The 109,433-nt window shown below is 35.4% G+C and overlaps 10 protein-coding genes, 1 non-coding gene and 1 pseudogene across 14 annotated transcripts; 5 read left to right on the top strand and 7 right to left on the bottom strand.

Moving 5' to 3' along the window:
- Positions 1 to 1,319: 1,319 nt before the first annotated feature.
- On the bottom strand, positions 1,320 to 2,786 carry LOC147299192 (putative F-box protein At4g22030). The gene has a single exon (XM_086228955.1). It carries the CDS (start codon positions 2,742 to 2,744, stop codon positions 1,443 to 1,445), a length of 1,302 nt encoding a protein of 433 aa, XP_086085081.1. The 5' UTR covers positions 2,745 to 2,786; the 3' UTR covers positions 1,320 to 1,442.
- Positions 2,787 to 14,311: 11,525 nt separating this feature from the next.
- On the top strand, positions 14,312 to 19,471 carry LOC147299191 (Protein kinase superfamily protein). Of its 2 annotated transcripts, XM_086251306.1 has the most exons (7): positions 14,321 to 14,736; positions 16,535 to 16,790; positions 18,027 to 18,079; positions 18,152 to 18,219; positions 18,703 to 18,792; positions 18,933 to 19,002; positions 19,070 to 19,471. In XM_086251306.1, exons 1-7 carry the CDS (start codon positions 14,673 to 14,675, stop codon positions 19,375 to 19,377), a joined length of 909 nt encoding a protein of 302 aa, XP_086107432.1. In that variant the 5' UTR covers positions 14,321 to 14,672; the 3' UTR covers positions 19,378 to 19,471. The 2 variants fall into 2 exon arrangements, with proteins under 2 accessions (XP_086107442.1, XP_086107432.1); XM_086251316.1 differs by lacking the exon at positions 18,933 to 19,002 and having other exon boundaries at positions 14,312 to 14,736; positions 18,703 to 18,796; positions 19,019 to 19,471.
- Positions 19,472 to 20,540: 1,069 nt separating this feature from the next.
- Positions 20,541 to 22,883, bottom strand: LOC147299190 (dnaJ protein homolog). The gene is made up of 6 exons (XM_086242810.1): positions 22,593 to 22,883; positions 22,142 to 22,313; positions 21,896 to 22,034; positions 21,500 to 21,776; positions 21,198 to 21,396; positions 20,541 to 21,089 (listed from the first exon to the last, which is right to left on the bottom strand). Exons 1-6 carry the CDS (start codon positions 22,740 to 22,742, stop codon positions 20,767 to 20,769), a joined length of 1,260 nt encoding a protein of 419 aa, XP_086098936.1. The 5' UTR covers positions 22,743 to 22,883; the 3' UTR covers positions 20,541 to 20,766.
- A 3,585-nt stretch (positions 22,884 to 26,468) lies between these two features.
- LOC147299189 (uncharacterized) lies at positions 26,469 to 27,878 on the bottom strand. The gene is made up of 2 exons (XM_086228544.1): positions 27,027 to 27,878; positions 26,469 to 26,802 (listed from the first exon to the last, which is right to left on the bottom strand). The coding sequence occupies exons 1-2, from the start codon at positions 27,707 to 27,709 to the stop codon at positions 26,712 to 26,714; spliced, it is 774 nt and encodes a 257-aa protein (XP_086084670.1). The 5' UTR covers positions 27,710 to 27,878; the 3' UTR covers positions 26,469 to 26,711.
- Positions 27,879 to 28,912: 1,034 nt separating this feature from the next.
- LOC147299188 (pentatricopeptide repeat-containing protein At2g21090 pseudogene) lies at positions 28,913 to 30,896 on the bottom strand (annotated as a pseudogene).
- A 251-nt stretch (positions 30,897 to 31,147) lies between these two features.
- On the top strand, positions 31,148 to 45,843 carry IQD5 (IQ-domain 5). 2 transcript variants are annotated; one of them, XM_086229625.1, is made up of 8 exons: positions 31,148 to 31,361; positions 32,275 to 32,411; positions 32,621 to 32,738; positions 35,277 to 35,519; positions 39,700 to 39,927; positions 41,712 to 41,825; positions 44,407 to 44,896; positions 45,301 to 45,843. In XM_086229625.1, exons 3-8 carry the CDS (start codon positions 32,655 to 32,657, stop codon positions 45,453 to 45,455), a joined length of 1,314 nt encoding a protein of 437 aa, XP_086085751.1. In that variant the 5' UTR covers positions 31,148 to 31,361; positions 32,275 to 32,411; positions 32,621 to 32,654; the 3' UTR covers positions 45,456 to 45,843. The 2 variants fall into 2 exon arrangements, with proteins under 2 accessions (XP_086085751.1, XP_086085752.1); XM_086229626.1 differs by lacking the exons at positions 31,148 to 31,361; positions 32,275 to 32,411 and adding an exon at positions 32,469 to 32,484 and having other exon boundaries at positions 32,618 to 32,738.
- Positions 45,844 to 50,301: 4,458 nt separating this feature from the next.
- Positions 50,302 to 52,872, top strand: LOC147299186 (Core-2/I-branching beta-1,6-N-acetylglucosaminyltransferase family protein). The gene is made up of 2 exons (XM_086251368.1): positions 50,302 to 51,828; positions 52,459 to 52,872. The coding sequence occupies exon 1, from the start codon at positions 50,699 to 50,701 to the stop codon at positions 51,806 to 51,808; it is 1,110 nt and encodes a 369-aa protein (XP_086107494.1). The 5' UTR covers positions 50,302 to 50,698; the 3' UTR covers positions 51,809 to 51,828; positions 52,459 to 52,872.
- A 4,151-nt stretch (positions 52,873 to 57,023) lies between these two features.
- Positions 57,024 to 61,199, bottom strand: LOC147299185 (octanoyltransferase). 2 transcript variants are annotated; one of them, XM_086256321.1, is made up of 6 exons: positions 61,053 to 61,199; positions 59,642 to 59,695; positions 59,495 to 59,564; positions 58,879 to 58,919; positions 57,423 to 57,482; positions 57,024 to 57,321 (listed from the first exon to the last, which is right to left on the bottom strand). In XM_086256321.1, the coding sequence occupies exons 1-6, from the start codon at positions 61,116 to 61,118 to the stop codon at positions 57,268 to 57,270; spliced, it is 345 nt and encodes a 114-aa protein (XP_086112447.1). In that variant the 5' UTR covers positions 61,119 to 61,199; the 3' UTR covers positions 57,024 to 57,267. The 2 variants fall into 2 exon arrangements, with proteins under 2 accessions (XP_086112447.1, XP_086112455.1); XM_086256329.1 differs by having other exon boundaries at positions 59,495 to 59,549.
- Positions 61,200 to 68,685: 7,486 nt separating this feature from the next.
- LOC147299184 (Expp1 protein) lies at positions 68,686 to 71,924 on the top strand. Its single transcript, XM_086250901.1, has 3 exons — positions 68,686 to 69,250; positions 71,220 to 71,327; positions 71,418 to 71,924. Exons 1-3 carry the CDS (start codon positions 68,942 to 68,944, stop codon positions 71,727 to 71,729), a joined length of 729 nt encoding a protein of 242 aa, XP_086107027.1. The 5' UTR covers positions 68,686 to 68,941; the 3' UTR covers positions 71,730 to 71,924.
- A 3,565-nt stretch (positions 71,925 to 75,489) lies between these two features.
- Positions 75,490 to 82,700, bottom strand: LOC147299183 (Outer membrane OMP85 family protein). Its single transcript, XM_086254703.1, has 11 exons — positions 82,436 to 82,700; positions 82,191 to 82,257; positions 82,059 to 82,097; positions 81,695 to 81,839; positions 81,313 to 81,471; positions 81,121 to 81,191; positions 80,963 to 81,041; positions 80,746 to 80,861; positions 80,203 to 80,350; positions 79,657 to 79,726; positions 75,490 to 76,024 (listed from the first exon to the last, which is right to left on the bottom strand). The coding sequence occupies exons 1-11, from the start codon at positions 82,467 to 82,469 to the stop codon at positions 75,867 to 75,869; spliced, it is 1,086 nt and encodes a 361-aa protein (XP_086110829.1). The 5' UTR covers positions 82,470 to 82,700; the 3' UTR covers positions 75,490 to 75,866.
- A 5,170-nt stretch (positions 82,701 to 87,870) lies between these two features.
- On the bottom strand, positions 87,871 to 88,085 carry LOC147299182 (small nucleolar RNA U3). The gene has a single exon (XR_015120118.1). It is a non-coding gene; the product is annotated as a small nucleolar RNA U3 (small nucleolar RNA).
- A 2,687-nt stretch (positions 88,086 to 90,772) lies between these two features.
- LOC147299181 (P-loop containing nucleoside triphosphate hydrolases superfamily protein) lies at positions 90,773 to 93,684 on the top strand. The gene is made up of 4 exons (XM_086230137.1): positions 90,773 to 91,323; positions 91,418 to 91,474; positions 91,924 to 92,003; positions 92,101 to 93,684. The coding sequence occupies exons 1-4, from the start codon at positions 90,829 to 90,831 to the stop codon at positions 93,227 to 93,229; spliced, it is 1,761 nt and encodes a 586-aa protein (XP_086086263.1). The 5' UTR covers positions 90,773 to 90,828; the 3' UTR covers positions 93,230 to 93,684.
- Positions 93,685 to 109,433: the final 15,749 nt, after the last annotated feature.

Genomic DNA, 109,433 nt, shown 5'->3' with positions numbered 1-109,433 from the left:
CAGTGTAATTGAATTCTTGAAATTCAGTTTCAGTGTAACTGAATTTTTGAAATTCAGTTTCAGTGTAATTGAATTTTTGAAATTCAGTTTTAGTGTAATGAAATTCAATTTCAGTGTTTGATTTTAGTTTTAGTGAAATATTGAATTTTAGCAAAAACTTCAATTCAAAAAAAAAAAAAAAAAAAAAAAAACAGTTTCACCAAAATACAGTTACAGTGACGTCAGCATGCGTCAGCGCGCGTCAGCATGCGTCAGAAGGGTAATTTAGGATTATAAGTTTTAGGGGGTTTTGAAAGAGTTTATAGATGGGTGGGGGTTTAGACAAATTTTTTTAGTGAGTAGGGTGTTTAAAATTAGGCACTATAGGTTTTAATAATCATTCACAATGATAAATTTATCATGAACACAACAATGGAGGTGACTGACCACCGCCTAGTAGCTTCTTACCACATTTGATATTAGCCAAGTAGTGAGAGGGGTTGGAAAAATGAGTTAAGATTATAATAAATTAATGGTTAGAATTGTTCTAATATATTAAAAAAAAATGAGTTTGTCTTTATTACTGTGTTTATATGACATAAAACACATTTAATAGTGTAAAATTTATATTCTATTAGTAAAAAATTGAATCTATCCTCTTTTTCTTTTTTATTATAAATTCATCATCATGAGTTAAAAAATGTCAATGCAATGCCGTGGCTGAATCGTAGAATTTTTACAAAACCAACAAGCCATTGACCAAGTTATAATAGGAGAATTACATTGACCACAATTTCTAGGCTGAATTTGAGATGTGACTTGCCCAATTTTGATCGACTCCCAAGTCCCAACTCCACGGGGCATGGGCCAAGTCCAACCATCCAACTTAGCACACTGCCTCAAAAGTCAAAATTTCCAGTTTAATGTCAGCCATCCAATCCAGACCAAAATCTTGTACCCTATGATAATTAACTATTCAAATATGCCATAAATATGGAAAACTCATTTTTGGGAGGGGTTCTGTGGATTATTTTTAGTGGCCTTTTCTATCCTTTTTTTCTGTACTAGTCATCATCATCATCATCACCACTAATTCAAAACTCCCTCCTCTCTCAATTAGGACATAAACTTATATCTAAAAAGTCAATAACTTAAATTAGACACATATCCCACTTGTTACTTACAGACTTACAGTTGAGATGGGTTAATAATTTAAATTAGTAAAAAATAAAAATAAATAACTATTACATTTGCTGTCACGCATGACAGCAAATGATGGAGAAACTAGAAAATTAAACACATTGTCTTTTGCACAGATTGGAGTGAAAAAAAGTGAGGATGTCAACATTAATTCTTCTATGTTACATGATTGTACAAAGAACTGATCAATAAATCTAAAAAGAACTAAAAACTCAAAGGACTTTTCGTCAGTTTTTTGTACCCAAAAAAATAAATTGAACTAATCAGAAAAGCTTGCAAGCAAATTCATCTATGGCTGTTCCATTTAAACGAGAAGAAGCTGATTTTGATGCAATCTCTCTAAGCTGAGGCAAGCTTCTTCCCAATTGCAAAGCCACCTTCATCTCAAACAAGTCCCCATTTTCTCTTTTCTCCAAGTCTTTCTCTTCAAGAGTGGCTTCAATGAAATCCTCCATTTTGTTGAAGAAGCCAGCGCAGTACCTGTACATCTCAAACACCATCCCAACCTGCCCACCATGCTGAAATGCATTGACTGCTCCACCCAATGACCCTGCAGCCACTGCAACAATGGCGGTCCATGACCCATGTCCCACAAAAGCAGAGCCAATGGCTGCAACCCCAGTAAGCAAAGGGCCTGAGATGGCCAAAACCTTGTTAATCTTCAACACCAAGCTACCAAGTCTCTCATAGTCCTCTAAGTCCTTCATCTTCACCACTTCTATAATTTCCCTCATTTCCTCTTCAAGTTCCTCACTCCACCCATTAATCTTTGTTCCCATCTTGGATTTGGGTTTGCTTGGAGTTTGAGTTTGAGTTTGATTTGAAGGCCACCAAACTGCTGGCTCGAATTTTTCGGGGAATTTTTCGAGCATAGCACCCAAAAGGGGAAGTGGGTAAGCTTTGTCGAGTGCCAAGACCTTGTCCATAGTTTCATTCACATCTTTTTGGGTTGGGTCTCGGAGAGCAAGCAGGGTCTGGATTTGGGTCTGGAGCTGCTTGAACAATCTTGTGGCATTGCGTTGCTCCTCAGCTAGTTGTGAAGGCTGGATCTTGTTCATCACAAGCAGCATTCCGGAGGCTGCAGTGAATAAGAGAGTGGAGGAAAGTTTCAAGGCCAAAATGGGGGTTCCAGCACCGGCTGCTAAAGAGCCTGCAACTCCAGCCATGACTGAAGCCGTGAGAGTGATCATGTTGATGGAGTTGAGTAGAAGGGCGTTCCAGTTGTCACGCTGCTCGCCGATGTTCTTATGCATCTCAACTCTGTCTGCTACTGCCTCTAAGATTGCATACAGCTGAGTAGTAGCTGTAGAAGTAGTACTAGTTGTAGTATTAGACTGATGCTTATATGAAGCATCATCATGTTGTTTTGGTGGTGCTATTGGGATTGTGTTTGTGATTCCATCCCTCAATTGCAGTCCCTCAAGCACTAGCTTTGTTGCTGTTTTGGGGACTGTGAAGCGGAATCTTGGAAGCTTGGGGACATGGATGGCAGCATTGATTCTCTTTGAAGAACAACATGAAGAAGAAGAAGAGAATATGAGACTTGAAGTTTGCAAGGAAGCCATTTGGTTGTGTTCTTAGATGAAAGCAGAGGATGTGAGTCGTTTTGGCTCTTTTGGGTGTGTAGATGCTGTTGCTGTTGTTGTTGCTGTTGTTGTTGTTGTTGTTGTTGTTGTTGTTGTGCTTTGTATTGTTGTAGGAGGAGAGTTTGGAATGATAGTAGAGGGTCCAAATTGGTGTTATTTATAGTGAGGAATTGAAGGCACAACTGAAAATTGAAGGGGTCAGATTTAGAAAACATTGACTGGCTGAAATGCTGAATGGGCAAGACTTAGCCCATTTGCTGACCAACCTGACCCATTCACCCCATTTTTAATTTTCCTGTTTAAAATTTTTCGTCCACTATGCATCAATGCAAGATGTATAGTGATATCTACGTATGCTTGCATACAATTGCAATAATTTATTACTTGCAACTTGCAATATTGAAGAGGTCGCATCTTCAGTCTTCACTTGGTTGTTTGGTAGACCGAGTGCTCCAACTACCTATTTTTCAAACATTAATTAGCATTACATTATAATTTTCTAAATGCGTAGTCTTTCTTTCTTTTTTTTTTTTGGTAAAATTCAAACCTCTAACATACACCACTCCCAAGTCTCCCATTCCTCATCACTTGTGAATCCAATAGTGGAGTGGCTTCTAATATTATAGTTTAGTGCTTCATGCTTTGAGTGCATTATTAAGATTTCTCTTTTTTGTTGTGGGTGCATTATTACAATTAATTCTGACAATAGTTGTATCCATGAACTCATTATGCTAAAAATTTAAAAACTCAATTGGTAAGGGTTATCTTTTATCATTTATCATTAACATATCATAAATTTTGTCAAATACCATTTAGTCTAGTGAATGACACATAGTCTCTCTTATCAGAATATGATCTTGAATTCAAATCATGGACGGGAGTTGATTAATACAAAAACAAATATGCCACAAATTTTCCTATAATATATAGAAAATTGCTATTTGCTTTCTCATTTTACCATGCCTCTAAATTAATATTTTATCCCTTCCCCCTTTGGCCTCCTATGTAGCAGAAAAAAAATTAATATTTGGTCACTTTTAAAGCACTTACAGCAAAATATATAAAGTTTACAAAAGACTTGAAATAGCATTGCCCTATATAAACTGCACTTCCACATTACTAACAACAGAAAATGCTGAAGACTTCAAGGTTTAGGGGATCGGGTTCGAGTTTCAATATAATAAAAAACAACACAAAATACAATAAAAATTAACTAATAAAAGATAACAAACTGCATAAAGTAAAGCCACAAGCAAGTGTAGATTTTGACCCAAAAAAAAAAAAGCAAGTGTAGATTTGTTTTAAATTGACTTTCCAATTTGGATTAAAATGACTTTCCAATTTTTCAACTCAAACCCCAAACCCATTTGTCAACCTTGAAAGAAATGGTCTTGTTAAGTTATCACAAAAAAGAGGGCTTTCAACTAAAAATATCCTAATCCCTACTTAATTTATTAAAAAACCAACATACGGAGAATTTTTACTCTTAAGAATGAAAAAATGGGCCGAGCGCTCTGCACTACAATAGCTTTTTTTTTTTTTTTTTTACAGTACAATTACACTTATATATATCTTAAAAAACTCAAAATTATAAATCTTAATCTCATGAATTCTCTAAAACATACTAAATGATATTTAAACGCACTCAAATAAGACCCAATTACCAAAAAAAATTATCAACATATAGAAAATAGGAAAAAATAAAATTGTTTACACTACAATAACACTTGAAATTGTTACTGCAATACAGTAATCAATCACTCGTCTTTCCTAGCTGATCGCTAGGCGCTATTACAATAGAAATACGGATGCGCACTCGTGTACGTGTTTTTATGTGTCAAAATATATATATGTTTATGTATATATCTAAGACATGGATCCATAACACTATATTTTTTACACAAATTTTCAATAGGGTCTATTCCATATAGGATTTTAACGATCTGAATTGTCTATTTTTTAGGTCTCCATTAAAGGATCATCCTTGCAAAACATTAGGCAAATTGGAAATCATTTACCTAAAAAGATTAAATGGTCAACATTTCAAGTGTTTATTTTGTTGACTAATATTGACCATTTAATCTTTGTAGGTAAATGATTTTCGATTTACCTAATTTTTTGCAAAGATGATCTTTTAATATAAAAAATTAGACGGTTCAATCGTTGAAATTCTACATGAAATGGGCTCCATTGAAAACTTGTATAAAAAATATAGTGTCACGGATCCGCCCCTATATATATATATGGGCAGTACTTGGGTCACCCCACACCCCCCCCCCCCAAATTTCGATTTTAGTAATGCCGATGTATGATCGGAACCGTTCACTGTTTAGATAATCTATTAAAAATTATCTCTGTAAAAAATCAAATCAATCGGAAATCGTTTGGTTATAAAACTGTTGTCAATTAAATAGAAAAAATCGATAATTTCTGATTAAAAAGTAATTTTTTGGTCAAATCGTTGATTTTTTCTATTTAATCGACAATATTATATAATTAAACGATTTTCGATTGAATTAAATTTTTGTAAATATAATATATAATAAGTGATATAACAAATGAATAATTTCGATCATATGTCATAATTACCAAAATTGCAATTGTAAGAGGTGGGTTGACCGTTGACCTTGGGTGTCCAAGTAGTGTCCTATTTAAATATATGGATGAGGATCCTCTGCCGGATTGTTTGGTACTAGGCCATATCATGCTTTCAATCTCAGCCATTAAAAAAAATTGTATGGTTGGGATTACACCATATTTTTAAAGTCCAAATTTATTTCTTTTTTTAACAGAAAAATGTTTATTCCTTTAAGCCCATAAAGAACATCGTAAAAAGGATTTGATGCAACCCCATCCTAGCCCTCCACCCCGAAGCAGCCCCTATACCCTACCCCTCTCCACTCTTTCCGGCAGCCTCCCCGTCACCGACTTCCTCCTCCATTGCCGGCAGCCACCCATTCCTTTCCTCTCTCACCCATTAAAATCTCGAAAATGAAACAGAAGAATCAATACAAAAACACAAAAATAACATTTATTCAATAAGATGAAAGAAACCCACAAAGTGAAGTGTTCATGTACACTCGAAATGGACCCAGAGGAAAAAAAGCACATGCAGACCTTTAAGATGTCGAACGCAGCAAATCTCATCATGATTTCCTATGGGTTTAGGATTTTTCATGTTTGTGATAATGGTTGGCTTTTTCAATGGGTTTATGTGGAGAGAGTCAATTTGTGGTTGCCAGAGGTGGATAAGGAAGTCGGCAACGGGGGAGGTCGCCGGAAAGAGGAGAGGGGTGGAGTATAGGGGGGAGGCACTGGGATGGGGATGGGTTTGCCTTAAAAATTTTCATTTTTCTATTAAAAGAGAAAAAAAAAAGGTTAAAATTAAAACAATTGGACCTAAAAAATATGGTGTAATCTCAACCACATAATTTTTTTTAATGGCTGAGATTAAAAGTCTGGTATGGTCTAGTACCAAACAGTATGGCAGAGGATCCTCATCCAAAGTATACATAGCATATTACCGGAAAACTGGTAACTGATGACCAAAATTAATGATGAGTAGAGTACTAGTACTAGTCTCTACTACACAGTGGCATAACATACACTATTAACTAATTAACTACAAAACAGAAGCAATATTAAGTAGTAGTGTTTACATTAATCAAATCAATTAAAACAAGTGGCCCCAGAAATCAACATCTCAAAGTCTTTCATGGTTCTGAAATTATCATCAACCACCACATTCTTTTCCATCTCAGTGAGGGCAAGCCTTGCTGCTTCTCTGTCTTTTTGCCGCTGCTTCTTTATCAATTCATTGGCTCTAGCAATTTCAACAGCTCTGAACCTACCAATCTTGGCCTCCGACGTTGATTTACTTTGATCACCAAAACCAGTACTAGTACCAAGAAGAGTGTGTTGTGCCTTAACAATGGTACCCGCAAACCTTGACATTAACAAAGCAAACCGAGCCGCCCTAGCTGGTGACAACTGAGAAGGTTGATCACCGACAACAACAGCGGCGCCGCCATCATATATGTGCAGGAGGATGACCTACTACTGATGATATTTGACGTACCGGCACCGACCTACACGCAGCCACTACAAGAAATTAGAACAATGTCCATCTTCATTAGTTGCACAGAAAGGGGTGACAATTGAGAAATAGGGACTAAAGTGCCTCGATTTTAACAAAAATAGGTGGCAATATATTGGACAATAGGGACTAAAGTTTCTTATTGCCACCTCTTCCTGTGCAACCAAATAATAGTGGGTTTTGCTCACATTTTTTGTAGTGAGCTCCGTCAATATTTGACGTCTTTGCCCTCTTGACAATCTTTGGCTCCGAGTCGGATGGACTTGGACAAACACGCTTTAAGCCTTTAGGAGGAGGAGTCGGAGCCGCAAATTGTGGTGGTTTGGGCAGAGTCGTCATGGCGGAGACGGCCACTTTCCTTGAAGAAGAAACCATCTTCCGTTTGTTCTTGCAAGCCTTAAGAAATCCATGAACCTCACAAGATGTGGTGGTCACAATCGTTTCGGTATAAGTCACCATTGAGAAACAGATGGACTGATCAAACAATCGAAACCCTAGCTAACTGGACTAGTGTATTGGCCGCTTGCTCGCAGTGGAAGTACAAGAAAATTAAACTTGTGATCGAGATCATAATAGAAACCCTAAGTGGAGCGTACTGGCAGTGGAGTTGATTATGTAGGTTTCGTAGGCTAGACTGAGTCTCACGTAACCGAGAACAACACTGTAATTAAACTTAGTTGCTCTAACTTGACCTTAAAGTAATTAAATCAACTCACAATTTCTCTCTCTAAATATCTTGCTAACTAGCTCTTTCAGAATTGGAAACTACTAGGAAATATTTTGAGATACTAAGAATCAGATCGAACAATTAATTAAAGATTTCCTGGTAGTTAATAAAGAGAACGAAACAATTCAAAAATAAAATCATATTAATAAAAAATATATATCATAATGATCATGTAACTCAAACTAATAAGCATAATACACTCCAAACAAACTTTGTAAGAATGATTATTGTAGAGTGACTTAAAAAATAGACAATTTAATTGGATCATCAAACTATATTGTAGAGTAAATACAGATTTTGAGGAAATTTCGATGAAAATTTCGAAGATTTTTAGATTTCGAAAAAAATTAGACGAAAACGACGAAAATTGCTATCAAAATACGAAAATTTTTAATGAAACTTTACCTTATGTTTATTTAACATATTATCTACTAAATTGATAAAAAACATTGAAGAAACCAAATTATATAGTAGGTTTCATGTGATATAAAGTGAATATAATGTGCGCTTGAGCAAATGCTGTTAAATAAAATTAGTATATTCTTTATACTCTATAATTTAATTATACACTAAAATCTAAACTCTAATACTCTATATATACTATATATACCCTAATACTCTTTATACTCTATAATTTATACATTAAACTCTATATATTCTATATTCTTTAGGATATTAAGTTTTAGGCCTTTTAGAATATTTTTAATTATTTTTTTATATATAAATATATTAGAGTTTAGAGTTTAAAATAACTAAACGAAATCTCAAACTTTTTTTTTTCTTTCCAATTGCCCAAAGGCCCCAAATCACCCCTCCCTTTTTCTTTTCTTTTTTCTTTCCTTACTTTTTTCCCCATGCCTCTCTCTTCAGTTTTTTTTTTCCTTCCTTTTTTCTCGTGCCTCTAATCCAGCTAAGTTTTGTCTTCACTGAGTGTAACAACCCAAATTTTGTTACTTAAATTTTTCAAACTTGTTTTAAGGTTTGTTTAAAGGAATTGAATTTCGAAAATTTTGGCGAAAACTTCACGAAAAATTGTTGAATATGTATTTCGATTTCGAAACCCTAAAAAAATGAAATTTTCGTGAAACTTTCGCAAAAAATTTCGATAATTTCGCAAAAAATTTTGAAATTTAATACCTTGAGTAACATGTTGTCCAAATTCCTCATGTTAAATTATCAACTTAAATTCCTCATTAGATCGCCATAATATGTATTTAATTTTCATATACATCTAGCTTATTGCAAATGCTTTTCCCAATTAACATTATTCTAATTCAAAATCCAATTGTCCCTAGCTATTTAAAATTAAGAATTGAATTAATAACATAATTTAATGGCTAATGACCATTTGGTCTAGTGGATGGCATGCATGTACACAATCTTCATTTGTCGGAAAAAGTACTGAGTTCAAATCTCATGACCAAGTTGATTAAAACATAAAAGAGCAAATTACATTTTTAATACCCTCAACTATACCGCATTTTTCAACTTGATACCTCAACTTGAAAAAGTTGCATTATCATACATCAACTTTCATTTTGTGTCAATTTCATTCATCTGTTACATCTTAATTTCATTAGAAATTTCGTTATCTATTAATACAAAATGGAAGTTGATGTATGATAATACAACTTTTTAAAATTGAGCTACCAAATTGAAAAATGAGGTATACTTGAGGTCTTCAAATGTAATTTGCTATAAAAAAAACATAATTATGTGGATTAATTATTTTTTTATCAAATGTATTAACTAATTTTATAGTCTTGAAATATGACAAAATTTCACATTACATCATGCTCAACACAACTGTGATATTAAAACTGACGTTTTGAAAAAATTGCAATGCTATAGTTCGATGTTAAAGTAGATATATTGTTAGATCAGACAACTGCTTTTTGCATATACTTACATTGACGTTAGTCTCATATTTACATTTACGCCATGTAGCCTTTATGTAGGGAGGGGTGACGGTCATGAGCCCACATTAGGGGGCTTACAAAATTTATTTATGTTATATATATAATTTTTATAAACAGTAATCAATTCATTCTATTCGCATTCATTTAAATTAAGTTCCATAAATTACTCGTTATGTTTATAATTTGCTTCGCGTTTAATTTGAACTATCATCCATTTTTTTTAATCAATTTTTGATCTAGATGAATTGAGTTGTATTATCGATCTTCGACTAGATAAAGAACAAATATGACATTTTGTTTTTTTAATCAGTTGCTTTCACTTACTAGATAATGTACGTCGATTATACATGATATGTTATCTCTGTCTTGCTAATATAATATAAAGTAGTGAAGCTGTTCACATAGTGCTTGCTTACTCTGGTCAAGAAAAAATGCACATGTTACGGGCATACATATATATATAAGAGTAAATTATAATTTAGTATTTTAACTTTACATGTTGTTTCAATTTAATATCCTAACTTTGAAAACTTGTAAAAAAATACCTCAACTTTCATTTTGTGTCAAAATAGTACCTCCGTTAATTTTTCTATCAAATAAACCGTTATATGCTGATATGACAGAGGTATTTTTATTTTTTTACCTACATTTAAAAAATAATAATACTTTTTAAACTTTTGAATAAAAAAATTTCCTAAAATTTTTTTAAAAAAAATTTCTTAAAAATTGTTTTTCCCCCTCCCCCTTCCCCAGGCCGCCCCCCATCCTCCCCCGTCTCCCTGCCCGACGTCGCACCCCTTCCCCCCACCCCCCCCCCTCTCCTTGCCCGACCCACCTTCTCCCCCCTCCTCCCCCCCCCCCCCCAACCACTTTCTCTCTCGCCTCTCATTCTCTCTTCCTATTGGGTTTTCTTGATTTCTTTGATTGCTCTGTCTCTAGCTCACTCTCTATGATTTGGAATTTGGTGTTTTGAATCAATGACTACCCACTCCCAAATAGCTATCAAATCCACCTGAACCCACCACTCCAACTGCAGAGGAAAGACTCAAGTCGCTGCCGCTAGCCTCCACCGCAAGGCATCTGTGAATACTAGCGAATTTCTCCAAAAAAAAATTTGGCTGGCTCTCCCTTTCTGCCCAGAATGTTCAGGGAGACCTTCTCATTTCCATTTGAAACATAGACAACTAGAAAACCAATCCACCACTTCTCTTCACTGAACTCAAACAACCAAACCCAAAAAATAATAATCCTAATAACCAAATACTCAAATAGCATATGAATTCCAGTACAGTAAGAAGGAAAATGAAAAATTTTTGAGAACATTGAAAGTGGTTTGTGTGTGCTCGATGTCGTACGCTCGTGGTTGTGTGGGTACATCTTTGTGCGTGGGATTATGGGTTTGTGCTTGTGCGTGGAAATTAGCCTTGACCCTTCTCACTCCCCCCAGCAGCCCCGACCCACCCCCTCACCCAACCCACCCTTTCCCCTCAAAATCAGAAGTCATTTAGCCATTTGATTATAATAACAACTATTTTTATGTTTTTATCAAAAATACTGATCGTCTATTTATTTGATCTCAACTAAATGACTACATGATTTTTGATTTAGTTGATTTTTTATAATGATAATTTTTGAAATATGGCCTAAATAATTGATGGTTCGGATTATGAAATTAGTGATGTGGTGGGCCCAAAAGCATGGTTAGCTTCGTATTAACTTGCTAACTGGTTAGCTTTAGAGCACTCATATATATATATATATATATATATATATATATATACAGGGCCCTTCCAATAAGGGATCCCTCATTTAGTGTTAAATGAGGGATCACCTTGTGTGGCTCACACGAGTCGTTTTGTGTTAATCCGAACCGTCCATTTTTTACATCTCCATTGATAGATCATCCCTGCAAAAAATCAGTCAAATCGGAAATCGTTTACCTGTTCGTTTTAGCGGTCAAAGTTTAAAACAAATGGGTGAACAACAAATTCCTCTATAAACACCTAAACTTTGACCGTTTAATCGAAAGGGTAAACGATTTCCGATTTGGCTGATTTTTTGCAGGAATGATCTATCAATGGAGATATAAAAAATGAACGGTTCGGATTAACACAAAACGACTTGTGTGGGCACCATAAGGTGATCCCTCATTTAACACTAAATGAGGGATCCCTTATTGGAAGGGTCCTATATATATATATATATATACAGGTTCCTTCTATTGAGGTATACCTCAACTTATTTATGTTGAGGTATACCCTATTGGGGCTCACATGAGTCGTTTTGTGTCGATCCGAACCGTTCATTTTTTACATCTTTATTGATAGATCATTCTTGCAAAAAATTAGTCAAATCGGAAATCATTTGCCTATCCAACTTTGATAAAACAAATGGACGGTTTCATCGAAAATATTTGGTTCGTCCATTTATTTGATCAAAGTTAGATAGGCAAATGATTTCCGATTTAGCTAATTTTTTGTAAGGATGATCTATCAATGGAGATGTAAAAAATGAATGGTTCGGATCGACGCAAAACGACTCTTGTGGGCCCCAATAGGGTATACCTCAACATAAATAAGTTGAGGTATACCTCAATAGAAGGAGCCTATATATATATATATATATATATATACAGGCTCCTTCTATTGAGGTATACCTCAACTTATTTATGTTGAGGTATGACCTTGTTGGGGCCCACATGAGTCGTTTTGTGTTGATCCGAACCGTTCGCAAGGATCATCTTCATTGATAGATCCTCCTTGCAAAAAATTAGCCAAATCGGAAATCATTTGCCTATCTAACTTTGATAAAACAAATGGACGGTTTCATCGAAAATATTTTGTTCGTCTATTTATTTGATCAAAATTAGATAAGCAAATGATTTCCGATTTGGCTAATTTTTTGCAAGGATGATCTATCTATGGAGATGTAAAAAATAAACAGTTCGGATCATCACAAAATGACTCTTGTGGGCCCCAACAGGGTATACCTCAACATAAATAAGTTGAGATATACCTCAACATAAATAAGTTGAGATATATCTCAATAGAAGGAGCCTGATATATATAACTGAAAGACCTAGCTATCGCGTCTTGCGTTTGCAGTGAGAGGCTAGTATTAGTCAAAGAAGAAAAATAATACATCAAAGCTATTTGGAAGTAGCCATCAGCTGGTAACATTTTTTTTGTTACCAGCACTGGTTGGTGAGAGAGGCTCCAATTTTTCATGATCTGCAGCAACAACAGACGCAGCGGAGCCATGATGATCAGCACGTGTTAATGGACTTTTACATTGTTTATTTAATGGCTCAAGTATCAAATTACTCACCAGTAGTATTTCAACTAGGTACACGAATAAAAAAATCTTTCAAATGTTCCATAAACTAATATCTAAGTTGAAAAATTGACTTATTTTAGATGCACCGTGGTTAATTGTAGTGTGGCCAATCACGATGCGCGCAGTAAGTATGCAATATGTTTAATGAGGTTTGATAACAGTTTGATTTACTATTTGTTTATTTGATAACAATTACATAACTAAACAATTTTCGATTTAATTGATTTTTTGCATATGTGTAAAAGAATCTCACTAGTAAAAGAAAAATAAAATGTTTTATTAGACAACTTCGATCTGGAGAGTGGAGTCTTAGCACTTCTCGATAAGTCAAATAAATCAGCCCATGCAAGAGAAACAAGTTAGGGCCCTTGAACAATACTTGCTAAAACTTCTTGATAAACAAATTGCAAAGCCAGCTTTCAATATCCTAAAATTCAAAAATCAAAAATTTCTTAGCTAGAAGAACAAAGTACAGCTTCTTTGAGCGAGCTAAAGAAAGGCTATTGAACCACTAATTTCTATTAATGAACTTATTAAAGGCAGTATAGTGCATTCTCAAGATGTTTTTAAGCCCACAAAACTAGTTAATCTTCTAAGTTTTGAAGAACTTAGTATTGAAAAGGCTAATGAGCCATAACCAAATATTTCCTCTATAATCGATCGAGTCGCACCAAAACTCCTCTTGGATTTTGGTTTCTTGGATCAAAAATGTACCTACAACATAAGCACCATACTATTAGTCTTCCTACCAAACTTCAGTTTTTAACAAAAATTTTCTTTGATAAATAAGTAAGATTTTGTTACAATTCAATAATATCCCCCCGGCCAGCTTGGTTCAACACTAATTTTAACGAAGACCCTGTAGTCCACCAAGTCATTTTCAGTAGAGCAACATCCAATGTCTGCGTCCAGCCTCCTCACTTCTAGTACAAGAACGTTAGAGAAGAGGTTATTGAAGCATACAAAGGATCACAAATAGTAGGATTTGAAGTACATAATGACAAACATCTCTGTCTCATTGCTCAAACTCCCACTATGAACATCTATATATATATATATATATATATATACAAGAAAAATTAAAAGAATACCCTTCATATATACCAGCACTACAGATGAGTGAAAATCAGAATAAATCTATGAACTAATAATGATCAGTCATCTGCAATAATAGGATTAGCAACCAAGAACATTTAGTCATTCCACAAAAAGCTTTACCCAAAACAGTCATTTAACACAAATACTTTTCCTTTTAGTTGAAAATGAGATTATACGGGCTTCTAGTTAAATCACCTTTTTTTTTTATTTTTTATTAATTTATTATTGGATATCATATATGATATATCCAAACTCCAAAGGGACGCAAATGAAATTTTTAGAATAAAAGAAGAAAATAGGACATGTATCTACTTGTGGTTGTGCTGCAATTTTCATTTGTAAAGAACAGGAATCTGATAGGCTTTTTCTTGGCCAGAGGCTTTAACTGTGAAATTTTAGGAAGAGAAAATGGGAATAGTCAACCAAAGGCTTCAACAGTTGAACTGTAAATTACAAAATACCCATTTTGTAAAGGGGGCATGCTCTTTATTCTTTAAAGGCTTCAACTGTATATTATTAACAAACTGGAGGACCAATTTACCTTGCATGATTGATCCTCACTCTCTGTCTCACACTCTCACACACCCACCAAAAGGGTAAAAGAGAATCGATCCATCAACCCCTATAAAGATAGAGAGAGAGATTAATAAAGCAAGAAATGGTAATTTACAGCGCCTCTGTTTTTGTACTTCTACAACTCCCACTTGGATCACACACTCCAATTACCCAAAATGCACCGCTTGATCCGAAAATTTCGGCCTCGTCTCCTTGCATGGTTTCGCAGATCTCGTCCGGGTATTTCAGTTTCACCTCACTCATTTCTCTTATGTTCGTTTTTCTCTTTGGTTTGTGAACAATGTGTGATTTTTTAGGTTGTCAAATTGAATTGGTGTTGTTTAATGCAATTTGACGGAATTTGGACTTGAATTTATTGAATGGTAAATGGGTTTGTTTTAGTTTTTGCTGGTGTTGGTTGAATTGTCTTAGAGCTATTAGCCATTACTCTGTTTTGGTCTAAAGGAGTATTATGTGGTTCATTCTGAAGGATCATGCCAGATTTGAATCTGAATTTGGAGATTTTTCGGAATTTGGTCATTAACATTGGTGGATTGATTCTAATAATTTTATAGGTGAGCAGTGTCAGAATTAGAAGTATAAGGGATTTGGTCTTCAATTGACCAATTAAGAAAGCATTTTAGAAGCAATTTGGCTTATATATGTTCTTAGTAGATCTGTTCATCTTTTTTTTTTTCACTTTAGTGATTCCAAAATTGCACAAAGCTTGACTTATGAAGAGAAAGAATGTTCATCAGTACTTTTCTTCTTCTTTTAATTCTGGTTCTATATGATGCTTGAGATGATAAGCAAATGGGAGATTAGCAATATATTAATATTTCATACATCAGATACATCTTGGTACCAGTTGTCACTTTTTAATTTATTATTATCACATTATGTCCACTCATATTTCAAGATGTAATAGGCACTAAAATAAAATGCTTCTATGGGAATATCTTTTTACAATGAAACTTGACATTTATTGTGAAATCAATGGATATATTAAGGACACATCATAACCTAAGTTGTATTTTTAATATGATTTAAATTTATCTACTATTTTTATTTCCTACGTCTAACTAGAAAATTTTTATATTCACCTTGCACATGCTTAAGGGTTAACTCGGTAAATATTTGAATCCACTAACTGAAATTGTAAAAGTATGATATTCAAGTAAATATTCTCAACATTTGTGTTATCAATTTATCAGATTGTCTCATAGTAATTTAGTAACAATAGTTTGTGTACAATGAACAACTTTCTTATAAATTCATGTGTTTCTTGTATTTTCAATATCCTTCAATTTTCATATATATATATATATATATATATATTGTAAAGTTAGGGTAGTGTTCTCTTGACAGGTATGAATCTGGATCAAATATTCAGTGAAGAGTCAAGCTAATCAATGATCCAGATTCATAGTTTGGCAAGCGAACATCTCCATGTAAACTTATACCTAATACGCTATGATGTTAACCAAGTATACTTATACAGTTATACATATCTAAACAGTAAGCACTTCTAACTATGGCACAAATTTGTCTAGAACTCAAAGTCTGTTGTGTACTGTACTAGTTAACCAAGCCAAAACTCTGTTTTAAAGCTTGTACAGTATACAAGCCAAATACTAAAGAATTCTCTAACTTTGGGGTTCTTGTACGTTCATTAATTAGTCTTAGGATTTATTTGGATAGGGTCCTATGTTTTCATGAAGTGCTCTCTCTAAAGAACTGAACCTGCACACTTGATGCTTGACAGCCTCACTCTGCACCAGACCCATGTGCATGAGAAACCATAGTTATAATTTATTCCTAGTTTCTCTTCACATGTAAGTCTTAGAAAATCAGAGTAATTATTATTAGGCAATGACTATGACTTTAACTCTTTCTAATATAACCACTATGTCTTAGTGAGTTGAAAACCGAAAATTGAGTGCAATTTGTTTCCCATTTACATTGGCTTAAATAAATTTTTGCTATGATTTTATAAGGAAATGACTTTGAGATATCTTTTATACGTTCTCGTTTTCAGGCCCAGTGTTATTTATGAAGCGTTTCCAGTACAAGGAAATAAAGAGAGCAACAGATGGTTTTCAGAGGACCATGTATACCAATTCTCAAATAGCTGCTTATAAGGCGAGATTTCAAGATGGTGGGGTTGCATTGATAAAAGAAATTAGAGATTACAACCAAGGGAAAGATGTCTTCTACAGAGAAGTACAACTCCTGGGGCGCTTGCATCATCGCCACCTTCTTGCTCTCAAGGGGTTCTCTACTGGACATAAACGGTCTGGTGCCCAGCTCTTTACACTTTGTCACTGTCTTTCCATAATTTCCACCTACCCACCCATACAACCAGGCCACTGTTTGGGAACAGAGGAAAATATGTGTTTTTTTTTACTTAGACATATGCTACAGTAAATTTAGAGGTTGGGATGGTATGCCCACTCCAGAAACAGGAGGCCAGGGCAAATGATAATATTTATGAACATCCCTAGTGATACACCCCACCTTGGATGCCCAACCCTCAGCTTAATAGTGCATAGTTTGAGCTTAAATTAGAGACAATATTTATCATCAGAAAGGGGTGAACTTCATTTTAGGAATTCGAATGACAGATGAAATAACTGAATCTCAAATTCATTACCCATTGCTGCATCAGCAACATTACAGGTTTATTGCATAATGTATCTAATTACAAATTACATAATCTTTCTGCATTTATACTTCCATCGTGAAACTCTTTTCACAAATGTTCGATGAATGGAAAGCATTTACTCTCACTGTTAGAACATCTATAGTTTATGTACTCTGCTTTAGATCATCCATAACATGTATTAATATTTTCAGTTTCATGCCAAAATCATAGATTAACATAATCTTGCTAAACTTTCTTTTTATATTTACCATTTCTATAGTAGAGTCTCTCTCTCTCTCTCTCTCTCAATTTCTCGGTACGTGTCCACTATTAAGGGAACCAGCAGGCATCACAGGGATTGAAGCCTTTCCTGATAACCTGTTGCCTCACAATATACCAATTAGGAGATCTTGATAACTTCCTTTAAGCTTGGGTGAGAGAGAGAGAGAGAGAGAGAGAGAGAGAGAGAGAGAGAGAGAGAGAGAGAGAGAAGAAAAGGGGTACTGCATCAATGCCTAACCGTGAAAAGAAAATGTTTTCCTTTAAGGTAATCTGATTTCTTGTGGTGGTAGGTTTGTGTCTCCATATGCTGTTTTTTACCTTGTCTTGAGTTCATATTGTTCTAAGTTGTTTCTGTAGCTGCTTTGAAGCTTTTTTTTTTTCTGTAACTTCTGAAATCTATATGTAACATCTAACTAGAAGATGAACCCATGAGGAAAAACATTGGCATTCCTTCAAACAGAGATCTGTTTCCGAGGATTGATAATACTTTAGATATGTGATCATTCTGTCCATAGTTTCTGCAATGTCGGAATAATTATATCCATTGGCTGTTGTTCATTAGTCGCTCTGTATTTCATATATATTTTTCTTTTGTTTTTTGCAGGTTGCTAGTGTTTGACAACATAGAAAGAGGGAGTTTGAAGGAGCATCTTAATGGTAACATTATGAGCAGAACTTGTGCTTGTGTGTATCAGAGCAAAATTTGATTTTCTCTTTATTGGTTGGCAGATCCCCTTAGGACTCCCTTAAATTGGAGGACAAGGCTACAAATAGCCGTTGGTGTGGTGGCTGCATTGGTATGTTATGGAGCTAGACATATTTTCTTCTCTGAATCATGTCTTCATTATCATCTTTTCTCCTCTGATGGGGAAAGATAAGTTCTTTGTAAAGATGGTTTGCAAAAATGGTAACACAGAGATAGGAAGCCAGCTTTTTAAGAGCTCCATACCACTTCCTCTAGGCTCTATTTGTGAAATTTGAATTACATATTTTCTGTCTGCTTGGATAAGAGAAAAATCTTCTAAGCATCTATTATGTGTTTAGCAAGTACCAGATATCATATATCTTAACAGTCATTCCCAATAACTGTATGAATTAGATTTACTCTGCTGGTTCTTATATCTCAACCAATCCAAGCAGAAATAAATGGAGTGGAATTTAAGTTCTTTGGATCTTGTGTATTGATTATGCATATGAAACTCTTATATCTACATATTGAAAGTTTCTCTGTGCATAGCCATAGGATTTCAACTTACATTGTACCAGATTCTCCTATGCAGGAATATTTGCTTCTCTTCAATGAACCGCCAATGTATCATGTCTCCATTAGTTCAAGTAACATCATGCTAGATGAAAACTTTAATGCAAAGGTAAATCTATTTTTTATTTTTCATTTGGAGTAGCTGGCACATATAATTTGGTTGTGATGATTTGGGTCTACATGGTGTCCTAAAGGCTAGTGCTGTTGTCTTTGTCCAACTTCAAATGACCTTTTCTTTCCTCATCACAGCTTTCCGACGTTGGCCTTCAAAGTTCTGGTGAAAATTATGTCACAGTGCCTCATACCTCATGCCCAAAAGGTTTGACTTTTTTTACCATCCACCTTGCAAATGCTTATTGTAATCCCCATCCTTTCCCTTCTTGCAGATTGCATGGGTCAGGAATGTGGTAACATTATGTTCCAGCTTGGGGTGCTGATCCTGGAGCTCATCACCGGTCAATCATCAGAAAACGGGGGTGCGGATCTAGTTCAATGGATCCGAGAGTCTCGGTTCTGTAGTTCCATTGACAAGATGATAGATCCTGATCTAGGTAACAGTTATGATTCTAGGGAGCTTAAAAGTCTTCTAGCTGTGGCAAAGTTATGTGTTAAATCTGGAGATAATAAGCCAACTACTTCTATTCTGCAGATACTTCGGTATCTTCAAAAAACAGTAGAAATTCCACATGACTAGTATTTGTACTCAATGTCATCAGTAGAAAAATTTCAATATTTTATTGAATTCTAATTGATTGTTTCATGGAGAGTTTGTCCTTCCATTCCAAACATTAGGTGAATATTGCTTCTTTTTTTTTTAACCAGTTCGTTAGTTCTATTTGGGCTAAAATGGGGTGAGAAATTTTTATGCTTTCTCAAACAGCCCAATCTGGATGTTGTGCCTTCTTTGGTCTTTGGAGCATAATATGCTTACCTGGGAAGCTAAAAATAAACTGTAGTTACTATTTGCTCAGGTTTATTAATTATATGTTTTTAGTTATATTAGAGGGAATCAAATCATAAACCTATTCCTCAGCCTCTCTCGGCTCTCACTACTTGAGCAAACCCTAAGGGCCTATTAATTACATGTTCATAAGGTTGAAACAGAAATGCACCTAAAACCTAAATCTTGACCCAACCATTTTAAACTATCTGAGCTATTAATTCATAGCATCTTAATCACTTTGGAGTTCAGACAAAAAAAAACACTTTAAAGAAAAGGTTAGGGGAAAAAGAAAAAAAAATGAAAAAAGAGGTTGGGAGTAAGTAGAGAACTCTAAAATAACTAGGGAGGCTATGAATTAATTGCCCTTTTCTTTTCAATTTCTGTTTTTGTAATTTTATTTAAGAGCAAAGAGGAAACTTTGGAGAAGAAAAGAATTTATTGAAGAGCAAAAGTGGGATTTTTGAGAAGAAAAAGTTCAGAGTACCATAACGAGCAAATTGAAGGATACTGCAAGTAGAACCACGTCAGAATCTATTTCTTTTTCCTTATCCCGCAAGTGTTGTTTGATGTGCAATTACTGTCAGATGATGCAATTACTCAATATACCAAGCGCAAAATAACAGAAGTTGCCTAATTTAACAGGTTCATTACTTCCTAAGCGAAAAAACTGGTTCAGTACTTGTCACTGCCTCACTTGCCCTAAACAATCACCCAATAGTACTGCTGCAACTGAGTACTGACGCCAAACTACATAAACATGAAAATAACATACCCTACATAAAGCAGAGTCATTGGCTTAACATAAGTCACAAAGCACTGAAAAAAATAGCAGGCAGCTACAAACAACATTCATTCTATTCACCATTAAAGACAAAAAGTAAAAACCTGGCCAAAAAAAAGAAGAGATCTTGTAGTAGCAAAAGCTGCAAAACCAAGAATGATGGTCATTTATAAATAGTTCAAGAATAGAGGGTTCATAATCATTATATAGCATTGAATTATAGTCTTCCAAAATTCTAGACTCCAACTAGACCTCCATTCATCACAAGTTAACAACAACCAAGCTTTTCCACCTCCTCATCTGTTGTTCTACCCCCAACACAGAAACACTTGACCAAGTTCTAGTTCTAGATACTCTTATCACTGCTGTGCGCACTGCACCCTCTGAGCACCACCAGGCATGTCATCATCCTCATCATAGGCCTCTGCCTGAGCCTGCTGCTTCCTGCGCATCTCCTCCTCCATGTTAACATCGTGCAGAGTGGTCTCCTCACACTCATCCACCTCCATATCTGCGAGCTGAGATGATGTTGGCCTTGATGGAAGAACAGCTTCCAAAGCCTTAGTCTGGTCAGGGCTCAGAGACTCAGGGAATTCCACATTGAAATGAATGTACAGCTTGCCCTTCATGAATGGCCTCTGGTACATGGGCATACCCTCATCATTGATTGCCTTGAACGAATCTGCATTTTTATGTACCACCAAACAAACAACTCACTAGGTTAATCATCAGAGAAAACAACAATCAATGGACAAAGTTAAACCCTCTGAGCTCATACACTTCTACTCACCAGGCTTGACAACTTCACCAGGGTTTGATTTGATAAGTAGCTGCCTGCCATCCAAATGGGTCAAAGCGAACTGGAAGCCACATAGAGCCTCAGTGAGTGACAAAGTGTGCTCCACAAAAAGGTCCTCACCCTTCCTCTTGAACTTTGGATGTTCTTTTTGCTGAATGATGAACACTATATCACCGGTTATTGTGTCAGGCTGCAATGAATAAAGATCAAACCAATCAATCCCACATTTACCAATAAGAATCATCACCAACATCAACATCATGTATAACATCATAATCAGGACACAAACTTACAGCTTCATCTGCTTCACCAGGGAATGTGACCTTCTGTCCATTCTGCATACCCTTCTCCACATGGACTTCCAACACCTTCTTTTCTTGAACAACCTTCTCTCCTTTGCAAAGTGTGCACCGGTCCTTGTCAGTGATGGTCTCTCCAGTACCCTTACATTCATTGCAAGCATGCTGCATCTGCTGAATCATAGATGGGCCAAGGTGCCTAATTGTGACCTTCATACCAGTTCCTTGACAGCCAGCACACTTCATCGAAGCTCCAGATTTCGAGCCCTTACTGCCAATAGTCACATGATCACATCCCATATTAGCATTATAAACCACCAAGCTCTATATCATAGCATGAATCTAAAACAACTTGTATGTAAAGCAAAGAGATTCTTCAGTGCTACTCACCCATTGCACTTAGAGCATAGCACATTACGTGATAAAGAGAGTTTCTTTGAAGTTCCAAGATAGAGGTCCTCCAAAGTCACCTTCAGTGAGTGGACCACATCTTCTCCACGCCTCTGTCTTCTTCCTCTGCTACTACCACCTGCTCAACAAAACAAAGACAAATTCAAATTCAGTCACTTCCATTGGTCTTCGCAAAATATGACCCACAAAGGAAACCATAAAAATTACAGGGTTCTCAGTCCTCACCTCCAAATGGACTACCACCACCAAAGAAAGATGAGAAAATGTCAAATGGGTCGTGGCCAGCGCCGCCGCCCCCACCCATTCCTTCCTTGAGGGCGTCCTCACCATACTGATCATAGATTTCACGCTTCTCAGGGTCACTCAGAACCTCATAAGCCTGAGCCAACTCCTTGAACTGCGCATCACATGCAAAAACATCATTAGGTCTACACCTAAACTTTCAAATCAATCAAAAAACCCAAACCCAAATCTCAAAAAGTCTCAAAACACAATCTTTTAACCCAACCATGATTTTCCCCAATAATTCTTCACCAGAAAAAAAAACATGCAATCAAATCAAAAAGAACAAACCCAATTCTCAATAATGGAATCTACAACAAACCCAGTTCTTGAAATCCCATTACAGAAAAAAAAAATCGAGAAAGATGGATCGAAAAGTTAAATGGGTACTTACTTTCTCAGGATCACCGCCCTTGTCAGGATGGTTCTTGATGGCGGCTTTCTTGTATGCCTTCTTCAAGTCGTCGGGCGAAGCGTTCTTGGAGACTCCCAGAATCTCATAGTACTTAGTGTTGTCGCTCTTCTTCGGCGCCCTCCCAAACATCTTTCTTCGATCTCAAACACAAACCCAATCACAAGCTTCACAACTCTTCTGGGGTCTTCTTCGTCTCAGAGGCTCCCAGAGAATCTGCAAATTTGGAGCTTGAAAAGGCAGAACAGAAACAACCTAAAGACAATAACAAGATGGAGTGAAGTCGTGTGTGTATATATAGAGATATATTTTAGGTGATTATTCTAGAGAGAGAGAGAGAGAAGAGTGAGAAAGTAGTGGACGGTTGGGATTGGGTCTGATCAGGGCATATTGGCATAATCCTAGGAAGGATCTAGAATCCTTGTGTTCTCTGGCTTTCTGGTCCTTTGTGAGTTGTGGACCGTTGGATGGGTTGATGAGAGAATTATTGTTATTATTATTTTTATTTTGAGAGAAAAGGAAAGAGATTAAAGAGGAAAGGTTTTTGTCCTAGATGCTTCCTTGAGAGCCCGGCTAACCCCCCTTGGAAGTCTTCGACCCTCTATATTCAACTTTGCTGTCCAGCCTGTATCGCGCCTTTGGTTTGGCTATCAAAACCAACCATCCATGCTTAAATTACATGAAAGTTGTTTGTTTGTGTTTGTTTATTGTTCTATTATTAATTTTTTTGAAAATTTTTTGGACGAAATTTTTTTAAGGAGGATAGATTATGAGATCCCGTATTTTTTTAAGTTTTATTTTAAAAAATATTTTAAATATTTTAAAATTTTATTTGAGAAATAAAATATTTTGGGTTAATTTTATAATTTTTGTTTTAAATTAGTTTGACTCGTTCTTTGACTTTTTGAACTACTAGGCTTTTTTGACTTTGATTTGTGGCTTGTTGGAAAGGTCTCGAACACACGAATATGTGAGCGCGAACTGTGCATCGATTGAAGCTACGGTTTAAGAGATACAAGTATTTGAAATGATGGACATTTTTGTAAATTTATAAACATGAGTTTTAAACACTCAAAATCAAATTTTTTATTTTAATTTCTCTCTCCTCATTTTACATTCACACGGCCCACCACCTGACACTCTCATTCTATCTCTTCTCTCTCCACCCTCTCTCTTTCTTTTTCCTTCTCCTTTCTCTTTCTTTTTTTTTCTTCTTCTCTTTTCTCTCATTCCTCCATCAGTAAGCCAATCATTTCTCTCCTGTGCCGACCACTAGCCCACCCTCATCTCTTTCTCCCTCCTCTCGCCCCCTGCCGCCGAAACCCACCAAAACTCAATCTCCCCAAAACCTAGAAATCTCACTCAGTCGAAAACTTCGCCGAAATTTCATATTTCAGCGAAATCATCAAAATCCAAACAAAATTTTGTTGGTTTAGTGTTAAAATTTTCATACCTCAAAAAATCGAAAATTTCGCCTAAAATTTCAAAATTTAAATCCTTGCTTATGCCTGTATTGTTTTTAAATAAAAATAAATAAAAAATAGAACTACAAAAGACTCTCGGGAGTGTATCCAATTAGGATTTTAAATGACTTTGGTGGAATTAAAAAGTCTGGTTGTATTCAATCAAAACTTTTAAAGAGTTTATAAAAGTCGTGGTATTCAATCAAGACTTTTAAAAAGCTTATAGTATTCAATTAAGACTTTTAGAGAGTCTATAAAAGTAATATGGTATTCAAAAAGTCATTGACTTTATTAAATGATAGACTTTAAAAGACTTTTATGGACTTTGTAGTGTAAATTATGTTATATCAAAGTCAATAATTCTCCAACGTTCCCCCTGCAAATTTCAAATAATTTCAAGGTATTTATTTATTTTTAAAGAGTGATGTTATACCCTCTAATCTTATTTCTTCACTCACCTCTTAATTTATTTTTTTCTAATTCTATATCTTCTTATATTAATTTTCTTTTTCTCTTATATTAATTGACTCCTCATTATGGGTTGGAACCAACAGCGTTGCCACAATGTAACGTAACAGCAAGATATTCAAACCAACCACTTCACCGTTTTTAAGTACTCAACAAAATCACAAGATTATATATTCATAAGTTGAGAAATAATGTTACCACCACATCATATAATGTTCTCAACCTGCCAATTCAATTAAACAAATTCTAACAACTCGTTAAAACACAATATTTGACAGTCTAACAACATAAAAACATAAAATTCAGAACACTTATAATAAATTATGGAACAAAATAATTTTGGTCCCTACAATTTTAGTCTCAACTTTTTATATTGTTTGCAATATTATGACAATTTATAACACATGCATCTCGGTCTTGAAACTCATCCCCATTCCACTCACTCACGGAGGACAAAAAAATAAAAATATATTGGAGAAATCCTAAAATAAATAATAAAAAATTATATCAAAGTTATTAGAAATCTATAAAAATCCTTCAAAATCTATGAGAAAAGTTATGGAAACTCTAAATAGAATTATGTCAAAGTCTATGTGGAGTTTATGAAAGTAATTAAAAATCTATCAACTCTACCAAAGTTAATGACTTTTAAAAATTCTACAAAAGTCCATTAAAATCCTAATTGAATACACCCCCTGAAACTATAAAGGTATTTTAAATTAGTCCACAATCTCTAAAAGCTTTCAAATTAGTACCTAATCTTATAAAAAAATATACAAATTAAACCTCCCATTAGCTAAACCCCTAAATGCCTACGTGGAAAATGTGGGTCCCTTTTTATGCTAATATGGACAACATATGTGTTCCATTTGTATTAAGGAGTGGCACTTTTAAGTTGGAGTTCTAAGGATCTCAACTTTTTTTTATTAATTTTTATTTCTCAACTTACATGATATTCATATATTAGACATAAAAAAATAAAAAATAAACCTACAAAAGAAAATTAAGTATCATATTCAGTACAATAATGACACATAAAGTGGAAAACAAATGTTAAAAAAAAAAAAGCTTAATTCGCTATTACACTATAATAACTTTTCTTTAAGATAATAATAATAATGTTAATTGAACTATGGCATTACTTTGGTTTGGCATACTTCACTCTGCAGAGCTGTTCCTCTTCTTAAAGTTATAGTTTAAAATGTGAAATACTCTCAACAAGCCAATAATAATTAGTTCCTTTTACCCAATGGGAGTTTGTGCTTACTTTATGCTTTCAGGCTCATTTTTGAATTCTAGTGTGGGATTTTGTTGACTAGTAATGTGCATTTTCTCCAGAATAGTTAATTAATTAAAATTTAGACCCTGTGCTGCATATTACAGATTTACGATCCAATTGCAACCGAGCCTAAATCAGGAGAGGATTAGAAACTCTAATGCCTTACTGAATTTGATTGTGGTCCAATTTTATGATCCTGTTCATTGAAAGTAACTCATTACGCCAAGAGTTTCACATGTCACGCTTCTCATTGCGCGGTCCCTCCTTTTCTTTTGCCAGTTGTTGCTAGAAAGGCCTGAGGCTCCCTGTATTTAGAATTTCGTATATATAGGCATCCTTATTAGTTTATTCCAAACAAAATTGGAGTTAAAGCTCTTGTAGGGAGGTCATATCTCTGTCTCCAGAAGCTAGAGGAGAGTTAGTTAGTTTATTTATTTTGAATTACGTATCACCCCATTAGAAAACAAAAAAACAAAAATGTTAAAAAAACAACAATCTCCTTGCCTAGAAGGACCACCAATCCCTTAGCACGTAGATATAAGTCAAGGTCTTTATGGAATCTTGAATAATGCTAGTATACCTTGACTTTGGAATATAAAGCAGTGTTGACTAACAGAAGCAATGTTGCACAGCCAGCTCCAAATTTTGCAGCAGCATTGAGTAAGAAGCTTAAGAGTTGCTGCTCAAGGATGATTGATTGATTGATTGATTTCCAGGAGTATATATATTAGAAACTGACAGACAATGGTTCTGCTTGGATTATTTTACATGCAAAAAAATTGTCATTTATTTTGCTAGTTTTGATTACCAGCAAAAGAGATGCCTAATGCAGTCTCCATTTTATAGCAAAAGTATAAATAAATAAATAAATAGGTAAATTGACGCTGCCTTCTACAATAAGCATCCTCTTTGTCTCTTGCTTTTGCTTTTCTTGCTGTGGAAGAAGGACCAGCAACCAGGTAAGGTATTGCTATCAGAAAACCTGCATGTAAGGAGAGATGCACAGAATCCATTAGTTGTATTTTGGCATCGATCAGCTTCATTGTATTATCAACATTTTCAATGATGTTCACTTTTGTGCAATAATTAATGTTGGAGTTGTGCAGTTAACAATCCAAGATCACTTCTGCACATCTGAATGCATGTTTGGTTTTGTTTTCACTATCATATAAACAATGAATTTCGTAACAAAAATCAGTGAAATACCTTGTTGTGCTTTTGTTGCTGCTACTTGTACTTCCAGTATACCTTGTTGTGCTTTTGTTGCTGCTACTTGAACTTCCAGTTCCTGCAAGGAAAAATCTTACCACCCACCAATCTTTATGATTCTCAATTCTCTTAAATGATGGACTTGGGGAAACTTTTGAGCACTTCCCAGCTGCTTTTGCTTTCTTCTTTGAGCCTAGGAAAGTTGGAAAGAAGATCTTTATTAGGAAAGTTTCACTTTCCATACTTGCAGTCCTTGATATCTGGCGTGCCTTGTAGCTTTTCTTATTTTGCTTCCTGATTTTTTGGGCTTCAGTGTCGAAATACAAACTTTTCTTTTCAACACCAATTTCAATTTCTTCTCGAACCTCCTCATGTGTACCATGTTGCTGATCATCAACAATATCTTTTAGAGAAAGTTCGTAACAAGACTCGGGCACGTTTTGAATCATTTCCATAAGTTCCCTCCTACTTTCAAGAATTACTTGTTTCCTTGACGTGGGAGAAAGATTACTATAGTGATGGTTGTGGGGGAGCAAAGGAGAAGACTCAAACTCATATTTGATGCTACTCAAGGTGTTTGTTTCCCATGAAGGTGGTGAGTAAGCACTCCAGAAATCAAATTCTTTTTCTTCTGCACTATCATGACTAGTGCTATGAAATTCTTGACACAGATCAAGCATGGTATGGAGAGGAGTGAGTGAAACTGAAACGTGAGGAATGAAGTTTGTGATTTTGGGTTTGAGAGGAGTGGCTATGATATTAATAACTCATGATGGGGAAGCTTTGGTCATTGTCATTTTCTTCACAGGGTTTAATAAGGAGCACTTAAAGTCATTGCCGTCTAAGATGGGAAGGTCAAGTAAACAGTCCAATTTTCCCAATTTTCCACCACTTGTCAAACTCAAAGCTTTTCTTCTAGAGAAACTTCATTGACTTTTTTGCTTATATTTGTTGTCCTGCTACTACCAACATTTTCCTTGTTTATGGCCATAAATATCAACTCTTATTTTCAAGCAGATTAAAGGTTTTATGCAGTGCAATAATCAAATAGCTGACACCATTTACAGATATGCGTTACATTATTAGAAATGAAGTATCCTACTATCCTTGTCAGCTTCAGCAAAAGAAAAGAAAAAATGAATTATTAGGTGTTAACATTAAAGGTAGTCATTCTGAACCATTTAACAGGTCAGGACTCGGGCTTAGTGGTCAGAGTCAAAGTTCAATGCATGGTCAAACATTTTGATTTATAGGACTTTTGGTTATAATTGTAAGGGGACCATATCTCCTGTAATCACGGTTTCAAAACTTGTGACAAATAACTTTAAGGACAAAACCTAGTTGGTTAATTAACTTCAATATTGACTTGCAAAAGAAATAACATTTGAATGCAATGGGGACAAGAACCTTTGGTGCCAACCTTAATCAATGCTAAGTTACAAGATGAACTTAGTAGAGCTGAACAAAGCCAAATGGTGAAAAAGGAAGTGAAAAATACAAGATTGCAACCTTAGCTTTTGAGAAAAACCTTTCTATGGAACTAATAAGAAACATTTGTAGAAAGCTTGAAGAATGCTCCAAAATTGTTTGAAAACACTTTAGCAGAGAAACAAAAAGATTTGGCATAATGGCATGTGTTCATCTTGCTCATTTTAATGTCAACCAAAATCCTTGACAATGTCCTTTCAGAAAAATAAAATAAAAATAAAAATCCTTGCCACTGTAGTAGGAAGTGATCGAACCTTTTTTTGTTTTACTTTGTTAGTGCAGATTTTTGAAAAGTGTAGATCAGATGTAGTCACCGAATGGCTTCAGACTGTTGGTGATACCTTATGAAGAAATTGTAGAGTATTGCATAAAGAAACTCATGATTGGCAAACACATTGGTAGTGTACAGTGACAGGTTTAGGCCTTCAAGATAATCTCTTGATCGACTTACTGTAGAACAAAAAATATTTCACATGAAAATTTAGGTTTGTCCTGAAAGATGCTAGGATGGATTAATGGATAAAACAGCCTGCCAACACTTGGGCTTGGAGAGTATGCTCTCTCTCCTTTTTCTATTTATTATCATCCAAAGTAGAGCAAGAATAACCATTATCCTCAGAATAAAGAGAAAGGCTGCATATGTAAGGTGGATGGCTTACATCCTTCATATGATCTGCTAATTTACCAATCATATCATTTATCTCTCCTATCTGACAGTGGAACTTGTCTTTGGCTACAAACTCATGCCTTGCATTCCTCAGCTCAATTAAACTATAAGCTGATTCTTTGTTCAAACCTCTTTCTTCCATGAGCCTTCTCACTCTATCGGCATCAGCCCATCTACCCGCTGCAGCATAAATGTTCGATAACATAACATATCTTGCAGCATTCCTGGGCTCCAACTCAAACAGAGCTTCTGCAGCCCTCCTAGCTAGGTTCAAGTTCCTATGGACTCGACAAGCAGCCAAAAGTGCACCCCACATCCCAATATGATCAGATCCATTAGGAGCTCTCTCAATCAACTCAACAGCTTCCTTCAGTCTATTTTTTCTCCCAAGCAAATCAACCACAATTGCATAGTGATCTGGTCTAGGTTTAATACCATAACCCTTTTCCATTAAGTGCAGAATCTCAAGTCCTTCGGAAACTAAACCTGTGTGACTGCAAGCAGATAACAGCACAAGAAAAGTCACATAATTAGGCTTAATATTTGCCTCTACCATCCTTTTAAAAACAATTATTGATTTCTCACCCAGCCCATTCTGAGCAAACCCAGTAATTAAAGAGTTCCAAGAGACTATGTCCTTTTCAGGAATCACCTCAAACAATGTTTTTGCTGATTTCATGTCTCCACATTTGCTGTACATGTCAATCAGAGCATTACAAATAAACACATTCAACAAGTAGGTTCCATTGCTACTTCTCACGATTTGCCCATGAATCTGTTTACCTCTTTCAATAAGTGCTAAATCTGCACAAGCACTCAAAACACTAACATATGTAAACGTGCTAGGCTGGATCCGCTCTTTCTGCATTTTCTGAAAAAGATCCAAGGCTTCGTTGCCACGCCCACTTTGTACAAAACCTGAAACCAAAGCAGTCCAAGAAACTGTGTTCTTGACAGGCATTTCATTAAATACCCAACAAGCATCATCCAATCTAGATGCCAATGCATAAGAAACAATCATTGAGGTCCAAGACACTACGTCCCTCTCCCGCATTCGACTGAATATGGAATATGAGGTCTCAGCTTCACCACATTTCCCATAAGAATCAACCAAAGCATTGTAAACAATCATATTCAACTCCAAGCCAATCACAATCGCCACCCCATGAACTTGACGTAACAATGCCAATGCACCCAAGCATGCACAAGTACCCACCATACTTACAAAAGTGAACTTGTCTAAGAATAAACATTCGTACTCTCTTTGCATTTTTTGAAATAGATATATGGATTCTTTGTGAAACCCATGACGGGTTAAACCAGAAATCAAAGAATTGTAGCTCACAAGGTTTGGTTCAGTCATTTTAGCAAGCAGACAACGAGCATTGTCAAAAAGACCATTTCTCGAGTACATAGAGATCATGGTGTTCCAAGAATGGGTGTTTTTCATTGGGAGGTGGTCGAAAACCTTTTGGGCATTTTGAATGGAATTGCATTTGGCGTACAGGTCTATAAGGTGGTTGGTGAGGAAAGTGCTGGAGGTGAGAGCTGTTTTGATTAAGTGTGAGTGCAAAACCATGCCAAGCCTCAGGTCTTTACTTGTGATGCTTTGGGAGATGAGAGATGCATATCGATCAATGGTTGGGATGATATCACTACCAACCATCAAAGTCGGCTTCATATTCTCAACTGATGATGGCAGAGTTGTCTGGGTTGTGTGACTTGGTTTGGGGCCTTTGGGCTGTGTAAGTGTGTATGGGTTGGATGATGTAAAAAAATAATATTAATTTTCGCATGAGGTGGGGTAAATGCTAACGTGCGCATGGGAAAAGGAAAGCAGCCCCCCTTTTAACTGGTAAAAGTGGGCTCAGCCAATCAATAGATACGGTGGGGGGGCCAGTGCGTCCCGTGATTGACTCTGCCGCCTCATAACAACAACGCAACAACAACCAAATGCGACGTCGTACGCTGAAAACATTAGCCGATGCCCCGGTCCTCACCCTCTCTGCCGGCCTTTTTTTTTTTATCACATTCAGCTCGCCAACTGCAGCAGCAGAGCTTTTGAAGCAAAGCAAACCAAAACCCAATGCTCCAAAAGTTGAATTGAGCTGAGCAAAGATTGAAAAGGAGAGGGCTTGACTGAGGTTTTGACCAATTTGAACCCTTGATAGATCAAGGTATCTACCACTTTTGTCTTCAAGTTCAGTCAACTAAGTCTTTCTTTACTACCCTGTCTGTGTTTGTGTGTTGGAAGTTTCGGCCTTTCAGGTGAATTGAGCTTCTTAAGCTCATGATCTGTGGATCTGCATGGTTTCACTGCCCAATTCTATCTATTTTTGTTCTTTTATCAGTACTGCATTTGAGGCTTTCTTCCTTCTTTGTGATATTTTTTCGGGGTTTGGTTCAATTTGTTGGAAAATTTGGGATTTTGATAATTTGAAATTGAGGGTCTGGAGGTTTTGCTTATTGGCGTTGCTTAATAGGTCTTCAAAGTGGCTTTGGTTGATCGGAATATGGGTTTGGAAGGTTTTATGCAGTTGGGTTAATATACTGTCAATTGGGTCTCCATTAAAGATGTGCTTTTAATGAAAATGATTGGCTGTCTAGCCTGTCTGTGATATAGTCAGCTTTTTTCAGCTTCTTGAATGAACTCCCTTTTTGATCTCCATAATTCTTTTTTCCTAAATAGTCCATTAAATAGTCCATGTGGGACGTAGTTAAGCAATTTGGGTTGGAAAGAGTGAATTTTTGTTACACAATTTGTGTACATCCAATCTTGGACTCTTGGCTGTTTAAGTTACAGGATATGTACCTTATGGCTGTAACTGTTTTAAGTAATATCAAAATTTTCTATAATGTAATATTACTTGCACATGGATCTAAGGACAGTTCACATTGCGTACATGGGCTTAAATTCCAATTTCCTGAATCTGAATATGGAAGCTCTTCTTAAGAGTTAGTGTTTATGGACCATGGTAGTAAATACAGTTCTGTTTTCCTCTTTGATCTTTTGTCATGCGCACTGTTACATGGCTCTGCATTTTTTGAAGTTCCTGTCTTCATATTATGATGGTTCTATGAATTTGATAGGTATTTATCTCTTGAAGCGTACAAGAAATGAGGATGTTGAATGGAATTTGGGGTTGGTACTTCTGGCATATTCACTTTTGCTGAAGTGACTGCTCTATGGTAGCAATAGTTCCTTGGTTGGAGGTCAATACTGATAGGTGAAAGATCGGGGGATGGAGTATTTGTTGTCTTTTTACTTTCTGCAATTTTATATTTCAATCCTTCAGATGGGTACGAAAATTATGGTGAAGCCAAATGATCCATTCTCTCAGTCAGTGTTTTTTGTTGTTTGCTGCTAAGTAATATTATAATCAATAAGTATCAATTGTGCACTTACAATATATTTGCCAAAACTTTTCCTTAGCAGGTCTATATTTGTTTGAGCTAAAGTAACTGGCACCATGGGTGTCTCGGGAAAATGGATTAAGGCATTGGTTGGCTTCAAGAAATCAGACAAGTCGCAGCCTTCAGAGAAGGATGACAGTGTGGGTACCATTTCTTTTCAATACCTAGTCTTCTATAACTTATTTAGTTATTTCTTTTATCTTTATTCTGGTGTTTATCTGGCGTCTTGCAAGCCTGCAAGGTTGGATCAGCACTCCTCCAATCACTTTCTTTTCTTAATCTTGTTGGAATGTGCTGGGATATCCATACATTATTCAAAAGTATAGATGAGTTCCATGGTTGTTATTTGATTTGTGTTTGAGAATTTAGCATATGCGTTGTTAGTTGCTCTTATGAAAATTTTATATAGTTTGCTCTCTAATGTTGTAATGAACCACTCCCATGTTCTTGGAGATTATGGGTTCCTTGGGTATAGCTAGTGTAAACATAAAGCCTGAATTCTTGGCAGTAAAGGACTTGAGTTATCCACCCCAAGTAAAAAAAGTAAAAATGATCTTTTATTTTTCTTTTCATCAGAGTCTTTCTTTTTGTTAAAAGGTTTTTTTTTTTCTTTCTTTTAAGTAAGAAAATTAAAAAAGAAAAAAAACATTGTCAGACATAGTTTTTCCTTAAAACTTGCTTAAAGCTTTTATTCCTTGCGTCCGCATGAAAAATATTTTGCAGAGTGCAGTCCAGTTTTAAGTAGGGCCACCTATCACTGAATTAAAGTAACTGTGACTCAGTGCTAGTAGTGTAACTGAATGCAATTGGTTTTTCTGGACTGCCTGCATTAAGTTTTTTTGTACTAGTGTATTAATTTTTCAGATGTAAATTGTTAATGTGATTGTTGGTTAAAATTGAGTAACAGTTACAAATGTTACTGTTAATACAATGCCCCAAACTTAAAACAGAACCGCAAGGGAAAAAATTTCCTTGTTGGATCACCTGGTGCTTGGGCGTCCTGATTTGTCCTTTTATGTAAATGACCCTTTTTTGGTTACTAGTTATAGGGCTCTGTTCGGGTTAAAAAATTTGAGTATGCTCATGAAAAAAGAAAAACGTAGGGAACAGTAGGGAAGTGGAGGTTATATGAGGTTTTCTATTTGGACTTTATCAAAGGTCTTCTTTTTGTAACTAGTTATAGGCTCTGTGGGAGCATTGTGTTTGTCCACAATTAAAGTAAAGTGGAGGAATTTACTGTTAATTACTTTGGCAAATGTACATTTTATTTAGAGCAAATTACAACTTACACTCCTAAGGTTTGGTGGGGTTTCACAACTTGCACCCTATCGTTTCAATCTCTTCAATTTAGTACCTAATGTTCTGATTTACTTACAATTGACTACTGTTGTCTGTTTGACTGTCTAATCAGACATTAATTGATGACGTGGCAGCTGCGCGTCCCACATTTTGTTGACTTGTAAGGCCGAACGACCTCACAGACTGCCTCATAAGAAGTGCTTCAGCAGTTTGATATGAATTTTTGGTTTTTGAATGACCTCCCAAAATCCATATCAAACTTGATGTACTGAAAATGCACATGCAGAGAGGTCATTCGGCCTTACAAGTTGGCAAAAATGCGGGACCCACTATTGTCAAGTCATCAATTGACGTATAATTAGACAATCAGAAATATGACAGTAGTCAATTGTATGTAAATCAAAACGTTAGGTACTAAATTGAAACTATAGGATGCAAGTTGTGAAACACCCTAAACCTCAGGGGTGTAAATTGTAATTTGCTTTTTTATTTATTTATTTATTTTGGTGTTAAGAGATGGCTTTAATTCTGTTATTATGCGGTGATCTTTAACCTATCTTTATAATTAGGGGGGGGGGGGGGGGGGGGTTGATTCAGGAATGGTGGAAATATTTTCCTATTATTGCCAAAGTACATTTGCTTGGTCATATATACACACTAGAAATATAGAGAAGCTGTTAAAAAATTATTAATTGTGTATGTTAGAATAAAAAAGAATAATTGGTCCACCTCCTAATAGATTAAGCTTTTGGGTACAGTTGTAAACAATAAAAACTCTACTATGGTATCATGGTGGGAGATTCTAAGTTCAAATCTGTACAGCTACACCCTATCAATTTATGTTATAGTCCGCATGTTGGGTTCTCTAGTGGTGAGGAGAGGCCCACACATGAGAAGAAGTGTTAGAATATAAAATATTAGTCCACTTCTTAATACGTATTTTTGGGAACATTGGTAACAGTATGCTTTTTTTTTAAAAGAGAAACAAAACTTCATTAATCTAAAATCACCTTAATGAAATCAATTGTAAGGAATCGACTTCTACAGTATAGCAAGAATCTAAAATAAAGATTGACTTTCCATAGAAAACAGCACCTATCTAAAACATCAACACACAGCTGCTTTCCAGTCCAAATAAATAGCAGAAAATGAAGGCTCCCGCCCAAAGAGACGATCGTAATCTGATTCTCTCCCAAATCTCCTCCACTCCCACCCCTATGAGTGTACAATATGTTTGTAAAAATGTTATGAAACCTTCAGACTTCAGTTGGCCTATGAACAACTGGAGAGACTCTAAGAAACATTGAATATGGTAATATTCATCGTAGTTATAAGTATCAACTTGTCTGACTTATTTCCGTGTTTCTCGACAATTGCAGAGAACAGCTGCTAACAAGTTTCGGCACAGGAGAAAGCATTCCATTGAGATTGATTCAGACAGACTTCAATGCGAGTTTGACGCCAATGCTGCTCCACCAGTTGGAGATGCCAGTACTCAATTAAACCGAGATGCTGTGGATTCTCCTTCCAGTTCACTACAACAAAACAATGCACAAAGTGAGCAGAATGTGAGAGAAGAATGGGCTGCCACACGCATCCAAACAGCGTTTCGTGGGTTTCTGGTATTAAATTTTTCTTATCAAATTTAGTTTCAGTTGGTCAGCACCTAACATATTATTTTGTATCGGTTACTGGCTCAAGAATAACTTCCAACTGATTTAAATTCAGATTCCTCCTTCTAGATGTCGATGCTGTAACACTATTTTGTGCTTTGGCATTCAAGCATTTAAGTTGTTAAGGATATTGGATTTAAGACATCCTCTAACGAGTAAGGAGTTATATTAATGAAGAGAGATAACAAAGGTTTTTAGGATTCGTTATGCACACTTGCACAGGACAGACAAGAAGACAAACTAGAACTTGGTATTGTCTAACATGTTATTACTAGAGTTGTAAAATTCCAGTTTTTCATATCCTTTATAATTTCTGATATCACATGCTGCTTTAAACTACCATCTGAGAGATAGATGAGCGAAGAAAATTATATTGGGAGATCCAGGGAGTTAAAAGCAAAAACATAAAAGAAATTAATAATTGTTTTGGAATCTTTATCCTCTCCATCGGATGAGTGTGGCTAGATAACTTCTCAGGTAAGACATGATGTGGTAAGATCAATGAAAGGAAACTATTTGGCAGTCCTGGGAATGAAAATATATATTCTTGATATAGATAAAAGATGGCCAAATTACAAGGCCTCTGTATCACTTACTATGACCCAATTTAATTTTATTGAACTTCAGCCTTATCTCTACCGTATGGTTTACTATAAGAAAGTTGCTCTACCTTATAAGGTTTCTTTTGCTAATTCTATGGCTATTTAAAATCTTGCATATGTTAGGATTAAGATCTAAACAACTGGAGTGGTTTGTGTTGAGCAATCTACTTCAGGTTGTCTGTCTTCAATTGTGTACAAATTGCTAAACTAAAAGCCACCTAGACTTGGGACCATTTTGGTATTAAGGTGGCTCGATGAGTCACCTTTAGTTGTGTGGTAGGAATAGTTTGTTGTGAAGTAAAGAAACTAAGGACTTCGGTGACTACATAATTTTTTTTTTTTCAGTGAGGTCTTAAATCATTTTTCACTTCATTTAAAATGTAACTAAAGCATTATTAGCAAGCCTATTTTTCAAATTTATAAAGTCGACTTATGATGTTATTAAGATACCCTTTTATTAATATACTTGTTCGGTTTCCTATAAAAAATAATAAAAATAAATTAATGAAAGTGAATAATAAAAAGTATTAACAATAGATACATGAATAATCATTTAAAAAAGTAAATTTATGAACAATATAGTCGACTTATGGGCCATATGCTAATGGGTGAGACTCTAATATTGAGGTTACGGGTTCATGTTGGAGTCTTTGGAAAGACATTTCAAAAGCCATCAGTTCTTTCTATCATTACCTTCATGTAGTTGTGGGAAATGGGGCACAAATTAGTTTTTGGGAGGATTGGTGGATAGGTGACTCTCCTTTATGTGAGTCCTTTCAACATCTTATAATCAGCCTGTAGTGAATTAACACCCCCTGTGATCTTGTCCTTGATGTATTCTAGAGTTAAAATAGATATAGCAAACAACACACAATATGGCAGAAAAAGTAAACACAAAGAACACCAAGATTTGTTATCGAGGTTCGGCAAACTTTGCCTACGTCCCCGTGTGATCCTTAGAGAATCACAGCTGCACTATGTATAGAATAAGAGTACAAGAACTTGTTGAAACCCTAGACTACCCAACTCGCAGCCGCTCTCTTCTCTCTTGCACAAATAGCTCTCTTGTGTTTTTCCCTCTTGAAAAACCCTTCCCTTGAAGTCACTCACCCTTGAGTCTCTAACCCGAGTCTCCCTTTTAGTTTCTTCCCTAGAAGTCTCTAGCTATACTTAGATTTTCTATGAGACTTGCAGCAGCCTATTTATAGAGCATAGACTTACCAATTACAATATGGATTCCTAATCCTAATAGAATTAGGTAATCTACCTATTAGCTAATTCTATTCTCCTGTACACAAGGAAAACCCTTTAGAACTCCTTCCCACACTAGGAAAGTCTTGTGCAAGTCCTATTTGTCTTCCAAAATCGTACCCCACTAGGAAAACACCAAACTACCCCACTGCCCAGTCTCCCTATTGCTCTCGGCCAGACCTGTAGCTTCCTCCAGAAATTTCCGACGAGACAAAAAACACAACAATCTCCACCTTGGCGAGTTGGAACCAAAGCCATGAATGTTGTACCTTCGAGATATTCTCTAGTCTTGAAGTAACCTTGAACAAACCTCCAAGAACCCCTTCACATTGGCAAAAAAAAACCCATTGCCTCAATGCACCTTAAGTGAGAAGGTGCTCCACCTCAATCAACTAACTTTGAAGATTGAGCAAGCTCAACCCGAGCTTGTACCTTCGAATCTTAATTGCAGCCTCAAGATTCTCTTCGCCTTTTGTTCCATAAACCCATTCATAGCCAACGTTCTCCTTGGATTTAGGAACTAACTTCCAACCGAAGTTCCTTTGTAGAAACAACCTAGCACACCTCCGACGTTCCCATTCCTTGCTCTCACAAGCCCCCTTGAATGTAGTCGGATTTCCCTTACTAACACCATAGTAACCTCTGTCCTTTTCCCACCAAAACTTGTGAGTTAGCTTGATGGTACTTTTGGGCTTGGACTGCCTTGTGCTCTTTTGCCCCACCTGTTCTTGAACCTTTGTTGATTGTTGTTGTTGTCCAAACTCTTCAACCCTTGTGTCATGCTCCACTAGCTCAGAGTTGGCCTTCTCTTGAACTGAATTTACCTTCATAACCACCTTGGTTGCCTTCATGGTTGCATCTTCCTTAACAACAATCAAACCTTCCTCATCTTCCTTGACTTCCCTTGTTGCATCTTTGAAGTCAAATCTTTGATGAATAACTAACCAAGCAACAATCATGGTTTGTTGGTTCTTCTTCCTTAGCCGTAGCACTTGTTTGAAAAACCCTTCCCTTGAAGTCACTCACCCTTGAGTCTCTAACCCGAGTCTCCCTTTGAGTTTCTTCCCTAGAAGTCTCTAGCTATACTTATATTTTCTATGAGACTTGCAGCAGCCTATTTATAGAGCATAGACTTACCATTTACAATATGGATTCCTAATCCTAATAGAATTAGGTAATCTACCTATTAGCTAATTCTATTCCCTTGTACACAAGGAAAACCCTTTAGAACTCCTTCCCACACTAGGAAAGTCTTGCGCAAGTCCTATTTGTCTTCCAAAATTGTACCCCACTAGGAAAACACCAAACTACCCCACTGCCCAGTCTCCCTATTGCTCTCGGCCAGACCTGTAGCTTCCTCCAGAAATTTCCGACGAGACAAAAAACACAACACAGCCCATAAAAACAAGCAGACAAATCACTAAATGAGGGAACTAATCCAATAATAACAAATTCATTTTACTTTTGACTGTAAAAAAATCTGACTAGGAAACTTAAACTAATTAACTATTGAAATTATAAAAATAAGTGCTTTAAACCTCTCTACTGTAATCCTTATTCAGGTTTCACCACAGTAAAGTAATCAGTTTCCTAACTATAAAAGATTGCAGAAAGATACCCATTAGCGCTGCTGTAACCACCAAAAAAAAAAAAGAAGGAAAAAGTAAAATTCAATACTGCTTACTTGCTTAGCTTTCTTTCTGATCAGATAAATGTGCTCCATAAAGGCAGGGGTCTTTGGTTTTGCATACCACAGCCTATTTCTGAAATATAGAGCAAGATACAGTTTGGCAGATTATCAGATTAATTTGTGACTTGATTTGGATGTCAAGACTCAGGACAATGTCTGCAACTACAAGTCTTAAACTTAAGTCATGTGATCATTAATAAATTCAGGTGTGGCTAGCTGAATTTATACTTTGACATTTTCCATTATGCAGTTTGGAAAACATCTCAGCTTGTACGGTTGCATAACTTTATTCTGTAACAACCACGCCTAAAATGTCTTTGTTTAACAACTCAGAGTTGGTTTACTTTCCTGACTTAGATAGTTGGAGTGGCACATTGTCAAGCCCCTAGTAGAAGAGGAAAAGTGGGAATGAATATTGTTTGAGAAAGCTTTGTGCTCTGCAATCTTCCAGGAATCTAGTATATCTTCATGCAGTTTGTACTTTTTAGAGTAGCTACATTTTATGCTTGTGCATATCCTTTTTGTATTTTGTTTTTGAAACTGTTATGAGATCATAATCTTTTGGTGATATATATTTATATATCAGGCTAGAAGAGCTCTTCGAGCTTTGAAAGGATTGGTAAGACTTCAAGCCCTTGTCAGAGGCCATGCTGTGAGAAAACAAGCTGCAATAACTCTTCGCTGTATGCAAGCTTTAGTTAGAGTTCAGGCTCGTGTGCGAGCAAGGCGTGTTCGTCTGGCATTGGAAAGTCAAACGGCAGAACAGATACTTCAGCAACAACTTGCAAATGAGGCTCGCGTCCGTGAAATAGAAGTAAGCAGTAGTGGCTACTAGCTACTTGGTTTTGTACACATTAATTACACTGATGCTATACTGTGTGTAGATGGAATCATTGCTTTCTTGATTTTCCTAATTTGTTGATTTTTTATTTATGGGCAATGCTATTAGCACTCCTCATTAGCCTTTTGCATTCTGTACTTTAACCTCCAACTAGTTTCAAGGTTTTGGGACCATCTTGGATTGCATCAACACTGGGAAAGGTTTAGAGAAGAGATATGAGAGTGGTTATGTAGGATGAGGACAATAACCGGATTAAATGGTTAGAATTTATATTGATTAAGTGGTTAGAATTTATATAAAGCAATTGTCAGAAGGTGAAAATAGAAGAGTGACAACATTCAAGAACAGGCTATTTGAAGAACAAAAGAATAAATCAATATGAGGAGATTAAAAGGAGCAAAGGAATGAGAAAACCTTCAAACTTAAACTACTTTCCATAGCATCCTAATGCTTACATGATAAACCTTACCATACAGAAATATTGACTCGTAAGCTACTTCCTTGATGTTAAAACAATGTAACTTGTCAGCAACTTGATTCTTCTTAATATTTTAATTACTCCACAGTAATTAATTTCATCTCAAGTAACTTTAACAACAGTAGACCTAGAACTAGGAGAAGTTAGAATATACCCAAATCAATCTCTCAATCAAAAAATTTTTACATTAAGAAAATTGAGGAACTCGATAACAGCATGTTGTACCTTTCACATAAGTCAAGATCCAGCTGAGGCACCAAAAATATTGCTTTGCAAGTCTAGGAGGGGGCAACACAGGGTAGGCTCAGCTTTAGTATTATTCTATTTTAGGTTTGCAGGCCATCTGGCTGTTAGTGTTATTCTATTTTAGATTCTACCTTTTATATCTATGTTGGTTTCTTTAAGTGTGGCTTAGACATTTAATATATCAGGTTTGATGCTAGAGAAGAGACAAGTTCCATGGTGATATTGATGTAGGAGGGCAGTAGGACTAGTAGGAAACAGAGAGGAAGGAAGAGTGGGAGAAAGAGAAAAATGAACAGAGAGGAAGGAAGAGAAAGAAGATAGAAGGGAAACAAGGCCTTTAGTGTCTCAAAATTAATCAATTGAAGTCTGTCTACACGAGGATAAATTCTTTAATACATACCATGTCCATCATGTTGATGTAGTACATCATCTTAGTGGGATCCATATAATTTGAGTATGATGGAGTTACATCATGGCCTATTTATAGAGGCCAAACCAAACTCAAAAGGAAACTAAAATCAAACTTAAAAGGAAACTACAACCAAATAAAATCTCTTCAATAAAGGAAACTAAATGAAACCCTAGGTCCTATGCCTATGCCTATGTCTAACATTGGTGTGTGGCCTTCTTGACGATTTCTGTGATGTATTCTCTATGAAGGTGGTGAAGCTTAGTAACTGATATTCTGCTTGAAACTTTATGGGTATTTCTTATCAATGTTCCCTATCCCTAAGGAGGATGGAAAGGATTGTTAGTAATAATAATTGCAAAAGTAGGCATTTAAATCAGCTGATGTAGCATTTGTGAAGCTGCTAAGTCTTCTGTATTACATAAACGAGATCCAAAGTGCAATAATGCATATCAATGACTTGTAAATATTACAATAACACTACTTAGCTTATCAAATGCTGTTATGTGATATAAGCTCTTACCGAAATACATCTCTGTGTACCTTCCATACTTGCTGCCCATTAGCATCTCAAATTTGGGTAGGCTTGTTATCTGCTTCATATTGCTCCTGACTGTGGTGCAGGAAGGGTGGTGTGATAGTGTAGGATCCGTTCAAGAAATTCAGGCCAAGTTGTTGAAGAGGCAGGAGGCTGCGGCTAAGCGTGAGAGAGCCATGGCATATGCTCTTGCCCATCAGGTGAAACATGATAAAGCTGTGTTGAGTTTTATGAAGCAGCATTTTGTTTCTTGTGTGTGTGTGTGTGAGTGTGTGTGTGTGTTTTTTTTTTGTTGCATGAGGTGAATTTGATTGTGAATTGCATAAAAGGAAGATTAATGAGGAAATACTAACACCAACACTCTAACATGAAAGGAGGAACTTAAATGTTGGAACATGCCCGTCTGGAGTGCGAAATGGTAGTTTTGGATTAGAATTCTGAGCTTTAATATGATATTTTGTTCTTATGATAAATATAACAATAACAGTATGAATGAAAACAAATGAATATAAAAAAAAAAAAAAAAAAAAGATCCATTTCTAATGAAATTAATTCATCATTTCATTTCATTTGCTGCATTCTTTTGGTTCAAATAGAAATTTCAAGTGAATAGAATTCATTTGATGTGGGGCTGGCTACTTTTAGAATTCATTGGCATTAGGGAATCTTGTATCATTGTGTGGTCTCTCAATTACAAGGCAACTGAGTTTCATAAAATCAAAAAGTCCCAAGTTTCAGTAAAAAACCTAGGTAAAAGTTTTATTTATTTATAATCCCGAGGCACTAAAATGGTATCAGGCTGACTGATCGGTTCTGTCTTTTTACTTAAGTTTTGTTTATATTATATATATTATTTTATATGATTCTTTGCATAAATAATTTATTGGGTTTATAATTTAAGATTTATTAGGAGTTATTGGGACGTACTAGAGCAGGATATGAGTGTGATTTAGGGGAGTGACATTCATGAAATTCTAACCGAGTATATTTGGGATTTATTCTATCCGGGATAAGTATGGTGTAGGGGTTTTACTGTTTAGGATTTAGGGCTTTAGTAAAGCCCTAAGTCTAGGAGACTAAACTCTAAACCCAAACCCTAAACGGAACCCAAAAATTAATTTAACTAGGGATGCAATTCTCGGTGAGCTACTTTTTGTTACATGTGTAAATACTCACTGAGGTGTATTATTTAGTGCTTTAAAAAACATGGATGAAATAAAAGGCTTATTCGCACAAATACCCCCCTGAAACTATAACTTTGTCTCACTTCACCCCCTGAAAGTTTAATGTCTCCACTTACCCCCTAAAAGTTTAATGTCTCCACTTACCCCCTAAAAGTTTATCTCGTGTTCTACATTACCCGAAACCATCAAGTCCATCAATGTCACCGTTTGAATTTATGATGAAAATACCTTGCTGCGTAGACGTCACGTCATCAATTCAAACGGAGGAATTGACAGACTTGATGGTTTTGGTTTATATGGAACACTAGATAAACTTTTAGGGGATAAAATGTAACTTTAACTTTCAGGGGGTGAAATGAGACAAAATTATAGTTTTAAGGGGTAAATGTGCAAATAAGCCAAAAAAGAATTAGAAAACTGGGAAATAAAATACTCCAGGGAAAAATTGGAGTGGCAAAAAAAAGACCAAAGACACCTGAGTTTATTGTTAAAGAAAGTATCTTCTTGTGGTTTACTGAAAAAAGCCTAAAAAATTAAATCTGAGCTTTTTGTGGGGATTTCCAAAGCCTTATTTTTATGCCATTTCAATTGAATTCTACATTAACGAACTGTTCTAAATATACAAAAAAAAAAATGTGGAATTCATTAACAAATGAACAGAATTCCTCATTGTAAAGATTTCACACTGCTAATATGATCATCCCAAATGCGGAGTTCCCTTCATTTTGCTCTGTAGTGTTTTGTTGAACGATTCACATGCTTTGACAACTTCTCAACATTGTTAAAAAAACCTTGACTGGAATTTCTAAATTTTCCTGAATGCCTATTATGTTGTACCTTTGTTATCCTAACCACAACCATTGATGGTGATAGTCACCTGTGAGAATATGTTATTTCAGGAGGCTTCTAAAACATGTGTTTTTTCTTTCTTTTCCATAATCACCTTTGAAAAACTGTTCAAGGGTCCATGTAGGAACAGAGGCCGTTAGTAGGCATTTGATGGACAGCATGCTTAATAGTTTTACATATATATGGGGTTGGAACATGTACCTAGTAATTCGCTTACATATAAACTTGTTTCCCAGCCAGAAAAGAAGAGAAAGAAAAGAGATCTTTTGAAGGAGTACCACTCTCCCATCCCCCCCCCCCCCCCCTCTCTCTCTCCCTCGCTCTTATTGTTGTGTAACTTTGTTTTGGCCAAATTGTTATGTAACTTTTTAGTGCTTCGTTTTCACACTATTATAGATAAAAACCTCTCACACACTGCCCTTTATCTTTGATTTTTATTAGAACTTGTATCCAGAATAGTTTCAAAAGCATATCCAAAACTTTCTGGATACCCTAGGCCCAAGAGCACACTTTGTCATTGAAATATGACCCTTCTTAGTAAAGTTGTAAGGGAAAACATGAAAAATATTACATTTTTTTTAACCTTTTGATGAGATTTGCCTTCTTTCTTGACGTGTAAACCAGGGATGTGCTTGTAATTATTGAATTTTAGTACATGCACACATACACTTGTCCTGGCTCATTGTTGTTCATAATGAGTAGTGTTTACACATCATGGGCTTACACATACAATTTTCTTTTTCTGCAGTGGCAGGCTGGATCAAGACAGCAGCCAGCTCTCTCTGGATTCGAGCCAGATAAAAGCAGCTGGGGGTGGAACTGGTTGGAAAGATGGATGGCTGTCCGTCCCTGGGAGAACCGCTTTCTAGATATTAATCTTAGAGAGGGAGTAATGGTACATGAAAATGAATCAGCTGATGATAAGAATGGCAGCAAAACCCAGTTAAAATCTGCCGGCAAGAAACCTATTTCGTCAAATGTTCAATCAAATCTGTCAAGTCAAAAAGCTGTTCCCTTGCATTCTGATGGCTGTGATTCTTCGCCCAGTAAGTCGGCAGACATGTTGGAGGCATCCAATGCTCAATTTGGGAAGCCAAAGTCCAAGCCATTTTTGGAAGATCCAATTGTAGAAAGAAACTCAAAACCTGGTATTACTTCAAGATCCCATAGTAATCCAAAAGAGAGATCCACAGAATCAGATAAACAGGCAAAGAAGCGGTTGTCTCTGCCTAATAGCGGTCAGTCTCTCTCCTCTCTCTCTCTCTCTCTCTCTCTCTCTCTCTCTCTCTCTCTCTCTCTGTATGTGTGTAGGCATTCTTTTCCTAAATTTCCATTCTTGGAAAGGGACTAGCCTGTTCTGCGAAGATGCCACAATGCTATTTTTCTCTTGAATTGAGCAGTATATTCAGGCTTTTCTCCATCAGAATATGGAAAGTTACTATCAGGCTTATCCTATTCCGTGCAAATGTGCATGCCTTCAGATAAGAAAATCTGTTTCTAGGATAAGCAAGTGATATCCTAGGCTCGTCATATCCCCAGTGGTCCTGTCTGTAACACTGCATTGTAATTCAAGCAATGCACAATGATGTCTATTTCCAACCTTTTAGGATACCAGCATTAATTATTCATTTGGTTTGATCAGGGGGAGGTCTTGGTGCCCAAACTGCCAAACATCCTATTAGATCTAATGTCAAAGGGACGCCCAGTTCTCAGAAACCCATCAAGGCTAGATCAAAACCCAGTGGAAAAGGGGACTCAAACCCTTCAAAATCTGTCCCGCAAGCTGTTGATGTGTAACTTCAATGTCCCATGGAAAAAACCTTTCTTGGCATTTCCCGTAGAGGTGCGTGCTGTTTTAGATCTGTACATATTGAGCTACGTTGTGAGGATGCAACCACATTGCTTTCGTTACTGTCACAAATTATAAAGTGGTTTCACAGTAGCAGTGTTAAGGATGGATCAATTGATTGTTGGAGGGAATGAATAAATTATAAGATTAGTGGGATCAATGTGTTATTGTTGTAATCAGCTTTGTTTATTGTTGTTAATTATGTAAGTACTGGTGTTTTTTCATGTAAATTTACAATTTTCAAAGTAGGCTTCAATATTGTTGTCATCGACTCGGGTACTCAGAAGACCCATGTAGTATGCTTGTGCCAATAATGGATCTGGGATTTGGGGTGAATATCATGAAAGTGGACATCTCTAGTCTTGACTGCAAATATTTAGTAGATAGAACAATATGGGAATTGTCTTCCTGAAATTTCCGTTGAAATTTTGTACATACCTTTTTTTTTGTCGTTTACAGCTATTGTTTTCTAAGTGAGAAAATTATCATAAAGCATGGGTGGTACGTGTGCAGCTTCTCATTTTGGTTCGTTTTCTTGTGGTCATCATCCATTTTGTGTCATTTTCCAAATTGGCTCTGAATCCTTTTAAAGACATCTTTCCTTCTTGACTTGAGAGGGATCATATTGTTCGGCCTCATATGTAATTGTCTATTCTTTTACTTATTAGAGGGATCAAATTAAGCATTAGGAAAGAAACTGTAATGGTAGCAGTTGTTAAGTAGCCTGAATAATAAAAAATAAAAAAAAATTGGAGTAATCATGCTGAAAGCCTATATAGAGATTAATGTTTAAATGGATATTTCGATCCACCTCTAATAATCAGCTATCAATATCTTACACTTTTTAGATTATCCAAAATAAAATCGCAATTGTGCATTTATTGATTATATTATAAAAAATACCAAGTCGAACACTTTGTTTTTTCTTTGGAACCAAGTCGAACATTTTCTTCATCTAGACAGCAGTTAAAAATCTTTTTAGTTTAGATACTAAGAAAAAGAGACACAATTTGTTTAATTGGGATCAAAAATTTTGCACGAAACTAAGAATTTTCTGTCGCCATCGATCGGTCTACGGATCACTCCATAGTGGTTTTGTTTTTTTATTTTTTATTGTTTGGTATATTGTCTATTACATAGTCAAAGTTGTGATTGTATGAACTTCGTACAGGTAGTTTATAGGGATTATGACTTCACATTTAGGTTGATCGTTTGAGTGCACAAGTCCTAGTGTTTATAGACTAAGCACTAAAGCCTAAGTAGTAAACTATAATCCACTGTGACTCAGTACAAAATTTTATTTCTCATGCAGTCACAATTGAGTTTGAATTTTTTTTTTTTTTTTTTTTTTTTTAAGTTAGTTTGCCAATCTATCAGTGGAACATTTTTTTGCTAAATTTAAAATTTAGTTGGTATCTAAACCAAAATGACATAAAGTTTTGAATCCCTTAACTTACAAAAATTCTACACCATACAAAAAATCAACCATGTTGGTCGTATATCTGCAAAATATTTGTGACTTGATGGAAATAGTGACAAGCATGTGAATAGCAAATTATGCAATTCTCAATGATTGCAGCCACTATTTCTTCTTTAAATAGTTCAAGCCCTTTATTATATGGAAAATTTTAGCTAAAGGACTTCAACTATACTCCATGTTCCTATTCAGGATATGAATTTCACTATGTGTCAACTGAGGACTAAAACTTTTATTTTGTGTCAATTAAAAACCCTGTTTTTTAAATTTTTATCTCAACTTTGGCCCGACATTGGATCCATCAAACCTCTACCAAATTCAGCAAACTTATAATGGGTTTAAAGCTATGCATCTTCTCTTTACAACCATATAAAGATCACTCAAATCGGACATCTACAACTTCAGATAATCGGCCCTAAATTAGGGTACCCGAAACTGTCCAATCGGACCTCTGGGAAAATATCTGGATAATTGGACAATTTCGGATACCCTAGTTTAGAGCCGATTATCTGGAGTTGTAGAGGTTAGATTTAGTTGATCTTTATATGATTGTAAAGAGGAGTTGCATATCTTTAAACTCAGTATAATTTTTTTGAATTTAGTGGAGGTTTAATGAATCCAACGTTGAGCCAAAGTTGAGATAAAAACTGAAAAAAAAAAAAAACAATGTTATAATTAATTGACACAAAATGAAAATTTCAGTTCTTAGTTAACACAAAGTGAAATTCATGTCCCGAATAGAGATATGAGGTATAGTTGGGGTCCTTTAGCTAAAATTTTCCCTTTATTGTATTACTTTGATTTTCTGTGAGAAAATAGTGAGGTGAATGGTATGGGGTGGTACGCATAAAATCAACTCGATATTCTATATTTGTTTCTCTAAGTAAAGTTGTACAGAAAGTAAACCATCAATGTTTTTATTGATTATTGTTGATGCAAAAATTCATATGATGATGCAACAACTTAAAGATGGTGATGTGGACGATGGTTTAGCCTTCTTAGAGGATGAACAAGGGTGATGATGATGAGCTAGCTTGCTGATGATCTTCAATAAAGATGACCTGCATGAACAAGAATCAAAGGAAGTAGCACCGGTGTGGTACCAGCAAACTACGCTCCGATGATTAAGTTAGTGAAGATCAAAAGGAGGTGTTTGGGCAAGAACCAGCAAGAACAAAGTATGAACTTTGGATGAACTTAGGAGAATATGGAAGAACAAGGCAAGAACTTCTGGGTTATTCTCTCAAGAGTTTGTGTGAGTGTGGGTTTTGTGTGAACTCCTTCTTTGTGGCTATAAGTGTGTATTTATAGGCAAAGAAGAGGTAAATAACATATTTACCAGCAAAAGGATGAGCGGTGGAGAAGAGGCAACGTCGTCAGTTCGAAATAGTGTCATGTACAACTATCCAGCAAACTTGCAATGAATGCAAAAGAGACTTTGGTGCCATGGGTAGCCCTAGTTGTCCCATCTCAAGCTAGAATGTCAGGTACAGTAAAGTGTCAAGTGGTAGGCACTTGAGTATAGCTGAAGATATTATCCAGACCTTTCAGAAAGGCGGTGGATCGTAGTCCCCGAGCTGAGCCGAACACATGTCATCCGTGAATCTCCCATGTATGAGGCAGCCAGATGTGCCAGATTGAAAAGGTAGGGCATTGGGCCGAGTTGAGCCCAATGGTCGAGGCGATCCAGTGATGGCAAGATTGCCCAAGCCAGTCTGATCATGATCGAGCATTAGGCCGAGCCGAGCCTAATGGTTGAGGCGATTCGGTGGTGGCAAGATTGTCCAAGCTAGTCTGATCATGATAGGGCATTGGGCTGAGCCGAGCCAAGCCTAATGGTCGAGGTGATCTAATAGTGGCAAGATTGTCCAAGCCAGTCTAATTATGATTAGGCATTGGGCCGAGCCGAGCCGAGCCAAATGGTTGAGGTAATCCAATGATGGCAAGATTGTCCAAGCTAGTCTGATCATGATCGGGCATTGGGCTGAGCTGAACATATGACTTTGTAAATGTTTCAAGTGTACAATGATCATCTTATCTGGTTTAATTAGCAGAATGATGATCTAGTCCGAGCCAAGCCAAGATGAGCTGTACAATCGTCATTTCGTTTGGTTGAGCCGAACCAAGATGTACAACCATGATCATTGTCTGACCGAGCTAAAGACTTGGAGATGATGCTCTGGTATCATAGGATGTTTGATGGTTGAGCTATGATCGGCTCAGACATGGTGGCATATGCCAAACATCGATGGTGAAGTCGAGATCGTGTGTTGCTGAGCTGGAGTGATGATGTAGATAGTTGGTTTGTCCTTGAATTTACTGGATAATATTCATTCTTATTTCTTAATCAAGAAAGTGTTGAGTTTAAATTTTATAAATGATAATTGATTAAACTATTAAGATAATTCAAGTTTTTCTTGATTGATAAGATAAGCTGAATACATTTTTATAAAAATAAAAAAAATATTATTTTGCTTTATATATTTGAATAGTTAAAATTAAGGGAGGTGATTTTCGCTCTCCTCTTTTTTGCATTTGCACTCCTTCTTATTTTTTTAAATGTTTGTATATATTTTTATTATTTATTTTCCACATATACCCTTTGACTTTTAATTATAGAATGCCACCTATACAACATTAAATCCTACACATTTAATTTTTTAAAACTGTCATAATAATATATCTATTTCTATAACCCTCTTTAAAAAAAGAAGAAAAACTTATGTAATTCTCTACACTTTTGTTCGTCTTCATGATATAGTACTTTTTTTTTTATTAAGCTGTCATGTGACATTCATTTTTAAAAAAATCAAATATGCTACAAATAAGTAGTGGTTGCTTGGCATGGGAACATTTTTCTTGGCAGTGTCAAAAGACCCAAAAATGAGGGAGTGGACTAATTAAAAACCCCAATTAATTTCATAACACAAAACCCACCATCAAAAGAAGAAGATACATAAATGACCCTCATGTAGAAAACGAAAAAAAATGACAAGCTAAATATTTTCATAATGAAGTATATAATGATAATTGAAAGCACGTACAAGATTGATTTACAAAAAAAAAAAAAAATGGCATAAAAGGCAAAGAGATGGAATATGAAGAAGATACGACGAGGGAAATATAAAGTTACTTATTAATTTTTTTTTAATAAGTATGAGAGAATTTTTAAAAAAATAATCATTACTGAAAGATAATTAAAATAAAAATTCAACAGTCATAAAAGGTGAAAAAATATATGATAAAAATATACAAAATATATTAAAAAAAGAGATAGAATACAAACAAATAAAACAGGAGTGCAAAAATGGCCTCTCAAATTAAATATTGATTACATAAGAGTTAGTCATGCTCATAATTTCTAATAAAACAAAAAATAAAAAAAGGGGAATTGTTAGCCATTTGATTAATCATCCGTGACCCATCCATTTCCGTTCCCTTTCGAAATTTCCAATAAGGCAGCCCTCTGTATCCGTGACTCCGTGAGTCCACTCAGTATTGCTCAACCCTCTACAACAAGCAACAGCACCGAACCCAACTCACAAAGTCACAAACACACCCACAGAGGCAGACAGAGTGGCTCCCAAGTCTTCCACAATTCCAGATCCTCAAAGGCACCACAGGCTGAGCAGTGGCGGCAGTGGCAGTGGCAGTTTCAGCAGCGCCACCGCCGCCACCACCAGCACCACCACCGCCTTATGTTGTCAATCTCCAATGTCCTCCTCCTCAATCTCCACCCCATTCGTCCTCTCCTTCGCTCTCCTCCTCTCCCTCCCTCTCCTCTTCCTCCTCGCCCCTCGCTTCCTCCCCCCCAACAACCCAATCCCTATCCCCCCCGCCGACGAACTCTCCGATCAAGCCCTCTTCTCCCGCGCCGTCCGATCCAATAACCCCTCTGCATTCTCTCATCTCTCCCTCGACTCCAAAACCCACAAGCCCAAAATCGCCTTCCTCTTCCTCACCAACTCCGACCTCCACTTCTCTCCCTTGTGGGAACGTTTCTTTTCCAAAACTACCCCCAATCTGTACAACATTTACGTCCACGCCGACCCCTCCGCCAACGTAACCCGCCCTTCCCATGGCGTCTTCCACGACCGCTTCGTTCCCGCCAAGCGCACCTACCGCGCCTCCCCCACCCTGATCTCCGCCACGCGCCGGTTACTCGCCGACGCCGTTCTCGACGATCCCGCCAACGCCTTCTTCGCCGTCTTGTCCCAGTCCTGCGTCCCCCTCCATTCGTTTCGCTACGTCTACAACTCGCTCTTCGCCTCCACGACCTTCGATTTGTCGCGGCCTAGCACCGAGTCCGAAGCCGAGTTGACTCGGATGGGGGTTAAGGTCCGGTACAAGAGCTTCATCGAAACCCTGTCCAAATCGGCGAATCTGTGGAAGCGGTACTCCGCCAGAGGAAGGTTCGCGATGATGCCGGAGGTGTCGTTCGAGCAGTTCCGGGTCGGGTCGCAGTTTTTTGTGCTAACGCGCCGCCACGCGCTGGTGGTTCTAAAGGATCGGGCGCTGTGGAGGAAATTCAGATTGCCGTGTTATCGGGAAGACGAGTGTTACCCGGAGGAGCACTATTTTCCCACGCTCTTGTCAATGGCGGATCCGAATGGGTGCGCCCATTACACCCTGACCCGGGTCAATTGGACGGGCACCGTTAACGGGCACCCGTACACGTACCGACCCGGTGAAGTATCGGCCAAGCTAATTTATCGGCTGCGGGAATCGAATTTCTCGGAGTCGTACTTGTTCGCCCGGAAATTCTCGCCGGATTGCTTGAAACCCTTGTTGGGTTTATCCGATAAGGTCATTCTCCGGGACTGAGGCTCTGGTCATTTACTCTGGTAAGCATTTTTCATTTTCATTTGTTTTTTTAAGTTTCTATTTTTGGAGTGTGCTGAGTTGCGAGTTTACTGAGTTATGACTCGGGAAAATCGGATTTCCGGGTCATAATGAGAATCATTGAATGCGTGCGTTCTGAACTTGAAAGTCCATCTTGGGTAGTTTGGAAATGGGTACGGCTTATTTATGTTGGTCATTATTGAATTTGGGAAAGATTGCAAAACAAAATATTTCAACCCATTTGGTAATTTTTATTAGTTCTTTGTCAGTTTATAATTGTTGAATGAATACAATGAATAGGTCCTTTTGTAGCATATTCTTATTCTGCTAAATGATAATGACCAAAACACATATTGGGTTGGGAGAGGTAGGTAGATTCATGACTCAAAGAGCTTGCTTGTTCTGTGATGCCACTCTAAAGCTTTCATTTTTCTAATGTTTAGATCCAATCCCTTGTCTTTTTCTTAATCCTCCCTTTGAGCCAAGGCTAAAAAGGGTTTTTCCGTTTTTGTTTTTGTTTGTTATGTAATGTAACAACTATATTTTTACTTCAAAGTTGGGTTTGATTTATATTCCTAGCTACCTTTCAATTTAAGGCAATTCAACTGAGTCAAGTGGGTATGTATGTGCAGGTGAGAAAGGCCAGTGAAGATGTTATTTTTTTAACACGTTGTTGGAGAAACCAATTGGTAATGTGGTTTTGGAGAGGCGTAAGAATTGCCCACAAACTGTATAAACCAAAGGAAGTTCCAACTGAGTCCTTGTCTCGGGCGACATATGTAAAAGAGAATCAAGAAAATTGGGAGAGAGAGAAAAAGAGACCTCAGAGAAGAGTCCAGTCCAGTCAGTCAGTCAGTCACCAAAGCAAAAAACAAAGCAAGGTACTTGTTTTTACTTTGGTTAAAGAAGAGTTGTATTTTACTATTTTTTGGGTGTAAGAATGGTACCAGCAGACATGGTGTAACAACAGTAGTCCTTTTGTCCTTTTGTCCTTTTGATGCGTGTTTTGTACATATTATAATGAAATGAAATGGAATCTTGTACTCTGTACTGCGTGGATAGGAAGGAAAATGGTCACAATTGGGGCTAAGGCTCTGGGCATGCTCCAATGAACATCTCTCACAATGACTCATTGGGTCCCACAATGGGGCATGCCCCATCACCCATGGAAGAGTCTCTCCACAATTGAGGGACACTGTTGGGCATAGACTGGTGTAGTAAATAAACCAACCAGGTCTAAGGCTCTAAGCCCATTGTTTTTTTCTTTTAAAATTCTCCTCTAATTTCCTCCTAAAAAGTGAGAAATTATTGTGTAGGTTGCGTACATATACAGATATACTTACACTGCTTGGCTCCTTACATGGAAGGATTAATTCATCTTTACCAGCATATTACCGTCTACACACTTGTATAGAAATGACTCATTAGAAGAAAAAAGAAAAAGAATTTGTACACGTGTCGGGCTATGATTTGTTGGTAAAAATGAACGAGGTCTTACATATATGGAGTCAAGTATTTATTTATTTATTTTATCTATTATCTTTCACAATATGTATGTGGTCCCATAATACGCAATGATAATGATATGAGAAGAAATTATGAAAATGAAAGATGAGATTTTTCTCTACTTTGCTACTTGTGCTGTTCTAGAAACTTTTACAATTTCAAGAAAACCAAGGCACAAATTCCCTCATGTACAATCTGTACCTCACTTCTCTGTTTACTTGAAACAAGGCTTATATCAAGGAAATAAGGCTGTGAGTGAGTGAGATCTGGGCTATCTGGTAGTTGTAATTTTATATTATCATCCATGTTCTAGAACAAAATTTTTAAGTTTTTTATAATAAGTGAGAAAATGTAAATGCTGAATAAATGGGAGGTCCAACTTTTTTCATTTGAAAATAATTGAAGTGCAGGTTTTCCTTGCTATAATAATGTGTTATATTTAATAAAACAAAGTTATGTTGTTGGGATGGTGTCTGGTGAGCTACCAATAGTACTACCATGTCTGCCTTAGTCATTGTTAATTGATTTGCAAGCGTTTGTTTAACATAGACGGCCTTTGATTCTTATGAGCTGGAACTTGCTATTAATGGCTACATGTCTTGCACTTGCACACCACGTGAAAGCAATTACAAAATCAATGGCTGTGTGTGTGTAGGTCAACCACTTGTGCTCTAACAGGAGGCCCAGCAGATTGGTACCATTTTTGTGGACTGTTTTGATGGGTACCATACTTATAATAAGTCAGAAAAATGTGTTTCGGTGTGATGCTTCTTTCTTTGTTCTTACTTTCTTCATCATCAGATGAGATTGAATTAAAATATACAATAGTGACATTGAATCAGGGACGAAAGTCCATGCACATTTATCAAACCTTTTACAAAGTGCCAGTACTCTGCATTTAAAGATGAGCTCTGTTGTCCTGTCTTAACTTCAACATGTGTTCAAGTTAACAAGTCAAGTTTAGTTGATTTTAATATTGGACCAATTTTTGCACATTGTCTGATTGTCATATCTTTCATCCCAGCTCTCTTAACAAATTTAAAAATACAAGAAGAGATGTAATTGAGATTATCTGTGCCGTTTGGATCTATAAGGCAGGGGTGCTTCTGGTGGTTAATTACACAGTGGGGCTCCATGTTTGACTTACGCATCTTTGACCCAATGCCTACTTCTCTTTACAAAAAGAGAATTGTTGGCATTTACACTTTACAGCAGTGAAACGCCTAAAATGGTTGATAGTTCACTCTAATGGGTTTCCTAAATTAACTATTGAATCTTTATTATCGTTTTTATAACGAGTGTATACACTATTTATATTTATCATCACATAAAAAAAAAAAATAGACATAAATATAACACCGTCACATGAATTTTCACTTAGATGCCAAAATTATATAGAAACTGCCAAATCCTATCAATTAGGGTCATTTTCTTTAAGGAGAAAACCTAACAAATCATTCCATGAGATCTAAGAGCCAACCAATATTTCCACGTGGTCCAAATGATATTTTCTTTCTTTCTCTTACTAATTTATTGGAACCCGCATTTAGGAGCCCAATTTTCATAGCACCTAACTATTTTTTTATTTATTTCCTACCTTGATAGTCAATTACAATTTTTTCTTTTTCTAATGAATCATTAGAAGAATTACAATATTTTTCTTCTCTAAAAAAGAATTAAAATTCTTTTAATTGTTTTTATTTTATTTTTATAAGGTCTATTAGAAGCTATTGGATTTAGTGGTACATGGAAGGAAAGGATATTACTCGACCCCACTTTGGCCTTACTTCCCACGGAAGCAAAGGATTACAAGTTGTCTCCCAAATTTTACATTCACAAAGTGCATGAAGAAAAGCTAAAAGTGTGAAAGGAATACCCTAAATTTTATCTCAAAAGGCATATGGGTGGGTGTATGGTCAGCTAATGTTCATTTATTTAGCAAAGTTGTACAAGTGTAAAACTATGTCTGGTTTGGTGCTTATAATTAAATTAGATACGTTAAATAAGTAGATTCATATGTATTAATTAAAAGAAAAATATGAAAATTGACTTCTAATTTAAAAGAAAAAAAAATGAGAAAAAGATAAAGTAGCCATAAGGAAAAATTTATCCCTACAAATCCCACCAATTTCGTGGGAATTAAGAGATGAATTTTCTCTTATGACTAATACATATTTGTCTCATCTTCTTCTTTTAGTTAGAATCTTATTTATTAAATATACATAAGTTTAGTCATTTAACATATTAAATTCGATCCGAAACGTTAAACAAGGTATATTGTACTATTTTAGCTGACCATTTTGTATAACATCTCTTTAAAAAAGATGTCTCTATTAAAAAAATAGTGCATAACATAGTCGTTAAAAGGGTACAAAGAATTTTATTCATTAGCATTTAGCATATAAAACTAGACAAGCTCAGCGAGAGTGATCACAATTGTCATACCATCAAGGTCAAGATGACGTTAAATAATATTAATGCATCTATCTACTCACCTTCTTTATGAATTTAACTTTCAGTCTAATCTCTGGCCAAAAAAAAAAATCCCAGTCCAATCTATTTGATTCTTTTTAATAGCTTTGCCTCTCATGTCTCTGGAGAGTGTTAAAAGAATAAGACACGGGAAGGAAAAGCCCAAAACATTGAGCTGTACATGCAAATGAAGGGAAGCATTTTCTAGACCAGAAAAGATAGGTCACAGTCATTTGTCAGTTGCATATATATAGAACATGATGGAGTTTCTTGTCCAAAAAAAAAGATGGAAGATGATGGAGTTCATCTATAGTACATACATTGTATCATATATAAGCATATCTAATAGCAGAAAATTCTTAATAATAAAAAAATGAATCCACAAGATGAAAAGATTAAAAACGTATTTATATGATTTATATGTAAGAATTCTTACTATACCATCCTAAACTATGGACATAAAACAAAAATACTCAGATTTAAAACCACTTTACCCTCATCTTAGCCAACGTATGGATCCATACAAAAAGGTACAATGGGGTATCTCCATGGAAAGATGGCCAGTTCTCTAAATTTTGGAAAGCAAAAAAGAATTTTCAGGTAGGTCATGCCACCATAAACCCAAATCACTCTTATATTTGCTTCTTCTTTTTTTTTTCTTTTTTTTTTTTTTTTTATGAAAAATCGAGTTTATAGATTTGATAGTGGAAAAGGAAACTTCCTTGAGTAGTTTCTTTCCACTTTTTTTTTTTTTTTATCTTTTTTAGCTTTAAAAATTATCAGGGTGAAAACGAAGGAATGTATCAGACCAAAAATGAAAACAAAGTATTGTCTCTTTCCTCCTCTAATTCCCTTTCCTGTCCTTCCAAGCAGAAAACAAAAACCAAAACACATAACACCAAGAAACGAAAAAGATGTTACGAATGTTAATATCTTAAAAAGAATAAAAGTCTGAAAAAAGAAAAAGTACTAATATCTTAAAAAATTGCACTATTCAAATGTGTGAAAGATAAAAACTACCAAACCGATATGAAAATATAATTAGCATTACCCTATTTCCTAGGATTTATGTTTGAGCTGCAATGTTGAAGTGAAAAATGATTACCCGGCCAAAAAAGAAGTGAAAAAGATTAGTGAGCTCAATGTAAGCTAACCAAGTAGTGAAAACCCAAGCAGCAACAGTACCAAGTCAAATCATGCCATGCCGAAGGGTCCAAAATGATACCATCAACAATGTCGTTTTAGCTTGATTGTGAATTATTTAAACAAAGATCATACGATCACTTTCCAGAAAGAAGGATCATACAATCATGAGGGTAAAAGTTCAGTTTCCAGGAAAAAGAAGGCGGTTGGGGGAGCCATTTGATGCTACTGCCTTCGATCACAGGAAGCAGAAGGCTCAGTATCACAAAAAACATAAAAATGTACAAACAGCACACAAAAGAAAACTATGTTACAGAACTTCATGATGAGTTCAGGAAATTGCGGGCAGCATCCAAACTCAGTTCTTCATAGACCTAGACAGATAGAATCGGGGAATTTTCATTATCAACAATGAAAAATAGAAACTAAATTAGGATTTTAGGACTATTATTCCTTCAAAATCTGCAGTACATACGATTTTCTTATGAACACGTTGGAATGCCTTGCAAAATCTCTCTGCTTCTGTGGCACCCACCTAAACAATTGAGCACCTGTAGTTAGTTTTCCTTCCATATTTTTTCATTGTGATTCCTTCGTTGTATTGGGACAAACGTAATACTATACTTATTCAGTTTTTGTTTCATTTATTTCATCCTTCTGAGTTAAGTAAAAATTTCTCTTCAATTCTCAAAGCAACAAATCGTGACTTTATGAATATGACAACATAGAACAACAAAAATTTACAATCAGCAGTGAATGGCTGAAAACTGATTCATATGGCTAAGTAACAAATATTCCAACACTAAAGTACCAAGTAAAGAACTAAAGCTCACACACAGACATCACACACATACGTACACAGACTAACAAAAAGAGACTTTTACATAAACTAGTTTCCACCAAGCTGCCTATGAAAAGGCTCGTGTTCTTTTTTTATTTACTTACGATAGAGATTGATGGTTTGAAGGATTGCTAATGTATCTAAAGCATTAGCATGAAAGAAAAAGATAATTGCTTGGAATCCTGAAATCAAGTTTGAAATTTCCTATCACAGAATCAATAGTTTAAAACATGAGCCAAACCCCGTCTCTTCTTTTACGTAATTGTATTGATTAATCATTTTTTTATTATTAATCTATACAATTAATCATGTTTTCTTTAAGAAAACAACAACAGAGGTTAGACTGGGTTCAAATATTTTAAAGAGGAAAAAACAAGAAAAAGGAAAAGGAAAACCTTATATGCACAAGTAAGGTAGATCAAATTAATGAGCAAAAAGTACAAATTACATGTGGTGAGTACAAGGAAGTGTAAACATGGAACTACATAAAAATTCACCCCCTACACTTGTTTTATTAGAGCAAATCAATCCCTTTTCTTCCTTATATGTTTATTTCAACTGCACAAGTCTCCATCAACTCAATCCATTTAAACAATCTAAAAGAAAGTGAAAAAAAATCAACTTAGCATCACTCAACATTAAAACACTCAACCAAATAGACCCATTTTCCACACCAAGACTAGAGAACAATTATTTTTGTATTGTGGTCTAGACTTCAATTTCCAATTGATAAGGTTGAAATGAAACAAAGAGTTCAAAATGAGACGATTATATTTTGCATAGTTAATTATATTTAATCAAACATCATTATATGCACACAAAAATCACTAAAATAAATAAATGCATTGCATATTCACAAAATCATTAAATATTTCATGTCTTCATGTTTTGAATTGTCCGGCTCCCTATTTTGTGTCAAAAAATGACACTCAAGTTCTATACCACCAGTCATGACCAAGAAATACAATGTTCTGAAAACTGACACTAAAAGTTTTAGATATTAGATCATGTTGGATTTTCATAATATGTAAAATACCATCACCACATATCCAATGAAAAGTAGGTAAATCATGGGAGAAGATGGACATACCTTTCTCTCGGCAGCCAACTTTAGCTTTTCCCAAAATGCATCTGTAAGTACACATCCAGATAAGAGCAATAAATTTTTAACTTCTTTACTAAATACCTGAAGACAAGTGGAATTACTTTCTAGTTACCAATGCATCCATGCCATCTCCATTTATATTTACTAAATACCTTTACATATGATATAAACTGGTATACACATGAAAAACAAGAAGATGATGAGAAGGAGGAAACATATATCATGAATTGATGACATGGAAAGAACAGGAAAAAAAAAATTTCTCAATCATGAACTGCCTTAAAAGAAAGTAAATTGCTTGGGGTTGCCACAAAATTTAGAAACTTGGGAATCACAAAGACCAGGAAGATGCATGAGAATTCTTCAGGAAGAAGTTCATTAATCTGGATATTTTCTTTAAATAGAAAAACAAATATTCTGCTCCAAAATGTTCCAAGTGAAACTTTTAAAAGGTCATTGAATGCATAAATATTAATATGCTATTATGATATGGCACAATGGGGAATAGTGCCACCGGAGGTTACAGTGTGGTCGCTAGTTCAACCCAAAAACAATTAGATGTATATTGTGTGCTAGATACAAAGCGTAGGTTACAACATACCATGTTGGTCGTGTCCTTGCTTCTCTTCATTTTTATCTCCCTCATCCCATGCGTCCTGCCATTCTTTTAGCTGATGAGAAAATTGAAATACGTAAGACACTGTGTGTGTATGTACAATGGAAAATTGTACAAAAATTTTAGTATTACCGCTTCATGCTGTGCTGAATTAGAAGTTGATTGTCTAGATTGCTCTGATTCAACCTGAAATTATACAAAGTTGTTTAAGCCAAATAGAGAAATATCATAATAAAAAGTAAAAGAGTGGTCAGTTCCCCCAAATTGCTTGGAAAAAATTTAAGTGATCAGAATTTTTCAGCAATAGTAAAAGAATCTATAAATTCTATTCGAAAACTCTTGAAATTTTTCCTAGAAGAATCAAATTTTCCGGATAGCTTCCTAATATCTTAAAGGTTCTTTGACGCTTCATCAAAATTTTAACCTCAAACAAGATCAATGTGAAGTTAATTCATAAATCCTTGAGGCAGTTATTTCAATCTAATATGCAGAATAGATGACGCCTGACAAAAACCTTAAAATCTTAATCGAAACAAGCCAATAAGTCCATAAAGAGCCAAGAACGAGCACATGATAGTCCTCTACAGCAAAAATCAAATAAGCTTATGGACTTAATTCTATCCACTCACAAACTAAAAATGTTAACCATGCATTAACGTACCGTTTAAAATCATACCACTAATTAAATATTATTTTCAGCATGTTAACTCAAAATCAAGTACAAACAAAGCCACGAAAACAAGTATATAAATACTAGAATAATGGCATTTGGGAAAAGTTGCTTGCGTTTCTTGAGAAAATTTGGCTTTTTATATCTCCCTTCATGCTCAAAACAGGTAGAAAAGGTAGGGACCTGTTAACTCCTCTGACCACACATACCAAGCACATCAAACCACTATTCATTCAGGTGTCGGCTGTGCCAGACTCCGACACTTCTAAAGAGAGCCTCCACCCATCCCCAATTCAAGCTTCAGAGTCACGTAAAAATGATTGGTAAACAAAACTTCTGTTACTACTCAATGCTACCTATCGTCCATCTAAATTGATTTATCCCTTAAATCATTCTAGACAGATCCGGCAGCTAATTCAGCATCATCAATCACTCATAAGACACAGAATAGTCTTACAACCTTTTCTAATTCTCTCTTCCCTAATTGAACATGCATCTCTAGTTTTATAGTTCCATGTAAGATAGGCAGTAGCAGCAGCTTACTGATATTCCCATTAAAACCCAATTTGTAGCTCCTAATAAAAATGTATCTAGTCATTCAATAAAGAAAGTTCATGAAACCAGTAAATACTACAAACAATGCAGTAACAATACTTGTGCAAAGAACAACCATAAGAATTGTTAAAGATTTTATTTTATCTGCTCAAATTGGAAAAATAAAAATGAATATAAACATATGTGCATGTAAAAATAATGAAAATAACAAAAAAAACCCAAAAAGCATCAAAACCAAATACATATAAGAAAGAAGAAGAAACAAAGCAAGGCAATACAAACAATCTCTTTGGGTGATGATGAAGGAAAGAAAGTTACATGATAGTCGCGAGATCGGACGACGGGGAAGAGATCGAGAAGGCGTCGAAATTCAGCCTCGTCCATTGGCTGTTTGTACTTACCGCTGATGGGGGTAGAGGAGAAAGAGAAAGAGAGAAAGAGAGAAAGAGAGTGGGTGAGGGTGGACGAGAGGGAGGAGAGAGGGAGAGGGAGAGAGAGAGAGAGAGAGGTATGGGTTCTGGGCCTTAGGATGGCGGGGCGGGTTCCGGTCGGGTTTGCAAATATCATACCCGTCTCTTCGGATAATCGGATCTTCTATTCAGAGCTCTTTTTATTTAAAAAAAATATTAATTTAATAAATAACGTACCATTGTACCAACTACCAAATCAATATAAATACATAATATAATATATATAAAACACATTAAAATTTATCATATTATATTACAACAACACTACATAAAAACAACATTATTAAATTTGAAAAACAACAAAAATTAAGATAAAAAATTATAATATAATTATATAATATAATTTTTTTATTAAATGGGTATGCGGGTTTTATTAAACGAGTATATTGGGCGGGAACGAAAATGGTATTACCATACCCGCTTAATCTGGGCGGATCCCCGTAGAGATTTTCGGGGACAGAGAATTTTGTCATCCCTAGTTCAAGCCCTTGGCCTCATTTTGAGGATGGGACCAAAAATGACTAAGCAATTAAAATGACAATAGTCTATTATCCCATATTTGGTGGGTTTATTAAGAATTTGAGACTAGATTCACGTTTGGTATTATAGTCTTAGATAATTAAGGATTTATGTCCCCTGCTCAAAGATGGTCCACAATGAGACTAGCTTGTCATGTCTATAGACCATAATCTTATCCCATACAGTCTTATAATGCATTCCTAATTTTTTTGTTAGTGGAGAAAAATTAGTTTATTAGTTTTTACTTTTTGTATAATTTGATCTTCAACTATGTTTATCCTTGCAGGATCTTGGGCCTACTGAAATTGCAGTTACCAGTCCTGGACCACAATCTGATCCATCACCCATGGCCAGTTTCCAATCTTATCCAGCATTCTCAGTTTAAGATATGGTTTCACATATTATGCCTTCAAATTTACTATTGTGTATGTCACATACCATCTATCGTACTTTGAAGGAATATTATGTTAATTCATTTTTATTGTAAAATGTGTAATTTTTAGGGTTATTTTTTTTAAAGTCCTTTTTTTTAAATTTACTATTCATTCGGCCCAACCGCTACAGTGAAATACTGTAGCGGCCCACTTTTTAAAAAAAACCCGGTGGTACAGTAACGGCGTTACTGTAGCCGTTACTGTAGCGCGCTACAGTGTTTTTTTAAAAAACCAATTTTTGTTTCCTTCTTCAATTTTTTTTCTTCATTTCAATTCCAATCGGTACCAAAAAAAAATCATAATTTAGATATTTTTCATTCCATAAACATGTTAAATAATAACCATCATAAAACACAAAAAATCAAGATGAAGCATCCATAATATTTTTCAATCACCTATTGCTACTGTCCGGCAGTAACGGACAGTAACAATCACCTATTGATACTGCCCGGCAGTAGCAATCACCTATTAATACTGCCCGGCAGTAGCAATCACCTATTGCTACTGCCCGACAGTAGCAATCACCTATTGCTACTGCACAACAGTGGCAATCAAGTATTGTTATTGTTTGATAATAATAATAACAATAAATTAGATAATATAATTTAAACTAAATACAATCACTGTGAAAGCATAAATAACTAAATGAATTATAAACTTATGACACAATTACAACAAACTAAAACAGAATCACAATTCCGTTCAAAAAGAAAAATAACTTGAAACTTCCGGATATCCTTGTTCTTAACATGGCATTTCTGTCGAAAGAAAAATAGAAAGTTAAGTACTCAGCAAGAGCAAGACTGATAAATGCAAGCACATTAAAACAAGTGTGTGTGAATGCGCAAAAAATATGTAGAGAGAGCTACCTGGTTGCTCAAACATGGCTCTTCTTGCTTCTGGTTCAGCAGAGGCACAAGAATCTAATTTTTCATGGTCAATGGATAACTTGATTAAAATAATACCTGGATTCAAAATATGCATGATCATGTGAGAAATTGCCATCATATTGTGATACCTAACTAGAAGATAATGCAAACAAGGGCCAGAGGATGAAATACTGTAATATACTGGAATTAAACCTTTCCATGTTCTATACCATTATCAACTTCAATTAATTACAACTAAACCCAAAATGATCCGACATCTACCATATGGTGGTTTGCAACACAAATCCATTAACACCTAATAATAATTAGCAGCACTCAACAAACTCATACTCTGATAACGATTGCACAACTACATTTTTATTCTAGCAACATCTCAGTTTGTCATATCAATCCAACATAACAATCTTAATATATCACCTGGAGGTGTATGCTTGTATCATATTGGCTCTTCAAAGCATACTCATTGTATACACAGGCCTAGTAAGTGTGATGACAGTCACCTCGAAAATGCTTGTGAAAATGTTTCATAGTCAATATTTGTACTATTGGTTTTCTGTGTGTAAAGCTTAAGTGTTTTTGCTGAAATTTGTTTGTAATGGTTGATATTTTCAGAAAAAAAAAAAGATAGTTGTCATGATAGGAATAGGATTTGGAGAATTATTTAAGGTAGCCTAGGGTTTCAAATTAGAAATTTTCCAGTTACCAACAATCAAACTCAAATCAATTACACTAACAAGTAGAAGATGTTAAGGGGAGAGAGTATATACCAAAATCGGCCGGAGCCGCCATCGGACTCGTCGGAAAACAGGGAGAGAAGGCGCTGACTTCCAAGCTTCGATTCGCTGTAACTAGTGGTCGAATGAACGATCCAACCACACCATCAGCCTCCTCTGAACGCAAGGAATATTCTGGTGGTCACCAACAGTCGCACCGTCGTCGGAAAACAAGTTGATGGCGGCAAGCTGTAGATCTTCTTCTTTGAGTCGCCTCCTATAGAGGTCGTGGAGGTGAGAGAATGGCACCATAGAGTTCAGATCGACGAGAGGAATCGACTAGTGGTGGTTCGACACCTTGGTGTCGCCAGAAATTGCAGATCACCGGAGATGACAGTCGGCACTGGTGGTTCTCAAACTGTTCTCACAGTGGCTCACCTTCTCGCCGTTGATCTTCTTATTCAAGTCACCACCTACGGAGGTCCTATACAGAAGAGAGAGAATGGGGGTGAGGAGAGATAAATGAGAGAAATGAGAAAGGGAGAGGCAGAGAGACGGAGTGACAGACGGAGAATGATGGAGACGGAAGAGAGGACCGGTTTGGTATAAACTGGGCCTCCTTCAAAAACCAAAAAATAACCTGGGTCTTAAAAGTAGTGAGAGTCCAAAATTGGACTTTATAATCATTTACTTTAATTTTTATTAGCCAAGAATATAAGCTTATATTTTGCTATTGTTATATATTTGACCATGTAATTATTTTGGGTCATATAATGAATTTTTTAATTTAATTATTTTTGTCTTTGCATATATTATTTATATCAAGTTTAGATTAAAGCACCCAATTGCTAACAGAACACTGTTTCAAATAGCTTCACATATCACTATTTTGTAATACGAAATATTATATAATATCAATTCAATTAAAAACTAGAGTTTTTTTTTTTCTTTTAGATATTAGGTTTCAAAAATAAACTAATAATAAACAAATTTTATGTATCATTTTTAAAATAAACCGATGTGATTAAGAGATTTCACATCCAAATTTAGGGCTTCTATGTGATTAAGATATTTCACATCCAAATATCATTAAAAACGACATGTCAAATAGTTTATACATTAGTTATGGGATACAAACTGATATTTTAGCTAAATTTTACATCTCAAATTTTGACAAAACTGACATATAAATGAGGTTATGACATCAGTTCACAAGCAGACACAGATGTTTCTTTTCCTTTATATATCAGTTTTAAATGAAAATCTGATATAATTAATTAAACATTTATGATTATGCTGGCTTTAACACATCTAAAATGAGTCAAAAAATGATGTCTAGAGTTTTATTTATATCAGTTTCAGATGTTTTATACATCGGAAAAAACTCAAAAATGATTTCCTATCTCTTTTTTGGATATCAAGTGGGCTGAAAATCAAATGTATAACCATATAAGATCGAAAGCGATATCTATTGTGGGTACTTTAGATATCACCCTTGAACTTATAAGTTTTTAACCTAATAGATCTCAGTGTATCACTGATGTTTATCTAGGTTTTTGTACTAGTGTCAAAAGACCACCAAGATCTTTGACTTTGCTCCCAAAGGTAATCCACCCGGCCTTTACCCAACCTATATAAGGGGAGCGAAATATATCGAAAGAAAGACAAAGTCCTAACTAAATTATAACACAAAAACCTTCGTCTATATCATAACACAAGCTAACCATTTAGTCGAGTCGATCCGATTTGTTCTTATTTATAGATAACACAAGAGATAACTTATGACTTCACAAATGTAGAGAAATTCGAACCCTCGGTATTCTTATTTATAGATAACACAAGACCGACTCTTTTAACCGCTCAGACATCCATCATTTTCGTGCTTCGCTCACCCTAACTATCTTCGCGTTAGCAGGTAAGGGCTAAATCTTTTCAATTAGCTATGCTTGCTTGTGTATATCGGCGAACTCTAGTGCCCGCAGGCTAGCGAAACTTTTCTGATAGTACGAATCATTACGCGATCGCTTGTTTCTATATGATAAAGTTATATGATCTGAAAAAAATAGATTAAATATAAAAAATTTCATGTAAATCACTAAATTTTCTCAATATTCCTTTTTTTCTCCATAATGGTCACTTTTTCTATAATTTCGTTACATTTTAATCAACAGGCCCAACCTAATTTCTAATGTCCGGTAAAGTTATGAATGTTTGAAATTCAAGGGTATTTTGATAATTTCATGAGAAAACTTTATATAGAGGACATAACCCCCTACACGGAGCAGAAAGACCTAGTCAACTTGTTGACTTATTTACCTAGGAAAGCTAACCCCGCCATAAATTCACTGTTCGACCTCTGTTTCAGGTGATTTTGGTGGCGTTAGAAAGCTCTTAACAATGCAGTCCCCTTAATAGTCTAAGATCACCCATCCGACCATCCATGGTGGTGTAACAAGCCATGAAAGCGGCAGCAGCACTATCGGCAATCTCCTAACTCTAGTGAGAAGCTAAGTTTAGTGGTGCCTTTACTTTTGGTGGAGATTTGATGAGTTAAAAGTCGGGTTGAAGCTAAGAAGAAAAACTGAAAACAGGGGATCAAATTAAGACATGAAATCACCATTTTTCCCCTTTATTTAACGTCTATTTATGACATTTTGACATAATGGACCATATGGACAAACTTCAGATAGTTCGTTGATCAAAATGGTGAAAAAAAAATTGTGAACCAAACCGAGACAAAGTGAATAATAAGTAGACTATTTTGGCAAAATCCTCCTCTAAATAATACAAGTATGCACAATTTTATATGTGCTTTTGGTACTGTATATTACTAACTATGGCCTATGGGGATTGGGGAGCAAAGGTAGAGATGTCAAGTTATATGATCAGAAAAATATAAAAAAAAAAAAAAAATTAAGGGATAAAAAAAAGGAAAATGTTTGGGTACTCAATTTTGAATACCAACCTTGTACTCATTATCAATCACATGAGCTTATGATGAGGTCCACCATCTTTTCTCTCATGGTGGACCCCATTAGGTTATCCACAGTTGTGAGAGTGAGAATGAGAGTTATACATGGTCTGAAAAATGATTTTGTGGATTGAAAAATGATTTTGTGGACTGAAAATTGATTTTGTGATCTGAGAGTAATAGTCATATGTGCTGAAGCTGCAGTGGTGTTGAGAGTCATTGTCGAGAGTAATACAGTTGTACCTAATTAAATTAAGCTTAATTTAGATTAAGTGATGGTTAAGTTATAATTTAGAACTTTTATATTTATAACAATTATACACATTGGTTTTATTTTAAAGAAATCTTTAATATAAGGTCAATATTGAATATATTTAGATTTATAATTTTATTACTCAAATTATAAATTTTATATTTCAAGTTGTTTGATATTTTTTAAGGTTTGAAATGCAAAAAAATGGTAAACACAACACAATTTATTGTATTTTATAATACGAACGATGACAAACATATAAAGGAAACCACAATAACAATTAAAGACTATAACGAGTACATAAAATTAACAACAACAACACCCAAAACATTAAAGAAACGATGATAAAACAACAAACATAATCTTCAATGGTTCCCACGAGTGGCCTCGGGCGAATCACGGGCATTCACGTAAACATTCTTATATCCTTCCCAAAATGAGATATTTGGTTTGGCCGCATAATCGGCACATGGTTGAATGCCCTTCCCGCAAGTACATGGAACCAGACCTGAGTCTTTGGGTATTGAGAGTTTTAGGTCCCGCTTGATACAATAGTGGCACAATGGTCTTTTTCCTTCAGTATCGCACATACAATATTACATTATTGGTTTATTTTGAAACCATGCTGTACAAACCTCACAATCTAGATTATAATCGTCGAAACCGTTGCCCACTAGAGCATGATTGTTCCACGTCCAAGATACATTTGCGATACCTCGTGGTGGCTTGCCCTATCTTCTTAAAGTGAGCTTAGACCGCCCCAAGTTGTCGCCCATGAACCAGGGCTTGAGGACAATTCCAAATAAATTCATCGTACACTTTGCACAAAAAATCCATGTTTATTTGATTGGAGCCGATACAACAATCTTGAGAGTGTTGCATCCAAGCTACAACTAGAGTTACCTCTTCATTATTAGACCAATTGGGACCCTTTACCATGATTGAAATTAAAAGGGAATTTTTTCTACAATATGAGTGAGTGAAAATGATAGATAGATGGGTGAAAAAATGAGATGTAAATGCTCAATTTATAGGAAAAGTGATGAATTAGCCATTGGAAATTTTAGTTAATTTTTATGTATTTTTTTTCGTATTTTTTTGGTATTTGTTTGTATTTTTTAATTCTAATTATAACGGTTATTTATTTATAGTTGTTGATCATCAACGACTATTAAATGGACGACTAGATCGGCGCTAAGCGTATGACATTTTTGAAAAACAAAAATAAAAATAAAAAGTAACGGTCCGGGAGATTTGGACCATTGATCCGCAAAGGTCCAAAGATCTCAACCGTGCATCACGCACACGCGTGGTCAAGAGAGTGACCCCCCTTCACTGTCACGTGGGCCCCCCTGTTGGTAGCTTTTTACTCTTTCACGTTTTTTCTTTAATACTCACATTCTTTTAATTAATACCAACCACTTATACCAAGCCAAATTTAAAAGAGAAGGATGCTCTTGTAATTTTGCCACCCCCACTTTTTCTCCAAAAACTATGGCGCATGTGATGCACATGGGTGACCTCACTAAACCTCAAGCTCTCACTCTCAACCTTAGCATGCGTTGGTCTCAATTTTTACCCTCACTCACTTTCACTCTCAACATTGTAGCCCATTATTTGTCATTTGAGGGTAAATCACTAAATCCTCACTTTTGCTCACACTCTCACTCTCTCTATTATGGAGAGTCATGAGTTTATGTGATTTGTGATGAATAATAAAGGTATTCAAAATTGAGTATCCAAACGGTGCCCAAAAAAAAAAAAAAAAATTCAAAACTCGCCTCAGCTTTGAGAGGTAACAGGCCACCGTTAACACAAAAGCACAAAAGCAAGCTCAGCATCCACCCACCACCCACCCACATTTCCCTATCTGGCTTTTTCTGCTTCACCACCTGACCACCACACCCACCGGCCACCACCAATCAAATCCTCCATCACATTATTAGAAGAAGCTCCAATGGCGACAGCAACAGCAACAGCAACACTGGCAGCGATGCTAATGCTGATGATTGTAGCGAATGTGGAAGCAGCCAATACCAACACTGTGTACCAGCCGTGCGCCGACTCCAAGATTCAGAGGTCCGACGGCTTCACGTTTGGGATCGCATTCTCGTCGAAGAGCTCCTTCTACTTGAACCAGTCGCATCAGCTCTCGCCCTGCGACCGACGCCTCTCGCTGGCCTCCTCCAACTCGCAGCTCGCTCTCTTCAGACCCAAAGTCGACGAGATCTCCCTCCTCACAATCAACACCTCTAGTTTCCAACCGGTAACTCCATCTTTAACTACTCTGCACTGCTTTCTATTACAGTTTTAGACCCATTTTGTGATGGGTTTGTTGTTTGCCTGCTATAAATTGTCTACAGCGTTTTGTAAGTTATAACAGAGCATTTAAGTATGAGCATTTTATTACCCAACAGCTTGGTTCCGATGCTTTTGATTCTTGAACCATATTCATGATTTGGGTAGCATCCCTTTTGTGAAGATTTTTTTTTTTTTTTAATTTCCCTTTTGTGATGATTTTAGGCAGCAATATGGTGATTCGTTAGTAGTAGAACCTATGATCTTCTTAAAAATAAATAAATAAATAAAAATTGAAAGTCTATAATCCTAATAGCAGGATTACATTCTCTTTGGATGTCAAGTTAACAAGGCTATATTAATAAATTTTGAAAGAATAAAAAATATATGCATTCTTTTAAGTTTGGAGCGCATTTGGTTAGATGGGTTTGTTGGAGGGTAAAGGGGAAATAATACCTCTTTGGGGTTGATTCTCAAATGTATACCGGCCCTTAAGTAGACTGTATTTCTTTATCTTATTAGAACTTACCTTTCCTAAAGAGATATGGAGCAATAAGGAGGCTCATATTCTGTGTTGCATTGGTGTTGAAATTGTCTGGGGTTCTTGTAGATAATGAGTTGTCCTCTTAGAATATAGGGAACAATTTATCTCCTGTCGTTAGGATTTTGCTCAATATTAAAGTAACTTCATTCTAGTGTAGTCTTTAGTTTTTTGTAAAAAAAAAAAATTAATTTTTTAGTAACTGTACTTCTCATCTATGCTATGTAATTATTTCATTAGAGACAAATATATATGCTTCAGAGACTCCATTTGACATATCTTCATGAGTAGTATGAAAAAGAGATGCATTGCTGACTGACCTTGGCACAGGACATAAGAAAAATGGATAAGGAAAACAAGAGAATTTAGAGTAATTTGGACACTGAGGAACTGTCTTATTGGTCGTTCAATCTTAGGTATAGTGAGTAGCGGGCATGGCTATACAATGACATTCTAGAACTCAGCATAACTTTAAGAAATTGTTTCTGATCGATGACAATAAATAGAATGCTAATCTACAATTGAGAAATGTCTTTGAAAGATTTATATTTGCTTCATGAATATTGATGTCTGCTTGACCTTCAGATATCAGATGTATTGTGGTAATGGAGTTTCCACCATGGCTCTTAAGGCATTCCTGGATTATTTATCTAGGAAGTTATGTCTTATAAACAAAAAAATAAAATTATCTAGGAAGCTATGTATGAGATCTATCATCAGTTCCTATGAAGTGCCTTATACCTCGTATCAGAGATAGAAATGCAATTGACTTACTACAGCAGAGCAGAGAGTACAATAGTCACTGGAATTGAAAGTTTACAACGACCAAGGACCAGTGATATATGTGAGTTAAGCAATGAAACTGTACAGTACATGTCAAATTTGCGAAATCATTATAACCACATGCTGGAAGATCCATCTCATCCAAATAAGATTTTACCTGCTGTAGTCACCAATGGAAAACTCCACGCACCAAATTGATGGAGGTAGGGTGCTATGATACTTATGGTATGATGATTAAGCAACCATGTGAGTTAGTAAGATGAAAATTTTAATATTATTTGTTTTGTACAAAAAGATAAATCTCCTAGTTTGATGACAGCTAACATGCATCTGACATTTTGTGGACACTTTGGAACACAACTAATCTTCCATTTGAGGAAGAGTATAAGAGTGGAGAAAACAAATCATTTAATATCATAGGAAAACTAGATATAGGTGCTGTCCCTAAAAAATAAAAGCTGAATATAAATTTCATCTGAGCTGTTGTGTGGGTCTGTGTATGTCTGCCTTGACTTGTTGGTTTTGTTAACTTACTGTATTGCATTTCCTATCCAGTGCTTATCTTGTTACATGGATCAGAACATTAAATGATTTGTAATTTTGAGCTCTCTAGGATTCATATGGTGGGTACATGGTGGCATTTGCTGGACGAAAATATGCTGCAAGGTCTCCTCCTGCCTTTGTTGCAAACAGCACATACATAGTGACGAGTTTTACTTTGGTAAGTATGTGTAACGTGAAATGGGTTGGAATCTCGTAAAGGGCTTTCCATTTATAAATTCTCTGATCCAACATATGGACTTTGTTGAAGGTACTCGAGTTTCAAAAGGGTAGGCTGCAAAACTTGTATTGGAAGAGAGATGGATGTGCTAAATGCTCAGGAAACTCCGACTTTGTTTGCCTCAACAAAGTTGACTGTGCCATTAAAACATCAAGCTGTAAAAATCGAGGGGGTTCTGTAGATTGCAGTATTGGGATACAGCTTGCATTTTCTGGTACAGATAAGCATCTCTCTGTTCTCAATTCATGGTATGAGGTGGAGAACCTTCGGCAGTATTCCCTCTATAACTTGTATTCCAATCTCAGGGATTCGCTCACTGGCCAGTATAACAAGTTCTTTTAAAAGTTTACTCCAAACCATCCATGGATGGTATTCATTTGTGATGATGTTTGATTTTGTCACTCTTCATCTTTGCTGCCTCTATCCCCTCTGTTTTTCCTGTTGTATATCTAAATTTCTACAGATGCTGGACACCTCAGTATTGATTCAATTGGATATTTATATATACATTAGATGAACGTAGTGTTGTAGTTCAAATTTTCTGTCAAAATATAATATATAGTCATACGCATAAGCTTCGTGTTATGCAGGCAAACTTTCTTGTAAATTAAGTAAATATAGTCCAATATCTTCTGCACTTAGTTTGAAGAGTGGTGGAGGCTGTTCTAGACTTATGGACCTGAACTTTTCTCCTTAGCTTGATAACAAAACTCACCAACATGGCCTCTGGTCTGGTGGTTCCTAATCAAACTATGGTGCAGCCTCTTGAGTAGAGGACAACTAATTTCTCTCAAGCACTCATTGTATAATGGGTTTGCATAATTTTGCTTATCAGTTGCTTTTATGCCTGGCCAAACCATATACAGGGTCTATTATTACATATGCACTAGGTAAGTGCAAGGCTGAGTATTGCACTTACCAAGTGAAGCACAATAAAGCTACTGGCGATAATGTTGGACCATTACTCTTGAAGAAGCAGTAAGGGAATTGGAACCATAATTTATTTGAAATGGATTTGAAACATTAGTATTATTTTGAATTTAAAGTGACTATATTTCAAGGTATCATCTGAGATTTGAACATATATTGTATCATTTTATTTAAGCAACTTTTAACTATGTCACGTCTTATTGGTAACTAATCTCGTTAAGAAGAGTTCGAAATCAGTTTCAATTAATATTTTTTAATTTAGTCGTAATTTGTCTGTGACTGCAATTCAATTACAAGTTTGCAACTCATAGTTTGTGATGTTAATTATTTGCTTTGGGGCATTTGCATGACTTGTATAATAATATCTTGTTGGATTCAGCAATTAGCAAAAAACCTAACTATTGAAAAATAAAATATTAGAATTAAATACCAAGTACTAATAGTTTCTTAGCAAAGCAGTAAAACACTAATTTTTTAGTTTAAACACTAACTTAGAGCAAAAGATTTTGGATTAAGTCACAAATATTTAGGAAACGTGAATTTTTTGACACTGATCGCTCGACACTGCCAAAGTACAAAGCGCTTGGTGGTTTTCTGTTGGTTTTTTTTTTTTTTTTTTTTTCGGTTTGCTATATAGCTGTGACTATTATGCAGTCACAATTATAACTGTATGAAATTCATAAAAATTCAAAGTTTATAAAGGATTAATGCTTTTGATTTAGGTTTTGGGGATGAAGTCCTACAACCTAGAGACTAAACATTAAAGCTTAAGTCTTGCTAGCACTGAAAAAACAACAAATTAGTAAAAAATTTGTGTTGAGTTTCTTACCAAAAAAAAAAAAAAAAAAAATTCTCCCAAGCATTCGGTAAACAATGCTAAATGCTTAGTAGAACCACGTTTTTTTAAAGTTAGCACCTAAACTGAAATTTAATATCTAAAGTTAAATAACATAAAAATTTTGGTAATTAAAATGAAAAAACATTAAAATTTTGTATCTAAAGTAGTACACTGTATACCAAACATTAATCTATCAAAGTCATCCTAGTCTATCACAATCACCAAAAGAAAAACCCTAGCCGCCATCCCAAAAGAAAAAACTCTCTCCTCTCCTTAACCTCTCCATGGGGGAGGGGCGGCCCTTGTGTTCTCACAGACTGCTCCTCCCCTCGCCCCTCTCTCTTTTGTTTTTCTTTTCCTTTTTCTGTGTTTTTATTTTTGTCCTTTGGGATACTCTCATCCCAATAAGTGAGAGTATTTTCATCTCTCCTTGCGAGAGTTTTTCCACCTCTCTTCGTGAGAGTTTTTCAGATTTTGTTTGTTTTGGTTTGTTTTGTGTTTTGATGCTTTCAGGTTTTCTCTGGCGCTCATCACAAGGTGTTAGGGAGTCACTATTTTCGCTGGTACCGGTCATATTTCCACCGGTTACTATTGCCACATCCGCCACTTTGCGCTATTGTCAGCCTCGACTTAGAGATGTTGGTAGGATCGTGAACCCAAACGCGACTAGTTCGCTAATTCCTACGGTGCCTCTCTGGCTCCGTTTGATGGCTATAGTATCTGCTCGATGCCGATGTTATGAGATCTTCGAATTTCTGTGGGCTTTTTTGCTCCACTTTTGTGGGTTTTTGTTTTCTTGTAAGCCTTTAGGCTCATATTTTGTATTCTCTCTGCCTTTTTGGCTGTTTTAATACAATGATTTGCTTTATTCTCAAAAAAAAAAAAAGTCTATCACAATCACTATAATATGCAGTTATAAGTTATAACTCAATACTAGTATGAATTCCTTGCACAACATCATATTGAATGGAAGAAAGAAATTATTTTCTTCATTATCCACTACTTGGTCAAATATAAGAAATTAAAGTTGGTAGAATAGTTTTATAATATATTCTTATAGGCTTAGCATATCATATCTGATACAAAAACCTCAATATCCTTGTAATGAGTCTATAATCCACTACAAGAGAGAAACTCTGGCTAGAAAGATACCGCTTTACCTTTCTACAAATTAAACCATCAAGAGTGGGTAATATTTGCTTCACTCTATGTATGTTACCTTAGGCTTGCAAAAAATGAACAATAATAAGAATTATTAAACTCTAAATAAAGCCTCCAAGTTAAGTTACCCACGTCAACCGGGTCCAACTTTAACTTCAAATAAGTTATGCTTTGATGCAACTGGAAATTTATGTTTGATTTTTTTTTTTTTTTGGTGTTTTCTTTTCTTTTTATAAACTTGATTTCGCTCTGGACACAGCAAGATCAAAATTGATTTTTTTTTTTTAGTTCTTGTATTATTGTGGACTTCCAAAACTTTTTTAAAGTGAAAACCCATGTAGGCAATTTTTATTTTTATTTTTGTAAATGAACTTTCATCAACTCAAGAAACAAGTATATTCAGAGAGGAGAGAAGAGTGGCAGGATGGCTGTTCCCACAAGACAGAAACTCAGAAATAGAAAGGGCAAATTAGCTAAACAATGTGCTTCCTTATTACGGCGTGCTGCCATTGGCATGAAAAAGAATGAAACTGGTGCAAAAGAGATTGCACATCCTCCACAAGAACTTCATCAACCCCATCACAATCATCAACGAAACAAACAAGGCAAATCGCTTTTGGGCATCCTTCTCCAAAATCACATTAGCATAACCCAGCTCTACGGCAAAACTAAGACCCAATGATGGGCTCAGCCAGCAGTTTAATTTCTGAAAACATGCAGTGGAATGAGATTTCTAAAAACTGTTTTCAGAACAAGAAACAGAAAACAGCTTTCTAATGTTTCCAAGTATTGAAAACAACTTCAAAACTACTGCTGCTCTTTGAAAACTCAGCTGAACAGGTTGCTAGGCAGCGAGGGTTGGAAATTAATTTGGTTGAAACCTCTCAAAAATTATGAAGCAACAGCATGTGCAAACTTTTACGTTCCTCGGTTGGTACTACACCTGCAGTCTTAGGTAAGAGAGCTACACAACTTTGAGAATCTGATCTTTTAGGCATTTATCGGATGACCGAAGTCTGAAGCTTTTAGAGAAATGTAAAATCAAAATGGGAAGAGTGCATCACCTCTCTATTCAGATGAATGCCTTCCCCACAATTTTAATGATGAGATCATAAGGAATATGCACTTAACCATCTTCTATAATGGGGATGAATCTATTTGTACATAACAATTCCTTTTTCCCAACCCAAGTCTGGTATATGTTTTAAAGAATAATTAAAAGCAATCCTGTAACTTTACATGAAATGATGAAACCAAAAAAAAAAAAAGCTATCCTGTAAAAATTTATCTACCAAATGATTTCATAAAATAAAAGATTTAATTTAAGAAATAGGAAATAAAACAATAGTTATTTCCACTCTCTTGAATTTGCAACTAAGTATCCGAATTGGGGAGTAGAACTTGGATAACTGCAGCTTGAGCACTCACAGAAGCCAAAACTTGATCAGTAATGAAGAGCACATGGTATACTATCTCTGTGCTCTGTGGCTGAAAAAAAGACATGGAGATGGCAAAAGAGTGAAATCCAAAACTTCTGGAATTTGGAGGATTCATGAAGCAAGGTTGCTGATGCCAAAATAGACTGTTTTTTGATGAAAGGCGTTAATAGCATAATCAACCACAAAATGGCCAAACTGTGATTTGAAACGAAGGCCATATCCTAGCCCAACTCCAGATCCTGGTTTTCCTTGCCTCAGCGCTGGGTTTCCTGAAACTCCCAAATTAAATATACAATATAATCAATAAAAGAAACAAAATTAAGAGATCAACACCATAATAGCAACGAAAAAAGTAGATTGGCAAGTTTGTATGAGGCTCAGTCAACCAAGTTTGTATGACTATCAATTTTTTCACTCTCAACTTTGGTTGAGCTAGTTTGCAGGTTGGTTGGGTTACTCAATGCTGAGACTTAAAAAATGATGAATAATTTATTCCTCCAATATACAATAAGAAAAAAAAAAGAAAGAATCACATTAACAACTTCTAAAGTTAAGCATCCAACCTAAAATCAATTGGTAATGGGTGGAGATGAGAATTTTATATATTGAAATGTAAAGTCTAGAATACCCCGTTTGAGATTTAATATTCTCAACACCCTCCTCACGTGTGACCAAACAGAGCCAAACACATGCATCAATTATATTGGGTGACTTGGAGCATGTGTAGCACAATTGGGTTTGGCACATGAATGAATTGGCTGCTCTGCTACCATATTAAAATTAGAACTTCTAACCCAAACTATATTGAAGCAAACAACCCAAAAGCTTACGCTATTAGGTGAAGAGGCCAAATAGGTATATGTAGCTATTTTAGGCACGTAGCCAAACTAATGTGGGATTAGTGCTCAACACTTCCCCTCACGTGGGACCTCTCTTTTAGGTGGTCATACACGTGGACCCCTCTTTTATGAATGATTAATTTGAAATACCATAAATGGTAATTCCTTCTGGACTTGAATCAGAGTACATACCAGCAGAGAGGATGCGAGAAGATGGCTTTTGGAATCTTTGGGGAAATTCTCAGTTAATTCTTATATTTAGGTGTTTATGCAGTAATGTAGGTGGCTCAATTTTTTATGCCTATTCTTCTATTGGGAAAGCAAAAATACCTCCAAAGGTGCAGATATTGGGTTGGCTGGTGGCACATGGTAGGGTGACCACAAGTGATACAATCCAAAGGCAAAGACCACATATGTGCCTATAACCTCAATGGTGTATTATCTGCAGAGCTGGATATGAAACTGGTGATCAACTGATCATTTGTTTACTTTTGTCCGGTGGCTTTGAGTTTGTGGCTGAATTCGTGTAAGGAGGGAAATATCAGCCGGGTTATCCCAGCAGGATGCACTGCTTTGCTAGGAGAGAGGCAGCACTTTTTTGCGAAGGGAAAGAAAGCTAAGGTCTTGGGGGATTGCTGTGTGCTAGCTATTATTTAGGTAGTTTGGCGGGAGAGATATAAAAGAATTATTGAGAATTATGGGGGAGTAGGTGAGGGGGAGCTTTGATAGAGGGTTAGATTTTGGACCTCACTTTTTTGGGCATCAGTATCTTCAGAATTTAGGGATACTTCATTCTCAGTGATATTTTTAAGAGTTCTTTATTAATAGGCCACAACATATAATATTTTTTAGTCATAAACCCAAACTTTTAATCTATTTATTTTTAAGCCACAAAAAATATTTCTAAGCCACAATTCAAGAAAAATCAAGTATAGAGCATCTAATACTATTTAAACTCAAGCATACCCAATTTAGGTATTCCAGCATACCCAAGTTTTAGTTAAATTAATTTTTGAATTCTTTTGAGAGCTAAGGGTTTATGGTATAGTCTTTAGAATTTAGGGCTAAAGCCCTCAAAACCCTAAATATGAAGTCATAAAAGCTAAACTCTAAATGCTTAAACCTTAAAACAATACTATATAATTCAAATAAAATGTAATTCTACGAAATTATAAAGTGTAACTTTACAAGAGTTACATATTGCATCATAACAAAATAAAGTGTTAACTCTTTACATACTGCATTATAACAAGATAAAGTGTAACTCTATTAGTTTTACATATGGCGTCAGGAAAAAAGTTGATCTTTTACATGGGTTTTTAAGTGAAACTTACATTTTTTGTGGCTTTTTGCTAATTTACTTTATTTTTAATTGGAGAGCTGCAGTGGTTGAATTCTAACGCATGGCAATTTGTTTGTCTAACTGTAGTTAAGGTTATGACTATGTAATTAATTATCATCCGAGGAAAGCTGAAGTGGCATCTATTGTCTATACAATGATAAATTACAAGAGAGTTAGAGAAGCTTGATTTCAAAATTTTGAAGGGTGGTGATCATTCCCATATGGCTGCTCTAACTATGCAACCTACTTTGAATGAGAGTATTAAGGAGGGACAAGAAAAATATCATAATCATGGAAGAAGTTGCTATAGGAAAGACCAGAATTTTCATGTTCGAGACGGACTGCTATGCTTTGGTAATAGGTTGTTTGTACCCAGCTATGAAAAGTGAAATTCTAACTGAGGCACACGGCTCACTAGTAATCAGTACATCTCAGAAGTCCTAAGATGTATCATAATTAACAAGCAATTGAATGGGAGACTAATATGAAGAAGAGATGGACCAACATGAGGGGTGGTGTGTGGCTTGCTAACCAGCTAAAGATGAAAACCAAAGACCCTTAGAATTTTATTTGCGTCAATCAAACTTCGCACTGATGGAGTTTGGGCCAAATTGTAATTTGTTCCCCTAACTTTTCAATTTGAGCAGCGTTCACCCAAACGTTTTCACATCATTGCAATGTTAACCCTCCGTTAGATTTGCACAATAAATCTGACATTTTTAGTATGCATGTCAGTATGGCCCCATTTTAAGCCTACATTGCCACATGGACAAAGAAACAATAACAAGGCCTTTTGTGGAAATCATCCAAGAAGTTGGGTAAGGAAATGCAGGAACCACCAATAGAAGATGATCATAAAGTTCTATAAGCAGCATCATTCTTGGAAGGAAAGGCTGATAATTGGTTCCAAGATTACCAAGAAGGAAAGGAAATATAACCAGGAGGAGCTTGTTGAAGATCTGTGCCTGAGATTTTCATAGGGGCGTTTCCAAAAATATAGTAGGAGAATTCAATGAGCTGCAACAGTTGAGTTCTTCCACTGAATACCAGGAGAGATTTGAAGAACTTAAGGCACTTATGCTGACGATTATTTCATTTCATGTTTAGAGGGCTTGAGAAGGAAATCAAGAATATGGGAATGGGTTGTACTAAGTTTTTCTGTAATCTTCCCGCTGGAAGCTTCAAATTCTCTGTAATTTCTCATAAATTGTATTGCATACACTGGTTTTTAGTTATACGCCTTATTCCTTCTTACAAAGCTCTCCCTCCAGTTCCAACTGACTACTAACATAATAGAAGCTTCGACTAACTCACTTTTCCCACTTGACTGCCACACCACCTGCTGAATAACGTACTACTCATCTGCAAACTCATACTTATTCTGCGGGAACATTGCAAGATGGTACAGCGTTTACTATTAACTAAAGGTTTTATTTGAGACTTTCAAGGTGGTGAGTGAAGGCCTTGGTTGCACATGAAATAGAGATGCATTTTTATACATCAATGTTGATAACAGTCACAGAATTTTGGTAGGAGAAAAAAGAAACATATGTCATTGTGTACACTAGCACTGTCAATGAAATTGAAACGCTTAATAAGCAGAGTAAGCAGACTTAATTATTCAAACTAAAATTCTGAAGACTATTAATTTTAATGAAATCACAGGGACTGAAAATGCTGCTAAGCATATTAAATAATCAAGTGAAAGAGTTAAACTCACCAGGTACATGATGAGCAGACCCCAAATCAGTTCCGCAGTCCAAGAAAACAGCACCTTCCAGCATCTTGTTCTAAAGATAATAAACAACATTGGAGGTAATGCTTGTGCTAAGTTCATCTCAGACAAAAAAGGAAATTTACTAGAAAAACTGAGAATACAAAAAAAAAAATCTTAAAAATAAAAAGGTAAACCATTTGTATAGCACAAAAAAGAAAAAAAAAAAAAAAGAATTCAGCAAGCATTTATAAGCAATTTACTAGAAAAAGAACTGAGAAACCAGATTGATTTGTCAACAGATATAAATAAAACGGTGCATGATAACTTTAAATCCACATTAAGGTCTACAATTTAATGGCCGTAAAATGTCTAGGTTAAGCCATGGAATTGCTGGATGAATTTTTTTTTTTTTGGTTTGGAACAATAGTATTTTATTGTTAAATGATCTTATTATGGAAGATTACTCAGCAGATTCCAGAATGACGTCCTAGGATAATAAAATAATGCAACAAATGTCATATATGTAAAAACGATAAAGGTATCACATACAAAAGGCAATGTCAATTCGCTATTTGCAACCAAGCACGACCTCCCAGATCCCACTGCACCCTCACCATACCCTCGCACACTGCCGAGACCTCCAATTGCAAATGCTTGGTAAGGAGCCATGTCCCCTACAAGGGAACCACCTGTCAGTCTGTCCAAGGAAAAAGTATGAGAACTCAGATAGAGTCAGGGTCGATTATCCATAATTTATAGAAAGCAGATAGATATGCTGGATTGTGCATCTGACTGACAAAGTGGACTTATTAAGATTCTGAAGCAGGTTAGATGTCATTCTTCAAACACAAACAGTAGTTTCTCAAGATTAATTCTAATCCTGTTATATGCTTCATGGTTCATATTATAGTTACACTCTCTTCCCTTCCCATTTTCAACTACAATATGACAATGCTGGCCCAAATTGTAGAGTCACTACTTCGTAGTTACACCCCCTTCCCAATGTCTTAGTCTCTACTTCATAGTTACTCTCTCTTCCCTTTCTCAATCAACTATCTGACATCTGTACATAAAATGAGGAACCTTGCTCACCTTGTCAAGAGAAATGCTGGCCCAAGTTTCACTCCCTTTGATGCAATGAATTTAAACTTGTTAAAGATTAGCCACTTTGATAGAACTGGTATCCCTTGTTCTATTTGCAGACTGAACTGCATTCAAGAAAAACTCCCATTTAGTGTCACGTATCATCACTTACCAAATATACATCCCAAGATGTCGCATTATTGATCACAATTTGAATAAGCCTTACGTGAAAAAAGCTGTGATCATTTGCTTTTGCAAACCGAGATTCTTGCTTCAGAACTACCATACTATCATGGGGACTTCCACTGAATAATAATCATTTTACAATGTAAAAAATCAGTCTAACAAATTGTTCAGAAAATAAATGTTAAAACGCTAGATTACCTGCATGTCACAGGAAACCCATCAGAATCTCGGCTTATAGAGCGGCCATTATCATTCACAGGCCGGACATGCTGCATAGCACATGATAAATTTTTCCATATTAACTAGACTGGAAGTCACAGATAGAAATCTTAGAAGAAAACAGATTCCACATGGATACTGATAAGTGGAAAATGGAATTTGTTCCCGTACCTCAAACTTTATGCTAGTTGTGCTACTCCATTTGGAACTTGCAGGCTCATTCAGATCCATGCCTACTGATAATCGAGACAAATTGACACCTCCACTACCTGAACGGGAGAAATTGTCCATGGGAATGCCATGAACCCCTATCTCAGGTGAAATCGAATGCTGAGATGTACAAAGTTACATATTAGGATACCTATGCCATGAATTTTTACTCAAAACAAAATGTTACATCAAATTATCAAATGGGTTAGGTTAATATAGAAATTGGTCCGGAAAGTAGCCAGAAGTAAGTTCCAATTTTGTGTGTAATATATAGTCTTTTAATTTTAACACATGCACCAAATTCGTTCTAGCAAAAACAAAAAGAATAAAGCAGATAAATAACCTGTACTACAAAAGACTGTTGAGCTAGCCATTCGGGTCTTGGCCTTCTATAAGCCAGTAAGACATTAGAATCATACAGGCCTTTATCCCATGACACATCAAGCTTCTCACTTCCACCAAATAAGTTTGGATGTTTGATGCAAAGACTGCAATAAAAAGAAAATAAAAACAAATATTTTGGGCCAAGTAGTGAAAATCGATATCAACTTAAATATTGGTATATCCTTTCTTTCCCAATTTACATTTCACATAAACCAGAATAAGTCTACATAAAAGAAACCAACTAGGGGAAAAATCCCAGAACTTAAAACACCAAGTGCCCAAACTTTTAATACAAAAATTAATAAATAAAGCAAAACTCTTACCTCCCAATTATGAGGGAGAGAGGACTCCCACTGCCATTACTGTAAAAAAGGGAGAGAAATCAACCACTCAGTTGGGTAAAAAAAAATTTCCCCCGAAAAAACAAAGGCCCTAAGAATGAAATAAGAAAGAACCTCAAAGGAGGAAGCATCAAAGAAGCACAAAGCTTGTGAGTGAAATCAACATTGACATCAATCTTGGCTGTTACATAGAAAAGAATAGAGATAGAGAACACATTACCCACCATCATCATCAATAAAAGCATTGATACAAAAATCAAAATCAACCCATTAATCCCACCATAAAGAATGAACCTTTGAAGAAATTGAATTAATATGAAAGGTGAAATGAAAGATTGTCAGTAAACTGGGTATCTCACCTTTGCCAGCATGGATGCTCTTCTGAGCTCCCATCCCATTAGCATTAACTTTGCTTCATCAACCATCAAAATTTAAATGGAATTGAGGACTGAGAGACACAGGGATTGCACATTTGCATGAGTGAAGAAGCTGCCCAAAGTGGTACAGAGAGAGGGAGAGAGTTAGTGTACGTGGTGTGGGCTTTTGTTTGTGTAATGGATGGGTGCTATGAAGTATTTGGGTGACGTCTTGTAATGGAGAAGTAGCTAGTTTTATTCCTAGCTTCCAATGTTTGTTATCCCTTTTGCTTCTTCATTGTTCTTTCCTGCACGTGGGTACTAGTAAGTTCTGTGAGACATTCTAAAATTTTTTCTTAAAAAAAATTGGAAAAAACCAATTTTGGTCCCAGCGTTTTACGTTTGCCTCAAACTAATCTAGTCCATATAGTTTCAAAATTTCGCATTTGATCGGTATATTTTATTTTGTTTGCAATATGGTCAATTTTAACAAAATTCAAAATTTTAATTTGGAATAAATGATTCATTTGTTTTCAAGAAAACTTTTGTTGGGGGATTAAAAGACCATCTTATGAGTTTCTATCACTAATCTCAGTATTTATTTGCTAAAGAGATTAAGACTCACAAAATTTGTAGGGTTTGAACTTTAAGTGTAAGATTTTTTAAAATTTTTGTTTGAAAATCAAATTCAATGTTACATACATGATTTTTCATCATTTTAGAGTACAACTCGTCATTTTAAACAAATTATTAATTTCAATTTAAAAAATTTTCATGTTATGTGCACAATGTCCTTAATAGAAAATAATATAAAATATAACAAATTACAAAAAAATCAATAAAAAAATTTCAATATTACAAATAGGTCAATACAAAATTTCCTATCTCATATTAGTCAATAGTATATTTTGAGAAATTACATTTTAGTTAATGACCCAGCCCATTTTAATCACTAAACTCAATCCACTTGATGATGTCATGTATTTTGGTGCATTGAAAAACACTAATTTGCCCATCAATTTTTTATTTATTAATTATGGGCGTAAAATTATGACGTTGCCCTTAATTTAGTTAAGGGTATAGAAATGGAGTATAGGGTATATAAATGGGGTTTAAGGTTTAGAAATGAGGTTTAAGGTTTAGAATTAGGATTCACGAGCCTATGACTAAGGGTTTAGGTCTCGGGTTTTGGGCAGAAACCGTTTTGCTGCGTAACAGTCAAATAATCGTAATACAAATCTAAATATGAATAGTAATGTATATTTATTAATTTATTATAATTCATATTTTGTCATTTTGGTTAATAATGACTAAAATGAAATTATAAAAAAGTGGAGTTATTAAAATGTAATTGTGAAAAGTTTTATTGACTTATTTGTAATTAGCCATATAAAATATAAGGACCAAATCTGTTTTCGAGATAAAACAAAGAGGAAGAGTATGTTAATATTTTAAAAAGGATATCCGCATTCCTCAAAAGTCATTCTACACTCCTCTTATGTTCTTTATTCTCTTAAATTTATTTTATCAATTTAATTCTCCAAAGTGCCCTTTCTTTTTTAAGCTTCTACACAAACACCTAGAGCCCAAATTCTCAAAGCTACATCCATAAAGGACTTGCAGTCATGTGCATGACCACAATCTGATAAGTTTCTCAAAGCAAAGAGAACCTACCTTGCTTGAGATGGTGAGACAACAATCTGATAAGTTTCTCAATACTCTCAAGCATGGAAGCATAGTGGTGCTAAGAGTGATTTTCTGTCTTGAGAGTGAGAGTGATATGTGCTGAGAGAGATTTTTTGGCCATGTTATAAATACATGGCCTGAAAGTGATTTTCTGTCTTGAGAGTGAGAGTGGTATGTGCTGAAGCTGCAGTGGTGTTTAGAGTAATTAAGTGATAGTCATGTTATAATTTATAGCTTAAATATTTATAAAAATTATACCATTGGTTTTATTTTAAAGAGATCTTTAATATAATGTCAATATTGACTATATTTGGATTTATAATTTTATTAACTATATTATATATTATATATTTTTTCTCCACCAACGGTCTTTCAAGTTGTTTGGTATTTTTTTAATGTTTGAAATGCATAAAACAAGAAAATTAAATACAACACGATTTATTTTATTTCACGATATGATACAAATCGACAAACATAAACATGCACACAAAAGTGCTTTACTAGAAACACGATATTAAAACAAAATGCAACACACATAAACGATAAACACAATTGACACACATAAAATGTTGACATTCAACGGTGGCGTCGTGCATGGGCGCGACTTCCTTGTCGTACGTGGGTGCGACTTCCTTGGCGTATCCAGAGGTGCTTTGCCATATCCTGCTTTAGTCGATCGTGAAGTGCCCTTGACTTAATCAACCTCATCCGAGAAAGCCTCTCCACTACACGACGTGGACGATAACCTTCACCTCCGCCCCCTGATGAAGTTTCATATTGTGCCACAGCTCGAGCGGTCCTTTCCTCAACATGGTTAACGTTATCATCCGATTCATCATCTTCGTTTTCTGGCCGCTCGTTTTCAATGATCATATTGTGCATAATTATGCACGGCTTCATAATATAACCGAGATCATTGAGGCTCCATCCTTTGGCGGGTTTTTTAAGAATCTCTCATCTCGCCCTTAGAATCCCGAAAGCCCTCTCAACATCTTTCCTGTAGGACTCTTGATACTTTGCAAATAGTTTATTAGCATCTCCTACCAGATTTGATATTGTTTTGATCAATGTGACCCATTTGGAGTAAATCCAATCCACTAGATAATACCTCATGTGTAGTCGTTCTTATTGACTTTGTATCTCACTTGAGGGTTGCACTGTTGCTCTTCAACATCAAAAAGATGGGAGTCATCCAAGACGTTAATGTCATTGTTGATCCCAGGCAAAGGAATCATATGGTCTTATCAATGTGTCATGTGAAGGAATCAAAGTTAGCTTGCTCATGTGACATTTAATAATAGAATAATTTATTAAAATTCATAAAACTACACGACAAAGAGTACACATAATTGAAAAGACGCACACTTAGATAAAGTAGACAACAAACATAATTGAAACGCACATAAAAATACATTTAGTCAAATTGTGAAAAGTTGGTGTTTGGATAGTACCCTTCTGAGCTTGAAGTGCCATGGGTGGTCTAGGCTGCAGCAGTTGAATTCCATCTTGTCATAACTTCACGCTGTCGTGCCTCCTAAAACACTTGTTGGTTTCCGGACATGGTGTTGAGGTTCTTGCCCATAATGATCAAGTCTTCTTGCCTTTGTTTTCGATCATCAAACCGCCCCATGAATAGCTCTTGTTGTTTCTACAACGACGTCGTGCATTGGACAAGGGTGGTGATACCGTCGGCAACTTGAGTCGATTGAGCACTATCGTGTCTGGCCTTCTTTGACCTATCTCTGCCAAGTGGCTTCGAGCGATTACCAATTAGTTGAAAGGCTGGAGCATCCTCATCTACACTCAATCGAATCGTGTCATTCGCATCAGTGGGGGTGTCGGCCTCGGTGGGAGTGTCAGTTCGATTCCCCTCCGGTTCACATTGCCACTTCACAAAGTGTTGCATCTTAACAAAATAATAGTGGTATGCAAAAGGACGGTTTCTCGAGTGGAGTGTTTGGTATTGCGTTGACAAAACAAATTAATGAATCATAAATGGTATAAAAATTCATTATTTTTTTTTGGGCAACAAATATATTTGAATTTAATTAACAAAAAAACTCACTACATCAATTTGATTTTTCCTGTTAGTGCGTTCTTGTTCTCTTGCCAAGATAAATTTTTGATACTTCGTAGTGGTTTGCCCTATCTTCTTGAAGTGAACTTGGACCGCCCCAAGTTGTCGCCCATTAGCCATGCCTTAAGGACAATTTCAAATAAATTCATCGTACACTTTACGCCAAAACTCCGTGTTCCTTTGATTGACGCCAATTTCACAATCTTCGGAGTGTTGCATCCAAGCAACAACTAGAGCTACCTCTTCCTCATTTGACCAATTGGGACCCTTTGGATTCACCATGATTGAAAAAAAAAAATTCTACAACCAAAGTTTGTATGCAAAATATATATATATGAGTGAGTGAAAAAGATAGATAGATGTGTGAAAAAATGAAGTATTAATGTTCAATTTATAGGAAAAATGATGAAATAACCGTTGAGAAATTTTAAATAATTTTTTTGATTTTTTTGTAATTTATCTGTATTTTTTAATGTTGATATAACGGTAAAATAATGTCAACCGTTGGATCACCAACGGATAGTTTAAAGGACGGCCCAGATCGCGCCACGCGCCTGGGCCAGTGTATATATATATATAAATATTATTTTTTTAAAAAAATTAGTAACAGCCAGATAGCAGGAGGCATCTGATCCCAACGACTCTTGCATTTGGGCCGTAGGTGTGATGACGCGCGTGGGAGCGGGTGGGGGACATGGTTGACACTGCACAATGCAGCTGTCGATTGCTTTTTCCCACCCCCGGCTTTTACAAATTTGCCCCTTCCCTCTTAATTAATGACTTCAGTTTTAAAACAAACTTAATTTCTCCATAAAAGCTGCCTTGTCAATTCACATTTGTTAGGCTCCACGAAAATTTTGCTCTCACTCTCAGTCGGATCTATACTTCATTCTCAAATATTAATCTCACTCATTTTCACTCTCACATCTTCGGCCCACTATTTAACATTTTAGGTCTATTTCACACTCTCACTCTCACCCACTATTTAACACTAGGGGTAACCCATGCTGGTGGCATGTTCAAAGGGGAAATTAATTAACAAAGTTGAATGTTAAGGGGAAATTAATTAAGAAAAGAGAGGTGACAAACCAATTCTTATGGGTGAGAATTGAGAAAGTAAATTTGAAAATAAATAACAGACTACTGGATGAAAGCTGAAACGATCTCAATCATTTGGAGCCGGAGATAAATTTTAAAATTAAAAAATCGTTCTGTTTTATTATATAGATTTGAAATCTATGTAACCCATGAAATCCATAGGACCATAGCCATCTTTGATTTCCTTCTGCTACATATGCAACAAAAAAAAAAAAAAGCAAAATATAGAGAGAGAAAGAAAGACAAACGTAAAAGAACATGAAGAGTCAAAATGGTGTTTATCCCCTGCTTAGCCTAGAAAAGAGGAACACTAGAAAAAAAAAAATACAAAAATTTCTTGCACCTCTTCATACTTTTTAATGAATTGTTAAGAGTTTTTGTATGCTTTAGAGATTTTTTCTTTTCTTTTCTGATAAATTGTACATGGTTCTACTACTACTGTATTCCAGTACTCTTTTTTTTGGGTTGCTTGGCTATTTAGATTGGAGCTTGATGGTGCTTAAATTGAATAGGCGTGCAAGTAAAAAACGCAAAAGAGAAGAAATTGGCAAAAAGATAATTTAAAAAAAAAGAGGGGAACCTGTCAGACAACCGTGCGACCATCCCAACCAGAAGATCTCTGGTTGAGAACGATCCTCTACAGCCACAGTGGTACCAAAGACCACAGAACCGTTAATCACGCTCTAATCGCACGGTCATAATTCATCCACCAGGTTTGGATTCCTGTCTCCTTAGAACTCAAGGATTCAGATGTACGATCCTATAGAACAGATCCTGTTCAAGTAAGGTCGTGACTGTTGTTCGGATGTTGTGGTTTATGTACCGCCTCACTATTTGTTAAATTTTCGATGTGGGATTGTGAGTTCTGACTTCTGAGCCACATTGTCTTTAGCTTTCAAGACCTTTCCCTATTTCCATGTCTTTCAACGTTTCCAATTCTTCTCTCTCTCTCTCTCTCTCTCTCTCTCTCTCCCCTCAAAGCTTCCCCTTCTACATCACACCCATCACCTGAAATTCGATTATCGCAACTTGGCACCCCATCTGGCCATCTTTCATTTTCTCCTTCAAGTTTGGTGCTATACTCAACTGGGTTCAAACTTGTTTCCCCTTTTTCAAAGTTAATTACCTTGAGAGTGCTGTTTTGGTTTTCAGTGCAATACAAGAACCAAATACCATGTTGTTTTTCCACAGGACCACAAATATTCTTACATACGCAACTCTTTGCACAGTACATTCTGGATGCAACACAAAAGCTTCATTGGCAAATGGCAATACATGGTTGTTGCATAACATTAATATTTCTTTCACATCCTATTGCCTTATGTTTCTAGTGCCCTCCTTTTGTTGCAGTAACCTCCTACTCAATTCACTGATGATTGAAAGAAAAAAAGAACTAAGAAAAAGGCCAAAGGTATATGGGGACAAATCAGACTATCGAGTGGAGGTGATTTATGAAATATTGGGATGCTACAAGGATTTATATGATCCAAGTTTCTAATATTAACACTAGCAGTCCTTGAACTACATTTCTGTAATCAATGTCTGTCAAATCCCTCCACCCATATCAATATGGTAGCTTCATAAGAGTAACACTATGCTAGATTTCGTGAGGCTGCTTTGAACCTTTCTCGGTTTGAAAACTTATAATGTTAAGTCCTACTAGTGTATTTTTATATGAGTCCCTTAATTACAAGGTATTGACAATCTTTTAAATTAATTAAAAGCATCCAAACAAAAATAATTACTCAAACCCCACCTTCTACATACTGCAGCCCACCCCCTATAAAGCCCAACAAAAAACACATGACACAAGATAAAAAAGGACACAAAAATGCACAAGCCCACAAAAACTAACTTCCAAGTAATATATATTAACCCAAATTTCAACTTTAAAATTGAATCTAATCAACCATGAAAGCGGAAAGTGATGAACACTACCTGCAAGCTAACGACACATGCAAAAAAATTCCTTAAAGTGCGCGCCCAAATCTAAAACATTAAAAGGAGGACTCTATATTTCAGAAAATTATTAGATATGCAAACCCAAAAAAATGAAAAAAAAAAAAAAAACACACGCACATAGAATAAGAAAGTCTTTATGAAATTGTTACAGTAATGAAGAATTTAAGAATTATGAGACTTCAAATTCAAACTAGTACATCAAATTTGAGAATTTTCATAAATAAAATTACAATTGAAATTGCAACTGCAATTGAAATTTCAACTGAAACTGAAACTGAAACTCTGAATTGAAACTAAAATTGAAACTGCAAACTGAAACTGAGAATTGAAACTAAAACTGCAACTGCAAACTGAAACTGCAAACTACAACTACGAACTAAAATTGAAACTACGAACTGAAAAATCGATTTCAATGCAATCAACTACAGATCTGAGCTCAAAATAAAGATAAATATGGATCTACAATCGAAATCAAACAAACTATACAATTGAAAACGAAAGTTTCTATGAAACAAAAAGGATGGCCATAGTCTCTGACACATTTACAGGCAGAGCATTATTTCAGAGAGAGAGAGAATGAGACTTTGTTGTTGGTTTGGTTTTTTCTTCTTCTTGCTTCTGCTGCTTTTTTTCTCTCCACCTATTCTCGATCTCTCAGTGTGTAAACTGAAGCTCAACTCGGGATACTCGGCAAGCTAATATTAATGCTTCAATCCTTTAATTCAACATTCTTTATTATTAAATTATTAAATATTGTATAGTTGAAGTCAAAGACAGCTAATAAAATTTTCACCCAGAGACAACAAGGCAAAATGACACGTGAAAGGATTTGACATGAACGGTATGACCATTTGCTTTATGACTAATACTTACAAAGGTCTCCTTATTGTTAAATTTGAACAATAGGTGTAGTAGAGATTAAATAAAATGTTTGTCATGTATCCTACGTCAATTAATTTTTTTTATATTATGAGTTAAAGATGACATATATGATATACTGCACTCTAATATTAACTAAATAAGTGCATCCGTTGTTTAAAAACAAAAAGAATCCTTCTAACCTATGCTAATATTAGGACAACTTTATTTGTGAATTGTAAAAAGAAAAAGATCAATTATGTCCTTTTTACATTAAATAAGTATAATAATAAATTTTAAAACTAAGAATAATATAGTATGTAACTATGTAAGCCCCATTTTGTATCCACCACTTCCTCCCTTCCACACTTCACTTTTTTCTCTCCTTCCATCGAATAGCTTTCACGACATTACACATGTATCCCACTCCCGTCGAAAAACTTCAGCCCAGGTCTACCAGAATGGACCTTTCTTAAACCCATAAAGGCCCGTAAGCTCGGCCCATTAAGCCCAACAAGTTTTTGACAGTCGAAACGGATTGCCCGAGCCCAATGAACAGGTCTGTACTCTGTAGTGTGTGGAAGCCAATAACCCTGGAAAACGTATTCAATTTGTACAACAACAACCGACGGCCACCGCCATACGACCGCTCTCAAAACCACAAAACCAGTTGATCGAGAGAGAGAGAGAGAGAGAGAGAGAGAGAGAGAGAAAAATGGGGAAGAACGAGAAGACGGGGCTGGGGAGGGCTCTGGTGAGGCAGCACAACCAGTTGGTCATACAGAACAAAGAGAAAGGTCAGTTGTACAAGAAGCAGCACAAGAAGATTCTCGAATCCGTCACCGAAGTCAGCGACATCGACGCCATCGTCGAACAGGCCGACGAGGCCGACCGCCTCTTCTCCCTCAACCACTCCGCCCCCAACCTCCTCATCAATCTGGATGGGACTGAGGTCACCCCAGACCAACAAATGGAGCACAAGAGGAAAGAGGAGGCCTTGCATGCCGAGGCCCTTCGGGTCCCGCGGAGGCCCCCGTGGACCCCAGAAATGTCTGTGGAAGAGCTCGATGACAATGAAAGGCAGGCCTTCTTGGTCTGGCGCAGAAGCCTTGCCAGGCTTGAGGAGAATGACAACCTTCTTCTCACCCCTTTTGAGAAGAATCTCGATATTTGGAGGCAGCTGTGGCGCGTCGTTGAGCGTAGCGATTTGGTAATATGGCCATGGCTATACCCATTTTGCCTCGTCTCTTTTTCATTATCAATTTTATCATTATGTTACTAATTATGGGTTTGTTTGTTTTCAGCTTGTGATGGTTGTTGATGCTCGCGATCCTCTGTTCTACCGCTGCCCTGATCTTGAGGTAATGCTTTGATGATTCATCCGCTTGTTTACTTCCTCTGGAGGTCTTCTTTTAAAGAATGGATGTTGATTAATAAGGGAATAAGAACACATTGGTTTATTCTACTTATTTGATGAATTGTCAGAAATTATTTAAGTGGTAAAATGAGGTTGTAACTGTGTATTTTGGTCTTCATTGAAGAATAACCGTAATAAGTTGGTTTACATATATGTTTGTAAAGCAAGAGATGCTTGATTTTTTCCCTGTCAATCTTTGATGGTATAAGTTTCTCCCCATTGAATTTTCAAGTGATTCATTGTTTATACTTATGGGCAATCTCAAAACAGTTTGAAATGAAGAGAGGGTGAAATGAGCAGATATGTTGTTGTTGTTGTTCTCTGAAAGCTTGATTTGGTCTTCTTTAAATAGACAATGAGTTCATACATGACAGTAGTTTTGCTTTAATGCAGGCATATGCACGAGAGGTTGACAAGCACAAAAGGACAATGCTTCTGGTTAACAAAGCAGACCTTTTACCTTTATCTGTTAGGTAAGATTTTTGATTCTTATCGTAATTGTGCGTCAGCTTATCAATTCTTCAATTTTACACCCGCTTAATATCTTTTATTGCTTGGCTGTTTCTTCAGAGAGAAGTGGGCAAACTATTTTCGTGCTCAAGATATTCTCTTTGTGTTTTGGTCTGCTAAAGTCGCTTCAGCAGCTATAGAAGGGAAAAATCTCAGTTTGCCGTCGAAGACAGAAAATAGCTTGCAGTCGGATGACTCTGATACAAAAATATATGGGAGGACTGAGCTTTTAGCTCGTTTACAGTCTGAGGCAGAAGAGATAGTCAAAATGAGGAGGAAATCGGGATCCAGTGGCATAAGTCCATCTAACAGTCATTCTCAAAGTGGAAATGTTGCTGGAAATTCAGCTTCAAAAAATGTAGTTGTGGGATTTGTTGGGTATCCAAATGTGGGAAAGAGCTCGACAATTAATGCCTTGGTTGGCCAGAAGAAAACAGGCGTTACCTCTACTCCTGGGAAGACGAAGCATTTTCAAACATTGATTATATCTGATGAGATGACCCTATGTGACTGCCCTGGATTAGTGTTTCCATCCTTTTCAAGCTCAAGACATGAGATGATTGCTTGTGGTGTATTGCCAATTGATCGAATGACTGAGCATAGGGAGGCTGTGCAGGTAGTGGCCAATCGAGTTCCAAGACATGTTATTGAAGAAGTTTACAATATTGATCTGCCAAAACCCAAATCATATGAACTGCAGACACGGCCACCTCTGGCATCAGAGCTTCTGAGGGCCTACTGTGCCTCTCGTGGGTATGTTGCCTCAAGTGGGCTGCCTGATGAAACTAGAGCTGCCCGCCAAATGTTGAAGGATTACATTGATGGGAAGCTGTCGCACTTTGAAATACCTCCTGGAATGACCAACGAAGAAGATGCCGCTGGACACAGCTTGCCTGAACAGCATGAATCAGATTCATCTGATATTGAAAACCCTCCAGACGATGAAGGTGAATGTGCACCAGGTCTTGATCATGTGCTGGATGACCTCAATTCATTTGACATGGCCAATGGGCTTGCTACCAAGAAGAAAGTCACTGTCAGGAAGCCGACTGCATCTCATAAACAACACAAGAAGCCTCAGAGGAAAAAGGATCGCTCCTGGAGGGTAGGAAATGATGGTGGTGATGGAATGCCAGTAGCGAGAGTCTTTCAGAAACCAGTGAACACGGGTACTGTCAATGTTGAATAAATTATTGATACGGCCTTAACCTTTTTTCTGCTTGAGTTATGCTTCTCCGATGAATCTGCAATTTAGTTTTAGTATTTTGGGTTGCCTGTAATGTTGATCTCTCTCTCTTTCCTGTGCTTGGGGGCAATCCCTGCAACTTCCCTTACCGTCCCTTCACGCCCAACTAAAACCAGCATAAAAGTTGAGTGATGAAGCAGTTGGTGGGCAGCCAGTTGGAAGGGCCGAAAGAGAGAAAAAATGAAGTACCTACATTAATTTGGTGGAAGCATTTGTGTAGCTAAGGAGTTGGTTTAGAAAATACATGGATTCGTGTATATCTCGTTTCTACTTCTCTCCCCAAATATGTTGAGATAGTGTTTGTAAACTACATAACGCCCAAGACATCTATTGTTACAATTTATATGACGGCATGGATTAGATGATATAATATAATATTTTGACTTTTTTATATTTTACTCACTTGAATTTTGCACTCATTTGCACTTTATTACTTCGACTTTTCCCAATTAATAGCTTTAAGCCTTTATGCGGGTTGGACACTTTGACTTCAACACTCAACTATATTGGGTATTACCTTTTTTTTTTTTTTTGGCCATCAGCATATTGGGTATTACAAATTGGTGGAAGTAATAGGTTTTATAATTTTTTAGAGTTCTAGAGTTTTAGGAATATCAAGTATAAAAAATTTAATAATAAAAAATATATATGTATAAACTAAACAACTATATAAACATAATTTTATAATTTTTGTACCAAAAAAAACATAATTACATAATTTATGGGTATTAACTAGTTTAATTAAAAACTTTGTATTAAAACTATATACATTACATATTTAAATATGTTTTTTTGCCAGACATTAGGGTATTACAAATGTAATAAAACCTAATTAAAAGTTTAAAACAATATAAACTATAAAAATGGTTTTTTTTAATAATATTTTATAGTTTAAAACAATATAAACTATAATATGGTATTTTTTATATATAAACTATAATATTTTTAGTAATTTTATATAAGTTTATAAACTAAATATCACTATGGAGTATTTAAGTTTATAATTTTATATAGGTTTGTAAGTATATAAGTTTAATATAATTTAGGATTTAAGGAGTGGTTTATGGTTTAGAAGATAGGGTTGAGTAAATTTAATAATGTAGGGTATATAGAGGGTATAGCCTTACATGGTATAGGGTATATGGAGAGTTATAGCTTTACAAGGTATATGGTATATAGAAGGTATATGGTTTAGGGTATGAGTTGCTATTTATATAATTATTAATCAGTGACCCATTTTTCTAAGGGTTTTTTTTTTAAAGTCCATTTTTTTAAATTTACTATTCATCCGGCCCAAACGCTACAGTGAAATACTGTAGCGGCCCACTTTTAAAAACCCGGCGCTACAGTGATGCCGTTACTGTAGCGCGCTACAGTATTTTTTAAAATGCCATTTTTTCCTTTATTTATTTATTTATTTTTTTCATTTCAATTGGCAATGCCAATTAGTACATAAACTATCCAAAAAAAAATATATCATAATTTAGATATCTTTCATTTCATAAACATGTTAAATAATAACTAATATAAAATAAAAAAAATCAAGATGAGACATCCATAATCTTTTATGTTTTAATAGTAAATATAATTGTTACTATCGAATAGTAACAATTATCTATTGCTACTGCCGAGCAGTGGCAATCAAGTATTATCATTATTAGATAGTAACAATCACTTATTGCTACTTCCTGGCAATGATAATCCGGTATTGTTATTATTTGATAATAACAATCACCTATTGCTACTGTCTGATAGTAACAATCAACTATTGTTACTGTTTGACAGTAACAATCACCTATTGAAGATAACTAATATATCTTGTTACTGTCATACAATAACAATCACCAAAATTCAAACCATAGAAAATCACAAAATTAAGAGAGTAACAATCACCTAATTGCTACTGTCACACAGTAACAAATTAGGTGATTGCTAATTTGCTACTATCACACAGTAACAATCACCTAATTGCTACTGTCACAGTGACAATTATTATTTATTGCCACTATCGAATAATGACTATTCGCACTGTGCTAAAAAAAAACCCAGAAACAACATACATATACAAATCTTATGTATTTTTCTAACATAAACACATAAAAAACAAAAATCTTTGTCTTCTTCTTTTTTTCTTTTTGCTGAAGCAGGCATGTACTTCCTTTTTTTTTTTTTTTTATGAAGTTGTCATGTGTCTTCTTCTTTTTTTCTTTTTTGTTGAAGCTGCCGTGTGTCTTCTGTTTTTTTTTTATTTCTTTTTAACAATAGCCACTGCCAAAAAAATAGCCACTGTCAAAAAAATACTATTTAACAATTGTCACTATCAAGCAGGTAGTGGCAATCACATAAAAATTAGTTAAAAAATGCAAGATACACATCAAAACCAAATTCAAAAATCACTTATTGTTACTGTTCGGCAGTAACAATCATCTATTGTTACTGTTCGGCAGTAACAATCATCTATTGTTACTGCCCGGTAGTGGCAATTAAGTATTGTTACTGCCCGACAGTGGCAATTAAGTATTGTTACTATTTGATAGTAACAATAAATTAGAAAATATAATTTAAACCTAGTACAATCCTTGTGAATGAGATTGTGTCTCCAAAAAAGAATCAAGGGAGAAATGGTTATCATACCCAGAGACAAGGGCCGTGAGAACATGATATTCATTGTCTTACAAAGCTAAGCAACAGGAGGCAGATTGAAGAGGCAGATTGAAGACCAGCTTGCTCCGCCCAAATCTGTCAAAACAGAGACAACTATGAACAAGCTCAACCCACTCCCATCCCTAGCCGCCTAGACTTGTCCTCCATAGGATACATATTAAAACAACTTAGTTCGCATTAAGTTAAGCTCGAGCCAAACCAAAGCTTTGAAATTCCTCCCAATAATTCAGAGTTCTCCATATCATAGTTCTCATACATGAATTGCTTGGTAAGAGCTCTGGCAACTCAAACCCCTAAATCTGGCATTCGTGTCATAACCAATACAAAGGGGGAACTGAAGTTTTGGCACTGCACACAAGCAAATAGTTTCTAATTAACATATACAAAAATCAATCTTAGTTATTTCTACATCGCCAAAGCCCACTATAAAGTTCAAGTAAGACCTCTAATTTTAAATTTCTCAATCAGCATGAGTTTGGATCTTCACAATTAACAGAAGCTTCAAAGTCAAGGCTCATTCAGATTATACACAAATTCAGTACACCTTCTCAACAAAAGCATATGAACAACATCCAACAAAATCATAAACCAACAGATAAAGTCCTCAAAACACAAACCAAAAATAAATATAATATAGACAAAAAAAAAAAAAAAAGATGAGAGATTTGCCTTACCATTAGAGCCAGATCGCTTGCTGTGCTTGATTTGCTCGAGCTAGACCTACGTGTCCATGAACATCCCCATTCTCTGTACCTCCATGTCTTTGGCGAACTACAACCTCTGCTTCTCCAACTCCACCATCTGCCTCAACTTTTCGGCCTCCACTCTCTGATACACCTTGCCAAACCTCTCAATCGCCCTCGCCAATATCTTCAACCCCTCTCCTCCGAAGTTGACTCTCAGGTTCCTCGTGGTGGCCAATATCTTATTTGAAATAAACAACTTATCGAAGGCAGAATGGACCAAATAAGATTTCCATTTTACTGATAAGAAAAAAAAGTAAAGGAGGAGATGACACCTTAATTGAGACCAGGCACTTGAAGAGGCGTTTTCAATGTGGCCGAGTCGAATCCTCCGCCGAGAAGACTCGAAGTCAACTTTCCAGAGCCGCTGCATCAAATACAACACTTCCTCTGTCGTCGATTCGCCGCCATGGCTGGGTGGATGGGCGATCGGAGGGTACCGTCTTGTTCAGAACGACGAAAGGAACAAAACCCGACAGGTTCGGTGCCTCGTGGTGGCCAGAAGAAGCAGATCTCCACCGAAGTTGACTCTCAGGTTTCGCGTCGTTTTGTCACCGTTGATGACTGGATGGACGATCGAAGGCCATGGGAAGGAAGAGGAGGAAGATGCTAGCACGGGGAGGTCGGTCTCGCTGCAATCCATGGCCGAATGACTATACATCGAGGAGAGAGTGAGAGAGAGAGAGAGAGAGAGTGAGTGATGGTGAAGAGAGAGAATAATGCTAACTTTGAAATGAAAGAAATGACAGAGGGAGTGGAAGATAGACGGAGAAAGAAACGGAGAAAGAAAAAGAGGACCGGTTTGGTATAAACTGGACCTCCTTCAAAAATAGAAAAAGTACCTGGATCTTAAAAGTAGTGAGAGCTGAAATTTGGACTTTATAATCATTTACTTTTTTTCTAATAGTATTTGCATCCAGCGCGCATTATATTCACTTTATATCACATGAAACCTACTATATAATTTAGTTTCTTCAATATTTTTTTATCTATATAGTAGATAATATGTTAAATAAACATATAGTCAAGTTTCATTTAAAATTTTCGTATTTTGACAGTAACTTCCGTCGTTTTTGTCTAATTTTATCGAAATTGAAATTTTCGCAAAAATTTTTGTTAAAATTTCCTCGAAATCGAAATTACACTCCTTGCTTTAAACTAGTAGTAAATAGAAGTAAAACAATACAAGAATATGCACACTCAAACAAAAAAGTATAAGAACAAAAAATCAAACTCTAAAAAAGAGAAAAAGCATTGGAAAATCCATGTTCCACATGAAGCCCCAATAGAGGTAGAATTGTAAACCATAAATCTTGTATCTAATAATTTTTTTAATTAATTATTTGATTTCTTCTTTGATAACCTGCAAGCAAGGAATTAAATTTCGGATTTCGAAGAAATTTCGATGAAAATTTCGATGTAAATTTCGACGGAAATTTTCATCGAAATGTTGAACATATTTAAATTTTGACAAAAATTAGACAGAAATGACCAAAATTGCTATCAAAATATGAAATTTTTTTAATGAAACTTTACCATATGTTTATTTAACATATTATCTACTAAATTGATAAAAAAACATTGAAGAAATCATATTATATAATATGTTTCGTGTGATATAAGGTGAATATAATGCGCTGGAGCAAATACTGTTAAATAAAATTAGTATAATGAATAAACAAAATTAGTATATTCTTTATACTGTATAATTTAATTATACACTAAAATCTAAAATCTAAACCCTAATACTCTATATATTGTATATACCCTACTACTCTTTATACTCTATAATTTATACATTAAACCCTATATACTCAATATTCTTTAGGATATTAGGTTTTAGACCTTTTAGGATACTTTTAATTATTTTTTATTTATAGAAATGTATTAAAGTTTAAGGTTTAAAATAACTAAACAAAATCCTAAACTTTTTTTTTTCTTTTCAATTGCCCAAAGGCCCCAAACCTCCCTCCTTTTTTCTCTTTTCTTACTTTTTTTCCTTGTGCCTCTCTCTTTAGTCTTTTTTTTTTTTTAATCTTTCCTTTCTTTTTTCCTGTACCTCTCACCTAGCCAAGTTTTGTCTTCAATAAGTGTAACAACCCAAATTTTGGCTTATGGTAATTTTGTTACTTAAAATTTTCAAATTTGTTTTAAGGTTTGTTTAAAGGAATTAGAAATTTCTTTAAATTTATTTTAACTAACTTAGATCTTTGGTTGTGGTTCTAGAGTTTAGTTGTGTGGAAATGAATTTTAGAAAATGAAAATTCAAGAATTTGGCGATTATTATTATTTTTAAAATTAAATTATAAGAGTAGGATTTTTCATAATTTTTTTAAAATCAATTTGACTAGTTTGAGGTTATAAGAAATTAGTACTCATCAATACGAGTCCGTAGAATTTTTCGATGAATTATTTGGAGTCTCGAGCTATTTTTCATGAATTTCTAAAGTTGGAGAAAATATGAAAATTTCCAAAATTTCGGCGAAATCTTCCTGAAAAATTTTTAAACATGTGTTTCGATTTCGGAACCCTAAAAAAAAGAAATTTTCAACAAAATTTTGCCGAAAATTTTGAAATTTAATACTTTGCCTGCAAGTTGCTTCCCTATAAATCTATCCTAAAAACTAGAACTCAATTTCTCGAATGAAAATAAATTATGTAAACCAAAAGGCCATAAAAGAGAAGAAAAAAAAAAAACCCCTAAAACTAAAAAAGAAGAGCTAAGATAACATAGTAAAAAAACTTTCTGCACGCACATATATCACACAATCTCATTAAAATTGAACAACGTATCTCCCAATCATTAAAAAAATAAAAAAAATCCTACCAACTTGAACCCAACTCCTACCAGCCAAATCTAAAGCTTTATTACCTAATTTTCCTTAGAACAATGACGTTTTGATTTGTCATACTTCTTTAGCTAAGGAACTAGAAAATTATTCTGTTTAGAGATGCTTTATGAACAATAATTAATTGATAAAGAAAAGGAATTTACACTTTAATAACCTTAATAAACCTTAAAATTGAAATACATATATATATTGGTATAGAGAAATTTACCAGAGTAGCAATTTTCTTAGAAATTAGGGTTTTGAGGGAGAAATCTCTCCACTTCTCTATTTGTTTGGTTTTGTACCAAATGGTGGGCTTCATCCAAAAGCACGAACCCGATTAAAAAAATAGTAGGTTAATCTCCCTATGTGTTATCAGTCGGTAACTGATGATAATGGAGAAAGCAGATAACTTCTATGAGAGAAAATGAGTTGGAGCAAAAGAAGGGGAGCATAATGGCTGCTCAAAGTGAAGACAAATGCTATACTGAGAAATGTGAGGTAAGATTGATTTGTAGAATGAGGTAATGCAAAGGCTATACTGGAATTACGTAAACTAGGCAAAGCAAGTCCTTTCGCATGAACCATGACAATTACTATTGACCCAATTGATGGACTATTTTCTTTAATTTCACTCATAAATATTTTTTACCCAAGAAAAATTTAGGAGGAAGAAAAAAGAAGATTTCCAATTAATACACATGTTATAATGCAACTTTTTATTTTCTTATTGGTTATGATGTTTGTGTTCTTTTTTTTATAATAAATTAGTTAAATAAATATTACTTGATTATGCCTTATACATAATTAATTATCATAAGATAATGCAACTGAAAGCGAGGTTAGCACAAACGATTATAATTTTGTAAAAAGCAAACAAATATATACAATTCTCATTCGAATTAAAAAGTTGTGAATATATTTAATGGATGAAATCAATTGAATATTGGAATTTTGTGTCTCATTATCACAATAAATTTTAACCGTTAACCGTTAAGATATTCTCTATTGTAATTAGATTTTAATTAATGATTGATCGATCAGCCTTTATATATAGATGCGAGATTCTTTAAAGTTCGACGTGTTTCGTACACACCTACAATATATAAGATTCACGAGAATCTGCACGTGGGCCTCCTACGTTGTGTGTGAGATAAAGTTCGACACAGTACATCTGGCACATTCCTACATTGTGTGTGAGTCTGGTACAATGCATCGAGCACATATTCTCCTATGTTGTGTGACGTGAGAGTTCGACAAAGTGCATTGGATACAGATCAAATAATAAATGTTTATCATATGACGCGTTTAAAATAAAAAATAAAAACCCTAGTTTTGAAAAAAGGAAAAAAAAAAACTCCTAATTTATCAAAATGGTGGGCTTCATCGAAAAACACGAACCCGAAAAAAAAAAGGTTCATTAAAACGAGTAGTTTAATAAATACAATTATATATACAATATGAACCTTTTGAAATTTGGGTCTACTTGGTAAATAAAATTAAAAATTATTATCTCAACATATAGTTAAGTTACAAAACTAGAAACACACTCAATCATCCTTATGCAATGTTCATAATAAAAATTCATTAAAACCTAGGTCACAACAGTTTTAGGCAAGTCAACATGCTACATAATTTGGTAAAAATAAGTTGGAAGAAATGTTGGGCTAAGTAGTATTGTCCTAAAAATATTTTAATAGTAAAAGAAAATTATTCATCAAAGGTAACTAAAATTCTAAAGATTATAGAAGGTTTAGTTATATGTAGCACGTGAGATTGAGTTTGATAAAATGGAATCCTAAAAAAATAATTTGTTGTTACGAGAAAGATTTGCTTGGAGAATGTACAAAATTTAGTTGAAAATGTAAAATCTTATATCAATTTATACTATATGAGAAGAGTTCACCTACATAATTATCTTGTGTTTATTACTCGCTTTATTTCTCTTTATTGTCTTGTAACTTATGTAACTTATGTAACTCCTGTAATTCTTGTAAACTCGTAAACTCCTATAACTCTTTCTTAATGTAATTATGTAACTCCTCTACACTTTATATACAATATAGACAACAAGTCCTCTATTATCCGAGGCATTCCAATTCTTTTCTATTTTCAAATACTCTTGATGGTATCAGAGCAGCAAGTCTAATGATGCTGTCCTTCCTTTTCATTATGGGAACATAATCCTTTCTTCTCCTCTTTCCATTGGGTCTGCTTTATCACAACTAGCAGCTCCTACTATTACGCACTCCTTGAATGTCTGTCTTGATAGGAATAACTACGTATTATGGCTTGCCCAAATTGTGCCACTTTTGCGCAATCGTAATCTTCAAAGTTTTGTGAATGAGGACCTTATATGTCCTGCTCCTTTTCTCAACGATGCTGCTGGCAAGATCACTGATAAAGTCAACCCAAAATATGAAGAATGGATCGTCCATGATCAAACTGTTTTATTGCGGATTAATGGTTCTCTGTCTCAACCAATTCTCAGCATCGTCGCTCGTTGTACATCTGCTTGAAAGTCCTGGCTCAAACTTGAAGAGCGTTTCGCCTCCCAGAATCAACAGTATATTGTTGAACTTCATTCAGAGTTGATGAATATTCGTTGAGGTGATCTTAGTATTTCTAATTTTTTGGATCGTTTAAACTCTATTGCTGATCGTTTGTCTCTTTCTGGAAATCTGGTTCAAGATTTTGATCTTGTAGCTGTTGTGATGAGCAATGTTGGGCCGTTATATGAGAACACGGTGGCCTCTGCTCAAGCCAAGAAGACACCTATTACTTACACAGGTCTAGAAGTACTTCTCAAAAGCGCAGAGCGTCGATTGACGACATTTCAAGTCCCTGTCAGCGACAGCCCAGTCGCTATGGTTGCAGCACATGGTGGCCGGCGTGGAAGTGGTCGTAGTCCCTCCGGTCATCAGCGCGGGGGTGGTCGTGGTGCTGGTCGTGGCTGCGGCGATTACTCTGGTCCTAGTCATTACTCTGGACAACAATTGTTCTCTGATGGTGGAAGACGTTCCAGTGGGCGTGGATCTGGACACAACTCAACTGGCTCTTCTACAACTGGGTCGTCTCATTCTGGCCTAAGCCAATCAACATGTGTTTATTCTTCTCTTGCTCCTAATTCTTTTGGTACTAATGGGTTTCGTGTGCAATGTCAGATCTGTAACCGTCTGGGCCATTCAGCGATTGATTGCTATAATCGCATGAATCATTCATTTGAAGGGCATGTTCCTACTCAACGATTATCTGTCATGGTCGCTTCTAATGTATCTTTTGGGTCTCAACCTTGGTTAACTGATAGCGGCGCCATTGCTCACATTACTAGTAATGCGGAGAACTTGGTGAATGCTCGAGAATATCAAGGTCCGAATTCTATTGGTGGAGTACTTGGTGGTACAGGTTTACCTATTCAATCTATTGGTCATTCTACTATTTTTCACAAATCTAATTCTTTTGCTTTAAAAGATATGATTTATTGTCCAAAGGCGTATAGTAATATTCTTTCCGTAAATCAATTTATTCGGGATAATAATTGCTCTTTCACATTCTTTCCCGATTCTTTTATTGTTCAGGATATGGCGATGGAGATGATGTTTTTCCAAGGGCAGAGTAGCAATGGTCTTTATCCATTTCCTGGTCGTGCTTTCGTTTTTTATCGTCCTTTTGCATTCATAGGTGTTCGTGCTCATGAGAATATTTGGCATTCAAGATTAGGTCATCCATCCCCCTTAGTATTGAATAAAGTTCTTGTTGACAATAAATTACCATTTTTTGGAGTTAGGTCTAAATTTTTTTGTTCATCTTGTCTTTTAGGGAAAAGTATGAAACTGTCATTTAATGATTCATTTTCTATTTCTCCATCTCCTTTGGATTTAATTTATTTAGATGTATGGACATCTCCTTATTTATCCAATTCTGGTTATAAATATTTTGTTTTTTTTATTGATAATTATTCTCGATATGTGTGGTTATATCCTATGTTTCAAAAATCTGATATCTTTTCCATTTTTCAGAAATTTAAGACTTTGGTTGAGAATATATTTTCTACCTCTATTAAATCTTTTCTTTATTTAAGCAATTTTTGGATAACCATGAGATTAATCACCGTCTTACTTGCCCTCATCATCCCGAACAAAATAGGATTGTTGAGCGCAAACATAGACACATTGTTGATATGGGTTTTACCTTGATTGCGCGTGCATCTATGCCCCTAGTCTATTGGCTGAAACTTTTCATATTGCAGTTTACTTAATAAACCGTTTGCTCTCTTCTGTTATTAATTATCAATGCCCATATCATAAATTATTTTCTAAAGTGCCTAAATATGATTTTTTTAAGGTTTTTAGATGTGCCTGTTATCCAAACCTTCGGCCTTATCATTCCAATAAACTCCAATTTTGTTCTAAAAAGTGCATTTTTTTTGGGCTATTCTTTAAATCAACAGGAGATTATGCATCATATTTTTGTCTCGCCATGTGCTTTTTGATGAACATGTTTTTCCATTGAAAGACCATTGCGTAGCTACGCCTGTGGGGGTGTCCTCTTCATCTCCAACATCTGATTCCATGCATGTGGTTTGGCCCTTGGTTCCTTCTCATTCCAATAAGCCTTTCCAACCAGGCCCAACTCCAGTCCCATCTACACTTGTCACTCTAATTCCAGCCCGTGTGTCTTCTGCAAGCAACCCATCCGTTTTTCCACAACCAGCTAGTCCATCTGCACCGCTCCAGCACTTATATGCCCATGGTTACGGGTCATTCTGAGTCGCAGCCTTCTTCTCTCCTTTCTAGCAATGATCTTTTACCCATAACTCCACCACAGTCTCCTATCATGATTTGCATTGATGTTTTCAAGTCTACACCCTGTAACACGCATTTTATGACAACTTGAGCAAAAGATAGTATTATTAAACCAAATTCAAAGTATGCTAATGTTGTGATTATGACTAATAGTTGTGTGGAGCCTACTTGTTTTGGATAGGTTAATAAGGATGAACAGTGGCGGAAGGCTATGACAGATGAATTCAATGCTCTCCAACAGGCTAGCACATGGGTTCTTGTTCCACCTCATCCATCCTACAACATTTTTCCTAATAAATGGGTTTACAGGATTAAGAAGAAGTCTAATGGATCAATCGAGCGTTATAAGGCCCGTTTAGTGGGCAATGAGTTTCATCAACAAGCGGGTCTCGATTATGGAGAAACTTTCAGCCCAGTAGTCAATCACAACACCATTCGCCTTATTCTTTCTCTGGCAGTGAGTTCTAATTGGCCCATTCGTCAGCTTGACGTCCAAAATGCCTTCCTACATGGTTATATTCAGGAAGATTTTCATGAAACAACTCATTGGTTTTGTTGATCCTCAGTTTCCCCAATATGTGTATAAATTTCGTTGTTCGTTGTATAAGTTTAAACAGACTTCATAGGCTTGGTTTCAATGTTTCTCTACTCGCTTAGAGAATTTGGGCTTTCAAGCTTCTCTTGTAGACTATTCCTTATTTACAAATGTTAATGGGCCTGACAAAATATTTCTCTTGATATATGTTGATGATATCCTTATTACAGGCAACAATCCTACTATGATTAATCAGCTTTTTTTTTTTTAGATGGGTCTCCTTTTCTCTATGAAGGATCTTAGGCCCCTTCATTATTTTCAAAATCTACATAATTATCTTGTGTTTATTACTTTCTCTTTATTTCCCTTTATTGTCTTGTAACTCCTGTAACTCTTGTGAACTCCTAAACTCCTATAACTCTTTCTTAATGTAATTATGTAACTCATCTACACTTTATATACAATCTAGACAACAAGTCCTCTATTATTTGAGGGAGAAATACTCTTGACTATATACACTAAGGGAGAAATTTTAGCTTTTGATGAAATTTTGAAGCTCCTAATATACCATTTTCTAAAGGAAATTGTTTAAACAAAATAGATTTATTAAAGAGAGTAAAATGGCAGAATCTCTATCTCTATTATTATAAAGTTAGAATCCCCTTTGGTGTTATAGGGTTCACCAATTTTTGAAATGCCCAAAATACCCTTTTACTAGAACAATTTTTTTTAATAAAAACTATATTTTTTAAGTATAAAAATGTAATTAAATAATTAGGTAAGAAATTGGACATCTACCCACGTTTAGTTAAGAAGAAATTTAATCCTTCTAATATTTCTTATTTGGAAAAAAAAACCTTATGACTTTTTTTTTTTTAAATAAATTCCTTATTTTTTCTAAATAAAGCCCTTTAACCATTACCTTGTCAAAAAATCAGTCATTATTTTTATTTTATTTTTGAGAGTATAGGGTACGAGTTCACTTTCCTAAGGTATAAAATGAGGTTTGTAGAGGCTACATATTAGGTTTTAACTCTGAGATATCTAAAAGTTAAAACCTAATATAAAATCGACAAACCAGTGTTTGAGGAAAAAATAAAAATGCATTGCTGAACACTCGAAAATGGCCGCCGAGCATTCGACGCATGGTATGTGTGAAAAAAATAAAAACTAACGGACCAATATTATGTAACATTAAATGTTTACAATATTATTAGACCTTAGTTAGAATTTTAAAAGTCATAAGACTTTAGTCAATAAATTGTAAAATTAAATAACCTAAATAGAAGTCTCTCTTAATTAAGTGGGTGGTTACTAACCTATACTTAAAAAATATAATTTATTTAAAAATAAATTGGTGAGATAAAACAATTATCCCGAATAATTTAGAGAAACACCTGAATATATGGTATAAAAGCATATTGACACGCACTCTAATAAAACAAATAAACAAAATAAAAAACTGCAATTATAGTGAGGTGAAAATTGTATATTTTTTCTTCTTTTGCTTAGCTGAATTAATTTAGTTGTTTTATTTTACCATTTTGCTATTTTATAATTTTACTTAAAAAAAAAACTATTGACACCCTAAAAATGCATACTAAGAGGTAAATATCGACAAAACGACGCTTCTAAAGAATCTTTAGAAGCATATGAAGTTAATTGCAATAATTCTTGTAAAACAAATAATGTAGCACATTCTTTAACTCCATACACTTAAGAATTACCATTATTTGGTGAGAGATGAGCCAAGCTGGCAAGTTGGCTTATTCCTTTTCTTCAAGCTCTTGTATCAATTTTTCTTAAAAATATATTAATAAATGATATCAAATGCGAGTTAAATGATATGGTCAACATGCACTACCTATAATAGATGATAATTAATATCATCCTTACCATCTAAATTAGAACTTGCAATGATCTTTGGACATTTAAATACAAATTAGAGGAAATTACAGATTTGGTTCATTTATTTTATACCTAGTTTAATTTTGGTCCACGATTTTTTTTAAGTTCTGTTTTGGTCTACTAATTGTTTCACTTGTTTAATAAAGATCCATATTTGTTTTCTTAAATTTTTCTCGTCTTTTACCTTATCAAATCTAAGTCAAATTCAGCAAACATATATTTGTTTTAAAACTATACATCTCCTCTTTACAACAATATAAAGATCATTCAAATCGGAGTTATAAAACTCAAGATAATTGGTCCCAAAGTAGGGTACCCGAAACTACCAATTTTTCTTAGAAAATTTTTAAATTTTTCAAACTTCACCAAACTTCAATTCTCTTTGATTATAATACTCCAAATTAGTTTCTATGATTTATACTTTAGTTTTAATTAAAGAAAACACAACTAAAATGATTTAAAATCATAACTTAAAAAAAATCGTGGACTAAAATTGAATTTAAAAAAGATCATGAACCAAAATTAAACTAAGTATAAAATAGGTAAACCAAATTTGTAATTTTCTTTACAAATTAAGGATCCAGTCAAATGAACTCTTAAGACTTAATGAAATCTAGTGAGATTTTGTTATAATAGAATTTTCTAAAGAATAATATGGTTAGTATATCTGTATATGAGAGACAAAAATTCTATTCTAATCACCTATCTCTCTTAACCTACCTGAATTTTCTTCTCTCTATCCTCCGTAATTTAGTGTAGCTAAGTTTTTGATTTTTTTAGTTTTAATATTATACTTTTCACATATATTTTGGGAAGAGAGTTCAGATCCCAAAGCCTTCACATTGTTTGTCAAGATGAGGTACATGTACATCAACATTATATTATTTATATTATCGTTTCTTGAAGGAAAGCTTTGTGCTTTCTTTTTATAAGATTAAAGCCTCATTTGAGATTGTGGTGGATGACCCAAAAGCTGTGGGTGTCAATTCTCAATCACCTACAACAGTTTTGATGTTTGGTAAAAAATTAAAAACAACTTTTCCCCACAATTCTCAACTCTCCACAGTTAAAACAGAAAACAGGTTTCTACATGCTTTTGAAAACTGCATTGAATAATAACAACAATTTTTAGTAATTATATACAGCCACAATACTTTTACATTAACATTTATCAAACACTTTAATACTATTTTTTGTACTCACAACACTTTTGAAAACATTGTTTACCAAATACTAAGGGTGCGTTTGGTAACGTTTTACAAAACAGTTTTTCATTTTACAAATTCAAAAAATGACAAAAATGCGTTTGGTTGCCGTATTGAGAAAACAGTTTTTGAAAAACACAAAATAGAATTTCTAGTTTACAGTGTAAATTCAGAAAACGACTAAATGATGTTTTCAGTGAATTTAAAAAATATAGAGAATACGGATACAAATAAAAAAAAATTACAACTGAAAAAAAAATAGAAAAATGAAAAAACATGTGATATGCACCTTCTCCCCACCTAGCCTGACCCACCTCCGGCGGCAGCCTTACCCCTCGCCGCTGCCCACCTCATCCATCTCTCTTCATCTCTCCTCTATTTCTCTATTTATTTCTCTCTCTCTTTCTACCCATTTCTCAAAATATATACTTTGTAATCCCTCTATAGTTTCTAATTCTCGTTTCAATAAACGGATCAAGACTCCCCGTAACATTCATGGCAGGAAGTTCACGAGCCTTAACAACTCTTACATAGAGAAAATACATCCGTTCAACTAGATCATAGGTGTTTGCAGTCTTGTTTCCATTAATAATACGGCCACCAACAACTCTTTCACCTTCAAGGTAGTCGCGCTTGCCGAAGTGGGTTGGGTTTTATGAAACTTATCTTTTTTTTAATTATATATTTTATGAAATTGGTTAATAATAATTTATAATTAATATATTTTGGGAATATAATTATTTGGTTGTAATAATTGGTTAATATCAAATGTGTTTTCATTATTCTTGTTTTATATAATTGTTTTTCAATTACGCTACCAGACGTCTTTTCATATTTTGATAATGCAAAATTTAATTTGTCATTTTCATTTTACAATATAGTTTTTAGAAAATTGTTCTGTAAAACATTACCAGACATGCCCTAAACTATTTTACTTCACAGTGGATTTTATTTTACAGTAATATCAAATTGACCCTAAGTATTTATGTGACTTTAACTTGTGTTTTTATATTTACTTGATATTAAGATTTTAAGATGAATTTTATATTAAAGACGAGAGGAAATGTGAATAAAAATGAGAAGGGAAAAATCATTTGAAACAACGAAACCTATGATTTAGTTTTAGATAATTGACCACTATTTGATTATAATTTTAGATTGGTTCGGAGGAGAATGTTAGCAGAGGATCCACATATCTTAATGGAAAATAAAAATTGAGAGATTGTTACCCCATTGTGCTGGGGGCGTGGACGCACGTCACTCCATGCGCGTTGCTGTCTCCATAATCCCTAAATTGTGAGAAAAGGCAGACTCCTTAGAAATAGAAACCGGTGATCACCGTTAATAGGTAAAGCCATTCCCGGTTAATCTGGTAACCCAGTAGTCGTAATCCGCCGTCAACACACCCATCAGGCGGCGCCCCATCACAATCCGTACACATCACTTACCGGTTGAT

Source organism: Dryas octopetala, chromosome 1 (assembly GCF_963921425.1).
Source record: "Dryas octopetala chromosome 1, drDryOcto1.1, whole genome shotgun sequence".
In the NCBI taxonomy this organism is placed as follows: domain Eukaryota; kingdom Viridiplantae; phylum Streptophyta; class Magnoliopsida; order Rosales; family Rosaceae; genus Dryas; species Dryas octopetala.
The sequence above is the reverse complement of the archived record's forward strand: the minus strand, read 5'-3'. Positions and strand labels throughout refer to the sequence as shown.

What these genes read in the sequence shown, in the direction of transcription:
- LOC147299192 (XM_086228955.1), bottom strand. Translation starts at nt 2,744, where the DNA reads ATGGCTTCCTTGCAAACTTCAAGTCTCATATTCTCTTCTTCTTCTTCA.
- LOC147299191 (XM_086251306.1), top strand. Translation starts at nt 14,673, where the DNA reads ATGCACCGCTTGATCCGAAAATTTCGGCCTCGTCTCCTTGCATGGTTT. An exon ending in GTTTCGCAGATCTCGTCCGG is followed by an intron (nt 14,737 to 16,534) that starts GTATTTCAGTTT and finishes TCTCGTTTTCAG; the next exon opens with GCCCAGTGTTATTTATGAAG. An exon ending in ATGAAAACTTTAATGCAAAG is followed by an intron (nt 18,793 to 18,932) that starts GTAAATCTATTT and finishes TCCTCATCACAG; the next exon opens with CTTTCCGACGTTGGCCTTCA.
- LOC147299190 (XM_086242810.1), bottom strand. Translation starts at nt 22,742, where the DNA reads ATGTTTGGGAGGGCGCCGAAGAAGAGCGACAACACTAAGTACTATGAG. An exon ending in AGGGCGGTGATCCTGAGAAA is followed by an intron (nt 22,314 to 22,592) that starts GTAAGTACCCAT and finishes TGTGATGCGCAG; the next exon opens with TTCAAGGAGTTGGCTCAGGC. An exon ending in CTATGCTCTAAGTGCAATGG is followed by an intron (nt 21,777 to 21,895) that starts GTGAGTAGCACT and finishes GACTATTGGCAG; the next exon opens with TAAGGGCTCGAAATCTGGAG.
- LOC147299189 (XM_086228544.1), bottom strand. Translation starts at nt 27,709, where the DNA reads ATGCTTGATCTGTGTCAAGAATTTCATAGCACTAGTCATGATAGTGCA. An exon ending in AGCAACAAAAGCACAACAAG is followed by an intron (nt 26,803 to 27,026) that starts GTATTTCACTGA and finishes CCTTACATGCAG; the next exon opens with GTTTTCTGATAGCAATACCT.
- IQD5 (XM_086229625.1), top strand. Translation starts at nt 32,655, where the DNA reads ATGGGTGTCTCGGGAAAATGGATTAAGGCATTGGTTGGCTTCAAGAAA. An exon ending in CTCGCGTCCGTGAAATAGAA is followed by an intron (nt 39,928 to 41,711) that starts GTAAGCAGTAGT and finishes ACTGTGGTGCAG; the next exon opens with GAAGGGTGGTGTGATAGTGT. An exon ending in GTTGTCTCTGCCTAATAGCG is followed by an intron (nt 44,897 to 45,300) that starts GTCAGTCTCTCT and finishes TGGTTTGATCAG; the next exon opens with GGGGAGGTCTTGGTGCCCAA.
- LOC147299186 (XM_086251368.1), top strand. Translation starts at nt 50,699, where the DNA reads ATGTCCTCCTCCTCAATCTCCACCCCATTCGTCCTCTCCTTCGCTCTC.
- LOC147299185 (XM_086256321.1), bottom strand. Translation starts at nt 61,118, where the DNA reads ATGGACGAGGCTGAATTTCGACGCCTTCTCGATCTCTTCCCCGTCGTC. An exon ending in ATTCAGCACAGCATGAAGCG is followed by an intron (nt 59,565 to 59,641) that starts GTAATACTAAAA and finishes TTTTCTCATCAG; the next exon opens with CTAAAAGAATGGCAGGACGC. An exon ending in GCAAGGACACGACCAACATG is followed by an intron (nt 58,920 to 59,494) that starts GTATGTTGTAAC and finishes GTGTACTTACAG; the next exon opens with ATGCATTTTGGGAAAAGCTA.
- LOC147299184 (XM_086250901.1), top strand. Translation starts at nt 68,942, where the DNA reads ATGGCGACAGCAACAGCAACAGCAACACTGGCAGCGATGCTAATGCTG. An exon ending in ACACCTCTAGTTTCCAACCG is followed by an intron (nt 69,251 to 71,219) that starts GTAACTCCATCT and finishes TGAGCTCTCTAG; the next exon opens with GATTCATATGGTGGGTACAT. An exon ending in TAGTGACGAGTTTTACTTTG is followed by an intron (nt 71,328 to 71,417) that starts GTAAGTATGTGT and finishes ACTTTGTTGAAG; the next exon opens with GTACTCGAGTTTCAAAAGGG.
- LOC147299183 (XM_086254703.1), bottom strand. Translation starts at nt 82,469, where the DNA reads ATGGGAGCTCAGAAGAGCATCCATGCTGGCAAAG. An exon ending in CTCTCCCTCATAATTGGGAG is followed by an intron (nt 81,840 to 82,058) that starts GTAAGAGTTTTG and finishes TTTTTATTGCAG; the next exon opens with TCTTTGCATCAAACATCCAA. An exon ending in GCGAATTGACATTGCCTTTT is followed by an intron (nt 79,727 to 80,202) that starts GTATGTGATACC and finishes TATTATCTTTAG; the next exon opens with AACAAGATGCTGGAAGGTGC.
- LOC147299181 (XM_086230137.1), top strand. Translation starts at nt 90,829, where the DNA reads ATGGGGAAGAACGAGAAGACGGGGCTGGGGAGGGCTCTGGTGAGGCAG. An exon ending in ACCGCTGCCCTGATCTTGAG is followed by an intron (nt 91,475 to 91,923) that starts GTAATGCTTTGA and finishes GCTTTAATGCAG; the next exon opens with GCATATGCACGAGAGGTTGA. An exon ending in CTTTTACCTTTATCTGTTAG is followed by an intron (nt 92,004 to 92,100) that starts GTAAGATTTTTG and finishes CTGTTTCTTCAG; the next exon opens with AGAGAAGTGGGCAAACTATT.